The sequence below is a fragment of the Saccopteryx bilineata genome, chromosome 1 (genome assembly GCF_036850765.1).
Source record: "Saccopteryx bilineata isolate mSacBil1 chromosome 1, mSacBil1_pri_phased_curated, whole genome shotgun sequence".
NCBI classification, from domain to species: domain Eukaryota; kingdom Metazoa; phylum Chordata; class Mammalia; order Chiroptera; family Emballonuridae; genus Saccopteryx; species Saccopteryx bilineata.
This window is the reverse complement of record NC_089490.1, coordinates 297,015,684-297,159,862: the sequence shown is the minus strand read 5'-3', so window position 1 is coordinate 297,159,862 and position 144,179 is coordinate 297,015,684. Positions and strand designations below refer to the sequence as shown.

Genomic DNA, 144,179 nt, shown 5'->3' with positions numbered 1-144,179 from the left:
AATGCCTATAGGGAGTTCTTGAGGGCTGTCTCTACTGACTCTTCCAGAATCTCAGGGAACATGTTCTCCGTTCCTGAAGGCAGATCCCTGTCGTTTGCAGTAGGGTAAGAAGAGACATGTGTTCACCCAAAAAATGTCATTAGGTCAGCCACGAAAATATGCACAGAGTTTTGCAGGTACCCAGAAAAGCAACCTATTTCAGTTCAAGCAATCTTGAAGAAATTTTCTGAACAAGATGATATTCAACTTGAATTCTAAAGACTAAGGAAGACTTTAGCCAGACAAAACGGTATGGCATGCAAAGTCATAATGCAAAGGCATTATGGACAAAGGTAGATTCTAAATGCATCATGGTGTATCTAGATAAGGTGACCAATTGTCCTCCTTTAGGGAGGACAGTCCTTCTTTTGTAAGTTCTGTCATCACTCAAAAAGTATCCTCCTACATGTCCTCCTTTTTGATATTGGAAGACTAATCTGTAAATGTACGTATTCAATCGATGCAGAGTCGATCCATTGCATGCGATGTGCTTATTTGTATTTGACATGACATTTCGTCAAGGATCAGTACAGTGCGGTGAGACACGATTATGAGACACATGCGCTCTGAACAGGAGACCTTGAGAGAAGCGCAATATACCGAGCATGCAAATGGCTTTGTGTACTTCTTACTGAAACACAACATGGCACATACGACATTGTAGACTTGCGATTATTTCTTTCTCAGTGAATATTCAATCATAGACAGGTAAGCACAATTCATGTTTTATTGATTCATTATCTATTTAATAATTTCCAAATATGTATAATTTTATTTACAAATATTTTCTGAAATACAAGTTTTAAAGTGGAAATCTAACCTCAAACCATATCTATTAATAATGCATTTTGATTAAACAGTTACATAAAACAGATGTTTTTTAATTAGAAAATAATAAATACACCCGAATATCACTCCAAAATAGTGGTTTTGTTTGATATTTAGTTTTAAGTGAGTACTTTTTTCTTATAATTATTAATAAAAATTAAGCATGTAGAAATACAAATGGCCAACAGATATATGAAAAGATGCTCAGCTTCATTAGTTATTAGAGAAATGCAAATCAAAACTACAATGAGATACCACCTCACCCCTGTTAGATTAGCTATTATCAACAAGACGGGTAATAACAAATGTTGGAGAGGCTGTGGAGAAAAAGGAACCCTCATACACTGTTGGTGGGAATGTAAAGTAGTACAACCACTATGGAGGAAAGTATGGTGGTTCCTCAAAAAACTGCAAATAGAACTACCTTATGACCCAGCAATCCCTCTACTGGGTATATACCCCAAAACCTCAGAATCATTGATACGTAAAGACACATGTAGCCCCATGTCCATAGCAGCACTGTTCACAGTGGCCAAGACATGGAAACAACCAAAAAGCCCTTCAATAGAAGATTGGATAAAGAAGATGTGGCACATATACACTATGGAATACTACTCAGCCATAAGAAATGATGACATTAGATCATTTATAGCAAAATGGTGGGATCTTGATAACATTATACGGAGTGAAATAAGTAAATCAGAAAAAAACAAGAACTACATGATTCCATACATTGGTGGAACATAAAAACGAGACTAAGAGACATGGACAAGAGTGTGGTGGTTACCAGGGGTGGGGGGAGGGAGGACGCAGGAGGGAGGGAGGGAGAGATTTAGGGGGAGGGGGAGGGGCACAGAGAAAACTAGATAGAGGGTGACGGAGGACAATCTGACTCTGGGCGAGGGGTATGCAACATAATTTAATGACAAGATAACCTAGACATGTTTTCTTTGAATATATGTACCCTGAATTATTAATGTCATCCCATTAACATTAATAAAAATTTATAAAAAAAAATTAAGCATGTAAGCATAATTACAGTATAAAATATTACAAATGTTTTATTATAAATTTATCATATTATAGTGTATTATTTAATAATTTCCAATGAATAAAATGTTTATTTTATTTATGATATTGTTTTCTTCCATTTATTCTTGTCCTCCTTTTTATTGTAAAAAAGTTGGTCACCTTAATCTAGGAAGACTTGTTGATGCATGAAGTTGGAAAGGCAAGACATTAAACTAGGACAGTAAGCAAGTCCATATTAGGCAGGGTCTAAATTCTGCATCAAAGGACTGGGGCATTAGACTTGAGGCCAAGTGAAGTCACTGTGCAGGAAGACAAAGCCCTCCCTAGGTCATTGCCTTCCATCAGAGGGCCTGCAGTGGCCAGGAAGGCCCTGGTTAGGGTAAGTTTCAAGTTCTTCTCAGCCTAGTTCACTTTTATGCTATGATCACATGCACATTTTCCCCTCTACTTAGCTCCCTCTTCTGTACTTTGAAGGATGTCTTTACTGAAAAGGTATCTGCCCAGTGGAGAGCTGTTCACTAAAGCTCCCATCTCCAGATGCAGATCTGGTTTCAGCGATAGAGGGTGGATGCAAGACAAGGCACAAATACAGACTAGTGGAAGCCCAGAGGCCTTCAGCATCTTGGAGGAATCACCATTCTATTCAATGTCATGCAAGTAAGTCAGTCCCACCTAAGATGCTCAGAGGAAAGGATTCCTGATCCTCATGCCTTTGCTCTTCTACAACACTAGTCAAGCCCAACAAGTAACATTCTTCTCTATATAATGCAACACTGGAGTGAGACTATTCAGTCTGGATCAGAAGGATGTTAAGATCTATAGTAGTAACTGTCAAATGCAAAATGACCTCTGGGTAAACCAGGTGTGCAAGCACAGTCCTGTGCTATGATAAATTTAAGCACCACAGTGGAGACAGTCTAACACGTTCACGCCTGACATAAATTTTGTTCCTTGACAAGCATACTTGTCACGTCAGGTTGGCTTGTGGAATTCTAGACAACCATGTCTTCTCACAATTCAATTTAGATTACAGTTTAGAAATATGTAGGGCAGTTGACTATGGCCTTTATGTCTAGTTAACAGGTTTGGTTTTAGTTAAACAGTATAGGATTTGTTTGTCAAACATGATTTTTTCCTCCCAAGTTAGACAAAGGCTCCAAGTTCAGAGTGTTTGACTTGGACTATGAAAGTGTTAAACACACTACACTGTGAAAATGAACAGGCCGCACACCTGGCCCTTCCACTTTGCTGAGACATGCCCTCGGGCCCTCCTCACTGGCCACAGAAAGTTAAAGATAAAATTCCACGCAGAACATTCTGCTCTCTTCCAGGGAGTAAAACGAGAACACCAGGGGGAGAGGAAAGCAGCGCTGGCCAGGGAGGAGCCCTGTGAGGGTCAGAGTTGAGAACAACTTCAATTTGTCCAAGCTGTTGCTATAGATTTAAAATATATAGCCAGACAGTGTTTTTGGCTGATTTCCCAGGGGCATATATGCTCTAAATTCCTAGCCCATCTATCAAGAGCTGTAAGTTGTTTAATGTTGCTTAAGACTTTCTGGGTGTTGCCAATACATTTTTCCCTTCAGGGAGCATTTTTCCCTTTGAATGGTTTCATCTTGGCTTGTTTGAGGCAAGGGCTTTAAAAACATGTCGAGTACTTTGTTCTGGGTATCATCACACCCTGACGGCTCCTCCTTATTCTATACTTCACAGCATATAGAACGAGTCTTTTTGTCCCTTCTTTCCATTCACCAGGCCTCTAAGGGTTATATTTGTTCTAGGTACCAGGCTCAGGGGACTGAGGCAAGTGGAAAAGATCAACAAGTCAACACAAAACCATAATCCAAGGTTATTACTGCAAGACTTAGGAAAAAGTACTTTGGGAATATTTTTCAACAACTTTGTCCCCAACTAAATTATAAGCTCATCTCAGTGATTTTGCCTTCTTAGACTCTTCACTGCACTGCAAATATAATTGTCTCTCCTTCAGCCCAGTCCTTTCCAGAAGACAGCATTATTCTCAATTCATTCTAATGGATGGGCCTAGAAAATGTAATAAGTATGTTTTCTACAAAGCTATTGTTATCTATTCTGTTATAGTTCTATTGTAATCTCCATATCAGAAAGGTCATCGGGAGATGACTCTCTTCTCTAAAGTGCTAGGCCATTCTAAATAATAAGTAAAAAAAAAAGTGCATGGGCTCTTGTGCTGGCATTCATATAAAAGGAAGAGAAGCCTTCCTCTTGAAAGGTTTCATGCAGAATATTGAAGACGTAAATTCAGTCATTGGCTTCCGAAGCAGAAGGTTCTTTCAAAACAGGAAGTAGTGGCAGCTAAATGTTCCTTCAGTTAAATCGTCTGGAAGCACAAACACAGGAATTCCACCTCCTTATCAATTCATTTATCTCCAGTGCCTCTGGTGGGATAAAGAGGTGATCTCACATTGTTCATTTGGATGGGCAACTGTTTCACTTGACCTCTTTTGCAACAAGATGGTATTTGGAATATATTATAGGAAAGGAAATGTAATGCCAATTTTTAAGAACAATTATGAAGAAACTGCCAGTGGAGCTGGCATCTCTTTATAAACAGTTGGCTTCAAATGGTCCAGAGATTAATAGACCGGCAGCAGGAATGGTCTCATTGGCTTTCACCTTGACATCATGAAACTACTATTGCCTGCTCTTCCCTCCACCCAACAAAGGGACTGGGAGCTCTTGGTGAGTTTATCGACCTGTTCCTGTCACCAAAAGCCCTCATTCATTGAAATGCCAATACCCTCCTAGATGGACCACAAGCTCTGCTGAACCAGGAAGAGGGAGAGCAAACAGACGCTTATCTGCAGGCCCAGAAGAACAAACCGCTCCCTGATCTGGACCTGGGCACAGCTGGCCAGGCACCAGGAGGATGCTGTCTGGCCCAGGGCCAGGGGGGGCCCTCTCTGGCCAGGGGGGGACCCTCTGTGGAGGCTGGGCCCCTGAAAGAGTTCATTCACTCCACATGGGTGAGCAATTTCCTCCCAAGTGGCTACTCACCAATGGCAGACCCAATTACAGATGAGATGGATGGGTCTGCCTGGCATACTGAATCTACCTTGATTTCTTTTTCTTTTAAGAAAAATAAATCTTCACACACAAGAACTGAAACTCTGGGACAAATCTTATCTCAGATAATAGGATGATTTTTTTTAAGTGGAAGGAAAAAGGAAACAAAGAGGAAAACCCCAAAAATTTTGCAGAAAATTACACAGGAAGCAGTGACTTCCACACTACACCACACACACACACACACACACACACACACACACACACACATCAGAAGGACAATGATTTTCAGGGCCAAGAGTTGAAGCCACTTTCCTACCAGTGTGGGAAAAGCCATAAGCTCCGCCCACTGGAATGCCAGGGGCCCCTGTGAGCATTTTCTCCCTTCCTGGCTGGATTCCCACAGCCTGGGTCTGAAGCTAAGGGGCTGAGTTTGCCTTTGCCTCATTTTATGTAGAGTAACTTCTTGGTAAAACCATATTAGAACTCCAAACTCTCTGAGTTTTCATACTAGCATTTCTCTTCCAAGGATGGCTCTGTGATTTATGGGACCCACTGCAAAACGCAAATGTGGGTCTCTTGTCCACAAAAGCAGGAAAAGAGTTTGCTCTTTCTTTTGTTGCCTCTCTTTCAGCCTGTCAAAAAACACCTTGGCAGCCTGTCAAGGTGTGTTTTATTTGCTGTTTAATATTGCACCTCCTTGCATACTGCAGAAAACTCAGGGCAAGTAGAGACCTTCACATGTGTCCAGTGTAGGGCGCATATGCTTGACCCCAACCCTGCGTCCACCTGTGCCTGAACCACCACCAGGGACAGAAGACAGTGGTGAGAGCTGGGCTGTCTCAGGAAGTGGGAGACAGGAGCACCAGCAAACCAAGACTCCACACCCTCTGTGCGTGCGTGACTGTCCAATCGGACTTCACTTACAAAACACAAATTCAAAGATAAAATTATTAAGAATTTCATGATGGAGAACACAGAGCACTAAACCCCAGGCATGAACCCTTTTCTCAGCATGGAACCCTATACAACTGCACTGGTCACCCACTTATAAAGGCAGTCCTGTTTTCTTCTAACACAGGAAATACAGAGATGAAGGTAAACATTACAAGAGTTTCCCCAAACATGGAGATTTAGATAAACAAAGGATACTACACATGCATTTATGTGTGTGTAACCGGCTCTTCCCTGTATTGTTTTCTGAAACTGGTTGCTCAGATGCAGAATCAGAGACAAAGGGACAAACATTGTTGATGCTCCTTGATAGATTACTTGGGTAAGGGTGTGGTGACTTCCAGCAAATCCCAGGACAAGTTGACTGTTTACGTTTAAGCCCTAGGGGGTGGGGTAGGACTATGTGCTGGGAACCGTTTTTGTTCGTGTAATAATTTTTTAAGCCTAATTTCATTGGAGGTAAATATTATTTATGTAGTTTTTGTATGTCTGAAATATTTTGCAATTTTTAAAAATTATCAAAAAATTTAAGCAATGTTAAACTTAAGCATTCTGCTCAGTCAGTGATATCACGCAACTGACATTATTTTCAAATGTCACCTTTCACGTTGCACTTAATGGCAGGTCTCTGTCTAGTAAAAAAAGGAGAGGAGGGGAGAAGAGAATAAGAAAAGGAAAGGGAAAAATTTAAACCACAACAGAAAGTTACTTTTCTTTAAAGTTATCATTGACAAATGTGGCAGTTGGATCTATTATTTGACATTATGTTGGACAAAAACATCTGGTCCCCATAGCACATGTCATCAGTGTTCATCATAAGTCTTTTACCATTTGCTGCTTTTAAAGTAGTTACTTTTATGTATATTTTTTCCTCATCCTTCCATCCTCAAGCAAAGCATAAGTCCTTTGGGATTTATGCAGCTTTGTATACTCCCACAATGCTTAGCAGTGATGAATACTTAGTTATCACCAGACTTTCTGAAAACATCAGGAAGATTCAGGCATGTTATACATGTTGAGGTTCCTCATCCTCTCTGTAAAGCCAGTAGCCACAGCCACCATCACAGCCACCTGGCTCATGCAGGTTCAAATTTGATTCAGACAGATGGTAATGAAACAACAGAGCCAAGAACTGGTGGGCCATTAGCTTTAATCCTAGCTTGCACCCGGCGGGCAAGAAATACACACAGTAGGAAAACTCTTCCCTTTCTATTCAGGGCTCTCAAAACCAGTGACTTATCTGAGTTTCCTAGAATCAAAGGTTTCTAGCTCACCAGCCTTATTCACCTCTGTTCCCCATTGTAGGGTGGTCAGCAGTGGGGGAAGGTCATGTCAGGAACCCAGACCAGGGAACTTAGGCTGGAGCCGCCCACATCCATGCACACCAAAAGAAACTTTCCAGGAGCCTTGGGAAAAGAGCGACCGACCATTAGCCAGTGAGATTTCCACACGTCATATCAACTCAACCACCCTAGATGAGACCCTTTAAATACCCCCCACACGATCACCCCATGTGACTTCCCTGGCCTCTGTCCCTGGGACCAGGGAACATTATTGGGTGGGATGCACTCTGTACTCAGTAAAGCTTTTATTATTCCACACTTTGTGGCTACGCCCCTTCCTTCTTCCTTGGCAGGGAAAAATGCCTTACACTCATCTCCTTCTCTCTGCACAAACTCTGCTCAAACTGGCTTCTCCTTCAGCATTCCACCATCTTGGCTGCTTCTCCTCTCCTCCACATGGCCTTTCTCTGCTCTCCATTCTCTGCTCTTTCCTCTAATGCTAATCTCAGGAACCGAGAGAGAGCTAGATCCCGATCTGCCCCATTTTATAATGTAGAAATCAAAACCTTTAATTCAATATACAAACAAGGAAGTCTCTGATACAGTCACTTAGGGTGGAAAAGGCTTAGTCTTAAAACTAAGCCTTAGTCTATAACAACCCTGCCTACTTACAGCCTGTCGCCCACACCCAATGCAAACTATAAGTGAGCAAACCTATTTATCATATTTACAAACTTACTTGACCAACACTCTCTCACCCTCACATGTAATTATTACTAGATTTATAAGGTTTGAGTGAGGATCATATGATAACCATGAATTAGGAGACAGACAAATCCAAAAGCATCTGTGATATACACATAAAAACATACACAAATGTATACATATATATGTATACAGACAGAAGAGAAGGATGTTTTGTGAAACTACAATATCTGCATTGTCCACAGATACAATAGTTGCATTTTTACCTAAATTATTCCCTAAGTAACATCTGAACTGCAGGAAATTTTGTATGTAATGGAAGGATATTTAGTGGGGTTTTTTGGTTGGGTTTTTTTTTATTATTATTAAATTTAATGCAGTGACATTGATAAATCAGGATACATGACCAGGCGGTGGCACAGTGGATAAATCAGGGTACATATGTTGAGAGAAAATATCTCCAGATTATTTTGACATTTGATTGTGCTGTATACCCCTCCCCCAAAGTCAAATTGTCTTCTGTCACCTTCTATCTGGTTTTCTTTGTGCCATTCCCCTCCCCCAACCCCTCTCTCCTTCCTCACCCCATCCCCCCCTCCCCCCACCCCCCCACCCCCGTTGCCATCACATTCTTGTTCATGTCTCTGAGTCTCATTTTTATGTCCCATCTATGTATGGATTCATATAGTTCTTAGTTTTTTATTTTCTGATTTACTTATTTAACTCCGTATAATGTTATTAAGGTCCATCCATGTTATTGTAAATGATCCGATGTCATCATTTCTTATGGCTGAGTAGTATTCCATAGTATATATGTACCAAGGCTATTTTATTCACTCGTCCTCTGACGGACACTTGGGCTGTTTCCAGATCTTCACTATTGTGAACAATGCTGCCATAAACATGGGGGTGCATGTCTTCTTTTCATACAGTGCTATGGTGTTCTTGGGGTATATTCCTAACAGTGGGATAGCTGGGTCAAAAGGCAGTTCGATTTTTAATTTTTTGAGGAATCTCCATACTGTTTTGCACAGTGGTTGCACCATTCTGCATTCCCACCAGCAGTGCAGGAGGGTTCCCTTTTCTCCACATCCGCACCAGCACTTATTCTGTGTTGTTTTGTTGATGAGTGCCATTCTGACTAGTGTGAGGTGATATTTCATTGTGGTTTTAATTTGCATTTCTCTAATGATTAGTGATGTTGAGCATTTTTTCATATGCCTATTGGACATCTGTATGTCCTCTTTGGAGAAGTGTCTATTCATTTCTTTTTCCCATTTTTTGATTGGATTGTTTGTCTTCCTGGTGTTGAGATTTACAAGTTCTTTATAAATTTTGGTTATTAACCCCTTATCAGACGTATTGTCAAATATGTTCTCCCATTGTGTAGTTTGTCTTTTTATTCTGTTCTTGTTGTCTTTAGCTGTGCAAAAGCTTTTTAGTTTGATATAGTCCCATTTGTTTATCCTGTCTTTTATTTCACTTCCCTGTGGAGATAAATCAGCAAGTATATTGCTCTGAGAGATGTCAGAGAGCTTACTACCTATGTTTTCTTCTAATATGCCTATAGTTTTAAGGCTTACATTTAAATCTTTTATCCATTTTGAGTTTATTTTTCTGAGTGGTGTAAGCTGGTGATCTAGTTTCATTTTTTTGCAGGTAGCTGTCCAATTTTCCCAACACCATTTGTTAAAGAGGCTGTCTTTACTCCATTGTATTTCCTTACCTCCTTTGTCAAATATCAGTTGTCCATAGAACTGTGGGTTTATTTCTGGGTTCTCTGTTCTGTTCCATTGATCTATATGCCTGTTCTTATGCCAGTACCAGGCTGTTTTGAGTACAATGGCCTTGTAGTATAACTTGATATCAGGAAGTGTGATACCTCCCACTTTATACTTCTTTTTTAAGATTGCTGAGGCTATTCGTGTTCTTTTTTGGTTCCATATAAATTTTTGGAATATGTGATCTATATCTTTGAAGTATGTCATTGGTATTTTAATTGGTATTGCATTGAATTTATAAATTGCTTTGGGTAATATAGACATTTTAATGACGTTTATTCTTCCTAACCATGAGCACGGTATATGCTTCCACTTGTTTGTATCTTCCTTGATTTCTTTTATCAATGCTTTGTAATTTTCCGAGTACAAGTCTTTAGTCTTCTTGGTTAAGTTTACTCCTAGGTACTTTATTTTTTTAGTTATAATTGTGAAGGGAATTGTTTCCTTAATTTTTCTTTCTGACTGTTCATTGTTGGTGTATAAATATGCCTCTGATTTCTGAGTATTGATTTTATATCCTGCCACTTTGCTGAATTCATTTATCAGGTCCAGTAATTTTTTGACTGAGACTTTAGGGTTTTCTATATATAATATCATATCACCTGCAAATAATGATAGTTTTACTTCTTCTTTTCCAACTTCAATGCCTTTTATTTCTTCTTCTTGTCTGATTGCTGTGGCTAGGACTTTCTAGGACTATGTTAAATAAGAGTAGTGAAAGGGGGCACCCCTACCTTGTTGCTGATCTTAAGGGTATTGCTTTTAATTTTTGCCCATTGAGTATGATGTTGGCTGTGGGTTTCTCATAGATGGCTTTTATCATGTTGAGGTATGTTCCCTGTGTTCCCACTTTGCTGAGAGTTTTGATCTTGAAAGGGTGCTGGATTTTATCAAATGCTTTTTCTGCATCTATTGAAATTATCATGTGGTTTTTCTCATTCTTTTTGTTTATGTGATGAATCACATTGATTGATTTGTGAATATTATACCAGCCTTGCCTCCCCAGAATAAATCCCACTTGATCATGGTGTATGATTTTTCCATATATTGTTGGATCCAGTTTGCTAATATTTTGTTGAGGATTTTAGCATCTATATTCATCAGAGATATTGGCCTATAATTTTCTTTCTTTGTGTTGTCTTTGCCTGGTTTTGGAATCAGAATTATGCTCGCCTCATAAAAGGAGCTTGGAAGTCTTCCTTCCTCTTGAATTTTTTGAAATAGTTTGAGAAGGATAGGAGTTAGTTCTTCTTTGAATATTTGGTAGAATTCAGTTGTGAAGCCATCAGGCCCCGGACTTTTCTTTGTTGGGAGTTTTTTGATAACTGTTTCAATCTCATTTGGTGTAATCAGTCTGTTTAGGTTTTCTGATTCTTCCAGATTGATTTTTGGAATATTGTATGTTTCAAGGAATTTGTCCATTTCATCTAGGTTGTCTAGTTTTTTGGCATACAGTTCTTCATAGTATTTTCTTACAATATTTTGTATTTCTGTTGTGTCAGTTGTTATTTCTCCACTCTCATTTCTAATTTTATTTATTTGAGTCCTCTCTCTTTTTTTCTTGGTGAGTCTGGTTAAAGGTTCACCGATCTTGTTTACCTTTTCAAAGAACCAGCTTCTGGTTTCACTGATCCTCTGTATTGTTTCTTTAGCCTCTATGTCATTTATTTCTGCTCTGATCTTTATTATTTCCTTCCTTCTACTACATTTGGGCTTTACTTGCTGTTCTTTTTCTAGTTCTTTTAGATGCAGGGTTAAGTTGTTTATTTGAGCTTTTTCTAGCTTCTTAAAGTGTGCCTGTAGTACTATGAACTTCCCTCTCAGTACTGCTTTTGCTGTGTCCCATAAATTTTGAGTTGTTGTATGCTCATTGTCATTCATTTCTAGGAATATTTTTATTTCTTCTTTGATCTCATTTTTAATCCATTCGTTATTTAACAACCTGCTATTTAGTTTCCATATGTTTGAGAATTTTTGAGCTTTTCTGTTGTAGTTCATTTCTAGTTTCATGCCGTTGTGATCGGAGAAAGTGCTTGATATGATTTCAATCTTCTTAAATTTGTGAAGAGCACTTTTGTGCCCTAACATGTGGTCTATCCTAGAGAATGTACCATGAGCACTTGAAAAGAATGTATATTCTGCTCCTTTAGGGTGAAAGGTTCTGAATATATCTATTAAATCAAGTTGATCTCGTGTGCCCAATAAGTCTGCTGTACCTTTGTTAATTTTCTTTCTTGAGGATCTATCTAGTGATGTTAGTGGAGTTTTGAAATCCCCTACTATTATAGTATTGCTATTGATCTCACCCTTTAAATCCACCAAAGTCTGCTTTATATATTTGGGTGCTCCAATATTAGGTGCATAGCTATTTATAATAGTTATATCTTCCTGTTGGATTACTCCCTTTATCATTATGTAGTGGCCTTCTTTATCTCTTACTATATCCTTTGTTTTAAAGTCCAATTTGTCTGATATAAGTATTGCTACTCCAGCTTTTTTTTCATTTCCCATTTGCATGAAATGTTTTTTTTCATCCTTTTACCTTTAATCTATGTGTATCTTTTGTTCTAAGGTGTGTCTCTTGTAGACAGCATATGTACGGGTCCTGTTTTCTTATCCACGCAGCTACCCTATGTCTTTTGATTGGATCATTTAATCCATTTACATTTATGGTTATTATTGATATGTAGTTGTTTATTGCCATTTTATTCTTTAAAGCTGTATTCCTTTTTTGCTATATTCTTTTCCCACTTTGATCTGTTTACAACAGGCCCCTTAACATTTCCTGCAGCATTGGTTTAGTTGTAATGAATTCCTTGATTTGTTTTTTGTCTGGGAAGCTTTCTATATCTCCTTCAATTATAAACTATAGCTTTTCTGGATAAAGTAGTCTTGGTTGTAGGTTCTTGTTCTGCATTACTTTGAATATTTCTTGCCATTCCCTTCTGGCCTCAAGTGTTTCTGTTGAGAAATCAGATGTCATCCTTATTGGGGCTCCTTTGTAGGTGATAGCTTTTTTTTCTCTTGCAGCTTTTAATATTTTCTCTTTATCGCTTAGCTTTGGTATTTTAATTATGATGTGTCTTAGTGTAGGTTTCTTTGGGTTTCTCTTTAATGGAGTCCTCTGTGCTTCTTAAACTTGTGAGAGTTTCTCCTGCATTAATTTAGGGAAGTTTTCAGCTATGATATGATTGAACAAAGTCTCTATCCCTTGTTCTTTTTCTTCTTCTTCAGGAACCCCTATGATGCGGATGTTATTTCTCTTCATGTTGTCACAGAGCTCTCTAAGAGTTTCCTCAGACTTTTTGAGTCTCTTTTCTTTTTTCTTCTCTGCTTTCATGACTTCATTCCAGTTGTGCTCCAACTTGCTGATTCGATCCTCAGCTCTATCTATCCTGTTTTTAATTCTTTCCCTTGTGGTCTTTATTTCTGATATTGTATTTCTAATCTACATCTGATTCTTTTTCATACTTGCTATTTCTTTATTTAGGTGTTCATAATGACCATCCATTGTTGTTCTAAGATCCCTAAGCATCCTTACAATCATTATTTTGAACTCTGCATCCGGAAGTTTGATTATTTCCATATCACTCAGTTCATCTCCTGAAGGTATCTCTTGTGATTTCATTTGGATTGCATTTTTTTGTCTTCTCATTGTGTTTGGGTGTTTTATTTGTAGAGTTGGTTGAGTCTAGGCTTGGTGTTGTCTGCCTCCAGTTTTCAGTTGTGTTATTTCTAGGTCTTCTTGGGTTGGTATCAGCTATTATTTGTAATCCACTTTTGGATTTGGGCAGCTTTGAAGTCTTGATTTGTTTGTTTTCTTAACAGGTGATAGTCTTGTTTATTGATCTCAGCAGGGGGCTTCCTTGAAAGTGTATCCTGGAATAGGATGGGTGTAACCTGAGACTCTGAAGGCCTCTTCAGCCAACTAATCTCTCTGGGGGTAGGGTGTTTTCTCAGCTTCAGTAGGGGGAAGTGTATCTCAGATCTCCATGGAGACTTGACTTACTGCCCCTCCTCCCCACTTCTTGTTTTCAGTTGTGTCTTGTTGCGCTGATTGGAGCTGGATAGATGTCTGGAGATCTCTGATCCAGAAGCAATTCAGTACTATTTTGTGGAAGGTTCAGTCCCTCCCCCAGCTATGGCCACCTCCAGCACGGATGAGTCAGCTTTTTTAGTTCGTTTCCTGCATTCCTTAGCCCCTCACAGTCTGTCCCTCTCCCTGTCCTTTCCACTTGGGAGATAAGCTGGTCTTTTTAACACACCTCGCTCCCTGATCGCCAGGCAAGTGGCTGTGAGCAGTATTTTCTGCTCTTTTCCCTTGGGTGAGATCCCCTCTGGGCTCTCAGCCTCCCCCTCCCCTCCATTCCTGTAAGCAGAGGAGATTCAGGCACTCTCTACCAGGTTTGTTGTGGCTTCCTCTTTGCTCCTTGGTTTTTGAGAGCTGTTCCTATAGCCCAGAGTTGGTTTTTCATGCTGAGTTTTCCTAAATTGATTTGTACTCCAGTTTGGTGGTGAGAGCTGGGCGTCTGTGCGTCCGCCTACTCTGCTGCCATCTTCCCATCCAGGATATTTAGTTTTTAACTTAGCAGGTAAAACAATGTATATATTAAAAGTTCACAATGTGTTATACATTAAAAATTTACAAATATTATGAAGCAGACAGAAATGGAAATTAAACATATTCATATTCAAATATTTTGAAACTGAATTTTTTTTAACCAGAGTTGCAACTGATACAAATAGACAACTTAATGCAAAACACTTTACAAATGGAGAAAAAAATTTATTTATTTTTTCTGAAGTTGGAAACGGGAGGCAGTCAGACTCCCACATGCGCTGGACTGGGATCCACCAGCACGCCCACCAGGGGGCTATGTTCTGCCCATCTGGGACGTTGCTCTGCTGCCACCAGAGCCATTCTAGCACCTGAGGCAGAGGCCACAGAGCCATCCCCAGCACCCAGGCCAACTTTGCTCCAATGGAGCCTTGGCTGCAGGAAGGGAAGAGAGAGACAGAGAGGAAGGAGAGGGGGAGGGGTGGAGAAGCAAATGGGAGCTTCTCCTGTGTGCCCTGGCTGGGAATTGAACCTGTGACTCCTACACGCCAGGCTGACTCTACCACTGAGCCAACTAGCCAGGGCGAGAAAAATATTTTTAAGGGAGGTTCAGCAGACAGTGCAGTTACTAGCTCCAAGGGTCCTGGCCAGTAAGAAATTTCACACATATATGTAGATGTAAATATGAGTGATATAAACACAGACATATTATGGATAATTCAAAAGATTTACAGTAGTATGATCTCTAGGGAGAAGTACTCATAAAAACAGAGTCCACTGAGTATTTATCATGTGAATGGTATTCTGGATTATTTTGTTTAATTCTCACAACAGTCTTAAGAAAATAAAGACCTGTTGCCTGTTGTTTTGCAGAAGAGGAAACTGAGATACAGGGGGTAAAAGTAAGCTAGCAGGCAGTTGAACAAGAATATGACTCCAAAAAACAGAGTCCAGCATTGGCTTCTACAATTGTTGGCCTCCAGTGGTTTTATTGGTGAACTCACTATCCTTAAAGCTTGGACTGGGCCATCACCTGCTTCTACTAGAAGGCCAGCTTGTAGGATTGACAGATTTAGCAAATTAAAACTACAGGACACTCAGTGAAAATTGAATGTCAGAAAAACAATGAATATATTTTAGCATAAGAATGTCCCAATGTTTCACGGGACCTACATTTAAAAATGACTTATTGTTTATCAAAAATTCAAATTTAACAAGGTGTCCCATATTTTATCTGGCAACCCTACTAGCTTGCCATTTCCTACTTCTTCTGCATGACTATCACAGTTTCTGATATGACAACAATGTGGCTTTTTGAGAAAAATAGAAGAGTAATTCTAGGTTGAAGTCATCATCAGAGACAAAGACAGACTGTATTTCCACAGATAAAATCTCCACTTAATAGCTGCCAAAATGAACACCCCTCTTAAGATTACAGATTGGTTCAAACAGCCCCATTGAATCCCTCTTCTCCTAAGCCCTATAAACTTTAATTAAACTTTACAGAATGAGGGCCTTCTGGCCTTCAGACTTCTCACCTTGTAAATAATGATAATATTTCACCTGGTTATTTTGAAGGTCAAGTAAGGTTATGTATGTAAACATTTACTGTAAATGTTGTTTGGGAACTCGTGTTTTGAGGCATATGAAATTAAGAAGTTATGTTATTTTTCCCAAGAACCTAGAATAAATACTGTTAATTCAAACCATTCTCAGTGAACTTATAAACCAGGAAGTCTAATATTTAAACAAATTAAGATAAAAATTAACATACTTATGAGTATATATTTTTTAAAAGATTCAAATTTTGAAATCACCTGTAAAAATCACTTAGCATCTGTTTAGGCAGTTATATTCAAGTAAAAATAGCCCCAAATACATGATCTATGCATTATTTATTTATGCAGTGTCAACTACTTTATTTATTTATTTATTTATTTATTTATTTATTTTGACAGAGACAGAGAGTCAGAGAGAGGGACAGACAGATAGGAAGGGAGAGAAATGAGAAGCATCAGTTCTTTGTTGCGGTTCCTTAGTTGTTCATTGATTGCTTTCTCATATGTGCCTTGATGGGAGTGATGGGGCTACAGCAGAGCGAGTGACTCCTTGCTCAAACCAGCGACCTTGGGCTCAAGCCAGGAACTTGGGCTCAGCTGGTGAGCCCCTGTCCAAGCCATATGAGCTCATGCTCAAGCCAGCAACCTCAGGATTTTGAACCTGGGTCCTGCACATCCCAGTCCAATGCTCTATCCACTGCGCCACCGCCTGGTCAGAAACAATGTCAACTATTTTTAAATGGTGTATCAAAAGCAAGTAATATTAAAGAGTGTGTTTTTCTCTTTTTAACTAAAAAGCTACAAAAAACAATTACATAGAACAGATTACATAAAAACTGCTAGTAGCCAAAAATTTTAATGAAAAGTGAAAAGTACCATACTTTTTACTCCATAAGATGTACCTGACCATAAGACGCACCTATGGTTTTAAGGAAGAAAATAAGAAAAAAAATATTCTGAACCAAATGGTGTGTTAAAATATTTAATAAAATATACCACAATAATATTTCAACAATGTAAACTCAACAGCAGTATTAACAACCATTAGCACTGTTATTAACAAGTAAGAAGAGACTTTAATGTTCAAATACTCTTTTAGTTGTCTGGGAACCCCTGGAACTCATCATCACTAGTGTTAGAATTTAAGAAGCTCAGTTGCTTCTTTGCTATTTTCATGTATGATACCATCTTCAGTGCCATCTAAGGCATTGCTAATGCCACATATTTTGAATGACTGTACCACAGTTTCATTCTTCACTGACTGCCCTGATGTTTTCACCCATTCACAAACAAGTTGTAGTGGGTCTTTTCATTCATCCAGTTGGTGTCAGATTATGAATACCAGCAGCCATCCATTTCTCTCATAAAGACTTTAAACAGTTTGTTGATGGAAACATTGAGAGGTTGCAACTGGCTGGTAAGACCCCCAAGAATTCCAACTAGATGAGTCTTCACTTCTTTAAAGTTTTGTGTGTGTGTGTGTGTGTGTGTGTGTGTGGTTTCGCTCCTTTGTGCTCCAAACTGATCAAACACTAATAGGGCAGCAAGTGATGTTAACACTTCACACAGCCCTCCACCGCTGCAGCGCCCCTCTCACGTCTGCCCTCCATGATGCCGGATGAATGCGCCCATACAATGTTGCTCTCCTTCCCTCCTGCACTGTATGCAACTGTGGAAACCAGAACCAGGAGATCACTCAGCAGATGCCAGGGTTCCACATGCTGCCATGGCAGGTATGGTTATGATCCAGGTGGCACTCACACTACATATGTTTACCAGCACAGTGCTCTGCAGCAGCTAAAAAAAAATGAACATTCACTCCATAATATGTATAGGAATTTTCCCTTCCACTTTTGGGGGGGGGGAGTGCATCTTATAGAGCAAAAAATATGGTAAATATGTATAAACATATAGAATATAATGAGACAATGATTGTCAAGTGAATGTTTTAATTTACCAAAATCTTTCAGATATTTGCTCAAGTTCTTGTTTTTTAGAAGTCTTTTTCTTTTCTTTTAGAAACCTCCTTTAATCCTGCAAATGGGAATTTCACTCTTTTTCATACAGAGGGAAGCATTTGTCTTTAAGAAAAAGAAAACACCTCTGAAAAGTTAACTGAACAGGAGACACAAATATTAAAGTTGACCAATGCAATATGTTCCCCCAAATTCCTTTGTATGTGGGCAGCCTCAATCTGATCAGAGTCAAAGTGGTTGAAATAAAACTCTACTGTAGATACTTCTGAAAGAGTTTGAAGACACTCTAAAGAGTTTGAAGAGAAATGATAGCTCTATAGAACAGAGAGAAATAGTGGAAGCTAGTGGACTTGTAGGTAGGTAATTCTCGGCAGCTAAAGAGATGTGGTTGTAAGGAACAGAATGTAGAACTTGCAAGGCAGGAAAATCTGAATTCTTGTCCTCACTCTACACTAACCTGCTGTGTGATACTGGGCAAATTATCCAACCCCTTCTGAGCCCCCACACCCCCATCTTCAAAATGGAGGCAATAATACTTCACAAGGATATTGTGAGGAATAGATGCAATAACATGGCAAAAATACACTTGTTTAAGGTTAATGAGTGTTTGTTATAAAAAAATGTTCTTAGAATATTTGTAAGGGAGTAAAACCTAAAGGCTAGATAGACTCAATGAGAGGAGGTCTCAGAGGCAGAATTCAAGAACTTTATACATTGGGGTTCTATGGTGCAGGGAGAGATGAGATGGAAAGGTAGATATAGAGTTTAGAAAAAGAATTATAGTTCCAGAGTGTTCTGATGTTAACTGGGACGTAAGCCTGGAAATTACTGTCAAGGCTCTTGAGATGATGTACGTGTAGTTGATCATACAAAAATCACTTTATACAGTAATAACAACTTCATTTGTGCTGTGACTGAGTCTTCTAAGTGCAGACAACCCAGGATGGGAGCCACGACACAGGAGAGTATAAAAGAAAGGTCGTGGGTTTGGAAGGAAAATCTATGATTGGATGTGATGGAGAAAAGTTTCCCAAGTGTCAACCAAACCAGATGGATGCATTCTGTCTGGATGATTTCATGTTTTGCAACAGTTCCAAATTGAAAACAGTTGGCAGACAGTCAGAGAGGAAATCAAGTCAAATAAAATCAAATAGTGAGTTCAGTCTCATCTCTTCCCTCTACTGCCTTACAGGGAAGAATATGGGATAAATGAGGTATCAGACACCACATTCCCCAAAGTCTAGTATATGCATATAAGGTTATCTGAGTGGTTTTCTTGAAGTCCTTCTCCCCAACTTGCCTTAGGGTGAAAGGGAAGTGTACCCTGCCCTCATTCTAAGATGGGGATTATCCCCACCATGCTAAAATGTTCTCCAAAAATGTGCTCCCATTGGCCTTGTCAGTTTCTGATTAATTCATGATCTTTTTAATTTATAACCTCTTATATGAGCTAATAATGACAAACCTGGATCACTCACTTTGCAAAACTTGTATATTCTGATAACCTCACTGTAGAATGTTGGTGTTGGATTCTATTTGTTCATTCTTGACTTTTTGGACCTCTAGCAAAACTGAGACACCAAGAGAATTCTCAATTAACATCTCATTTCATTAATATGTTGATAGAAAAATCTAAAGGAATATGCACAAAACTATATACAGTGATTTGCAGAGAAATGGGTATTATCACAAGGGACTTTAACTTTTTACATGGCTTAATTCTACTTAGTTCAAATATTTTTTGTATGTTTACTTTTTTTAAAATTGTTTTGTTTTGTTTTGTTTTCCAAGTGAGAGAAGGGGAGATAGAGAGACAGACTCCCATATGTGCCCCAACCGGGATCCACTGGCAACCCTTTCCTGGGGCTGATGCTCTGCCCATCTGGAGCCATGCTCACAATGAGCTATTTTTAGCACCTGAGGCAGAGGCTGCATGGAACCGTCCTCAGTGCCTGGGGCCAATACACTCAAACCAATCAAGCCACTGGCTGTGGGAGGGGAAGAGAAAGAGAAAGAGAAATAAGGAGAGGGGGAGGGTTGGAGAAGCAGATAGTTGCTTCTCCTGTGTGCCCTAACCAGGAGTCAAACCCAGGACAGACACACACTAGGCCAATGCTCTAGCACTGAGCCAGCCAGGGCCTGTATGTCTACATCTTACTTTTTTGTAATAAGGAAAAGAATCATTAATATGAATGTTTCTAGCACCCTAAGTTAAGATTTTCACAAGGAATGTTGACTTGAATAGGAAATCCAAGGCAAGAGCAGACTCTGGCTTCAAGGTAGGGTGAATCTGCAGGCTCAAAAGATGACATCAGCTCCCTGCCCTCTCCCCCTTCGATCCTTAGCTCTGCTTTCCTCTGAGCTGGCTTCATTCCTAGGCACACTGTCTCCACAAGGAAGCAAGTGTGCCTCCCAGGAGTTCCAATTTCATCTGGTTTATTGATGCTCACAGTCAGGAATAGTAAGAGCCTCTCCTTCATAGAATTCATATTGATCTTCCCAACCCCAAAGGTTCTCAGTGGCCCTACTAGAACCTCAGGACAAACCATGGTGTCCAGAAAGTGGGACACTTTAGCAGCATAGGGCAAGTGGCAGGTGTGATAAGATCTGCTCAATTGTCAGCCCCATCTAAATACATGTATATAGATGGAAGGATGATACTCCCTAAAGTTATGTAGAGCAGACAAAAAAGATGGAAGAAAAGAAGGAAGGAAGAAAGACAGGAAGGAAGGAAGGAAGGAAGGAAGGAAGGAAGGAAGGAAGGAAGGAAGGAAGGAAGGAAGGAAGGAAGGAAGGAGGGAGGGAGGGAAGGAGGGAGGGAGAGAGGGAAGGAGGGAAGGAAGGAAGGGAGGGAGGGAGGGAGGGAGAGAGGGAGGGAGGGAGGGAGGGAGGGAGGGAGGGAGGGAGGGAGGGAGGAAGAAAAGTAAAAGATGACTACTATCTCAGAAACTCAGCATCTATAGGGACCATTTATTAATTGCTTACTGCATACATGCTACTGTAGATCCTTGGAAATCTAGAATTTAACACTGAAAGTTTTAACTATAAGAGACTTCAAAGATCCAAGCTATGATGACATATAATCAATTCTATGGTTATAATGTTTACTATATCAGTGATTCCCAAGCAGAAGCAGCACAGATTGCTAGCTCAGTAAGTCTGGGGTGGAGACTTAAGATGAGCATTTCTAGCAAGTTCTCAAGTGATACTGATATTATCAGGACCATATTTTGGGAATCACTGCTCCACATCAAAGGGTTTCATGAAGACAATATAACTAAGGTGGATCCTACCAATTCGATTCTCTGGTCCAGCAAGAATGGTAACCTTAATAGGTAGACAAGTCAATTCAACTCCTGGATCTCAATTAGTGGTGTTCTTGAATTTAGGAACACCCTAAAGTCTATTGATTATTCTTCATAATTATTAAGGGTTTGGTGTTCAAGGAATGTTAACCAAGGATCCACCCTGGAGAACTGTGGAGTTCAAAGTCAAACATTATTTCTCTGACTGAAGCTAAAGCCTGAATCAAATGGCCCATGCTGACCTTTCCTCTCTGTCTCTCCATCTTATTAAAAACAATGCAGGGCATGGCCAAGTCAAGGACACCATCAGAAGGAAGCCAGCAAAACAGGCAGAAAAGACACCAAGAGCTTTAAACTCAAGATGCTTTCATCTCCAAAACAGCATGTTCTTTCTCTCTGGTCCACCCAGTGTTTCTGACGGAAGTGAAATTCTTCTCTGGCGTCCAAGAAAGATTTATGACTAAAAAAGAACAGATTTTACCTGGCAGCGGGTGCGTGCAAGGTTTGTTCTCTTTCATAGCAGGCCCAATTGCTCTTTATTTTGCAGATGCTAATATTAGACCCAGTTAATCATTGCACATTCCTTTTATTAGGTGAGGAGCTACATTCTTGAAACCACTCTCAGGAAAACAATCCTTTACTTCCAGACCACCCTGAGTTGTAGACTTGGGGTTTCAGCAGCGGTAGCACCGTTGGGCCATGTGGCAGACGTCTGGGCAGCCCAGAGACATCTGCTCTGCAGCCTCAACCCTTTGCAAGTGGTTCAGGAACTTCCTCTTTTCTTGTTCACTTGGCCCAAGGTTGCTCCTTCTATAAACATCCAGAAGGTGTTAGTACCACCAAAGTATCAGACTTTATTGCCTCTTTCCCTATGGGCAAATCAGCCTGTAATGAGGGCAAGGCTGTTGTTGGAATAGGATGCATTCAATATACTTTATTTGAAGGCCCTAATTCAGACAAGTTAGAGCCATCTGAGTTTTACGCAAAATATGAGATTGTTAGACCATATTCAGTTTCATTAGTTCTCAGTGAATATGTCTTGATTTTCATAGTCATTTCTAAGTGATTATTGGCAAATTAATAGGCAATTTACCATAGAAACATTGTGGTTAGATTCTGAGCCAACCCCCAGATGCTTCCTTAACTGGTTTTGTGCCTGAAATATAGAGTACTACACAAGTACTACCATGAAATCTCATCACTGCTTTCAACTCTGCTTTTGAAGTTAAAACATCCCAAGTTCCAACACAAAACTTCAGGGGGCCATTGCTGGGGCTCCCCCTCATTCCCTTCTGTTCCAGCCATGGTCGTTCATCAGCAAGGCTCCCCACAGTGAGATGGGGGCTGCAGAAAGCAGAATCAGGGTGCTAGGGGGGAGACGTCTAGGCCTTCAGTGAACATTGACAAACAATAGCCGTTGTACACATTTTCCATAGTGGTCCCAAGTCTTGCTGAGTGATAATGTTGGTGGAAATGGGAAGTGAAGAAAAAGGAGGAGGAAAAAGTGGTATCTCCCCAAAGCAGTGATGCCCACTCTGATTCACAAGCAGAAAATACCTGGGAGTCTTGAATGAGGAAATGGTCCATGTTTTGTTAGAACCAAAACATGTTGCCAACAAGATCCTTAGAAGACCCGCTTCTCTCTCTCTCTCTCTCTCTCTCTCTCTCTCTCTCTCACACACACACACACACACACACACACACACACACAATCTGTAACTGACGCATCAGTCCAAAACAGAAATACTTCCAAATATGCTTCAAAGCATTTGTTCCCTTTTATCACCTACTTCTCTGCCTACCCCAGGGCCCATTGTCAGACCACCTCCAGCGACTATTTACTGAGTACCCACTCTGTGCCAAGACCAACCTCGTGTATCAACTGTTAGTTAGCTCTACCTGCAAGGCATTTGTTGTGTGTTTGAAATAAATTCACGTGCTTCCCTCTTTCCCACACAAAGCCCTCTGGGCCCCCTTGTCTCTCCCTGTTTTCTCTTTCTCTTACATCTTTAAGAATCACGTCACCTGCCCGGGGGCCTTGTGCGTACTCCTCATTCTAGAATCTCATTCCTGGTCGTATCCCAAATCCAGATAGACAAGATCCTGCCTGCTCCCAGGACACGGAAGCAGACATCAGTCCTGGCCACAGCCTGGCTGGGGAACAGAAAAAGTGAAGCCTGCCTCTATTTCTGGCTGCGTTCTGTTGTTTAGACCCTAGTAAGATTTGCTTCTCTTTCTCTTTCTCTTTCTCTCATTCTTCCTTTCCCTTCCTTCTATGTTTCCCCTTATATCCTTTATTATCCTTTCTCTTTCATTCTTCCTTTCTTCCAACCTTTATCTGTGAAACTCTTGCATTCCGCCAGGCAGTATGGAGGAGCAAGGAAGACGGAAAGCATATACATGCCCCATTCCCATAGAGGAGAAACGCACACATGAAGCTGCAAGTGATGAAAACAGGAATCCAGAACTACCTTCCCAAAAGAATTCTACTTGGGAAAGACTCCTTGCAGGCATTTAGAGAAGGCTCAGCCTCTTAGACTTAGTTCACATTTCATAGCATTTACAGTACTGACTTTTCTTCAACTGTCTCTCCAAACACACCTCTCCGGCCCATAAACCATTTCAGTGAAACTTAGATCACATATGGTCTAATTCCTTTAACTCTGTGAGATATGTGGCAACACATTCATTCCTAAGCAAACCTTTCCTGTAAAATACTGTGTTGGCTACCTCTAGTCAACGTGGTCAGCAGCACAATCCTCCCTCCTTCTGATAATCATGGCGGTCTGTATCTCCCTGAAATAGTGGTTACTGGGACCCTGCTTGTCACTTTTAATTCATTGCTTTTTTATAAACACTTGTTTATTTATTAAACTATGAACAAGTCTGAATTGCATAGGGAAATGCTAATAACATTTGATATTCCCAGCCTCCCCCACCTATTCTTATTAAGTAAAATTCTTTCATACTAAAACTTATAGATAAGGCTCAGAGGTGACTTCCAGGGCAATGCACTTAGCAGGGCTGGTGTGTGGTGGGGTTTCAGGGTTTATCACATCATGAAGGTGACCTCGTACTTCCATGGGTCTGAGGGTCCTGAAAAGTCAGAGGAAATACTCACTGGCCCACTGCTTCCTAGAGTTTCACTTTTAAAATGATCTGGATATAATTAGGAGGCGGCCTGACCCATTCAGGCCACTTCAGACAGGGAATGTCACCTGTCGGAGAGACATCAGCTCTGCCTTCACCTGTCCCGGGACCTGGAGGACACACAGAGGCAGCCACCTGGGAGAAAGGAAGTCACTCTCCTGGAAGTCCAGCCAAGGAAAAGAGTATTTGTTCATCATTCCTAATTATTAATTTGGCCAAAGAATGGTGGGCTTATTTTGGTGTCCCACCTGGGTGGCAGACTCTGAGCAACTTTCATCACATAACAACCAACGTACAATTCTGGGTGGTTTCCCCGGGGCAGAAACTCTCAGACTTGTCCTTCTAAATTCCCAGGGAACCCTTTCACCCTAAATCAAATAGGCTTGGCATTTTCAGTCATCCTTTTGACTTAGTAAAATGGAATTCTCCATTCATCTTTTCAGAGCTCAGAAGGCTTCCTGGCCAATGATAATAATAATTGTTTCTAAAGACCATCATTTTTATCACATTTATCCTAAAATGGAATAATCATTAGAAACACTTCCACTCCCATCACCTGGGGCCATATACTCAAAGGCTCAGCTTCTTGGCTATACCAGGAGTGGGTCTAGCTTTTCTTCCTCAAGATTAGTTATTCAAACAGTGACCGTATTTGATTTGAACAAGCCATGTTGGTTCTTTTGCCTTCAACAAATGGAAAAGTTCAATAGGAAATTCACGTTTACTCTTGTGGGTGACAAGTATGCATTATTAATGACTCTAATCCTCAAAGGCAATTAGAAACCTGAGTCAAGTTTTCATCGCTTATAATCGCCCCTGGGGAAATCTCAGGCAAAAATCATTTGCTTAGGTAAGCAGGAAACAATTGTTAGCATTTCATTTTGTTTCATTTCCTGAGAGGACTTGGAAAAACTGAGACACTTCCTCTCCTCTGATATGGGATATAGAGGAAAAAGATCAAAATATTCTGCTTAGAACCCACCAGAAGGTAAGCTGAACTTGCTCTCATTGCCCTCATTCTAAGAAAAAGCCAAGCAAGTCATACAGGCAAAATCAAATTGTACTTTTCTAGACAGTAAATTTAAGACAGTATTTTTCAAACTTTCTTCTTTACTCCAACGCAAGGTAAAAATGCATGTTACAACATTTGCACACGCATGTGTATTTACCTGAAATATGTTTTGTGAAACACAATTTGTTCTTAGTCATCCTATGAGCTTTAATATTTTCATCTCTGCCATTTAATTCCATTCATTTCTATTTCATTCTTTTTAAATGCTAGCTGTTAGCCACAAAATTGATTTCCCAATCCATGACCCTCAGTGTGGACAAAACTATTGCAGTGGCAGGTAGTGTATGCTTGTCATAAATCCTCTAAATCCTCTTACTTTTATTGGAGACACTCAAATTTCCCACTGAGGATGTTATTGCCTTGGCTAAAAATGTTCTCTCTTATTAAAATGTAAATGAGCCCTGAATGAGTAAGACATTAAACTTGGTCCATCATTTTCACCTTTGATACTGAGTATATATGACATGACATCACATCTCATCCATCACGTTGCTCACAGTAGAGAAACGAGGTCAGGGTGAATAAGGGAAGAGTGGGAGCGAGAACGCAAATGCTCCGAGGAAGGAGTGGGCAAAGGGTTTCGGAGGAGGAGGTTAGGGCACCCTGGTGATCCTAGGCTGTCGCCCCCTCCCCATAAGAAGGGGGAGAGGACGTAGGCTGAAGGCCTACTTGGCACACTCAGAGTTCCCTGATCCTCCCACCCCTGCACATATCATGGGGCAGGAATGGGAAATGCGGTCTGGGAACGGAAGGGACAGAACCAGAGCACCCTAAGGCCTGGGGGCAGGGGAGGGGGGCTCTATCAAGCACAGGAGCAACCAGAAGCAGGAAACCCCACCTCGCCCTCCCCCTTTCCCTTCTCTACCCTCTTCCTTCCTCTGGGAATGTGTCTCCCATCCCTCTCCACCTTGCTCACCTTCCATTGAAAGGTTTCCACCTCTGCCCGCCACTCTGTGTGAGCCCCAGGAGCTCTCTCTGCCGATCTCACTCCTCTGCCCCTTCAAAGCCGCTGTGCACACACCCATCAGAGCATGGAGAGCCTCATCGATGTTACTGGATTGTCGGTTCCTTCAGGGTCTTACTGGACTGTCGGTTCCTTCAGGGCCCTGTGGTCCTCTCCAGTAACCAGCACAGTGACCACGCCCCTCACTCATTCATATATTCTTTCATTCACTTAACAAACACTGATATAGCGCTGGTACACTGGGCCAGGTGTAGGGAGTGCATTGCTGATCTGCACTCATAAAACTTGTTGTCTATTTGTTTATGAATAAATATTTGATGAATGAATGAAGGGATGAAAGAATGACAGAACCCTGTATGGCCATATATTGTCATCTCATTGTCTCATCCTACACATCCACCCACCCCGGGACAGTTTTAATTATGAGAAAGTCCTTATATTGAATCAGCCTGTTTCCCTGAAGCCTTTATGTATTAGTCCATGGAGTCGAGGAGCAGCTGATGTCAGCAGCTGTCCCTGGGCCCTGTCTTCTCCAGCAGAAACACCGCAGTACTTCCAGGGGTCCTCCGACAGATGCATTAGCAGTAACACGAAATGGCTTGCATTACCCCAGCGGCCTGCTTGCTTCTCTCCAACCGCCCTTCATTCGGACTATAACTCCTCTCAGCAGGACCCCATTAAAACCCGTCTCCAGGTGTGCCAATGGCTGAGCCCTAAACCCTGCATCCACAGACCTGGCCTCCTGCCACATCAGTGTCTCCAAAAGCCACACTCTCTCACTGACTTCATACTAACAGCATTGACCACACAATTATATACATGGACTATATGGGCTATTTATCCAGAAACTCCTTTTACCTCTTGAAATTTTGTGATGGCCCTCCCCTCCCCCCTCTCCCTGTAAGCACATTAAAATGGCTATTTTGAGACCTGTCCCTTTTCCCACGACTCTGTTTCATGGGCTGCCAGAGAGCCCTTACCAGGTGTCCTATCAGAATTCTTCCACAGACTTCCGCTGAGCCTCTCTCAAACCTAGCAGCAGAAGCCAGAAGAGAGAAGAGGGGAGGCTCAGAGCATCGAAGGGCATAACTCTCCCTGGTGCAGAAGAATGCTCTGTAGTGAGAGAAGAAATCCCATGGAGAGAATGCCACCCAAAGAGACGCCGTGGAGACTAGACTCTAGAGAGCCCAGGCTTTTGTGGCCCTTGCCCCGTTTGTCCCTGAAACCCAGCGGACTCCCTTCCTTCCCACCGTCTGGTTGTTCTTGGATTCCAAGAGCCAATAAACTCCCTTTTTGCATTTTTGCCTAATTCCAGTTGGGTTTCTGTAAGTTGCAACCAAAAAATTCCTGACTAATGCAACCCCTAATTTTTTCTTCCTGAACGCTGCCGTGCTGTTCCTAAACCAAATATTCGCATCCTGTACTTGCGTGTTTTGAACTCAAAGGCAGGATCTTACATTTGCTGGTGTGGAACATCACCTTGCTTTTTTTGATTCATAATTCTAGGGTAGCGAGTCACAGTTTTGGGTAACAGAGCTAGTCATCCTCATAAGACCCTGCTGGATAACAAGAAAAAACTATATTTTCCAGTAATGGTGACCCATTCAAAAGAGACTTTTAAGCTGGAATACATTTGGTTCTTTTGAGTAATTTGTCAGTCCTTTGGAGCACTGAGTCCTGTCCCTCCTCTCCAAGATCTCAACTGGCTGAAGGAAGGAGATAGGAGAACTCATGATGATGGGAAAAAGTCCCCAGATTCAAGTGAGTGCTCTGATCCTCATTGGTCTGTGCTGCGAAGCAACTTATTCGGTCTCATGTGTGAGATGCTGATGGCCTATCTGAGCCTTGGGTCAACAGACTGGCTGGCATCCATAGCTAGCCATTTGCCTCCAGTCACAAATTCACTATATGCTGTTGTCAAATAAGAACAAACCTAGACTTGGTAAAGGGAGACTGTATTCAAAAAGATAATTGCAAAACAGGGAAGGGCTATTGTGTAGGAAGAGGGGCTATGTAATAGGAAGGACATCTTGACTGTAGTATCTGCAAGTATATCAAGAGTTCAGCAAAAAGAGTTTTTCTTTTACATAGAGGAGTCAACAAGGCCAAAAGAAGCTGGTGTGGGGAAGTGGGATGAAAAGCTGGTGTGATGGAGTATCAGGTCAGGAATATTTTACCTTGAGGCCAGGCTATTCTTAAAAGAGGTTGTATGCTGGCTCAGCCTGAGGACGAGCCAAAGTTCAGAGACCCAGGGAAAGGAGAGAGTCTTAACTCTAACTCAAGCTTCATTTACAAGCATTTTGTTCCCACTGGTTGGCAGACAAAAGCAGTTCAGTTAGTCAATTATGAGGCAAAGAAAGGGAATTTAGAGGGTGTGTCTCCGATTTTGTTGTAAGCAAACCAGGTGGCCTCAGTCTTATCTAGGTCATAAGTGGTGGGAGGGAGGTTCTTTGCAGTAAATTTTTTCCTGGAGCATTGAAGGTTAGGGGATTATCTTGCCCTTCACTTCAAGCCCTTTCAGCATCTCCATGTGCCCTCCTTGAGGTATGGGAGAGTTTCTGGGCTCCAAGAATAACATAAACAGATCACAGGAGTCTAGAAGTAGTGCCTTGGGTCCCTCTATCAAACCTCATTGTCAGTGATCCATCACACTGGAAATTATGGCTACCCAGCTAACTGTGAGACCAGTTTCAGAATTTGCAAGTTTCTTCAGCCTACACATAAAGAATTGACCCATCATCCCAATATGATTGGATATATCTACCTGGATATTTCTGCAGCCCTTGAATTGTTGGCCTTGAACAAGGTCCCTAAGAGCCTTACCTCTGACCTCCATGTCCTACTCTGGCTCCTTTCTCTCTCCCGCAGCCTCCTGAGACTGCAAGAGTAGTTTACTTTCCTTCTCTAATGATATACTTAAGTACTCTCTGCCCTCTTATTTATATTAAAACTCAGTGATCAAAAATGTTATTGGAGACTAAAGAAATTTAGAAACTCTTTTCTCTCTCAATATAGCCTGTCTTTTAAAATGTTGTCATTCTGTGAACTCAGAACTTGCATTTTGAAATTTATAAATTCATCATTGCCTTTGTCCTTACATTCCTGCTGCAAAAATCCTAAGGCTAATGGATGCTTCTGGCAGAATAGGAGATCACATAGAAGGAAATTCAAAGACAAAAATGATTTTAATTTTGATTTAATATAAATCAAAAATATTATTCCCCATTACACTAATAGGAACATAGAAATGGAGCCTACTTGTGTCATCCAGATGATTTGTTAGCACTCTGATCTCATTCACTCATAAACTTGAACTTATCTTTTGTGTCTTCATGAGGCATTGATAAAAAAGATAAAACTATTGAATGAGACAAAGGGAAACATGCCTTTGGAGACATGCCACTGGAAACATGTTTACAAATTGACAGTGATCATAGCGAAAATGTTGTTTGCCTGGAATTTATTCCTGTGTTAGCCCAAGTAAATCATTTGTTTAGGGTTGTAGTGGATGGACCCTAAGGTGACCCAGTGATCCTCATCTTTTGGTATTCATGCCCTTGTTTGAGTGTTATTTGTGAGTTGCTTCTAACAAATGCAATATGGCAGCAGTGATGAAAATGTCTCTCCTTGATGGTGTTAAGTTGTATAAGACTATCTTGCTAGAAACTTTCTCACTTGCTGGCTTTGAAAAAGTAAATGGCCATGTTAAAAAGCCTACATGGCAAGGGGGTGAAGATAATCTCTAGAAGCTGAGCCTCTAGCCAACAGCCAGAAGGAAGCTAGAGCCCTCAGTCTCACACCCACAGGAAATAAATTCTTCCAATAATCTGAGAGAGCTTGGAAAAGGATACTTCTCCAATTGGGCCTCCAGACGAAAACATGGCCTGGCTGATATTTTAATTATTGCAGCCCAAATTCAGAGAATCCAGCTAAGCCTTGATCAGATTTCTGACCCTTAGAAATAGTCAGATATATTGTATAGAATATATAGTATAATATTCATATAGTATATAATATAATATATAATAGTGAGATAGTAAATGCATATTGTTTTAAAACACTATTTTTTTGGCAATTTGTTACATAGCACAGAAAAATCACACAGGGTCATATAGTAAGGAAACATACAGTAGGGACATGTGCTTTGTTTCTGATCCCTGCTTCGGGTTATATTGCCTTTTCTAACAGGTAGCTGAATCACTATTCAGAAGAGCTAAGATCTATGACAAATCTCATTAAATTATGACCAGAAATTTCCTTCCCTTCTCTGTACCCCATTTTTCTCATCTGTAGAATGAAGATATCTTATTGGGTGAACTCTAAAGGACAATTCAGCTCAAAGATTTTCTGTCCTATGGCCCAAAAGAGAAAATAGATACCCTTGAAATGCATTTGAGCTGAGATGAAGCAGAAGGAAATGAGGTTGGAAATAATGGAACAGAAATGAGCAAGTATTGAAGACTATAAGGAGTTCCAACTATGAATAGAGAAAGTTTAAAAAGCCCTTATTCTGGTAACCCCATTGAAGCTGATGAAATGAAGTGACTCAGACCAGTGAGAGATGATGCTGGCACACACGGCCAAGGGAACAATGGGATCATTCGTTATCTCCCAGCTTCGTTTTCTAGATTGCATTCTGAAGACATCTGTTTGTGATTTTTTTAATCTAGCTCAAATCTTTTCCAGTGAAATTAAAAAAAAAAAAAAACTTACCCTCAGCCCAACTCTAAGAAACTTCACGTGGAATTTCTCTTCATATTCTCCACCCCTAATAACAGACATTGCTCAGTTCACTAGACCGCTGTCATGATCTCTGGTTAGTCGTAAGAGCAGAGCCAATGTTCTTAGAAGTAAACCAGAGCAACAAACTCATGTGAAATAGTTTTGTGGGTCTCCATTTTCTAATGCTACATAAAGAAAGGCTTTGAATAGTGCCGGGTTCTGGGAAGAACCATGATATTTTCTACGATTTCAAAGTCAATGGGGTATATAACTAAGAACATAAATTCTAAAACCATCATAAGCTGAATGTTGGAAAAAGAGAAGCAAGTGTTCTTTTCAATGTAAAAAAAAAAAAAATGCCTGCTCATTAAAGCGTTAGAATGAATCTACTCTTACAAGTCTAATGCATGAATAAACTAAGAACTAGAACTTTGCTGAAAAATTCCTCATGGATTTACAAATTGCTATAAGTCCCCAAGGAATGAGGTTTGGGCTGTAAAGTTGCCTGAGATACACTGGTCTGTACAGTGTAGTAAAAATTTGAAAACTGATATCTTTCCACAACAAAGACACCACTGATACCAAAAACCAGACCTATCTCTGTTAAATACTACTTGGTTTGGGTTTAAGAGTAACTGAATGGTTGCTGGCTTAAGAAAGAGACAATTTTTGACATGTGAAAGTAAAAGAGCCAACCTAGATTTCTTAAAAAACTAGGACTTGAAATCATTTAATTTTTATTTTAAATTGATAATTATAAATGGTCTAATAATATTCCAAACTCTCAATTACTCACAACATATTGCTAAAACCAGAAAACAAATGTACCTTTATGCCTCTTATCAAATGAAATAACAACATTAAAGATTACAGCAAATAGAAAGTACTAGTAAATGTAGATTTCATGTCATTCTCCATTCTGTGTTTTATTTAATTGCCCCATAATAATGGACCAATTTTTTTTTTTTTACCAAATCTTAGATTTTGTAATGAATTTAGCTGAATATTAAATGTGTTGTTTTGGGTAGACATTAGTTGAAAACATAATCACAAAACTTAACTACACTAAGACTAAACTGGTAATATTGACTCTTGCAGATTATACAATCTCTGTTGCTAAATCCATTCTTGAGGCCCGCATTAGCCAAATGCAAGATTCCTTCCTTCCTCAACTAATGAAGGATTTTATTTGGAAGTACAATATGAGATAGGAAAATGATCAACATGGGCATAAGAAAGCCTGGTTAGGATAAAGATTATTTTATCTGTTTATACATTGATCATTAGACTGAATCAAAAATCTGTAAGCCAGTGACCCTTAAATCCTTTCAGGATGTGTTTTTTATTTACACTTGAGTTCAATCAGACTTTCTAGTTTATGTTCAAAAATTTAATTTAAAAATTTTAGCAATTTCATTTAGTGTTAATTACTTACCAAATACTCATTCCCCAAAGAAGGCATTGGTGTCCAACTATATTCAAAACATTTTGCTAATTAGGGAAAGTAGTTTGAGGATGGAGATAAATAAATAAGACATAATTCTTGGCCTCTAAGAACACCTAGTCTGGTGAGGGAAATGAGATGTAGGCACAAACAACCACAATATAAGGTAGGATGCATCATAGGAGGATTAGAAATAATATACACTGTGAGTTCAAAGGCAGAAGGATTATTTGAGATTGACAGGATCCAAAAAAAAAATTCAGTAATATTTATCACTGATGCCACAATACAGAAAAATCAAAATTATCTTAGAATCAAGGACTTCAGAAGTAGTAATATTCTGTCTGAAAAGTTCAATCTTCTATCCTATTTTTTAATTTATTTTTAATTATAATGGACATATAATATTATATTAGTCTTAGATATAAAACACAGTGATTCAATATTTATATACCTTAGGAAATAATCACAATAATAATTCTAGTAACCATCTGTCAATGAACATAGTTATCACAATGTCATTAACAATGTTCCCTATGCTGCACGTTACATTCCTGTGACTTATTTTCTAATTGGAAGTTTGTACTTCTTAATTCCCTTCCCTTTTTCTATCCATCCCCTTTCCCCTCCCCTATGGCAAATATCAATTTGTTCTCTGTATCTCTAAGTTTATGTTTCATTTTGTGAGGTTTTTTTTTTTTTAGATTCCACACATAAGTGAAATCATGCAATATTAGTCTTTAACTTATTTTACTTAACATAATACTCATTCTTTTTATGGTTGGGTAGTAAGTGTTTCACTATATATAAAACTATACATCTTCTTTACCCATTTTTCTATCAATGGACACCTGCTTTCATGTCTTGGCTATCATGAATAATGTTACAGTGAACATGGGGTTGCATATAGCTTTTCAAATTATTGTACTCATCTTCTTTAGGGAAGTACCAGACATAGAATTGCTGAATTGTATGGTAGTTCTATTTTTAATTTTTTGAGGACTCTTCCATGGGATTTTAAGTGGAAATCTATGGACTGACTTTAGGGTATTCAGCCCGTCCACATTGCCTCTCATTCTGTCTCCTTTGGAGGATCTCCCTCATCTATACTTTCATTAAATATTGTTTTTATTAATTTTAATGGAGTGACATTGATAAATCAGGGTACATATGTTCAGAGAAAACATCTCTAGGTTATTCTGACATTTGATTATCCTGCATTCCCACCCAAAATCCAATTATCTTCCATCACCTTCTAACTGGTTTTCTTTGTGCCCCTCCCTTCCCCCAAACCCCCTCCATCTCCTCCCCCTCAATCACCATACTCTTTTCCATGTCTCTGAGTCTCATTTTTATGTCCCACCTATGTATGGAATCATACAGTTCTTAGTTTTTTCTGATTTACTTATTTCACGCAGTATAATGTTATCAAGGTCCATCCATGTTGTTGTAAATCAGGGGTCCCCAAACTACAGCCTGCAGGCCGCATGTGGCCCCCTGAGGCCATTTATCCAGCCCCCATCGCACTTCTGGAAGGGCCACCTCTTTCATTGGTGGTCAGTGAGAGGTCACAGAGACGCAAAGTACGGCGTCGCTCATATACAGTACTACTTCTGGTGAGGCAGGATGCACACATCACGGCTCCGGAAGCGCGTCATATCACTTCTTACAGCTAGCAGTGACAAATATGGAACTGGACATTGACCACGTCGTTAGCCAAAAGCAGGCCCATAGTTCCCATTGAAACACTGATTAGTTTGTTGATTTAAATTTACGCCCTGGCCGGTTGGCTCAGCGGTAGAGCGTCGGCCTAGCGTGCGGAGGACCCGGGTTCGATTCCCGGCCAGGGCACACAGGAGAAGCGCCCATTTGCTTCTCCACTCCTCCGCAGCGCTTTCCTCTCTGTCTCTCTCTTCCTCTCCCGCAGCTAAGGCTCCATTGGAGCAAAGATGGCCCGGGCGCTGGGGATGGCTCTGTGGCCTCTGCCTCAGGCGCTAGAGTGGCTCTGGTCGCCAACATGGCGACGCCCCGGAGGGGCAGAGCATCACCCCCTGGTGGGCAGAGCATCGCCCCTGGTGGGCGTGCCGGGTGGATCCCGGTCGGGCGCATGCGGGAGTCTGTCTGACTGTCTCTCCCTGTTTCCAGCTTCAGAAAAATGAAAATAAATAAATAAATAAAAATAAATAAATAAATAAATAAATTTACTTGTTCTTGCCCTGGCCATTTGGCTCAGTGGTAGAGCGTCGGCCTGGCGTGCAGAAGTCCTGGGTTCGATTCCCGGCCAGGGCACACAGGAGAAGTGCCCATCTGCTTCTCCACCCCTCCCCCTCTCCTTCTTCTCTGTCTCTCGCTTCCCCTCCCCCAGCCGAGGCTCCATTGGAGCAAAGATGGCCCGGGGGGTGGGGATGGCTCCTTGGCCTCTGCCCCAGGCTCTAGAGTGGCTCTGGTCACAACAGAGTGACACCCCAGAGGGGCAGAGCATCGCCCCCTGATGGGCAGAGCATTGCCCCCTGGTGGGCGTGCTGGGTGGATCCCGGTTGGGTGCATGCAGGAGTCTGTCTGACTGTCTCTCCCCGTTTCCAGCTTCAGAAAAATACAAAAAAAAAAAATTTTTTTTTAAATAATAAATTTACTTGTTCTTTATTTTAAATATTGTATTTGTTCCCATTTTGTTTTTTTACTTTAAAATAAGATATGTGCAGTGTGCATAGGGATTTGTTCATAGTTTTTTTTATAGTCCGGCCCTCCAACAGTCTGAGGGACAGTGAACTGGCCCCCTGTGTAAAAAATGTGGGGACCCCTGTTGTAAATGATCCAATGTCATCATTTCTTATGGCTGAGTAGTATTCCATAGTATATATGTACCAAAGCTTTTTAATCCACTCGCACACTGAGAACACTTGGGCTGTTTCCAGATCTTTGCTATTATAAACAATGCTGCTATAAACATGGGGGTGCATTTCTCCTTTTGAAACAGTGCTATGGTGTTCTTGGGGTATATTCCTAAAAGTGGGATAGCTGGGTCAAAAAGCAGTTCAATTTTTTATTTTTTGAGGAATCTCCATACTGTTTTCCACAGTGTCTGCACCAGTCTGCATTCCCACCGGCAGTGCATGAGGGTTCCCTTTTCTCCACATCCTCGCCAGCACTTATTCTGTGTTGTTTTTGTTGATGAGCACCATTCTGACTGGTGTGAGGTGATATCTCATTGTGGTTTTAATTTGCATTTCTCTAATGATTAATGATGTTGAGCATTTTTTCATATGCCTATGGCCATCTGTATGTCCTCTCTGGAGAAGTGTCTATTCATTTCTTTCACCTATTTTTTGATTGGATTGTTTGTGTTCCTGGTGTTGAGTTTTACAAGTTCTTTATAAATTTTGGTTATTAATGTTAGGTTCGGGGAGGTGTGCTGTGGCTGCCAGAGTCTAACTCTTGGAGGAGCAGGAACAGGGAAGTGCTGATAGGGTCCCTGTGAGGCCAAGAACAAAGAGATCAGCACAAAGCTGGGCAAACATCCTGCATTCCATTGGTTAGAGACCCTTATCAGAAGTTTATGTTTGAAATTCGCCACTGAGCTAAACCCTTCCCCTGTTGCTATGTTGCACGCGACCCCCCTAGTAAATAGTGAACTGCCACATCTGCTTCTGTATAATGCTTGCTCACTTAGGATATATAAGGACCTAGTTGTAAGCGCCAGGCGCGACTCTCATTTGCAGCCCAGCCCCTTGTGGGTATGGTGTCTCCAGATGCCTTGAGAGTTCGCCCCTGCGCAGGTTAAACTTGGCCAATAAAGCAAGATCTAAAACCCTGAAAGTCTCCATTTGTTCTCGTACCCCGTGGATGCAACAATTAACCCCTTATCAGACGTATTGTGAAATATGTTCTCCCATTGTGTAGTTTGTTTTTTATTCTGTTCTTATTGTCTTTAGCTGTGCAAAAGCCTTTTAGTTTGAAATAGTCCCATTTCTTGTTCCTGTCTTATTTCATCTGACCATGGAAATAAATCGGCAAATATATTGCTGCGAGAGATGTCAGAGAGCTTATTGCCTATGTTTTCTTCAAAGATGCTTATGGTTTTACAGTTTACATTTAAGTCTTTTACCATTTTGAGTTTATTTTTGTGAATGGTTAAGTTGGTCGTCTAGTTTCAATTTTTTGCATATACCTGTCCAATTCTCCAAACACCATTTCTTGAAGAGGCTATCTTTACTCCATTGTATACTCTTACCTCCTTTGCCAAATATCAGTTGTCCGTAAAGCTATGGGTTTATTTCTGGGTTCTCTGTTCTGTTCCACTGATCTATATGCCTGTTCTCATGCCAGTACCAGGCTGTTTTGAGTACAATGGCCTTGTAGTATAACTTGATATCCAGAAGTGTGATACCTCCCACTTTATTCTTTCTTTTCAAGATTCCTGAGGCTATTCATGTTCTCTTTTGGTCCCATATAAATTTTTGGAATATGTGTTCTATATCTTTGAAGTATGTCATTGGTATTATAATTGGTATTGCATTGAATTTATAAATTGCTTTGGGTAATATAGACATTTTAATGATGTTTATTCTTCCTAACCATGAGCATAGTATATGCTTCTACTTTTTTGTATCTTCCCTGATTTTTTTATCAATGTTTTATAATTTTTGGAGTATAAGTCTTTAATCTCCCTGATTAAATTTATTCCTTAGTACTTTATTTTTTTGGTTGCAATGGTGAAGGGGATTGCTTCCTTAATTTCTCTTTCTGACAGTTCATTGTTAGTGTATAAAAATGCCTCTGATTTCTGAGTACTAATTTTATATTCTGACACCTTGCTGAATTCATTTATCAGGTCCAGCAGTTTTTTGACTGAGACTTTAAGGTTTTCTATATACAGTATCATATCATCTGCAAATAATAATAGTTTTACTTTCTCATTTCCAATTTGGAAGCATTTTATTTCTTCTTGTTGTCTGATTACTGTGGCTAGAACTTCCAGAACTATGTTGAATAAGAGTAGTGACAGGAGGCACCCCTGCCTTGTTCCTGATCTTAAGGGTAATGCTTTTAATTTTTTCCCATTGAGTATGATGTTAGCTGAGGGTTTGTTAAAGATGGCCTTTATCATTTTGAGGTATATATTTCCTGTATTCCCACTTTGCTAAGAGTTTTGATCATGAAAGGGTGCTGGATTTTATCAAATGTTTTTCTGCATCTATTAAAATTATCATGTGGTTTTTCTCATTCTTTTTGTTTATGTGATGAATCACATTGATTGATTTGTGACTATTGTACCAGCCTTGCCGCCCAAGAATAAATTCCACTTGATCATGATGTATGATTTTTTTCATTGGCTGGATCCAGTTTGCTAATATTTTGTTGAGGATTTTAACATCTAAATTCATCAGAAATATTGGCCTATAATTTTCTTTCTTTGTGTTGTCTTTGCCTGGTTTTGGAATCAGAATTATGCTCACCTCATAAAAGGAGCTTGGAAGTCTTTCTTCCTCTTAAATTTTTTGAAATAGCTTGAGAAGAATAGGAGTTAGTTCTTCTTTGAATATTTGGTAGAATTCACTTGTGAAGCCATCAGGCCCAGGACTTTTCTTTTCTGGGAGTCTTTTGATAACTGTTTCGATCTCATTTGTTGTAATTGGTCTGTTTAGGTTTTCTGATTCTTCCAGATTAATTTTTGGAAGATTATATATTTCAAGGAATTTGTTCATTTCATCTAGGTTGTCTAATTTTTTGGTATACAGTTCTCTATAGTATTTTCTTACAATATTTTGTATTTCTGTTGTGTCAGTTGTTATATCTCCATTCTCATTTCTAATTTTATTTATTTGAGTCCTCTCTTCTTTTTTCTTGGTGAGTCTGGTTAAAGGTTCATTGATTTTGTTTATCTATTCAAAGAACCAGCTCCTGGTTTCATTGATCCCCTGTATTGTTTCTTAAGCCTCTATGTCATTTATTTCTGCTCTGATCTTTATTATTTTCTTTCTTCTACTACCTCTGGGCTTTACTTGCTGTTCTCTTTCTAGTTCTTTTAGATGCAGGGTCAAGTTGTTTATTTAAGCTTTTTCTAACTTTTTAAGCTATGCCTGTAATGCTATGAACTTCCCTCTCAGAACTGCTTTTGCTGTGTCCCATAAATTTTAAGTTAATGTATGCTCGTTATGTTTGTTTCTAGGAATATTTTTATTTCTTCTTTGATCTCATTGTTAACCCATTTGTTATTTAATAACATGCTATTTAGTTTCCATGTGTTTGAGTATTTTTTAGTTTTTCTGTTGTGGTTGATTTCTAGTTTCATGCCATTGTGATCAGAAAAAGTGCTTGATATGATTTCAATCTTCTTAAATTTGTTGAGACCACTTTTGTGCCCTAATATGAGGTCTATCCTAGAGGATGTACCATGAGCAGTTGAAAAGAATGTATATTCTGCTGCTTTGGGGTGAAAGGTTCTTAAGATATCTGTTAAATCGAGCTGATCTAGTGTGTCCTTTAAGTCTGCTGTTTCTTTGTTAATTTTCTTTCTTGAGGATCTACCTAGTGATATTAGTTGGGTATTGAAATCCTCTACTATTATAGCATTGCTGTTGATCTTGTCCTTTAAATCCATCAGAGTCTGCTTTATATATTTAGGTGCTCCTATATTAGGTGCGTAGATATTTTATCATCCTGTTGGATTACTCCCTTTATCATTATGTAATGACCTTCTTTATCTTTTACTATAGTCTTTGTTTTAAAGTCCATTTTGTCTGATATAAGTATTTCTACCCCAGCTTTCTTTTCATTTCCATTTGCGTAAAATATTTTTTTTTTCCATTCTTTTATCTTCAGTCTATGTGCATCTTTTGTTTTAAGGTATCTCTTGTAGACAGCATATGTATGGGTCCTGTTTTCTTATCCACGCAGCTACCCTATGTCCTTTGATCACATCATTTAATCCATTTACATTTAAGGTTATTATTGATATGTAGTTGTTTATTGCCATTTTATTCTTTAAAACTGTATTTCTCTTTTGTTATATTCTTTTTCCCCTTTGATCTGTTTACAACAGGCTCCTTAAAATTTCTTGCAGCATTGGTTTGGTTGTAGTGAATTCCTTGAGTTTTCTTTTGTCCAGAAAGCTTTTTATTTCTCCTTCAGTTTTACATGATAGCCTTGCTAGATAACGTAGTCTTGGTTGTAGAATCTTGTTCTGCATTACTTTGAATATTTCTTTTTTTTTTCTTTCTTTCTTTTTTTTTTTTTTTTTATATAGGCAGAGATAGACAGGGACAGACAGACAGGAACGGAGAGAGATGAGAAGCATCAATCATCAGCTTCTCGTTGCGCGTTGTGACTTCTTAGTTGTTCATTGATTGCTTTCTCACATGTGCCTTGACCGTGTGCCTTCAGCAGACCGAGCAACCCCCTGCTGGAGCCAGCGACCTTGGATCCAAACTGGTGAGCTCTTTGCTCAAGCCAGATGAGCCCGCGCTCAAGCTGGCAACCTCAGGGTCTCGAACCTGGGTCCTTCCGCATCCCAGTCCGACGCTCCATCCACTGTGCCACCACCTGATCAGGCTACTTTGAATATTTCTTGCCATTCTTTTCTGGCCTCAAGTGTTTCTGTTGAGAAGTCAGAAGTCATCCTTATGGGGCCTCCATTGTAGGTGATAGCCTTTTTTTCTCTAGCAGATTTTAATATTTTCTCCTTATCACTTAGTTTTGATATTTTAATTATGATGTGTCTTGGTGTAGATTTCCTTGGGTTTCTCTTTAATGGAGTTCTCTGTGCTTCTTGAACTTGTGAGACATTTTCCTACCTTAATTGAGGGAAGTTTTCAGCTATGATATGTTTGAACAACGTGTCTATCCCTTGTTCTTTCTCTTCTTCTTCAGGAACCCCTATGATGCAGATGTTATTTCTCTTCATGTTGTCACAGAGCTCTCTTAGAGTTTCCTCAGACTTTTTGAATCTCTTTTCTTTTTTCTGCTCTGCTTCCGTGCCTTTATAATCTTGTCTTCTAACTAGCTGATTAGATTCTCAGCTTCATCCATCCTGCTTTTAATTCCTTCCATTGTGTTCTTTATTTCTGATATTGTATTTGTCATTTCTGATTGATTCTTTTTTATTATTTCAATGTCCTTTCTTATATTTGCTATCTCTTTATTTAGGTGTTTGAAATGACCATCTATTGTTGTTATAAGATCTTCGAGCATCCTAACTATTGTTATTTAAAACTCTGCATATGATAATTTGGTTATATCTGACTCATTCAGGTCCTTTTCTGGGGATTTTTTTTATTCATTTGTGTAGCATTTCTCTGCCTTCCCATTTTGTCTGTGTAAAAGAAGGTTTTGGCCACTGGAGTCCACTGGGTGTGGCCTCTGTGTTCCCTAGGTGTGGTTTGTGTGCAGGCCTGCCACACCCTCTGCTGCCACTGCCTAGGGCATTCATGTATGGGGGTTGCTGGTGCCAGCCCACTGGGGCTATTGCTGTGGATTCTGCCTCTCCTTCATGGGAGGGGCTGTGATCACGTACTCAGGTGTACAAGCCTCTGTGGCCTCGGCATTTGCCCCACCACTGCGGGTGGGGTTATGAGCACACCCAGCCACAAGCCTTGGCTCTGAGGGCTGGGGTAAGCACCTTTTGCTCAGCTGCGGATCTCTTCCTGATTCCAGGCTTTTGCCCCGCCCCTGAAGGTGGTGCCTGCTCACAGGAGGTCTGCAAGCCTTGGCTCCATGGGCCAGGTGGGACTGCATGCCCTCAATCAGTCATGGGACTCCGCCTGTTCTGGGCTTTTGCTCCACCCCCATGGGAGGAGCCAGCTCGTGCATCAGGCTGCAAGCCGCAGTTCCAGCGGGCCAGGTGAGGCTGCACTTCTGCACCCTTGCTCAAGGGCAGGTCTCAGCCCCTTCCGGGGCTCCTGCCCTTCCCCCACAAGCTGGATTGCAGGCTGCCCGCAGCTGGGCTTGACCACTTTCATGCATCCCATCCATCCCAGCCCGACAAGACTGAGCTCACACCTGGGCCTTAGTTGTGGCCAGCCAGCTTCTGCCCTTGCCTATGGAATGGCATTTCCACATCCTTCCACTCCCGCCCTCTGGCGAGCTCTTGAGCAAGGGCGTGGAAGTGCAGCCTCACCTGGCCCGCTGCACTTCAGACCCTAACACTCAATACTGTAGTCCCGAAAGCTCCCTCCTTCTAAATTACTCTGCTCTAAGTACCGTAGGAGAGCTTGTTTGGCTGGTGTCCTGCTTCCCTTTTCTGATATTTCTGGTTTCAGGTGAAATATTCACTTTAGATTTGGGGAGTGACTCAGCCTAGGGGTTAAGGTGGCTGTCCCTCAAAGTGTTTCTCCCTGTGCCTCCTAGATTACACTCTCTTCCCACTGCTTTGGTCCTCTCTTCTCTCCCCATTCCCTGGAGCCCCGGGTGACTCCGGGGTTGTGAGAGAAGTTTTCTGCACGGTCCCTTTAAGAAGAATCCTGGGTCTGAGAAATTAGTCTCTTTCTCACAAACAGTATCCTGACTTGTTTCCAGCTAAATACTGTCCATACGCCTCTTCTAAGCTCTGGGGCTGGAGGCTGGGGCTTTGTTCCTGGGACTCAGGATCCTCCCTTCTCTGCTAAACTCACTTCCCACTATGCAAGTCTCTTGGGCTGCCTTTCACTCCGGGGAGCTGGGCAGCCCTCTTCACATTTCCACTTTTTCTACCAGTCTCCATGTGGCTTCTTCAGTGTTCCTTAGTTGAAGAGTCCTCTTAGTTTAGTCCAAAGTTGGTTTTTTCAGATGATGGTTCTTAAAATTAAGTTGTAATCCACTTTGGTTCTGGCAGGTGGAAGTTGGTATGTCCGTCTACTCCATCGCCATCTTGTCCCTGACTTTTTATTAAATATTGAAGTTCCTCAAGGATTCATCCCAGGCCCATCCACCCATGTTTGTGACATCAATCACCATATATATATATATATATATATATATATATATATATATATATATATATATATATATATATCTCAATGACTCCTAAATTTATCTCACTGGACAAGATCTCATTTCTACATCCTGTGTATTTCACTGCCCACTTGCCATCTCCACTAGGAAAACTTAAAGGTAGGTTACACTCAATATGTCCAAGATGTGTACTTCATAATCTTCCACATCATGGGATACCAAGATGGAAGCAGAGTAGGCAGATGCACAGACTCCCAGCTCACATCATCATACTGGATTACAAATTAATTTAGTAACAATCAGCATGAAAAATCAACTTTGGACTACAAGAACAGGTCTCAAAAACCAAGGAGCAAAAAAGAAGCCACACCGAGCCTGGTAGGAGCACGGAGGCAGTGGGGGCTCCTCTGCTTCCAGGAGCAAAGGGAGGGTGAGGTAGAGAGCCCAGAAGGGCTCTCATTCCAAGGAGAAGAGCAAAAAGTATCGCTCACAGCCACTTGCCTGGGGACCTGGGAACGAAGTGTGCTGAGAGGGCTGGCTTTTCTTCAAAAAGGAAAGTGGAGAGAGAGAGAGACAGACAGTGAAGGGCAGAGGAATGCATGGGATGACCTGAGAAGCTGACTCATCCAGTGTGGAGGCGGCCATAGCTGGGGGAGGGGTTGATCCCTCCACACAGCACAAGCCTAAAGTGGTTCTGGGTGACCAACCTCCAAAAAGCTCTCCAGCTCCAATCAATGCAACAAGACACAGCTGAAAACAGGAAGTGGGGAGGAGGGGCAGTAATTCAGATTTCCATGGAGATACACTTCTCCCTACTGAAGTGGAGAAAGCACCCTGCCCCAGGAGAGAAGTTGGCAGATCACACCCTCAGAGTCTCAGGTTACACCCAACATTTTCTTGGATACAGTTTTAAATAAACCTCCTGCTGAGATCAGTAAACAAGATTACAAATGAGTTCAGAAAACTGAGAAGAAAACAAACAAATCAAGACTTCAAAGAGGCTCTATTAGAAAAGCCAAATCCGACAGTGGATTACAAACAACAGCTTATGCCAACCCAGTAAAACCTAAAAATAACACAACTGAAAATTGGAGGCAGAAACTCCAACCCTAAACTTAGCCAGCTCTACAAACAACACACCCAAATGAGGAGGGTACACACAGACAGAATGGGAAGACAGAGAAATGCAATCCAAATGAATCAACAAGAGAAACCCCAAGAAAATGAACTGAGTGAGATGGAAATAAGCAAACTACTGGATGCAGAGTTTAAAATAATGATTATTATAATACTGAAAGATCTTAGAACAATGGATGGACACAATGAACACATAAATAGAGATAACAAGCATCAAAAAGACATTGAAATAATAAAGAACCAGTCAGAAATGACAAATACAATATCAGAAATGAAGACTACACTAGAAGAAATGAAAAGCAGGCTGAATGAAACAGAGGATCGAATCAGCGATTTAGAAAACAAGATAAACGAAAACACAAAAGCAGAGCAGAAATAAAGAGGCTGAAAAAATCTGAGGAAACTCTAAGAGAGCTCTAAGATAACCTAAAGAGAAACAACATCCTCATCATAGGGGTTCCTGAAGAAGAAGAAAAAGAACAAAGGATAGAGACCTTGTTCAATGAAATCGTAGCTGAAAACTTCCTTAAATTGATGCAGGAAAAAATCACACAAGTTCAAGAAGCACAGAGAACTTCATTAAAGAGAAACCCAAAAAAAAACCTACACCAAGACACATCATAATTAAAATAGAAAAGCTACGAGAAAATATTAAAAGCTGCTAGAGAAAAAAAGGCTATCACCTACAAAGAAGCTCCCATAAGGATGACATCCAACTTCTCAATAGAAACATTTGAGGCCAGAAAGAAATGGCGAGAAATATTCAAAGTAATGTAGAAAAAGAGCCTACAACCAAGACTTCTTTATCCAGCAAGGCTATTTAAAATTGAAGAAGAAATAAAAAGCTTCCCAGACAAAAATAATTCAAGGAATTCATTACAACCAAACCAATGCTGCAAGAAATGTTAAAGGACCTGTTGTAAACAGAACAAAAAGGGAAAAGAATATAGTAAAAAAAAAAAGAATATAGCTTTAAAGAATAAAATAGCAATAAACAACTACATATCAATAAAAACCTTAAGTGTAAATGGATTAAATGATTCAATCAAAAGACATAGAGTAGCTGCATGAATAAGAAAACAGGACCCATATATATGCTGTCTACAAGAGACACATCTCAAAACAAAAGATACACTAGACTAAAGGTAAAAGGATGAAAAAAATATTTCATGCAAATGGAAATAAACTGGGGTAGCAATACTTGTATTAGACAAAATAGACTTTAAAACAAAGGCTACAGTAATAGATAAAAGTCACTACATAATGATAAAGGGAGCAATCCAACAGGAGGATATAACCATTATAAATATCTACACACCTAATATAGGAGCACCTAAATATATAAAGCAGATTTTGATGGACACAAAGGGCGAGATCAACAGCAATACTATAATAGTAGGGGATTTCAATACCCCACTAACATCACTAGATAGATCCTCAAGAAAGAAAATTAACAAAGAAACAGCAGACTTAAAGAACACACTAGAGGCCCTGGCCAGTTGGCTCAGTGGTAGAGCATTGGCCTGGCATGCAGAAGTCCTGGGTTTGATTCCCAGCCAGGGCACACAGGAGAAGTGCCCATCTGCTTCTCCACCCCTCCCCCTCTCCTTCCTCTCTGTCTCTCTCTTCCCCTCCCGCAGTGAGGCTCCATTGGAACAAAGATGGCCCGGGTGCTGGGGATGGCTCCTTGGCCTCTGCCCCAGGTGCTAGAGTGGCTCTGGTTGCGCCAGAGCGACACCCCAGAGGGGCAGAGCATCGCCCCTTGGTGGGCAGAGCATCGCCCCCTGGTGGGCAGAGCATCACCCCCTGGTGGGCGTGCCAGGTGGATCCCGGTCGGGCACATGCAGGAGTCTGTCTATCTATCCCCGTTTCCAGCTTCAGAAAAATACAAAAAAACACACAAAAGAACACACTAGATTAGCTCGATTTAATAGATATCTTAAGAACCTTTCACCCCAAAGCAGCAGAATATACATTCTTTTCAAGTGCTCATGGTACATTCTCTAGGATAGACCACATGTTAGGGCACAAAAGCGGTCTCAACAAATTTAAGAAGATTGAAATTATATCAAGCTCATTCTCTGCTCACAATGGCATGAAGCTGGAAATCAACCACAACAGAAAAACTAAAAAATACTCAAACACATGGAAATTAAATAGCATGTTGTTAAATAACAAATGGGTTAATAATGAGATCAAAAAAGAAATAAAAAATTCCTAGAAACAAACATAACAAGCATACATTAACTCAAAATTTATGGACACAACAAAAGCAGTACTGAGAGGGAAGTTTATAACACTACAGAAATACCTTAAGAAGCTAGAAAAAGCTCAAATAAACAACTTAACTTTGCATCTAAAAGAACTAGAAAAAGACCAACAGGAAAGCTCAGAGGTAGTAGAAGAAAGAAAATAATAAAGATCAGAGTGAAAATAAATGACATAAAGGCTAAATAAACAATACAGAGAATCAACAAAACCAAGAGCTGGTTCTTTGAAAGGGTAAACAAGATCAATGAACCTTAAACCAGACTCACCAAGAAAAAAAGAGAGAAGACTCAAATAAATAAAATTAGACATGAGAGTGGAAAAATAACAATTGACACAACAGAAATACAAAATATTTTAAGAAAATACTATGAAGAACTGTATGCCAAAAAAAGTAGACAACCTAGGTGAAATGGAAAAATTCCTTGAAACATATAATCTTTCAAAAATCAATCAGGAAGAATCAGAAAACCTAAACAGACTGATTACAACAAGTGAGATCGAAACAGTTATCAAAAAACTCCCAACAAACAAAAGCCCTGGGCCAGATAGTTTCACAGGTGAATTCTACCAAATACTCAAAGAACTTACTCCTATTCTTCCAGAGCCATTTCAAAAAATTCAAGAGGAAGGAAGACTTCCAAGCTCCTTTTATGAGGCGAGCATAATTCTGATTTCAAAACCAGGCAAACACAACACAAAGAAAAAAATTATAGACCAATATCCCTGATGAATTTATATGCTAAAATCTCAACAAAGTATTACTGGACCCAGCAATACATGAAAAAAATCATACATCATTATCAAGTAGGATTTATTCTGGGGAGGTAAGGCTGGTACAATATTTGTAAATCAATTATGTGATTCATCACATAAACAAAAAGAAGGAGAAAAACCATGTGATAATTTCAATAGATGCAGAAAAACATTTGATAAAATCCAGCACCCTTTCATGATCAAAACTCTCAGCAAAGTGGGAATACAGGAAACATACCTCAACATGATAAAGGCTTTTTATGACAAACCCACAGCCAACATCATAATCAATGGGCAAAAATTAAAAGCAATCCCTTTAAGATCAGAAACAAGGCTGGGGTTCCCCCATTCACCACTCTTATTCAACATAGTTCTAGAATTCCTCGCCACAGCAATTAGACAAGAGGAAGATATAAAAGGCATCCAAATCAGAAAGAAGATGTAAAACTATCATTATTCACAGATGTCATGATACTGTATATAGAAAACCCTAAAGTCCCAGTCAAAAAACTACTAGATCTGATAAATGAATTCAGCAAGGTGTCAGGATATAAAATTAATACTCAGAAATCAGAGGCATTTTTATACACCAACAATGAACTATCAGAAAGAGAAATTAAGAAAACAATCCCCTTCACTATTACAGCAAAAAATATAAAATACCTAGGAGTAAATTTAACCAATGAGATTAAAAACTTGTACCCAGAAAATTATAAAACATTGAGAAATGAAATCAAGAAAGATACAAACAAGTGGAAGCATGTACCATGTTCATGGATAGGGAAAATAAACATCATTAAAATGTCTATATTACCCAAAGCAATTTATAAATTCAATGCAATACTATTAAAATACCAGTGACATACTTCAAAGATATAGATCACATATTCCAAAAAGTTATATAAATCCAAAAATAAAACACCCACATATAGCCTCAGCAATCTTAAAAAGGAAGAATAAAGTGGGAGGTATCACACTTCCTGATATCAAGTTATACTACAAGGCCATTGTACTCAAAACAGCCTGGTACTGGCATAAGAACAAGCATATAGATCAATGGAACAGAACAGAGAACCCAGAAATAAACCCACACCTTTATAGACAATTGATATTAGACAAAGGAGGTAAGAGCATACAATGGAGTAAAGACAGCCTCTTTAAGAAATGGTGTTGGGAAAACTGGACAGCTTCCTGAAAAAAAATGAAACTGGACCACCAACTTACACCATTCACATAAATAAACTCAAATGGATAAAAGACTTAAATGTAAGTCGTGAAACCATAAGCATCTTAGAAGAAAACATAGGCAGTAAGCTCACCGACATCTCTTGCAGCAATATATTTGCTGATTTATATCTACGGGCAAGTGAAATAAAAGACAGGATAAACATATGGGACTATATCAAACTAAAAAGCTTTGTACAGCTAAAGATAATATGAACAGAATAAAATGACAAACCACACAATTGGAGAACATATTCAACAACACATCTGATAAGGGGTTAATAATCAAAATTTATAAAGAACTTGTAAAACTCAACACCAGGAAGACAAACAATTCAATCAAAAAATGGGCTAAAGAATTGAATAGACACTTCTTCAAAGAGGACATACACAGATGAAATAACAGATGAAAAAATAAACAGATGAAAAAATGTTCAACATCACTAATCATTAGAGAAATGCAAATTAAAACCACAATGAGATACCACCTCACACCAGTCAGAATGGTGCTCATTAACAAAACAACACATGATAGGTGCTGGTGAGAATGTGGAGAAAGGGGAACCCTCCTGCACTGCTGGTGGGAATGCAGACTTGTGTAGCCACTGTGGAAAACAGATTCCTCAAAAAATTAAAAATGAAACTGCCTTTTGACCCAGCCATCCCACTTTTAGGAATATACCCCAAGAATACCATATCACTTACTCAAAAAAAGAAAGGCACCCCCATGTTTATGACAGCATTGTTCACAATAGTGAAGATCTGGAAACAGCCTTAGTGTCCGTTAGTGGACAAGTGGATTAAAAAGCAGTGGTACATATATACAAGGGAATACTATGGGGCCATGAAAAAGAAGGAAATATTACCTTTTGCAACAACATGGATGGACCTGGAAACTATATATTATGTTAAGTGAGATCAATCGGGCAGAGAGAAAAAAATATCATATGACCTCACTCATTTGAGGAATCCAAGAAACAATGTGAACTGAGGAATGGAATTGAGACAGAGGAGGGATCAAAGGGACCAGAGGAAAAGGGGATGATAGGATGGGATAAACCTGAAGGGAAGTGGGGAGGGCGATGTTGGGAAGGGGGCAAGGGAGATGCCTGGTCAGTTGAGGAGAATATGGGGGAGGGGAAAAGGCATTCAGGGTGACACTAGGATCTACGTAAACTCAATAAATTAAATAAAAAAATTTAAAAAATAATCTTCCACATCAAATTTGGTCTTCTTTTATAATTGCCCTCTACATCCATCTTTTTTTTTTTTTTTTTTTTTTTTTTTTTTATTTTTCTGAAGTTGGAAACGGGGAGGCAGTCAGACAGACTCCCGCATGCACCCGACCGGGATCCACCCGGCATGCCTACCAGGGGGGCGATGCTCTGCCCATCCAGGGCATTGCTCTATTGCAACCAGAGCCATTCCAGCGCCTGAGGCAGAGGCCATAGAGCCACCCCCAGCACCCGGGCCAACTTTGCTCCAATGGAGCCCTGACTGCGGGAGGGGAAGAGAGAGACAGAGAGGAAGGAGAAGGGGAAGGGTGGAGAAGCAGATGGGCGCTTCTCCTGTGTGCCCTGGCCAGGAATCGAACCCGGGACTCCTGCACACCACACCGACGCTCTACCACTGAGCCAACTGGCCAGGGCCTACATCCATCCTTAAACCCCTACAACCTTGTCTCCACTCACTGAAACTAGATTAAAGTATCTTTTTTCAGCCCACATCTGATCATGACACATTTCTGTTAAAACCACTTAGCAGTTTCCCATTGTTCATAAGCGAAAAATCAAATCCTACATATGGCTTCATGGATTCAGATGCTTTGGGCTGCAAATAACAGAAAATCCTCACTCAAGTAGCTTAAATAATAATGATGCCACTTAACAGAAAGTCCTTAAGAAACCAGTTTCTTTCTACCTTTCTTCTCTGCCACTGAGTTTTTCTTTAAGATTTCTGGTTTATAATCACTATACTTCTTCTGGTCATGAAGAAAAGTTTTTCTTTCCATATTAATCCTTCCTTGAATTGTTATTTAAAGTGCCTTTATTTTGTCCCTTAATCATAGTGAGAGCAGTTTTCCAAGGTATTTGAAAGTGTGAGTAGGTAAAGATACCTACTGTTGCCTCACCTGGGCACACAATTTTGAGAAATACCACCCGTGTCACATGACCAAAAAGTACCATGGTCCCAAACCAAACTCTTTGTAAAACATCAGTATCCACATTCAATGAGTTTCAAGGTCAGAAGCACTCAGTTGTATTGGACAAAAATGTTTAGATGTGTTTGGTCAAACGTAGGTTAGCACACTGTTTTGCCTTCAAGCTATCTCCCATTAAGTCATCAACTGTGAGTTGTACCTTCTCTCCTTGCCTTGTACTTTGCTGTGCTGAATGGTTGCAGGGCTGTAACTCAAGACATAATATGGAAATAAAAGGGAATGTACAAAAAAGGATTTCTTATTTTGGAGTCATGAATTAGAGGAGAGGCACACCAGGCAGAAAGGCACCATAAGATACCCTCTTTGGGAATGGCATGATGCTGACAGGAACATGGGCTGCCAAGCTAAATACACTGGGTTCCGATCCAATGTCAACTGGAAATAAAATTTGATAAACAAGAAAGTCACTTGCAGTGAAAGTGATATGTCACTGGTGGTCATTTCCTAAAGCCAAGGTGACCTTTCTGACCTACAAAAGAAGCCAACCATTCCTGCTTGAGGAGAAATCAAGACTAAAAATCAGAAGGGAATGGAGGGACTCCTGTAGTCCTCGTCTAGGCCAACCATATAAAAGATGCAGCACAATGACTCTGGCATGAGGTCACAGAAGAAAAGCAGACGCCAAGCAGAAATGGCCTTTCCGTGATTAGAAAAACACGACGGAGGCTTGTAAGGGGAGCTCTATAAAGTTGATGTAATGACACCAGGTGGAATTTGGTGGTGCACATTAATTGAGTGATAATTTTGGATGGAAAGCAAATGAATGTTCTGGATGATGTTCACTCTGGATCAGAAAACCCTTGATTTGTTACAGCTTCTTTGAATTTTGAAGATCATTTGAAACCCTATCTGCCATTGAAAGCTGAACTGAGCATCCAAGGGTTGACTGATTTGGTATTTTTAAAACATTCATAATTCCAGGGATCTTATAAAGAAAAGTAAAAAAGACATTGACACCTCATACCCATTAGGATGGGTACTATAAATAAAAACAGAAAATAACAAGTATTGGCAAGGATATGGAGAAACTGGAACACTTTTATCCTATTGGTAGGAATAAAATGGTGCAGACACACTATGGAAAACAGCGTGGAAGTTCCTCAAAAACTTAGAAAGAGAAATTCCATGTGATCTAGCTATCCCACTTCTGGGTAGAGACCCAAAACAACTGAAAGTGGAGTCCCATGGAGATAATTGTACACCCATGTTCATGGCAGCACTGTTTATTAAGAGACAGAAGCAACCAAGAGACAGAAGCAACCCAAATCCTCATCAACAGATGAACATAAAAACAAAATGCAGTATATACATAGAGTAGAATATTATTTGACCTTAAAAAGGAAGGAAATCTTCATGTGCCACATGGATGAGCCTTGACTACAGTAAGCCAAGTGAACTGAGCCAGTCACAAAAAAACAAACAAACAGAAAACAAATACTGTATGATTTCACCTATATGAGGAATCTAGTGGTCAAATTCATAGAAATATAAAGAAGAATGGTGGTTACCAGAAACTAGAGGAGGGGGGGGGAGTTTTTTGAGTTTTTTTTTAGTGGGTATAGAATTTCATATTGCAAGATTTAAAAAAAGTGTCAGAGATCTATTAAAATTAACACTACTGAAGTATATATTTAAAAATATCTAAGATGGGAAATTTTATGTTATGTAGTTTTTAACACAATGAAAAACAGACATTGTTGATTCCCTCATTGGCCATCAACTTCAGGAGAGATTGGGTGAAAAACAACAGAAAAATGGACAGGAGAAAGAATACAGAGAGTTTTAAGGGGTCTGGACTTGATGTCCTTTCAAATAACTTGAAAACTATGGAGTCTGCAGAGTGTAAGTGAAGACAAAGCTGAGATAATACTTCAGAATACAAAAGGGATTGAAGAAGTTCATGCATGACCTCCTTTCTAACTTCAGGTCTCCTCAGTTCTGAATGTCTTAAGAGATCCACATCTTTTGATAGCAGAGGCCCACCCACTCTCCCCTCCTTGGAATCTATACTGAGCTGACAAAGCAGTGCCTTCATCACAATTCACCGCCATCCACGCTGGGGAGAAGGTTAAGAGAAAGAACTACATCCTGGGAGCTGAACCATAAGAGCAAAGTGTGCATGGGGGGACAGCGGGGATCAGGTGAACCATCTAAACGTGGATATTCATGGTTCTTTAGGTTGAAACAAGACTATTTTTCAAAACATGCATTCAGTGAGAAACCACAGAATAACAAGGTACTGAAAACAAGGCCAGCAGTGGGTGGGTCAGAGTCTAAGAAACAGACCAGTATGGACCATAGACACTAGTAGAGGCCTCTGTTCCCCAGGTGGAAAGTATGACCAACAGAGATTTAGGGACTCAGGTGGTCCAGGCAACAGACCCAAGAGCCCTACAGTAAAATGTAGCTGATGCCCCATTTAAAAGCTCATTCCAGGAGTAATACAGATCACCCCATGCAGAAACTCGCCTCACCTCAAAGATCCTGATTCAGGACTTTGCCAATGCCTGGCCTTTTCTACTATGGGCAAGAAAAGCCATCTATTGTTGGTCTCTTTCAATCACCTTTACATCAGATTGCAAAAACTTCATTTCTGGCAGTATAGAAGATACAAGCACCTGGAAACTGCCTACAGCAGGACAGCGAGACATACTGGATATGTATAGCAAGCATTCTTGTTCGTGCATAGCTGAGCTCACCAAAAATTAAGGGAAAGCTCCAGGGTCCCAAAATGCAGAAGGAACTGAATGAACACCAAGGCAGGAAGAGCCTGAGCCAACCATTGCCCTGGGCCCGAAGTGGGAGGGGAGTTTGCCAGTTTACAGAAACCAGGATTTGAGTATTAACAGCCATGCAGGAATAGAGAGTAAATATTTCCGAGAAAGTTTACTCTAATCATGTATTTCTCTTGGGTTAACCTGGGTGACTGCTAGCCTCTTGGTCGGAACCAGCCCCCAGGTCTTTCTACCCACTGGCTGACCTTGAAAATGAACACCATGAACTTTCTTCAGTGTTTCTTCCAGATATGTTTATGTCAGAAAAGCATAGGACATTGAAGCCTCTTAAGTACAATGACAAATCCTGAAATCCCCCAGAGTCCTCCAGACATGGTAGGGTTTAGTCACTTGTGAGCCGGCCGCTTCATCTGCTCAGCAAGGTTCACAAAGTTAAAAGCTACGTCTCTCTGACTGCTCCGTAACAGGGCTTCTAGATTCTGGAATCTACAGCTGAGATGGTCCTGAACCTACCTTGTCTTAAAATGAACAGTTAAGCCCAGAATATCTTTCAGAAAAATTAAACACTTATACCTTTTAGAAGGAGGGTGCCTGCCTGTTATTTAAAGCCAGATAGAATGTCTTTCCTTTAACAGAACTCCCTGGTGACAGCCTGGTCATGGCCACCGTAAGTCTGGAGCCAGCACCTGGGAGATGAATTGGAGGCCTCGAGGTATGGCACCAGCTTGTCCTGTCGGGAAACCAGTAGACACCTGAAAGGAACAAAGGAGCACATAGTTACAGTAAAAACAGTTTCTTATCAGTGATGTTCGCTCTCCTCAAACAAGGAATTCCGTGTTTTCCTGAGAAGGCAAACATGAGAAGGTCATGAGCCCTGAGGTGACTCACTGAAATGTACCCAGAGTAGCTGTATGTTCACTGGGAGACCCCCATTGGCATTACGGGCTGTAAATTATGGTCATTCCTAAGAGGTAACAAGAGAGGTTCTGTCTGCTGTGCAATTACTTTGTTTTGGCAGGACACTTTGGAGTCAAGAAAACATTGGCTGGAGTTCAAGGCCAAGATTTTGGATCAGCTGCCACCATAATTTTTCAGAAATGTGATGACTGTTCCTCAAGAAATAGTTTCCTAAGTAGGCTGCAGGAATGTCTCCTGTACATGTTCGGAAGGGATTTAAGGAATGAAGCCCTTGGGGACCAACCAGTTCAGCTGAGTTACCACGGGCTTCTCAAGCAGAGGGCAAGAAGTTTGAGTCGCCTCAAGAATCCTCCTCCGGAAGGGAAATGAAGACCTGAGATGTGGGGCGTGCACAGTATGTGAGCAGCACAGCAATGGAAAATCTATCGGGTCGACTCAGCTAGATCTCCTCGCTTCCTCACTGAAAGTTCTGTTTTAAACTAAGCAGGGCAAGTTTCCTACACTCGATACTATGTTTGATGTAAGAGTAGTGAGGAGAAGAATCTTGTGGACGTCTAAATGACCCCCAGACCCCAAGAAGGTGACTGGATGTACCATCTCCATTCCTTGCCTGGTCACAACCTTTTATTTATATATCAGAAAATGCCACTCATACATTAAAAACTCAGGGAATCATAGCAACCAGAATACCCAAGTCTGTGGCGTAGCATGGAGAACATTCCCTGCCCATCTTTAAGTAGCATAACATCACATCTAGACAAACTTTATTATTAACACCATACATTGTGGTTGTCAAGGGAAATATTTACAAGGTAAATTTGGGGTGATAGGCTGGGGGTTGAAAGTAAGAGTCAAATACTGAGTCAGAAATACCATGCCCTGGCCGGTGGCTCAGTGGATAGAGCGTCGGCCAGGCATATGGATATCTCAGGTTCAATTCCCCATCAGGGCACACAGGAGAAGCAACTATCTTCTTCTTCCCCTTTTCTTCTCCCCCTTCTTTCCCTCTTCCCTGCCTGCAGCCAGTGGCTCAATTGGTTCAAGCTTGGCCCAGGGCACTGAGGATTAGAGCACATCAGCCTCAGGCACTGAAAATAGCTCAGTACTCAGACAGGATTGCTGGGTGGATTCTGGTCAGGAGTCTGCCTCATTATCTCCCCTCCACTCACTGAATAATAATAATAATACGAGGAAATACCATTACAGAAGTTTAGATGTGATACTTATGGAGGCACGGAGCATATGTGGCCAGTGAGGGTAGAGAGAAAAAAACTCTAGCCCTGTGACGGCATTAGCTGGGCCACACAGATAACATCTTGGAAAAGATGAGGCAAGTCATTAACTTAAAACATTCTTTGCTCCGTAAGAGATTTTTAAAAAGATATTAGTAGTTCTCTTAGAGTTCATAGAGTTAGCACAAATGGTTTCTGAAATGGAGGCCGATGCTGGATTCTTCAGTCTATTCAGCAAACTACATTCACGACTCTTGAGGAAGCCTGCAGAACTTCTGTGCTCCACCATCAATGTGCTTAGATTGGTTCTACACTATAAATATAATACTAAAAATGTCACAGGAGGTAGCACCATGCAAACAGATATGAACTAAAGTCTCACCTGGCAGCCCTGCTCTATATCAATTATTCCTAATTGAATTTTAATGTCTATATTTTTTATCACATTTCCAACTTTTCCATGTGTGCCGTTGTGAAGCCAGTAGCCAAGGCCACCATCACAGCTGCCCAGCCCATGCAGGTTCGCATTGGATTCGGATAGTCAGTAAAGAAACAACGGATCCAAAAACTGATGGGCCATCATCTTTAATCCTAGCTTGCACCCAGCGGACAAGTAAAACACACACTGCACTCCAAAACCCACTCATTCAGTGCTCACAAAGCTACTGACTTATCCAAGTTTCCTAGAATCAAAGGTTTCTAGCTCACCAGACTTATTCACATCTGTTCCCATCTCCTTCCTTCTCCCTGCACAAACTCTGCACAAACTGGCTTCTCACTCAGCACTCCACCATCTTGGCTGCTTCTCCTGGCCTCCTTCACATGGCTTTTCTCTGCTCTCCTCTAATATTAATCTCAGGAACCAAGAGAGCAAGCTCCCGTTTTGGCCTCATTTCAAAATGTAGAAATCAAAACCTTTAATCCAATATACAAAATAGGGAAGTCTCTAATACAAAGTCACTTATCTGGGGCATAATGGGATTGCACCACCCCACATCAAAAAGGGTGGGAAAGGGCCTGACCTGTGGTGGCGCAGTGGATAATGCATCGACCTGGAAATGCTGAGGTCGCCGGTTCAAAACCCTGGGCTTGCCTGGTCAAGGCACATATGGGAGTTGATGCTTCCAGCTCCTCCCGCCTTCTCTCTCTCTCTCTCCCTCTCTCTCTCCTCTTTAAAAATGAATAAAGAAAAAAAGAAAAAAAAAAGATTTAAAAAAAAAAAAAAAGGGTGGGAAAGGCTTAGTCCTAAAACCAAGCCCCAGGCTGCAAGGATCCTGCCTGCCCACAGCCCACCTCCAACACACATTAATATCACCTGGGCAATGGGCCTCCACGTGGGCAGCACCATCTTTAACAAAGTGAGCATAATATATTTTATCTGCCTGTTGCAGATAAAATATATTATGCTCACTTTGTTAAAGGTGGTGCCTCCCACGTGGAGGCAGTAACCCAGGTGATATTAATGTGTGTTTCTGGGCAGGCAGGATCTTTGTAGCCTGAGGCTTGGTTTTGGGATTAAGCCTTGCCCATCCTTTTTTTTTTTTTTTTTTTTTTAATTATTTATTTATTCATTTTAGAGAGGAGAGGGAGAGACAGAAAGGAGAGACAGAGAGAGAGAAGGGGGGGGGAGGAGCTGGAAGCATCAACTCCCATATGTGCCTTGACCAGGCAAGCCCAGGGTTTCGAACTGGCGACCTCAGCATTCCAGGTCGACACTTTATCCCACTGCGCCACCACAGGTCAGGCTTGCCCATCCTTTTTGATGTGGGGCGGTACAATCCAATCATGCCTCAGAGAAGTGACTTTGTATTAGAGACTTCCCTATTTTGTATATTGGATTAAGGGTTTGGATTTCTACACTATAAAATGGGGATGGAATGGGAGCTTCCTCTCTTGGTTCCTGAGATTATCATTAGAGGAGGGAGCAGAGCAGAGAGCAGAAGGAGGCCACGTGGAGGAGCCCAGGAGAAGCAGCCAAGATGGCGGAGTGTTGAGTGAGATGCCAGTTTGTGCAGAGTTTGTATCTGGGATAAGGAAGGTGTTGGGCAGATAAAATGTATTATGCTCACTTTGTTAAAGGTAACAGGAGGAGGCCGTCGCCCAGGTGATATTAATGTGTGTTGAGAATTGTTGTAGCCTGAGGCTTGGTTTTGGGATTGAGCCTGTCCCACCCTTTTTGGTGTGGGGTGGTACAATCCCATCATGCCTCAGAGAAGTGACTTTGTATTAGAGACTTCCCTGTTGTGTATATTGGATTAAGGGTTTGGATTTCTACACTATAAAATGGAGGCAGAACGGGACTTGGGGTTTGGTTCCTGAGACTAGTATTAGAAGAGAGAGCAGAGGAGAGCAGAGAAAGGCCACGTGGAGGAGGCCAGGAGAAGCAGCCAAGATGGTGGAGTGCTGAGTGAGATGCCAGTTTGTGTAGAGTTTGTATTTGGGATAAGGAAGGAGACGGGGAACAGAGGTAAATAAGTCTGGTGAGCTAGAAACCTTTGATTCTAGGTGTTGGGCAGATAAAATGTATTATGCTCACTTTGTTAAAGATAACAGGAGGAGGCTGTCACCCAGGTGATATTAATGTGTGTTTGGGTGGGCTAAAGGCAGGCAGAATCCTTTAGCCTGGGGCTTGGTTTTGGGATTAAGCCTTTCCTACCCTTTTTGATGTAGGGCGGTACAATCCTATCATGCCTCAGAGGCTGACTTTGTATTAGAGACTTCCCTGTTTTGTATATTGGATTAAGGGTTTGGATTTCTACACTATAAAATGGGGACGGAATGAGAGTTTGGGCTCTTGGTTCCTGAGGTTAGCATGAGAGAGCAGAGAGAATAGAGCCAGCAGCGGGAGGAGGCCACGTGGAGAAGGCCAGGAAAAGCAGCCAAGATGGCGGAGTACTGAGTGAGATGCCAGTTTGTACAGAGTTTGTATCTGGGATAAGGAAGGAAATGGGGAACTGAGGAGAATAAGGCTGTTGAGCTAGAAACCTTTGATTCTAGGAAACTCGGATAAATCAGTAGCTTTGTGAGCACTGAATGTGAGTGGGTTTTGGAGCCCAGTGTGTATTTTTACTTGCCCGCCGGGTGCAAGCTAGATTAAAGACTATGGCCCACCAGTTTTTGGCTCCATGGTTTCTTTACCGACTGTCCGAATCCAATGCGAACCTGCATGTGCCAGAAGGCTGCTTTGATGGTGGCCCTGGCCCTGGCAGCTGGCTTTACAGAAGGAGATGGGGAACTGAGGAGAATAAGGCTGGTGAGCTAGAAACCTTTGATTCTAGGAAACTCGGATAAGTCAGTGGCTTTGTGAGCACTGAATGTGAGTGGGTTTTGGAGCCCAGTGTGTATTTTTACTTGCCCGCCGGGTGCAAGCTAGAATTAAAGATGACAGCCCATCAGTTTTTGGCTCCGTTGTTTCTTTACCGACTGTCCGAATCCAATGCGAACCTGCATGGGCCAGAAGGCTGCCGTGTTGGTGGCCCTGGCCCTGGCTGCTGGCTTTACACTGCCCAACAGCCGTGTCTGACTATGTGGTGTGTGGGGTAGAGGCTATAAATTTAGGAGGAGTTAGGGGTCTACAAGGCTCAATAGCAAAGCTTCCAGCTTTTGGGGTGTTAGTGATTCTCATCCTTCCATGGCACCCCTCCCCCTTCCCATCATGCAATTTGCAATGTATACACAAATCTCACCCAAATACTGAGGGTTTCTTGTGAGATAATTTGAGAATGTTAGCTGAGCCCATAAAAGCATTTATGTATTTTAAAATTTTTTGTTACAAGAATCAGAACCTTTGATCGCTCAGCAGATACTCAGGGCAAAACTTTCTCCAGCGCCATTATTAAGGTGACAAGTTCATCTTCACGTTCAAGGTTCTTTTTAGAGTCTGAGGTGTCCTTCATTCTATGGCATAAAAAGAGCACTAAGCCTGGACCCCTAGTCCTGGGTTCACTGGTTATCAGCTGTGAGATTTTGAACACATCATTTATCTTCTCAGAACATTAATTTCCTTGTCAGTGAGAGAAGGTCATTGATGGACTACATTCTGGGTTTGCCTTGAAGAAGAAAATGACAGTCAGTGGCCCGTTGGTAATTCTTTAACAACCAGGTCTCCCATGGGAACGTGCCATGGTTTGTAGCATTTGTTGATTTCCAGGGTGTTAATTCTTGTACGATGGCTGATTTCAAGCTACCAATGTGATGAGACCAACTGCGGAGGCAGGAAGAGATGTATGATAGCACACCATTATTATGTGTATCTGTATAAACACCCCCTACAGAAAGAGACTAGATATAAATAACCTCAAATGTATAAGTAATAGTAAAATGTCGTGAAAGGATTAGAAAATGATAGTTTGAGTTTTTATTAACTTTGCTTTTAATGAAATGTATTTAATTGTAAGTTTATATAGTTTAGTAGTTTCTAAGAATGGCTTTGTTTACCAACAAGTACACAAGTTCCCAAAAATTTAATAAATTGCTCACACGAGCTAATGTAAGCCAGCTCCAGCACATCACCAGTGGCTTGGGTTTCTTTTGGATGACAGAAATGAACCAGAGAATGGCAACTAATTCTTAAATTACATCTCAGACAGTCTTTGGACCAATCCTTCCTTGAATGAGAAGATACAGGATCTTGGATGGGTAGAAATAAGAATAAAAGTATCCCTGCCAATATGCTGGATTTAGGGCATCAGGAGCTGCACTTTTATTCTCTTCAGTCAACACAGTAAAGTTTAAAGGGGACTTAAAATAAAATTAAAGAAAAATGGTTTAATGTTTTTGGTTAGAAGGGTACACTAAGTAGATATCTGTGAAGTATTGTGCATTGTTGTCACTGTCCCGACTGTTGTTCCTGTAAGCTGATAAGTAGCGATCTGTTTCACTTATAGAAGCAGCTTGTAACCGTAGCCACAAGTCCAACGCTGCAGGCTGGTTTTGAGGAACAGCTATGAAAGCGTTTGAAGGGAAGAGCCGTGGTCTGAGTTGTTTGCATTGCCAACAAGTTTTGGTTTGAAGCTGACTTGTTAATCACTTGACAAGTCAGAATGTGAGGGATCTCTCAAAGGAGGGCAAAGAGAAACTATTAGGAATCTGGGCTGGGACACAGGTTTTGTGTGGCCCTCCAAAGAATCGGCCAGCAAGTATCTCTAAGCCGCTGGGATGCACAAGGAGGAGGCTGTCCTGGGAGACAAGCTATGTTCTCATGTTACAGAGATTACACGGTTGACGTCGCATCCCTTTCATCAGACAGCAGACGAACGCAATGTTTCTAGCCTGACGGATTTCACGAATTTCAACCGTTTCTGCCCACTTTTTTTTTTGTCAAGCAAAGGCATAAAAAAAAAAACCACTAACTAGTATCACTACTGTTTAAAAATTAGAAAATGTATTTTCACAGTCCAGACACAAAATCACAAAGTTATAATCTCAAAAAAAAAAAAAAAAGCCAGCGCTTGAAGCACTGAATCAGTTTGTGTTTGTGACCTTTGCCTATTATTGTCCTAATGTTTCTTATTTCAACACAGACTGATAAAACTCCCTGACTGGCACTGGTCTGCAGATGGTATTTGATAAAGTCTGAGCTATGGCCTTGAACTCTTTCGTAAAGGTGCTATCGCTGTCTTGTCCTCACAGTTGATGTGTGAGGTGGCCGAGGCGACACAGGGGTAAAGGCAGAGGGTGTTTGAGGTGTGAGTGACAACACTGAGCAGCTGCAGCTCTGTTTTAGAGTGGAGGAGCGTTCGGTCTCTTTCAGGCCCCAACTCTGTCATTTTCTTTTCTGGGGAGCCAGGCCAAGGTGCTGTGTATCTCAGAGATGACCACACTGCCCACCTCAGAGGGCCATGGTGGGGACGGTATGAGATACAGGACTTAGACCAGCACCAGTGCAGGGTCCCTGCCACAGGTGTGAGCTATTGTCATTGCGCTGAGCCAGAAATGTGACACCCACAATTTCACACCCCCAATATTCTCATCAATGAAATGAGGATAAGGATGAAAAAGCTCCATCTCTCCCAAAAGGGTCTCAATTAGGCCCCGGCTTAACACCAGGAGCCTCAGACCTTGAAGGACTGAGTGAGGCCACCCCCCGGAAGCAGTCCTAGCTCCAATGTAGTGACCTTCTGCCTGTAGCAGACCACTGAAAATGCTGCAGAGGAGTTACCCTCTTCCTGATTGTACAAAGGAGGAAACTGAGGCTCAGAAAGGCCTGGAGTCTGTTGAGATCTCACAGCTAATTGATAGAAAACCAGGGATTTAGGTTTAAGTCCTTATCAGAGGCCATTTAAGAATATCTTAGTTTTGGCCCTGGCCGGTTGGCTCAGCGGTAGAGCGTCGGCCTAGCGTGCGGAGGACCCGGGTTGGATTCCCGGCCAGGGCACACAGGAGAAGCGCCCATTTGCTTCTCCACCCCTCCGCCACGCTTTCCTCTCTGTCTCTCTCTTCCCTCCCGCAGCCAAGGCTCCATTGGAGCAAAGATGGCCCGGGCGCTGGGCATGGCTCTGTGGCCTCTGCCTCAGGCGCTAGAGTGGCTCTGGTCGCAACATGGCGACGCCCAGGATGGGCAGAGCATCGCCCCTGGTGGGCAGAGCGTCGCCCCTGGTGGGCGTGCCGGGTGGATCCCGGTCGGGCGCATGCGGGAGTCTGTCTGACTGTCTCTCCCTGTTTCCAGCTTCAGAAAAATGAAAAAAATAAATAAATAAATAAATAAATACATAAAGAATATCTTAGTTTTAAAAAAAATTACAAAGAAGAAACATTATGGAGTATTAACATTACAAAAACAACATGGGGTTTTGGAGGGTAATAATTCCCTTGGTGCAGGAACTATTTTATTTCAGAATAACTTAATATTTGATAAGCTAAAGGAACAGAGACAAATCTCAACTGACAGGGAATTCAAAAGGATATGCAGATGGCTAACTGACATATGAAATGGTGCTCAATGACATCATTAATCATCAGAGAGATAAAAACTAAAACCACAATGAGATACCATCTCATACCTGTCAGAATGGCGCTCATCAATAAATCAACAAACAACAAGTGCTGATGAGGATGTGGAGAAAAGGGAACCCTCCTGCACTGCTGGTGGGAATGCAGACTGGTGTATTCACTGTGGAAAACAGTATGGAGGGTCCAAAAATTAAATATGGAACTGCCTTATGACCCAACAATTCTACTTCTGAGTCTATATTTGAAGAAACCAAAACCACTACTTCTAAAGAATATAAGCACCCTATATTCATTGCACCATTATTTACAATAGCCAGGATATGGAATCAACCCAAGTACCCATCAATTGGTTAAAGAAGGTGTGGTGCATATATATATACAATGCAATATTACTTAGCCATAAAAAAGAATGAATTATTACCATTCGCAACAGCATGGGTGAACCTAGAGGGTATTATGCTAAGTGAAAAAAGGCATAAAGAAAGACAAATAACAAATGATTTCACTTGCATATGGAATATAAAACAAAATGAGCGGAACAGAAACAGACTCCTAGATACTGTGAACAAGCTGAGGGTTGTCAGAGGGGAGGGGCTGGGAGACTAGGTGAAAAAGGCAAAGAGAGTAAGAAGTCACAAACTAGTCACAGGAATGCAGAGCATGGCGTAGGGAATATAGTCAATAGTACGGTAATAACTATGTATGGGGCCAGCTCAGGGGGATCACTTCATGAGTTGTATAGTTGCCAGTGATTTTGAACATTTTTACACTTGATAACCAGTGAAAATAGGAGAATTATTTTGGGGACCACTAAGCCGGAAATCATCCTAAGCAAAAGCAAATCCAACTAATATCACTGGGTCTGTAACCTTCATTCAACATCAGGGTGGTTAACCCTTTCAGGGATCTGCACAAAATTTATGACAGACCAGTCTATGGACTGGCGGTTAAAAAACACTCTAACCATTATGCTGTACACCTGAAACAAATACAAAATAAAAATAGATGAAGTGTCAGGGAATTTTTTGAAGACCAGCAGGTTGGAAGTTATGCTGTTAAAAAGATAAATAAAGTTGCAATAGATGAGTTGCCACCATCAAGCTCTACTTGATTTTCCATTAACTGTATAAGCAGAGTTTGCAAGCTCCAAAGCACTGACGGGAATTAGTGAGGAAAGCTGGATGTAGAAACATTGAGTGGGCACGGGTTCTGACAAATTAGAGGCCATTTGCCCCATGCAAAGGCATTCAAATTCCTTTCTTTTTTCCTACTAAACACTGGCTGGACAAACAAACTGTGTCTGCAGACCACCAACTCATAACCCCTGAGACAACGCTACACCACAAGGTAGAGCTCACCCGGGGCTAGGGTGGACAGGGACGCTGACAGAGGAGCCGGGATGTGAGCTGCAGATAAGGGATGGACCCCCCACCCCACAGAAAGCGAGGGTTTCCGGGCAGCAGGGACAGTGGGACTGAAACATGGCAGGTGGGAAAGTGCAGGGAACACTAAGTTCTTGGGTGCCAAGTACGCCAGTCTGAGTTAATCAAATTCAGCACAATTTGACTGAACCAAAGGAATGGTGAATAATAAATTAATGCAGCAAGATTGAGGGTGGAGAGCTGGGAACACCAGGCACAGATGTGGAATCTGATCTGTGAGGAACGGAGGTCATTAAAGGTCACTGAGCAAGAGCGTGACATTGTCAGCTCCATATTGTAGGAACATTTGGCAGCAGTGAGTAAAAAAGAGCAAAGGAGGAGGCCTTGGAGAAAAGAAGGCAGGAAGCTGCTATCTGCCGATCTGAGGGTAAGGTGACGAAGGTCCTGTTCCCTGGCAGTGATAAAGCAGGGAGGGGGACAGGAATCCAATCGAATGTGGAAGGTGATGGGAAGAAAGCCAGGTCTACTCAGAGAAGACTGAGAGTGACCTCCAAGTACTGGGCTGGGCGGTTTGGCATTGTCACTTTCTAGGGCCAGCAGCCTCCCTTTAAAGCCCAGCTCTGCCATTTAGAAACTGGGAGCTCTTGGACAACTTACTTAACCTCTCTGTGCCTCAGTTTACACACCTCTAAAGGGAGGAGAATGACCACGGTCCTATTTCATAGGGTTGACTGGTAGATAGCCATAAAGGTCACATACATGAACACACTTGAAGTGCTTAGCCCAATCGTGGCCTGTCTACAGTTCTCAATCAATGGCTACCATTATTGAATTGAGAAGGCTTGTACTCTTGCTCACTCTTCGTTTTCCTCCTGAATGAAATGTGGAGAACAGTCATAAAGTGGTATTCAGTTAGGATACCAGGTGGCAAGTTCTATTTAGATACAATCTCTTGCTGGATTGTTGCGGGGAAACATGAGATGTCTTTGACAGCACCCAGGATACTGCCAGGGGAACCCAGGTCTCTGGGGCTGGATTTCGTCCAGCATTGCGTGGGGCCAATCCACCCCAGCCACTGGGAACCAGCACAGGCCACTGGACTAAGAGTGTGGAGGGCTGACAGGACCTGAATGCAGCCCCTCATTCTGACAGTCGAAGGCCTTTTTGGAAGAGAAATCTTGTCTCTGTTTGGTCTCTGGGGTCGCTAGGCCTGGGAGACGAAGGCTCCCATACATACCAGGAACTTTGTGCCTTTGCTCTGTCATCTTCCACCATCCTGCATTACTTCTGGTCTCTCTTGACCCATGGGAGTAACAATGGAATAAGAACCCCCTTTTGTCTACACCGGAAAGTGCCCCATCCACTAGCACCCTTAAGAGGTGCTGCTGTTGCACTGAGACAAATTCCAGCATTCTCTAGGGAGACTTTGAGTGAAGGCCAGGACAGCCACTGAGGGGACACCTGAGGTCCTTTTCATCGTGGGGAGCAAGCCCTGCTCTGATAGGTCACAGCTGTCAGCAATGTTTTCCCAGAGAGGTGGAGTCCAGGGAGTGGTTCTTAGGTCCCTCTTGACCAGGAATGGAAGGCAGGTGTGTGGGGGAGATGTGAGGCAGATGTGCTGCAGGTGTGTGTGGTAGGTGTGTGTAGCAGGTGTGCAAGGCAGGTGTGTACTGCAGGTATGTGCTGCAGGTGTACGTGGCAAGTGTGCACAGCAGATGTGAGGTAGGTGTGAGCGGCAGGCGTGTGCTGCAAGTGCATGTGGGAGATGTGAAGCGGGAGTGCTGCAGGTGTGTGCTGCAGGTGTGTGTGGGAGATGTGAGGCAGGTGTGTGCTGCAGGTGCGTGTGGGAGATGTGAGGCAGGTGTGTGCTGCAGGTGCGTGTGGGAGATGTGAAGCAGGAGTGCTGCAGGTGTGTGTGGCAGGTGTGAAGGGCAGGTGTGTGTGACAGGGATGCTGCAGGTGTGTACTGCAGGTATGTGTTGCAAGTGTGCGTGGCAGGTGTGGCACCTCCTCTCTATGCAGAAAGCAGATTTGAATGAAACTGCTATGACACTCTGAGCTTCAGAGGCAATGTGGCTGTCACTGTCCCCCTTCTTGGCCCTTGTCTATATATACCTTTTGCAGTGGGGACAGTGTACAGAAAAGGGACCTCTTCCTCCTTGCTGCCTTTCATCTGATCTTCCAAAAGGGCAGGACTACTTGTCACCAAGCCAAATTGTCCTGAAAGGCCTCAGAAGTGGCCAGCTGAGGGTTTTGTCTCCTTTTCCAAGGAAACAAGAGGGTATAACAATTTTTCCACTGAACGCTTTGCTATGTGCCCAGTTTGAAGTCCCACAGCTGCCCAGTGAAGTTGGGACTATGATTATCCCCATTTCACCAAGTCCGCATGGCCGCCAGCATCAGAGCCAGGCGGCACACCCGAGGAGTCTGGCTTCAGCATGTCCTCCTCTCTGAAATGGGATGATGGAGCCTCAGCAGCCAATGATGGTCAGGAATGCACAAAGCCTGCAAAAGGAGTTATTTATTTTGGTTCTAGTTTGGTGCAAATAAATGGTTCATTAAATTACTATTTGTTTTAAAGACACACAGACACTGGTACCTCTCCCAATCTAAAAGTAGTTGCTATTTAAGTCACCCCCAGAAGCCCATGATTCAGGGTTAGGGTGGGGCTCTAAGCCAATGGTGTTTGGACCTCCCGAGGGCTCCTCTAAGGGACACACTCCCCTACCAGCCACAGTCAAGAGGCATCTTCTTCTTTTGGGCCATCATGTGATGTTGGGTATGTGCGAAGAAGCTCAGGAAGGATGAGGAGGTAAGACATAGGATGGAAAGATTCAAGGAAGCCCTGGTCCCCAAGGTGGTATGGGAAGGTAATGGTGATGCTCTATGTTATGGACTGAATGTCTGACTTCCCTTAAAATTTGTATGTTGAAATCTAACCCTCTAGTGTAGTTGTATTTGGAGACGGGACTTCTAAGGATGCCATTAAGGTTAAATGAGATTATAAAGTTTGGGCCCTGATCTGATAAGATTAGTGTCCTTATAAGAAGAGACACAAGAGTTCTCCCCTCCTTCTCCACTTCCCTACACACACACACACACACACACACACACACACGAAAGGCCATGTGAGGACACAGCAAAAAGGCAGCTTTTACAAGTAAGGAAAAATGCTCTCACCAAGACCCAAATCTTCCAGACCTGTGAGAAATAAATGTCCGTTGTTCTAGCACCCTAGTCTGTGGTGTTTTGTTACAGCTGCCCAAATGGACTGAGACATCCTGTATTTCCTGGAGGTTTCCTGGCCCACTCTTCACTCCTGCAGTGCTCCCCACACCTGACCCCCCATTCCCATCCCCAACCCCCAAGTCAGCATCCTGCTGCAGAATCGTCTCCAACAGCAGCCCCCAGTGCGAGCGGCTATTGTATTCTCAGGAGACCTCACCGATAGTGGAGGCAGCAACAAGACCAGGGACACATTGCTCCAATCATGAGAATTTCGATGTGGTTCTGAGGCTTAAAATAAAGCATGAGTAACTATTTACAACCCAGAGGCAACTAGAGATGCTTGAAGCTAGGTAGTCTGCTTTGTACGGTGTTCTTTAGAATGACAACACCAACTTAAGACCTCTTCAAAGTGGGTAAGGGACTTCATGAGTCAATGAGGCCTACTGTGCAATGATGTGGTGTCCTCAAGCTGTAGATACTCAAGGCAAGGTTGGCCTGTCATTTTAATAATACTATTTTCTAATTTCTGCAAGTGTCTTGTTTCTGGACAGAAATTCTTGAGTTTTTTTAAAGATGCCATTCAAACAATAAAGTCCATCACAGCCACTATTGATCTTTTATTTGAACTCCTCCTAGGAGAACAGACAGTCCTCAGAGAACATGGATGCTGGCAGTGTATGGTGGTTGAATTATAAACAGGAAAAGCTCTCTGTGGGATGTATTTTTTTTAATGAGAACACATTGTTATACTGTGAGCATGTGGCATTCTTGCTTAATAGAAACATTTACAACACATACACATTTATATCCAATCACCAAATGAAGTAGATACTTTAAATGACCAATTTGCACCTGAAATAAAATATATTATACAAAACAGGGGTTATATCCACAGTCATTAATTCTCATTTTCTACATAATACAACAATAAATTAAATCACAATATATGCATAGTTCTACTTACATCAGAATAATAAACTGTATGTAGCTTATTGCAGCTTTGACTTTGATTTTTCTACCAGACTTATGGTAGATTTCTATTGTTTGGCAGTCCTGTATTTAAATTAGCAATGACTGATTTGGCCAGAAGACCAGCTCTGCAGAAGTAAGCCCCCACAGTGTCTATGTTGTGGCCTCCCGGTTTCACCTGTCCACCATGCACAGGGACCAGAGCTCAGATTCCCAGGACCAAGCAAAAAGGTCTGCAAACTCACAGCCTTTCCAGGCAGTCTGCCTAGGGCACCTCATTGCTATTTTGGAAGTAAGACACAACATATTGAATGTTCAGATTTGGGATTGAACAATAAATAGGACATCCTGCTTCAAAACCCAAAATTTCTTTTTTCAACCATTTTTGCCCAATTATTATGTGCTATGAGAGCTTTGTTCTCCTTGCAAATAAAAAACATAAAATTGGTAGGTCATCTTATGCCTTACCCTTGGTGAACGGGCCCTTTATCCCTTGTTGCATAGGAATTTGGGTCTTAAACACGTGAATCAGAGCATTGCAGCATTTTTTTTGCAAAGTCTTAATTCTGCTTGTTCAAATATCTCCCCTAGAAATCATCCCACACCTGATACATCAAAGAACTAGTATAACATATGGATTTTTACTTCTGAGACTCGGCTCCCTTTGAAACCCTTCCCCTGTGTTTGAAGTAGCTTAAAACATGAACATTAACAGCATCAACTGCTTTAGAATTGCTTTGCCTTTGGTGTGAATTAACATTAGTGGTTAATGAGAAATTTGAGCAAACTCCAATCCAGCACCTTTTGAAAGTCACGTTAATCCTAGAGTCTAGCTGTGGGGTACGCCTTCACAAGATATTTGGGAGATCGACATGCTGAAAACCAAAGCCAGGCGCATTGGAGTCTGTGCACATCACAGGCTTGAACTGCCCCGAGAGCGTGTGTGGTCAAGTTCATGTAAGAGTTCTGATCGCAAGCCAGCCACCTTCTGACAGCCAGCACGTTCTGTCTTCTTCCCCTCTGAAGAAGTAGGGAGGTCCCACGGCAAGTTTCTGCCTGCATGGGCAACATGCTGATGCATCTTTGGAGCCATGATGGATGGCGAGGGGGGCTGGGGGAGGAAAGGGTGAGAGGGAAGGAGGCAGTTCGCAACTGTACCCTCTTCTGTTTCTTTTGGAGAATCAGGCTCCTGATTCTTCTTGTGGGCTGGGACCTAAGCTTCCTGCCGAGTCTGGCTACTGAAGAGGGACTAAGTTATTGGTTATTTTGTACATCTAAAGATCGACGGGAAAAGAAGCAGATCTCCTGAACAGCACCATCTCATTCTCTCTGCGGCCACACTGCCCCTAAACATAGGCCACATTTTTTTAGACAATTTCAGTTTTTTTCCACGGACCAAGTTCAGTTTGCTATCAGCTTCGTCATGAAGGACTGAACCACAGGGCACACTTAAACAAACCCATGAAACATACATCAAGAGGCTTAATTTTGGTTGGCGTTGGGCTTTAGACTGTCCACTCGGCATCTAGGTTCTCTGTGTCCCGAGCAACATAGGTGTGCCTGCCTCCTCAGTTTCTAAGACCTCCCTTAATACCAGTGGCATAATATTGCACAATGTCTCCTAAAGAGACTTCTTTCACAAATAGCCACTGCACACTCGCTCACGTGGGGGTGACGCCACGGGAACCCGCTCTCTGGATTCCTGTCACTGTCGGCAGGAGACTTACGCAATGGCCTTCCTTTCACTGCCAACAGCCTAGCTCACGCTGCCCAGATCAGCAGCAATCCAAAGGAAAGTGGTAAATTAAGGGCAATGAGGGCACGGGGCCTTGAAGAGGTTTACGACCCTAGAAGCCTGTGAATGGGGAGCAGTGTCTAACATGAAGTCTTTGAATTTCAGGAATTTATTTCTATACATTTCTCCCCTCCTTCCATTAAAATTCACTTCTGAAAGGTAAGGAACTATTTTAAAGCCTGTGGAACTATGTCTGTGGTCCAGGAAAGGACAAGCTAATGGTTCTTCTGAGAAATAAAATGTTTACAGAGGCTTCCTTGGGGAACCCGCGGTCAGTCTGGGAGAAGATAGGCATTCTATACAGAAAGCATTTTCTGGATAGAAGTGATCATTTGGAGAAAGCTTTTATTTCTGACTCGGGGGGGGGGGGGTGAGAAAAGGTGACAATGATGAGCATTAAACCTACATTTATTCCAACACCATAAGTATATACAAAAAGTATATACTTTGACTTGTATTAATGTCAGCTGGTGTTTGACCAGATGAGAAAATACTGATGAAGTATCTCTTTTTAAAGCTCAACACCCCACACTTCAGGGTAAAAGTATATAGAATGATTTAAGAACTAAAGCCCTATTTATTTTACTATGTGATGTGTGGCTACTGGCGGAATATAACGACTATTTGTCAAATATGTTACTTAGCGGTTAGGAACTTAACTCTGAAATTATAATCTCCACAGGTGTGAACCCAAGATAACCGTGGGCCAAACACCAATACTTTCGGGGAAGATTTCCAATGGAATGGAGTTTTCAAAACTTAAGTGAGTTCTGGTAACTCATATGATGATTTCAAGAAAGAAAGAATAGACAACAGACATAAGCAATCAATCCTAAGAACCCTAAATTGCTTTAAGATTGAAAGAGAGCAGCATCCACATATGAGAACCCTCATGATTTGTTCTTCCATTTTCAAAAGATTAAAGTCTCACTTACTTTTATAATTTTATCTAGGGATATAATATTAAGTTTAGACCTCTTCTTCTACCTAAAGTAGAAATAAAAGATATTTGTTTCAGAAATGTTAGAGTTAACAGGCCCTTATATAGATTATAGAAAGGTTAGAAATGTTTATACCCAAAGACTGCAACCAGGTAGAGTGGTAGAGTGTTCTTCCCCCTGAAATAAGCACACAGGCTCAAAATGTATATATTTTTTACAAACACAAGGTAAAAGAAAATGGATATCTCTAAAATATATGAAAAACATCACTGAAAAATAAAAATTAAAGAGAAATAAGTCCTCAATTCATAAACAAAATGGATGCAAAACAAAATGGATGCAAACCTTCCACTCTGTTTTCACAGGGAGGAGTCCTGAGCTATCAAACGCTTTGCTTTCCTGGACTCTAGTTCCCAAACTCTCTTCCTACATTAGAGTTTCCAGAGCTTGCCTTCCTTGCCCTCTTTTTTCATCCTTTCTTAAACTGGGTCCTTTCTCCTTTGCATCCAACATGGAGAACTACAACAGTTGTCTCACTGATCATTGTTATCATCATTAATTTTTTTATCATGTTCTCCAGCTGCTTACATAACATCTTGAAGCCATAAGGGGGAAATGTGCCTCCCCAGAAATAATCCATTCACTATGACTGGCTGAAGTAGGAGCAACAGAGGCCGACTCCTCCAGGAAGCAAGCTGGCCCACTTCCAAGACACTCAGCTGTCACTCATCTGCCTCCACCATTACCTGTGTGAACTGTGACCTCCACCACTGCCAGGACATTGCCCAAACTCCCCTATTTACCTCTCTATGCGTGATCTTTTATAGACATTAACATATTGTTTAAAACTATTTTCCGGATGCTCAAAATGCTATTGGGGACTGAATAACATGATTACAAGGTGGTATGCTCACCCAGCAATGTCCCATTCTTCCTTATTTTCTCCACAAATCATAAATCAAAGTGTCAACCTGAATTTAAAACTGTGTGCAGAGTACTAGATGCAAGACAGATATTTAGTAGATAGTTATTCAACTTCATCCAAATACCCAATGTCCACACCCACAACCACTATGATATGGTTTAGTAGTAGATGACTACAAACCTCTTTGGAATTAACTGAAAGAGAATATAGTAGCTATTTAAATTCCCTTGGTTAACCAAAATCATCACTGTAGATATTAGCAAAATGTCATGTATGAATTTTTTAATTTAACATTTCTTTGCCATCAAGTTCTAACTCTCTATAACGTTCTTCTCGAGGAAAAAGGGCTGCCTCCCCTTATAAAAATCCTACTTAATTCTAGTAAATTTCACCCTTAATCCTAAAACTCATCATTTGGCCAGAATTGGAAGGGATCGATCTCTAAAACAACTTGCATTTAAAACAGGTAAATTAATGGACTCCTATAGAGCCTGTAATCTGAATACATTTCTAGGTCTTTGTAATTAAAGCAGCAATTTGCATTTAGGTTTGGTCAAGGGGAAGAAGGTGACGGGGCAAAAGAAAAGCATCTTTCATCATTGTCAGTGTGTTGTACTTTACCCATGCTTTTCAAATAGAAGTGAAATTTAATCTTCAAAATGAAAAAATAGACACATTTTCTAATAGCAAAATATAAGATTAAAATACTTAAAAATAAAATGTTAGTGTGAAACAGGGCTTTCGTTTTTACATTAAAAAAACAAATGAAACATTTTAGATTTGCTTTTCTTATACAATTCCTCTTATCTCAGTCATTGTTGCAACTGTCCAGAGCAGCTTTTATGAGAGGAGACGGGGAGGAAATCCTTTTTCAAGACATGAAGTCAGGACTCGAGTGTATACATTAGACAGAGCCGTCCTCAACTCCGATTGGCCAGCCAGCACTGGGGAAAGGAGCACTGTATTTCCAACCTGGACATTTCTCATTACATTTTTCTCTTCTTGGGTGCTAAATTCCTTCTAAGAATGTTCTACTTGTAAAAATGACTTTATTCTAGCTATAAAACATTTCATTTAAGAAAAACCACATTTTATAGCCTTGTGTGAAATGCCCCCCAAAGCTATCAAGATATGGAGACATCAGATTCTCAAAACATAAACCTAATCGTATGCCTTTAAAACAGTATGGACATGTAGCAGGTGGCATTATATTCTTGTATTTGTTTGTCATGAGATGAAAGATGGGGAGGCACATGATAATTAATAATCGTTCCTGAGCTTCTAAAGAAATTTTACAACGAAATGACTAAATGCTTAAAAGAATGAGTTCTTCACGAACACCCCTTCTGTTCCATTGATGTCTTTCATCCCATCAATCTCTTCAAAGAATCTCAGGCTGAAAGAAAAGGCTTCCTTTTAAGCCACCGAGAAATGGGATCTGATGGAATCTTCCCGTAACTCCCGATGTTTTCCAATGTTACTTTCCTCTTGCTGGTTTCGCCTCTCAATGGTTATTCTGTACTTCTTCCTGGGTAAAGGGAAAGTGAATGTAGTAATAAAATCTCACTTGGCCACAAAATACTATGGTTTCTCTTTACAAAGAAAGCCCTCCAGGGACATCTGGGTTTGGGTTGATAAATGAGAGTGACAGATATGAAACCTTAGTCAGAGATTAAAGTAGTGTGCCCCAAGGCGCTCTGCCCTTATTTAATGAGGAAAATTGGCCTGCTTTTCGAAATGTCATCAAACAAGACTCCCCCTTCTTCCCAGGGCGCCTTGTGGGTTGAGTCTTGTCTATTCTGCTTCAGAAGCTCTCCCCAACTCCCAGGATAGGCCTTAGATAAAGATCAGATTATGGGCACTGTGACCAAAGGAACAGGAATACAATTGTTCCCAGAAAGAGTCACATATATCCGGAATTGCATTTCCATGCAGAAATGAGGAAATCGTGGTATAATGACTGAAGAATAAGCCACAAACTCAACCACCACAGATTACAAAAGAATGGACTGCCCTCATGGCGTGAAACTGTCGGTAACTTGGATACACAGAAATATTATAATTTTACAAGCCTTGGGGCTTAACCACAGTGGTAACTAAGTGTGTGGGTGCTCCAAATGCTGAGCCCAGGCCAGCCTGAGAGTATGGGCTGCTCGAAGCTACCTCTTCCTCTCCAGAAAGTGAACCCAGGCACCTATTTCTGAATGGGAGAAAGCCTGAGAACGGGGTCATCTATTTCCCCTTTGTCCAGATTCCCTCTCAACTTAAGCATCCAGTGGGCGGTAGAAATTCGGGTCAGAATATTTGTCATCAAAGGACAGCAGCAGCTCGGTGGCCCACAGAGGAATGCAACAGAAACCCCTGACCCAGCATGCTAGCCCACTGACCACCAAACCAGGGGTCACACCAAAAGATGGTTTTGTTCTTCTAACCACCATGCTTTTGGGGTAAGGCCAAGATACGGGCCCATCACAAAAGGATCATGCAAAGGCAAGTGACAAGGACAATAATAAAGAAGAGTGAATTTTTTAAACCTTATAGTGAGGTCCTAACCTGAAAAAGTAGAAAGCCATTAGCAAACCAGCTCCTAGTAAGGCCCCCACAACAATTCCTGTCACCGCCGATTCTTCTAGGCCACCTGCTTGAAAAAGAAATAGATAATCAGAGTTCATTTTGAGAAAGAATTAGAAATGCCTCGTTCTAACTTTCCATTCATTGAAAAGTTTCTTTCATTAGAAAGGGTTTCTCAATTTCCTACTTGAGGCAAATTTTCCTTTCTTTTTAAGGAAGATTTCTAGGGGATCCTACATCTTTTCCAAGTGCCAAGCTTGGGAAGTATTTAAGAAAATACTAGATGAGCAATCATACTGCTGCAGGACAGTGAATACAATAGGAATAAAGCTGGTTCCAGAAGGATTTGAGGGAAACTGGAAACTGAAGTTTTCAGACCTATCCACACTTCTTTGAGTTTATACTCAGAGAGGACAACTGGACAGACCGTGGAATGGACCCCGCACATCCTGCTTTCACAGATGGATGGGGACACTTCAAAGTGCTGGAACATTTGGTGAAAATTTCATTGGGTTAATGTTCTGTTTTTAGATGTTCTCTCGCCAAAGCCAGAGTTTCCTATCAAAATGTCCTATATAGCTTCGAGAAAATGGAACAGTTCAAAACAATCAAGTTCAATGGTGTCCCAGTTCTTATACAAAAATGATAAACAGCTAGCCTGTCTATAAAGCGGTCAGGGTACAGCTTTCAATGCATGGCCTTACTTAAACAGTCTTAATGGTTGGGTGCCTTTCCTTCACTTTACATGAGGAAAAACTGAGGCTTAAACAAGGGAAGCAACACTCCTGGGGTCACAAAACCAGCAAGTGGCAAGAGTGGGCCTTCAAATCCAGGCCCCCAAACTCCAAAGACTGTGTTCTTAACACGTTTCTGCTGTACTCCTTCCCGTACTATTACATACACATAAATACCCCACAGTTTGAAGGCCAGTCCCCAAAACACAATGATGTGCATACATATACTAACATTAAATAACCTAAAAGATCAATACTAGCTTTGTTCCCCCTCACTAGCTTATATACTGCTCATGAAAATTAGGGGATATTTCTAAATGAATATGAAGCAATAAAACATCCCCTAATTTTTGTGAGCATTCTAAAGGGGTCTTTCTAAAGCAATGATTTCTAACAATTTTCCCATTTGTAAGCACCTGATAAGAATATACACTTGCTTTATATTTATGACAAGACTGCTCATCAATAAGAGATTTAACATGTATTTGCCAATTTATAAATGTGCAGGTGTTTAAGAGACATCATCTGTTTGGTTCAGAGAGGTCAGAGGATAACTACAAACTTTGAAAGCCAGAACGAGACTTGCTAGAAGAGACAAATATACAAGCTACATCTAGTATTAAGCCTCAGTTTTTCCTCATGTAAAATGAAGGAAAGGCACCCAACCATTAAGACTGTTTAAGAAAGGGCATGCATTGAAAGCTACATCTAGTATTTGATACTCTGACCCATCCAGAAGGGAAAACTCAAACACTAATCGCCATTCACTTACGTCTCGTAGCAAGTCCCATTCTGATTTTCAGTTTGCTTGGAGTAAGATTATAGTAAGAGATGTAAAAACAGGGTGAAGCCTTTTCCCAGTTTGGAAAAGGATGGATGAAAAGAAAGACCTAGAAGCTTCTAAGGAAGGTGGAATGCCTTCATTAGTTTGTGAACTGTTCCTGTAGGTTTCACCATATCAGAAAAAGAAATCGGAACTTGCAGAGCATGAGCTCCCAGATAACACACCTTTTAAACTTGCATCATACTGGTGGTATAGACAATGAAACACAGGGTGAATTACGTCTCTGAACTTACACGATTTGCAAGGAGAGCTGCTGGTGTGCTCCACAATTCTGGTTTCGTCTATTCTCAGCTTTAAAGGCCCCCAAGGATATTTGACGTTGGGCCGCATTTCAAAACGACCTTCTTTTCCAAAGTAATCACCAATAACCTATATAAAGGCAAAAAAAAGAAAAAGAAATACACAAACTGAGAGGTCAAAGTTATCTGTTTCCAAAGGAGGCACACAGATGGGTCAAGATTTATAGCCACCCGTGGTGGTCTTAAGATGAGCATAACTTAGGGAGAACTGTGGCTCCTCAAGGCAAGAAAAGCAGCTGGTTATATAGAAAACAATAATCTCGGAATTCATGGCTTTTCCCTTGCTGATCAGAGAGGCTGCTACTCCAACCCATCACCACAGAGCAGCCCCACTAGTCAGATCAGCTGTTCTTAAGGCCTAAGCTCCTTTCAGGGCTATATGAGCAAAATCAGGGTCCACCTTACACTCAGGGGACGCATATTACAGGTACACAGCCTCACACCACTCTGTCAGCTCCTCATATAATTACAGCTTTAGAGAAAGAGTATCTTTTAGAAACTTCTTGTTTCACCCTCCTCTGGTGGGAAGGCTATTCCCCATCCTAACTTGGGGGACCACAGTCTCCTCACTGATAAATTTACCCTACTTGTACCCTCATTTCCAGGCTGAACTCTTTTTTGATTGGTTCCTCTAGGACTAGGTCCTGAAAAATCAATATTCTTTTATGCTTAGTTCAAGGTTCTCTTTCAGTGTCTCGGTTAAATGGCAGTTTCATCCCTAGGCCCTGACCTAGAAGCACTATCCTGTCCAGGTTCTCAAGGTCTCTTTCTCTTTTATCTGGGCACCAGGACAGTGCTCCTGAGTGGCCTGTGACATCTCCTCCCCTTCTCTGGAAGGAGGCAGGCTATTTCATTTCATCATAAAAAGATCTAGATAATCACCAAAATAGAACAATCACTATACACTGAGAACTTACCAAGCACTTTAAACACATTCACTCCTGAATCCTCACAGTGACCCAAAAATAGACAATTACTGCCCATCTTTTACAAAGGGGGAGCATAGACTTCATATGAGACCCAGACCAGTCCAAGCGCATGGCTTGACCTAAAACACTGCATATTTGTGTAACCCTTATTTACATATTTATCATTTAAAGTTTACATAGTACTTTCCTAGGTTTTGCTTCAGCTGGTGCTCACAATAATCATGTGTGATCAAGGAAGATATGATTTCTACGTGACAATCAAGGAAACTGCACGAAGAGCTCACACCCCAGTAAGTGTCAGAAGCTCACCTGTGCATCCAGGGTACCTTTAGCTCTTCATGATGCTGTCCTGAAACTCTGCCATCTTTTGAAATATTAACACATGTCTAGTTTGTAACCACCCCCACCACCACCAAAAATAAAAATTTTTTTTTTAATTTTAAATAGACAGTTTCACTTTATTTCTCTCATTCGATGACCCTTCTTGTACCTTAGGAGCCCGCCAGGTGTGATCTGTAGCCACTTGAAAGGTAGGATTTCCCCACTTGGGACAAACACAGAACCACTTCCCAAAGTTTTCCCTGATACCCTCAACCAGAAGTGAGCTCTCTCCCTACTTGGAAACTTTCAGGTTTCTGGCTCATTTTTATTTGGAGGCTGCCTTGGGGACAGCTATTTTTTGGACACAGGGACAAATACATTCTTTGGAAACTTAACACGCAGAAGGGGCAGCTGTGCCGATGCCTGGCTCACTGACCTCCTGCGTGCCCGCCTCCGTGTCAGTCATGGCGATCACCGAGAAGTCCCCGAACCGGTCTCCGTTGGTATCTATGGACACCTGCCCCGCGATGCCTAGAAGATGAGATGAGAAGAGCGCCAAGTTCATTACTTAAAATAGCACTGCCTTCCAACAAAAGCAGGAAAGTAAATTGACAGGATTTTTTAAACAAACTCATGCCACAGGGAATCTCATCAGACGCTGAGCATTTTTGTTGGCATTTGGAAAGACATTGTAACTTCATCTGTGTCTGCATTCCTAAATTCTTAACATTTCTCCACTTAAAATGAAAAAGAAATAAATGACCTTCTTTGAGAAATATGTTTAAAAAAAAGAAGAAGAAGAAGAGGAAGAAGAAGATTAAGGCTAATCCTGAAAGTAACATGCTTATCCCAGAGTTTTCTATTAATTTAAAACAAAATAAACTGCCTATAGGGAGGTGTGGAGGGGTGGTATGTTCCTGGACTTGCTGTGGGTTCACGTTATCACTAGAAAAACATCATAACAGATAACCTATTGCAGGCCCAGGACTCAGTGAGTGCTTGGTTCCGGACTCGGATGCACAGACGAGCGGAGGGCCTGCCTCTGGGGTCGTGGGAGCCAAGAGCTAAGGAAAAGCAACTCTTTATCCCACTTGTGTTCACTCGTCATTTTGTCTTCGTTTTTAAGAGGTTTTTTCCAGTTTTATCAAAATATAATTGACATGCATCACTGTTTGAGTTTCTAGTGTACAGCATAAAGTTTTTACTTACACGTATTGTGAAATGATTACCACCATAAGTTCAGTTAATATTTATTATCTCATAGAGATACAATAAATCATCCATTGTTTATCCAAATGTTTTCTAGGTGATTACTAGGTGTTGCCTATAATGCTGCCACTGAGGTGAATTGGATGCATTTTCTGCTCAAGAGAGGGGCAGGCACGACTAAGAATTTAGCTTATTAGCTGTAGAATCCAAAGGTTTGCATTTGAATCCCAGATTTCACATTTATAAGCTCTGTGAGACTGAGCAAAGACCTTGCATCCTGAGCCTCAGCCTCCAGGACTATAAAAGAGTCATAAGGATACCTTCCTGCCAATAGGCTGTTGAGGAGGTAAAACAGGTAAAGTCCTTTCAACACAGGTTTAAGAGAAGTTAGTTGCTCTCTTCTATTTGTTAGCACTATTATCGCTATGGTTAAAATCCGGGGAGGATCTCTGTCAATGCTCAGACCACTCAGAGGAGGAGGCCTCAATGAAACAGCAGGTCTTTTATAGGGACATTGGTGAAGTCTATGATTTGTACAAGCAGCCATCAGAGAGTGGGAGTATTTGAGGCAGAAAGGCTAGCCTTGTTAGTATTTACAAAGGCACAGAAACTGAAAAGAAACAGAGTGGCCATGAGGTTTTCAGGAGATGGCTCGTGTGCATGGAAGGAAGTAGTGAAACAGAAGGCTGGAACAGAGGGGCCAGGGTGTAGAGAGGCTCGAGTACCCACCCCAAAGACTTGAAATCACTTTGACTAGCAATGGTGGCTTGCAGCAGCTAATCAATATATGCAAGTATGTATCATTAGGTGACAGTAAATGTCTCTATTATAATTTTTATTAACTAAATCACAGAGAGTATTTATCAGCTACACTCTAAGTAACTAAGGCTATTTGCTTTCTTTTACTTCCAACTGTGGTAGAGTTTGTTGTAATTCTTTTTTTTTTTTTTCTCTTAATTTTTCCATTGATTTGAGAGGGTGAGACAGAGAGAAAGAAGCATCAACTCGTTTCATTTAGTTGTTCCATTTTTAGTTGTGCACTCATTGGTTGCTTCTTGTATGTGTCCTGACCTGGGATCAAACCTGTGACCTGGGCATGCTGGGATGACACTTTATTCACTGAGCCACCTGGCCAGGGCCCAGTGTAATTCTTAATTGGTGTTTCCATTGATCTGGTTCTCTCCGGAAGTGAAATGAATGTCTGGGAAAAGGGATCCCAAGGGAAAGTTCCATCCTCAAGTGTGGTTTGGAGAAGGCAAGTGTTTGGGTTTACTGTCCTCGGGTTGTGGTTTGAAGGCCCGCTGATTTTTCCAGACTTTGGTCTGTTCAGCCAGAAACAGAATGGAGCTACCATTCAGCAGGAGGTTTTGTCTTCTTAATATAGAATAGTTACAAAGGATACACCTATCTCAGACTTGTTTGTCCTGGACAGCCTATACAACTTTTAAGTAGTGTCATTTTTAAATATATATATTTATCTCTAAACATATTGGTTATCCAAAATCTTTTTTTTTAATTCTGTTAGGAGAGGATTGTGATGGTGTGTTCTGTAAGTGTCTCTGCAGAGTATTTTATAAGACAAAGTGGCCCTAGTAATCCAAGACCTCATTACACTTGAAGCTATTACAATTCCGCCAATAAGTGAGGTGACAACCCTCAAAGTGGCTGATAAGCAAGTGAGACTTCACCTAAGAGTATTGTATATACATAAGGTGCAATTGTCAGGCTGACAGCAGAATTTTCCTGTACATAAATAATGAGACTTTCTACCCTCCTTTCTATTGGCCTGCAATGGAGTTCAAGGTTTGAGCCACACTCTTATTTACCTTGTCACTCTGACCTCTCACACAGAAAGGAAATTTAGCTTCTTCCCAGGCCATGATTGAGAGTTGGTCATAGGTTTCTCAGTAATAAAATCTAAATTTGTCAAATAGCATCCAGAGTATTTTTCCTTTGAGAACTTAATGGTTACTTATGGTGACCATTAAATTTTAAATTGTTTTTAATTTTAGAAAGGTTAAAGTTTTTATTAGAGTTCTTTTGGGGGCTACACTCAGCTGGATCATTGTTTAGCAAATAAGATGGAAACTTACCTTGGCTTCAATTATCTTTATTTTTGGGCAAATGAGATTCTAAGTTTAAGCTGAATTATACAGTTTATTTTTTTAGGATTCATTTCATATTGCCTGTGTAGACCTGACCCTAGAATGGAAGATCAAGATGGCCTATGGGAAACTTTAGTCCATACCCTCTAAAGAAAACTGAATTTCAGCTATTGTGGGCACCTGCCCTTCTCTTAACAACCTCCTTCAGAAGACCAAGAACAAATGACCATACCACATAGTGAGGAATAACTAAGAATGGATGTTCCTTACTAAGATTGTGTCCACACACACACACTGGTTTCTCAGTGCATTGGGCACAAGTTCTGGGAAATGTGACTCTGTCCTAATATGCCCCCTGAATTATTCTACTTGATTCCCGCTCCTGGGCTGAAGCAGTCACATGTGGAGGAAGACAATCCAGGAGGGTTATTTGTTCACGTCCTACAATCTGTCTAAAAGTTCAGCCAATGTCACTCTAGTTTTGAGTAAGATGTAACATCCACTAAAACCATCAAGGAGAAATAAAACCTACCAACTATTATCGTAGCTACAGCCCAGACAATTCCAGATGGTACCTGACCTCTTTTTACTGTCCTACTCCTTCTAATAATTGAGAACAAGAGGAAATAGTAGAGTAGATAGGAGTCCCAATTTGTAAAATAAAAAATGTGTGCCTCAAATCTAGACTTGGAAATATTTGTTCACATCATTGAAAATTTCATTAGTTGGATCACAAATATAGGCATGGCCCCCAATGCGTTAAAAGATTCAAAAGAAGAGTTAACATGCTGCAGAACTGAAAGGAACCTTGTCATTCACCAACTAGTCCAACCCCTTAGATACAGGTGATGAGAGAAGGCCAAGGGACTGAGGGTGGAATCAGTGGCTAGGATGCAGGTTTTCTGGTCCAGCGATCTGTACTCTATATGTCGGTGGTTCTCACATAATACCCATTAGAATGCTACAGTTTGTTTTCTACATAGCCTCTATAAGGACACCTTTTAAAGTTTTGAGAAAGATCATGTCCCTCAAAATCCTCAGGTGGCTTTCTATGCCACTCAGGATAGAAGCCAAAGTCCTGGTGCAGCTTCCAGGTCCATGTGCTCTAGCCCCTGTGACCTCTGACTTTGGCTGCCGTCACACTCCTCTCATGTGCTCTGTCTGCTTCAGCCTCCTTGCTTGTCCAGGGCACTCAGGCCTCTCCCATCAGGTACACTCTGCACTTGCTGCTCCCTCTGGAATGTTCTCTCATAGATATAATTTCTTTTACCTCCTTCCGGTCTCTCCTCAACTGCCAGTGAGCTTCCCTGATCATTGAATTAGCAGTCTCACCCAACACTTTCTATCTCCCCATTCTGCTTTATTTTATAGCCCCTAAAATGGCATGTTTATTTGCTTATCAATAGTTCCCCCTCTACTGTGGAAGCTCAGGTGACTGCAAGGAATGTCTTTAGCACACTGATAAATCCTCAGCCCTTGAACAGGGCCTGGCACAAAGCAGGCGCTCAAGAATATTTGATGAACGAATGAATGAGTGAATAAATGAATGAATACGATCTACAGGGCTCCAGCAGATAGTTCATTCTCATGTTGAGTCTCATGTTAAATTTTTTTGAGTGCTGGTGACATCAAAGGAAACCAGCACTCTGTGCACTGTTAGCAAGAATATATAAGCTAGTAGACCTTTCCGGAAGACATTTGCAATATCTAATGTACTTTAAAAGGCACCAACATACTTCTGGGCCCAGGTATCCCATAACTGGGAATGTTCCCTATTGGATGTATTCACAAAAATTCAACAAGATGTGTAAGATGCACGTAGTAGTATTTTGCATAATAACAAAAACTGTAAACAATTGAAGTGTTCATCAGTAAGAGGTTGGTTAAAGAAATTCTTGTACAACCATATGATGAAAATATACGAAACTATCACTGAAAAATGTGCTGAATCTATGAGTGCTCATATGGATAATTCTTGACATACAAGTAAAAAAGCTATGAGAAAGAATGAATGGCATTCATAGTATGATCCCTTTTGTATAAATTTTTTAGATAAAAAATGCATGTGTGCTGGCAGAAGACACAAAATAGTTTTAGACTGAATCAGAGAGAATGTTATTAGTGATCACATTGGGGAGAGGGGACTAGGGTGGGAAGGAATACTTTCACTTTTCATCTTGTACGTTCTTGTACTGTTTAAAGCTTCCAGCCAAGAATAGTCTCATTCGTGCATAATTCTTAAATGTCAACAGAGATTGCTTGAGTGATGAGATGATGGACCATTTTTTGGCTGTTGTTCTTATACTTCTCTGTTCTTAAGAAAGCCAAAGCTAACAGTCACCAATTTAAACATCAAGTAAAAGCAGAGTCACTGGACCTGCTCATCATCTCACACCACTCAAGTTTGAACAGGAAAATGTACATCTTGGATTTTTCCTTTTAAGACTGATTACAGAACTCCTCAAAAACTGAATATTTATTGTGGATGAGGCATGTGATGAATTTAATTTTAAGAAGCGTGGAGTTGTTACCCAACAATCAGAAGGAGATAAATCACTTCCTGTTTCAGTGGGACCCTTTCAAAGCACTTACACAATCTTTATCTCACTGAATTCTCACAGCAAGCCTGTGGGGTGGGGTGACCTTGACTTATTATCCTTACTTTAAAGCTGAGAAAAGCAAGATCTCAATGAGCTCAGAGAAAAACAGAACCAGCAAAGAAGCAGCTCAATGGGCTTGCAGAGTGTTGTCAGCTTACAGACAGAATCCTCACCTTCAAATGTTCTGTTCCAAGTCTGCTGGATAATTTTCCCTCCATCCTTCTTGCTATAACCAGCTCTGAGTACTTCATGTAAAGCCAAGACGTAGAGGAGAATGGCATCATGAAATCCTTCAACAAACATGTTAACCTGGAAAGGAAACCCCAGTTGGGTGAGACCAAACACCAAATGGCTCAGGTTGAGGAACAATGAAAGCAAATCAAAATGATCAACAAGTTAGACTCCAGGCCCATAAGCATGGTAGAAGTGGTTAGAAGAGTAGCTAACAAGAATCATGACATGATTTTCCTGCCACTAGTTTAGTGAGGAAAACACTTCCCCAATTCAGGAATTTGGAAAGCAAACAAGATATTATTGAAGTCAAAAAAACTGTACCGGCCCTGGCCGGTTGGCTCAGCGGTAGAGCGTCGGCCTGGCATGCAGGGGTCCCGAGTTCGATTCCCGGCCAGGGCACATAGGAGAAGCGCCCATTTGCTTCTCCACCCCCACCCCCTTCCTCTCTGTCTCTCTCTTCCCCTCCCACAGCCAAGGCTCCATTGGAGCAAAGATGGCCTGGGCGCTGGGGATGGCTCCTTGGCCTCTGCCCCAGGCACTAGAGTGGCTCTGGTCGCGGCAGAGCGACGCCCCAGAGGGGCAGAGCATCACCCCCTGGTTGGCAGAGCATCGCCCCTGGTGGGCGTGCCAGGTGGATCCCGGTCGGGCGCATGTGGGAGTCTGTCTGACTGTCTCTCCCCGTTTCCAGCTTCAGAAAAATACAAAAAAAAAAAAAAAAAAAAAAAACTGTACCTGTTGACCAAGTTAAGTATTCCAGGTGCATCAGCCTTTGCCCATAGTTCCCTCTGCACATGCACCCTTCTTCTTCCCTACATTGCTCTTTACCTCCAGCTAACTTGAGTCCAACCTCCCCCCTGAAGTTTTCTCCATCTTCAACAGCCCTTCTGAATGTGGAATAGGACTAAAAGAATAGTAGGGATCCACTCATTCATAGTCAAAGACTACTAGTGAATTCCTACTAGAATGCTCAGGATGCAAAGAGCAGGGGCACTGCCCTTCCTGCCTGCCCAGCATTTATCCTCTATTCTATCAACAGTTACATCTCAGTTGCTCTTCTTAATTTGTGTTCTAAGTTGTTTCAGTGCATTTGAGCACTCCTTAGCTCCACTCCCACCAAGCTCCAAGGGCAGGAATGAAAACACCCCTGAACCATTAGTTTAACCCAGTTGAGTCCCGGCTCAAATAAAGTAGCTCCTGCCCTCAAGAAACTTACAATGTCGTGTAAACTTGGGGAATTTACTTCAACCTCTTCGAGCCTTATTTCCTTCCATAAGCACCATTTGGTAAGTTCTAATACCACATTTAAACTCGCTGTAACATTTATTGACCATGAAGTAAGCAAATACAGTCCTGAAACACTAAGTAGTTTACACATTCTGTGTAAAAGTACAAAAAAAGAATCAAGCCTTCTTATTTCAGGAGAAAGTGTCAAGAATGAAATACCGCAGCAGAATGAATTGGGCACCCCACAGACGACCACGGTGAAGCTCTGTGAGGGCTGTTCTCTGCCCCGCCCCTGGTTCCAATACATAAACTTTCACAGAAGATGCAGCTCAACATCCAGTTCCACTCGGCCTCATCCCACCCCAGGGGCCGGTGATTCCTGTGTGTGTCTCAGAAGCAAATATTTCAGATTTGCAAAGCCTACTGCTGAGAGGCAGGTTAGAACAATGATTAAAGAGCTCAGGCTCGCTACCCAACTCTGCCACTTCCTAGCTGTCTTTCTGCACCACTCTGGGTCTCAGTTTTTCCCATCCAGAAAATGAGCAAAATGGTAATACCTGCCTTATCGGGTTGCTGTCAGGTTTAAACAAATCAGTAGATGTAAAAGATGTCTGAAAAAGGCAGTTCTCAATGTTAGTTTTTATTGTCTAGAGACAGAGAATTATAAACCTAAGGATCCTGATTAGCTTCTAATTTCTAGCAATATTAACCAACTTACTAATATAACTCTTAGTGATACATTTTATACTTAACAGAAACAAGACTTCTTTTTTTTTTTTTTTTTTTTTTTTTTTTTTTTTTTTCTGAAGCTGGAAATGGGGAGAGACAGTCAGACAGACTCCCACATGCGCCCGACCGGGATCCACCCGGCATGCCCACCAGGGGCCACGCTCTGCCCACCAGGGGGCGATGCTCTGCCCCTCTGGGGCGTCGCTCTGCGGCGACCAGAGCCACTCCAGCGCCTGGGGCAGAGGCCAAGGAGCCATCCCCAGCGCCCGGGCCATCTTTGCTCCAATGGAGCCTTGGCTGTGGGAGGGGAAGAGAGAGACAGAGAGGAAGGAGGGGGTGGGGGTGGAGAAGCAAATGGGCGCTTCTCCTATGTGCCCTGGCCGGGAATCGAACCCGGGTCCCCCGCACGCCAGGCTGACGCTCTACCACTGAGCCAACCGGCCAGGGCCGAAACAAGACTTCTTGGTTATGCTTTGACACCCCAAGTACAGAGTTCTCTGACTTCCACAGTTCCAGCCCTTAATTCTGTCCCAGTATGATAGCCACAGCCCAAGCTGACCAATTACACTGACCCTCTGGGATGGGAAGAGGATGAGAGAGAGTACAGGTGCACAGGAGAGCTCTGAATTAGTGGCTGAACCCCAAATCTTATCCTAGTCCTGACACATTACTTCACCTCTCTAATCTTCAGTTCCCTCATTGGTTTAATTGGGATTTAGTATCTACTCATCTCAGGGAGTAATTCTGGGGTTTAAATGAATGAGTGCATGTAAAACATCTAAAACAATTCCTGGGACCATGAAAGCAAATAGTAGACAATGGCTCTTGCTCTTAGCCATCAAGTTTAAGTCTCAGAGTCATTATTTTCTTAGGCAAGGCAGAATGTGTAGAAATAACATTTACTAGTCCAAGGTAATTTTCTGCTGATTCGGCAATGCTAATTCAATTTCCCAAAGGACTATGAAATTGTCACTTAGACCATGAAGTCATCATGGCTTGAGAAAGTATGCATGCTGACGAGTTAATAAGTTTTAATAAGTAAACTTTAGCTATATAACTTAATTCTCAGGCCACTAAAAATGTTTTTTAACAAGATCTTTCTTCTCTTTGATAAGTGTAAAAACACCACCATGCTACAGAGGGAAATCACAGAATCCCGGGATACGGAAGATGTAAAGTGCTTCAGCAAAGCTCTGGTCTAATCCTCTCCTTACTTTAAAGCCAAAAGATAATTGCTCACCCTCGGTTTTCCTGCATTCTGTAACTGAGGGTTGTTCCCTTTATACTCCTTGATTCTGGGGAGCCTAGGATAGACCCTGATTCAATTGCAAAGTAGCCCTGCTGGGCATCACCTATAGATCTCTCTTCTTCTACCTCTTGGCTCTTTCTCAAAATCCTAACCCAAGGCCACGATGGTACATATCCTCAGCACCACCCCTCATCTGGCTTTTTCTCATCCTTTTCTACTGATCTGCCCTCTGAGCTGCCTCCTCTACAACCTAGGGTGGGAAGAACGAGTATCTGGCTGAGAAGCATGAAGTTGGATCACTTTTGTCTTACCAAGCTTCATAGTAGAAGAGAACAGATTTTTTCTGAACACAGGCTCAGGTCTGAAATTCATTCTATCTCGATTTGCAAATGGATCGCAAAATTTACTTTCTAACCTTTTAAAGTAGCTGAGCATCTCCCTCTCCTGCCAAAATTAGCAGGAGAGCTGCTGAGCCCCACTGAGGTTTGCTGGCACCCCAGCCTGCAGAGGAGGAGGCTTTATAACACCTACCTCACAGGACCTCAAGCCAGAGCAAAACCCCAGAGACCTTCTTTTCTTCAGGAGAACATTCTCACATTCACATGTGTTTTTAAATAAGAGGAAAGCCTGTTAGCACATTATAGACACTGAAAATTAGAAGTGTAAATGTGAAAAAATAAGGGGGAGAAAAATCCAGAGTCTTAGTTGCCTTTGTATCACTTTCCACTAGAGCTGCAGGCTGAAAGGAGCAAGGCTGTTTGGCCTGTCCCTCCGCCTCTGGTCAGAACAACACTTGGACCTCAAAGTCCTGAATGATGGATTGCTACTGATGGCAGAAATTATGATTCCCTCTTCTGACCAACCTATTCTAGTATTTAGCATCATTTCTAGCCAGAAAGCAATTCCTTACTGCCATTAGTCATAAGTCCTCATTAAATTCCTAAATGCAGCCATTCCCTGGCTAGATACCAAACAAGTAGAATCAAGAGAACAATGCAATGGATGAGCCCTGGGAGTTCACAGTCTCTCTAAATGGTGTCACAGCTCATACAAACACACAGAGGAACTCCACGCAAGGCCTTTGTGAAGTGGACCACCACGAGGAACAAGCCCCAGGTAATCATTATCTGTGCCGTGTAGCACTCAAGCAAGATGGAAAACACACCCCGACTTCCACTGGCAACTTTGCCATTAACTCTCTGTCATTTCATCTCGATTCTTTTACTTTTCCTCTATAGCCTGGCCAGCAGCAGGTATGACAAATGAAAGAATGCCATTTGTGTCCTTGGCCTTTCTCTTTGATTGCACTTGCAACCATGTCTATGTATTTGTATTTTGTTTTGCTTTTTAATAAAAATATCATGGAAAAAGCTAATAGAAACCTTGCATTTTTTTTAACTGAGCATAAAGAGTGGCCATTCATGACATGGCTCCTATCTGTGACAGGAGTAAGTCTTTCTTATTTCTCTTTGGGGAGGCAAAATCAGAAGGAATTCTTCAATGCTTGTGTTCCAAACAAGTAAGCAAAGAATGTTGCATGTCTCAGCTGTTCTGTAAAGCGAGACTGAATAACACAGCAGTGCTCTCCCTCCCAGGTCATCTGGATAGCTGAGAACGCCTATAAAGCTTTCCCGCTGAGACTTCTGGGAGAAAGTTACCTAAATTGAATGCAAGGCTTGATTGCCCCAGGGTCTTGCTTGTCATGTTTACATGAACTCAAGCATATTAGGATCACAAGCTATCTTCCTTACTACAAGCCAATGGTTCCCAAGGTAAATAAGGAAAGGAGAGAGTGTTGGATAGTATATCTCAACAGTCTTTTGAAAAGACATGACTGCTAGGCAGTAGCACAGTGGATAGAGCATCAGCTTGGGATGCTGAGGACCTACATTCAAAACCTCAAGGTTGCCCTGGCCGGTTGGCTCAGCGGTAGAGCGTCAGCCTGGCGTGCGGGGGACCCGGGTTCGATTCCCGGCCAGGGCACATGGGAGAGGCACCCATTTGCTTCTCCACCCCCTCCCCTTCCTCTCTGTCTCTCTCTTCCCCTCCCACAGCCAAGGCTCCATTGGAGCAAAGATGGCCCGGGTGCTGGGGATGGCTCCTTGGCCTCTGCCCCAGGCGCCAGAGTGGCTCTGGTCATGGCAGAGCGACGCCCTGGAGGGGCAGAGCATCGCCCTCTGGTGGGCAGAGCGTGGCCCCTGGTGGGCGTGCCAGGTGGATCCCGGTCGGGCGCATGCGGGAGCCTGTCTGACTTTCTCTCCCTGTTTCCAGCTTCAGAAAAATACAAAAAAAAAAAAACCTCAAGTCACCAGCTTGAGTATGGGCTCACCAGCTCGAGCATGGGGTCACTGGCTTGAGCATGGGATCATAGACATGACCCTATGGTCACTGGCTTGAGACCAGAGATCACTGGCTTGAAGCCCAAGGTCGCTGGCTTGAGCAAGGGGTCACTGGCTTGAGCATGAGATCATAGACATGACCCTATGGTCACTGGCTTGAGACCAGAGATCACTGGCTTGAAGCCCAAGGTTGCTGGCGTGATCAAGGGGTCACTGGCTCAGCTGGAACCCCCGGTCAAGGCACATATGAGAAAGTAATCAATGAACAACTAAGTACCACAACTATGAGTTAATGCTTCTCATCTCTCGCCCTTCCTGTCTGGCTGTCCTTGTTCGTCCTTCTCTCTCACTTAAAAAGAAAAGAAAAAAAAAAAGAAAGACATGGCCCTTAACTCCCCATTCAGCTAAAGAGAAGATGGGAGAAGGCAGGCGGAGAGATGGGTTCAGGACCTGCCTTTCCCCATCACAGCAGGGAAAATGACAGCATCATCTTGTCTAATTAGTACAGTGAGACCCTGAAAATGACTTTGCCCTCCCTTCCTGGGTCACTGGAGATGGTGGCCAGCAGAAGGAAGTGGCCTTGGGCATGCCGCATGGCCAAAAGTTAAAACTCTCATGCATTTGTACAATAAAAATACAGATACTACTTGTTTTCATTCCATTTTCTTTCGAACTATAAAATCAAACATCTACAATTTAGAATAACAGCAAGAACTCCATAAATCAAGTGATATCACAACCTTCTTGATACCAAAAAGGGGGTTCTTGTCCCTACTGACAGACACCTAATGTCTATCCTGGGCCGGCCTTCACGGAATTCACCCTTGGTCACTTGCTGGTTTCTTGTAGCCTTGAAGAGAGTAAAACTGAACATCTTCACCCTTACCCTGATTGAACTCTGAGGACATGCAAAAGGCAGAGGTCTCACTAACAGTGTGGCCGCAGATCAGGGAGAGAGTCCGCATCCCCTCTGTGCTTGACCGAAGCATCACCAGACGGCCTGGCAGCCTTCTTTCTGCCCATCCTGAACTCACGACCATACTTGGGCTGAGGATGTGTCCTAACTTGCCCAAATGACCATCTCTGCCCTGGGCTCAGCTCTGCCCCGGTAGCAACGCCCAGACTGACAAATGAACTCAGATCTTATAACTTGAAGTGTGGCCATTAGAGGATAGAAGATCTTTTTCTCTCTGATAATTTAAAACAAAATGGATCAATTAACAAAAGCAGTCTGGGGAAGATCATTAATCCGAATGCAGCCTCTCCTTCACCTGTGCTGCAACGGCTGGCTGCCCCCTTCATGAATGAAGTAGCAGCGCTGAGCACAGGGACCGCCATGCTGGCATACGGCCCCATTTCACGAGCAAACCTCAGCAGGAAGAGCTGCCCAGGGCCTGCCAGGCGGGGAGTGACAAGGTAGAGGAGACCTCCATGCAACTGGACTCTCGGAATTGGTGGGTGTGGAGCACAAGCTAATGAGAATGACTTTAACATACTCTGCCAGTGGTCATGCAGAAATTCAGTCATCTGATCAAGCTGCCTTTGAATGTGTCACACACATCATAGATACTTCCCATCACCCATCACTCTTGCAGGTTTAGTTGAGAAATGCACATACACAATGACATAATCAACCCTGGCTTTCAGATGATCAAGTGAGCAGTGTCTTCCTTGGCCTTGATGTCCCACCAGTGCCCAACCAGGTGTGGCCCTGGAAAGTTTGATGACCTGTCCCCTATAGACCGCTCTGGGCACATGCTGGCCACGCTCCCCAGGGGTCTGTGTGCCTGTCAGGCACAATGTTGAGGGGGGTAAACACATACACCAAAACCCAATAGGATATGTGCAGGGGCAGGGGCAGGCCAGGAAACAGGCGCACTGCGATGCTCACTGCTGGGCGGTGAGGCGGGCCCAAGACAGAAAGGGGGAAGGCCCAGTCAAGGGGACATGGAGACAGCAGAACACAGGAGAACAACTTCTGCACTTATTTCTGTAAAGTCAAGATCAGAAGGATCATGTAAATTTGTAAATTCTAATTTTTTCAAGTTGATGACATCCTTTTAAACTGGTCCTGAGAACTTTAGATGGCATCCCCTGAATTTCATGAGTCACCTAGAGATGTGATTACAAGGAAGAATGAGCAGATATTTAGTCTTTGGATAGGAGTGATTTTCTTTCACTTCTGTTTTACATCTTAGGATGAAACCTCTCCCTTTTTATTTCAGTAATTTCAAGGTGTGGTAAAGACTGAGCTAAGATCCAGAACCCAACTCCTAGTCCAGCATTACTGATCTACTCACTCACTGGGAACAGTCAGCAGCCTAATGTTGTTCAATTCCTAACTCAGAGTTTTCCACATTATATTCCATAGAGCAGCAGTATTCTTTTTTTTTTAATTTTTTATTTATTTATTCATTTTAGAAAGGAGAGAGAGGGAAAGAGAGGGAGGAGAGAGACAGAGAGAGAAGGGAGGGAGGAGCAGGAAGCATCAACTCCCATATGTGCCTTGACCAGGCAAGCCCAGGGTTTCGAACTGGCGACCTCAGCATTTCCAGGTCGACGCTTTATCCACTACGCCACCACAGGTCAGGCCCAGCATTCTTGAAAATTATAACAGATGTTCTAGAAATGCCAGAATTCTGCTTAAACAGGTTTACAAAATACTAGATTGACTAAAATCAAGCAGTTCTCTTCACTTCCAGGTAATAATTATAATAGCTAACTCTAACGGAGCATCTCCTATATTCTAGGAGCTAAACTAAATAGAACTTAAATTCCATTGCATTTAATCTTTACAAAAGTTTCATAGATGGGTACTGTTACTACCCTATGAGAGAGACTGACTAACATCTTTTTTTTTTTTAGAAAGAGAGAAAGAGAAAGAATGAGAAGCATCAACTCATCATTGCTTCACTTTAGTTGCACATTGATCGCTTTTTCATATGTGCCTTGACAGGGGAGAGGGGCTCCAGCCAAGCCAGTGACCCCTTGCTCAAGCCAGAGACTTTGGCCTCAAGCCAGTGACCTTGGGATCATGTTGTTGATTCCACATTCAAGCCAACAACCCTATGCTCAAGCAGGCAAGCCCTTGCTCAAGCCAATGAGCCTACGCTTGAGCCAGTGACCTCAAGGTTTTGAACTGGGAATCTCAGCGTTTTGAGTCACTGTTTTATCCACTACACAACCACCATCCAACCTGACTAACATCTTAACAGAAAAGAAGAGATCTTGGTAAGTGGATGGAGTCAAAACTCCAGAAAATGTTAGGTGGGCAAGTTCTTAAGTAAGAGTTCAATCCAGGCTTGAATAGTAATATCATTTATCTTATTGACACATATGTTCAGCCAGCTAAATGTTGGAAATCCACTTTGTGTTCTATTTTCTCTCTCTCTCTCTCTCTTTTTTTTTTTTTTTTTTTTTTTTTTTTTTTTTTTTTTTATTTTTCTGAAGCTGGAAACGGGGAGAGACAGTCAGACAGACTCCCGCATGCGCTCGACCGGGATCCACCCGGCACACCCACCAGGGGCGACGCTCTGCCCACCAGGGGGCGATGCTCTGCCCCTCCGGGGCATCGCTCTGTTGCGACCAGAGCCACTCTGGCGCCTGGGGCAGAGGCCAAGGAGCCATCCACAGCGCCCAGGCCATCTTTGCTCCAGTAGAGCCTCAGCTGCGGGAGGGGAAGAGAGAGACAGAGAGGAAGGAGAGGGGGAGGGGTGGAGAAGCAGATGGGCACTTCTGTGTGCCCTGGCTGGGAATCGAATCCGGGACCCCTACATGCCAGGCCGATGCTCTACCACTGAGCAAACCGGCCAGAGTTATTTTCTCTTTTTAACTGGCCAATACTTGGGTAGCTGAGTGTGTAGGCTGAAAAGACCAATGAGAGTCTATGGAAAAGTATACAAAGACTGACGATATACCTCAGTATGAGAGAGGGACAGAACCCACATCTGGAAAGGGAATGAGAAGGCAGAAGAAGAAAGTGGAGAGGGGGAAATGAAGGGAACAAGCTAGCTGTCGCTCTCTCTGAAGCAAGTCTTTAAACCAGCAGCTAATACAGCATGACTCAGATCAAATTAATCGAGATTTCTGATGAGTCATGGCCTCAGCTCAAGCTGATCCTGCTCCAGCTGTGAATAAAAAGAGTTGCTATGCCAAAGGAGCAGCTAAACAAGCTGGGGGTGACGAACAAGGCTCCTACTTCAGGAACCAGTCTGCTCCAAGCACATCCGCAGCCAGAGCAGGTCATAAAGGATCTACTGACTCAATGCTTTCTGACTAGTACTCAATATGAAATCTGATGAGTTTGGTTTTGCAGGGTCTTTATTCTGATAACCTCAAAAAATAACAATCAATGTAACAAAGCTTCATGTACACTGTCTCATGGTGGGGGGGGGGTGTTTCATATAAGCAAATATTCCAGATTTTTAAAGGTTTTCTTCCCTCCAAGTATCAAAACTCTTTGAATATAAACACTTTTGATGGAAGTGCTTCTAATTAACCACATACATTCCTGCTTTGGTATGAGAAATATGCTGAATGTGATATTAACTTATTGTGATTCTCCATATATATGGCTATGACAATGAAGAGTCCAGTAGCCTCCATCACAACTGGAGAGTGTATTGTGCTGTTTACACAATGCCAACACTAGACTTGTATGTTTCTAGATAAATTTTCTTTTTCCATGCTGATGGAATGTGAGCTAGGACCCTCTTCCCTTCCTAAAATGCTTCTTGCCCTTGGCTGCTGATTTTTCTGCATTTCCTGATCCAGCCCTTTCTCTGGTAACCTCAACAGCTAAAAAATATGTCTAAATGCTTCAGGATGGTGAAGGACACTCTCCATGATTAGCCACATCACTATATAAACTCAATGCCCTACTCCTTACAAAGGCTCTTGGATTCTCCTGGTGTGGCATGCAGTGCCTTTACACATTAGCCCCTGGGATTAGAAAGCTCTCCCCAGGGGTCTTGTTTCAGCCACAGCAAACTCCTACTCAACTTCGCTGAACAGTCTCAGATTACCCCCTCCAGATCCACCTTCCACCCTTCTCTAGGCAGCTCTGTGCCCTGGAAGGGTGACATATAGGGACAACATCAACTAGGTCCCCTTATCTCTGGCTTCCAGTTGGATTCAACAGGTAATGCGAGGGCAGGAGGAAAATATCAGGATATTAGAGGCTGCATTCCCTCACCAGATGCCACAGCTGGTTCTCCCAACTGCTATAGGCCTTGCAGGTCCTAGTTAACCCTGCTTCTTCTTGCCCCTTCTGGTCTAAGGGTGGTAACAGCTTCCCACTTTTGCGGGCCCTGGGGTTCTCTGCCATCCTTTGCAGACTTCCTTACCTACACACATACCTTATTAACAGTACCTTTGTTAAGTTCTCTTTCATTTCCTTTCAGTGCATCTTCTCTTTCCTCCCAGGACCCAGATGGATATACCTACTTTCTGTGAGCCACTCAAACTTGGCCTTGAACCACCTCCTTCCCCCTTTTTTCCGTATTACACTTTGTGCAAACTTGTATTATTTCTATCACAGTTTTGTCTTATTTCTGTGTGCCTGTGTACTTTGATGCTCCACAGCTCTTTGATGTCTGGGGCACATGGTGGGTAATATCAGTTTCCCCAGGACTTAGCCCTCCCTCTCATACAGAGAAACTGCCCTCACTCGAGGTAACTCCACAGTCACCTGTCACTACCTGCTGCTCTCACTGTGCCTGCCCCTAGCATGTTCTCTTCTTCTCTTATACTTGCCACTACTAATGTTCTGTAAACTGGGGGAAGAAATTGCAAAATGTGCTATAGCTCTACTTAAAATGGGGTTAATAGGTTCTGAGTGAGGATTTCAGAGATTCCCTCTATAATAAAATTAATAGATTATATGCCCATTTTTAACTGCTCACCAGCCTTTCTCACATACTTCTTTGCTCTTAACTAGGTCCCATGAAGTTGAGATAGCCATAAAAACTAGGTCAGCGGCTACTGCTAAGAAACCTTAGAATAAGATTTAATACCAATACAGAATGCTCACAACAAAACTAACAATATAATGTGCAGCCAGTGAATGAGTCAACTCGTTTTTTTTCATCGTTACTCGTTTGCTACCAAGAAAACAAATAAAACAAAACTAAATATCTTCCTCGCAAGAAACTTAATTCCTTACATTTTGAACACTATTTATTGATGAAATTAAGGAATTATTGGAAACTTTCAAGTATAATAAAAGTATTATACTTATTTTTTTAAAGAAAATTCTAGTAGTCACAGAGGAGTTAGTATCAATTTAACCTCCCTGGAAAATTATATACTCTGGACAAAATATTTTCAAAAGAACTAATTGAAGGCACTGGAAAGTGACCAAAAGCAGGCAGAAACTAGAGGAAAGTTGACCTTTGAAAGAAGGGACCATATTACATGAGAATTAAATATAAATGGCTTTTCTTCTGATAGCATCCTGACCCATGAGGCAAGGAGCAGCTGAAACTCAAGCTGAAAGTCACCAGCTTCTTGGCTTTAGAGGTCAGAGTTGATACTGAGGATGTGCAATGAGAAGTAAATCCTGAAGAGAAGAAAGTCACAAAAATAGGAGTGCCCAAACCTGTCCATAATCCTCTGTTGTCCTTGGTTGATTTTTAAATGGCACACACACAGGGTGGACGCCAAAGCATCCAGTAGAAAGCAGCAGCTGGAAAGCTGAAAAGGCTGAGGAACATCTGCAACTCTGCCTTCTGCGTGGAAGAGAGTTGGAACTTGAATATCACAAAGTCAGAGGAACCTGGGAAATATCTCAGGCTTCCCAGTAGAAGTCTATACTGCTCACAAAAATTAAGGGATCAGGGAACATGCAGATGCTCCTGTACTTTCAGCCTTTTGTATGGTGCATTTTCATCAATGAAATAAGAGTTGGTTTTGCATCTCATTTGCATAATCAAACAACTTTCTGTGACTTGTCTTTTACTTTTCTGATGTTCTTGTTTAATTAAAAAAAATCAAATGCTTCTTTTTTTATCGCTTCATATTCATTTTGAAATACCCCCTAATTTTTGTGAGCAGTATATATGAACTACACCTTAACAGAAAAGACTATGTACTGCCTGGACTATAGTGGTACAGTGGATAGAGATTTGACCTGAAACACTGAGCTTGCCAGTTTGAAACCCTGAGTTTGCCCGGTCAAGGCAAATAAGACAAGCAATTAATAAACAACTAAAGTGAAGCAACTATGAGTTGACACTTCTCACTCCCCCTTCCTCTCTCTTCTCTCTCTGTAAAACCAATCATTAACATCTTTAAAAAAGAAGTAAAGACTATGTCTAAAGACTAAGGATTCATCCTAAAAGAAAACCAAAACAGAGCCACTTTATATCTTCGAGAAAAAAAAAACCTTCCAAAAATTTAAAGTGGCTAGTCAGTAAAACTGCCTGCTAGAACAGAATTTACTCTTCAGAAGAACATAACTGAACACAATTGCTATAAAATACCATCTACAACAACCAGTATAAAATCAAAAATTTTAAAAACTAAATATGCAGGAGCATGATTTAAATATTGGAATTAACAGATAAGGATTTTAAAGCAGCTATTGTCAATATATTCAGGGACTTAAAGGAAAAGATGGCCAAACAGAGTGACAAAGTGGGGGATCTCAGCAGAGAAACGGAAGTTATAAAGAAGAACGAGTGGATATTCTAGGACTGAAAGGTAAAATACTGAAAAAAGAAATATTCACTGGATAGCCTTAAAAAGCAGATGAAGTCCATGATTATGAAGACATATCAATAGTAAATATCGCTATTTAAAGAACAGAAACAATACAAAATCAATATACAAAAACCAATTGTATTTCTATATACTACCAATAAACAATTGGAAAATGAATTTTTATTCTGAATTTTACAATAGTGTCAAAAGACATAAAATTATTATCAATAAATGTAATCAAAGATATGCAGGACCACCATACTGAAAACTATAAACATCACTGAGAAAAATTAAAGAAGACCCAAATATATAGAGAGGTATTCCATGCCCATGGATCGGGTAGTTTTAAGCTGTTGATTTTTTCCCAAATAAGTTTATAGTTCAATACAATGCAAATCAAAAATCTCAGGAAGTTTTTTTTCAGAAATAGATAAGTTGATTCTAAAATATATATCAAAAAAAGAAATAACTCAAAATAGGCAAAACTTTCTTAAAATGTAAGAACAAATTATAGGACTCATCTTACCAGATTGCAAGATTTACTGTAAAGCTACATTATTGAAGACAATATGAAATTAGTACAGGAATAGACAAATAGAAGCACTAGAATTGAAAAGCTGACAACAGATATGGTCAACTAATCTTTGACAAGGAAGCCACACAATGGAGAAAGGATAATTCTTCAATAAATGATACTGGGAAAACTGGACAGCCACACGCAAAGGAATGAAGTTAAACATCTATCTTATACCAAGCACAAAATTTAACTCAAAATGTAAGACTGGAAATCATAAAACTATTATAAGAAAACAAGGGGAAAATTCCTTGACATTGGTCTTGGCAATGGTTTTTTGGACATGGCACCAAAAGAACAAGCAACAAAAGCAAAAATAAACAAGTAGAACTATATCAAACTAAAAAGCTTCTGCACAGCAAAGAACCATCAACAAAATAAAAAGCAGCCTATAGAAGGGAAGAAAATATTTTCAAACCTTGTATCTAATGAAAGGTTAATATCCAAAATATATAAGGATCTCATACAACCTGACAGCAAAAATAAAAACAATCCGATTAACAAAATGAGCAAAAGACCTAAATAGACACTTTTTTCCAAAGAGGACATACAGATGGCCAACAGGTGCACAAAAAGGTACTCAACATCACTAATAATTAGGGAAATGTATGTCAAAACCACAATGAGATATCACTTCACACCTGTTGGAATGGTTATTATTGCCTGGTCTATGATGGTGCAGTGGATAATGCATCAACCTGGAATGCTGAGGTTGCCAGTTCGAAACCCTGGGTTTGCCTGGTCAAGGCACACATGGGAGTTGATGCTTCCTGCTCTACTTACCTTCTTTCTCTCCCTCTCTCTCTCTTTCTCTTTCTCCCCTCTCTAAAATGAATAAATAAATTCTTTAAAGGAATGGTTATTATCAAAAAAAAAAAAAGAGAAAGAGAGAGGTATTGGTGGAGATGTGTAGAAAAAGGAAAACTTGTGCCCTGTTAGTGGGAATGTAAACTACTACATCTGTTATGGAAAACAGTATGAAACTTCCTCCAAAAACTACATATCCAGCAATCCCACTTCTGGGTATATGTCTGAAGAAAATAAAATCAGTATCTCAAGAAGATATCTGTACCCCATGATCATTGCATCATGATTCACAGTAACTAAGACATAAAATAAAAATAACTTGTGTCCATTGACAGATGAATGGCTAAAGAAAGTGGATAAAGAAAATATACATATAATATATACATACATATACAAAATTTTTTTCATTTTAAGCCAATAATTATTTTTAAAAGACATTTTTTTAAAAAGACATTAAAAGATTTCAAATATCAACCTAAAAGAATAGGGCAACACGCCAAGTGATGAACACGCTCTCAATCCCCTTTGGGAGCCATCATAATGAACTGATCTAAATCATTCTGGAACCCATTTAAGACAGCTTTTGGAAACTATGCAAGTAATGAGTTTCATATGCTTACTAACTACCAGGAAAAAAAATAAGCATTCCTTGTAATTAGCCTGAAAATATCCCTTCAGGTCTAGAGTTTGAGAATTCAGTTGTCTTATTTCAAGAAATGCCCCATAGTCTTCACAGGTTGGGTCATACTACATCTTATACATTTTGAAGACACTTATCTTTTTAAATCTATTCCATAAGAAAAGTGTCTCACTCCCTTGGGAAATTAAAAGATACTATATATCTTTTTTTAAACATTTAAGGTTGACATCTTCTGCTAATGTAAGGAGACTGGTTTTTCTTAAGAAAGTTACCAAAATTACACAGAGTATTCTAGATGCAGATGTATCCGTATTAACATGGAGGGAGTCCCAGTATTTTGAAAGGCAGAATGATGCTGAGATTAATAAAGATATTGGCCACTATATGAGAGACCCTTGGGTACATGTCTCAGGGAAATGCATTATTTTAACCTCATAGGTATTGCACAACAGCTCAGAAGAATTACAGAATCATGAAAGTTTACAACTGGAAGGGAATGTAGAACTCATATAGTCTAACTATTGTGTAAATGAGAAAGTGAAGCCCACAGCAGTCACCTGGTTCACTCAATGTTGCCCAGATAGTAAAGACACAGCTGCAAAAGGAACTCAAGTCATCTGTCTCCATACCAGCACCTTAACCCTGTGTCAATTTGTTTATCAAGCCCAGCAACTCCCTAAAGACCAAATTCACACCCAGGGATAGTGTACTAAGATTAACAGCCTCTTTTTTCCAAGACTTACTATGACTTCTCTAACATGTGTAAGACTTCCAAGGTGTTACCTGCATATCAGGAGGGAGAAAAAAAATGAATGAGAAAGTTTGCCCTCGCAAATACATTTCTAACTGACTGTCAGAAAAACACGTTCAAAGGAAGGAAGAAGGTAACACTGGATACCAGATTGTTAAAGTGAGCTCCAGGGTTGTTTTAAAAACAATTGTGAATTGACATAAAGGAGGGGGTGGGGGGAGGCTTACTCTTTTTGAGCTTACTGACCATAATGTCAATTTATCATTACTTAAGCATCTGCTGTATTTTTTTAAGAGCTGAGATATGGAAAAATACTAATCAGAGACTGTTCTCAAGGAACTGAGACATCAAATATCACTGTCATCTGATGCAAGGACCCTCCCTCACTCCCAGGGCATAATGAATACATTAAGGAGGCTGGCAGGCAGCTCACATTCTTCCTCCCCACCCACATTACTGCATTCATACTGGGTCCCTATGCATTACCCATTCATTCAACACTGTAGCCTCTTGGTTCCCTAACTACCATTATTTGATGAATTTCATCTCCACTCAGTTTCATCAACTCACTCTCTCACAGAAGTACCCTAGATCAGTGGTCCCCAACGTTTTTGGGGCCACAGACTGGTTTAATGTCAGAAAATATTTTCACGGACCGGCCTTTTAGGGTGGGACGGATAAATGCACAAAATAAAATTATGCGACCGGTGTAAAAACTGTTATTTTTAAATATACTTGTCGAACTTACGAGACAAGCGTCAAGAGTGAGTCTTAGACAGATGTAACAGAAGGAATCTGGTCATTTTTAAAAAATAAAACATTGTTCAGGCTTAAATATAAATAAAACGAAAAAAATGTAAGTTATTTATTCTTTCTCTGCCAGACAAGTACCAAATGGCCGGTACCAGTACCCGTCCGTGGCCTGGGGGTTGGGGACCACTGCCCTAGACCATACATTTCACCTGGAGTTCTTATTCAAATGCAGATTCTGATTCAGTGGGTCTGAGGGATGGGGGCACTAAGGTTCCTCATTTCTACAGTTTCCCTGGTGAGGCTAAGGCGGCTGGTCCATAGACTGCCCTTTGAGTAGCAAGGCCCCAGACCTTATCATCACCTGGAATTGCTCTACTTCCACAAGCCTTGAGAATCAATTTTGATGAGAGTCTCTCTCTCTCACTTCCTACTTTCTTCTGTGTGCAGGACAAGTTCTCTGAACTCCAACTTGACCCTCCTCCACTCCTCTCTATGCTTGGTCCCGCAGAGCTCAGAATGGAGCAGGTCCCAACAGGAGGATGAGGCAGGGTAGACAGTGTGATTCAGGCAGAGGTGCCAGTGGGGAGCTGGGAGCAGCGGCCTGCCACTCAGAGAGGTTGGAATTGGAGATGTAAACATAGGTGTTATCCACACAGAGGTGAGAATCCCACCCAGGTGAGTGGATGTGCAGCCCAGAAGTAATGTTTGGAGAAAAAAGGCCAAGGACAGAACCTTGGCAAACACCAATACTGTGGAGCACGTGGAAAAGAAGAGTCATGAGAGAAGACTAGCAATGTAGGCCGAAGGCTGGGAGACGGTGGTGTCATAGCAGCCAAGGGATGCGCTAATATCAACAGAGGGGGGCTTTTCCAAACTACTCCTCTACAAAATCCCCCATTCATGCCAGGCTGTCTTGTTATTCCCTAAATGTATTTGGTGCAGTCCTACTTCTAAGTTTGGATTCCCTGTTTGCCTCGCTTCAGAGGCTCATCTGTACCCATCTCTTCCTACCCATTCTTCAAGAGACACCCACTGAGTGTGAACTCTCCTCACAGGACCTGGCACAATGCCTGGCCCAAAGGAGGGGCACAGTAGTGTGCACAATGGTATGCATACGGGTTCGACCAATAACCACCCATAGGCTTTGCCATCTGTATGGCAGTACATGGGGTCAGGGGTCAACAAAACTACACGTGCACCTAGATGGCACATGAACTGTGTCTAATATCTGATCTACCCAGGAAATAATGGGACATGTGGTTACTGTTCAATCATGTCACTGCTGAGTACAGAAAAAAATAAAAAACAGCCTTAAACTTAAAAATGAATGTGTGGTGCAGTGAATCAAGTGTCGACCTGGAACGCTAAGGTCACAGGTTCAAAACCCCCGGGCTTGTCTGGTCAAGGCACATACAGGAGTTGATGCTTCCTGCTCCTCCCCTCTTCTCTCTCTCTCTCTCTCTCTCTTCTCTAAAATGAATAAATAAATAAAAATAATTAAAATATATATATATTTGTACATTTTAAAAAATTGAAATAAATGTAATTTGTAGGGCAATGATGGGCAAACAGGGGTGCCAGTCTGACGCAGGGCTACTTACTAATAAGTTAAATCCCTTTGAGGTAGGTAGGATAGGGTAAAAACACAGTTATCTGACTTCAGTGATTCAGCAATTATCCCACATAGAGATAACTGAGTAAAGGAAATAGTTAATACAGGTTCCCTAGTTTAGATCAATTGTCAAACTGTCTGTTTGTTTGCTTGTTTGTTTTAATACTCTGCTTGCCTCCTCCTTATCTTTAAATCACATCCTGTGGGGGTGAGATCTTTAGAACTTTACAAAACGAAGCAAATTGCCCTGGCTGGTAGGCTCAGTGGTAGAGCGTTGGACTGGCATGTGGATGTCCTGGGTTCAATTCCTGATCAAAGCCACAGGAGAAGCAACCATCTGCTTCTCCACCCCTTCCCCAGCCCCTTCTCTCTCTCTCTTTCTCTCTCTCTCTCTCTCTCTCTCTCTCTCTCTCTTTATCTCTTGCAGCAATGGCTCAACTGAGTCAAGAAAGTTGGCTCCAGGTGCTGAGGATAGCTCCATGGAGCCTCTGCCTCAGGTGCTAATAATAGCTCAGTTGCAAGAATGGCCCCAGATGGGGAGAGCATTGGCCCCAGACAGGGGTTGCTGGGTGGATCCCAATTGGGGCGCACGCAGGAGTCTGCCTCTCTCCTCTCCTCTCAATTTGGAAAAGAAGGGAAAAAATTAAATTTTTAAAAAATGAAGCAAATTTTACTCCAGGGGGGAAAAATCAGAAGATAAAGACTAATCCAGAATAATTTCTACAGTTGAGCTCCTTTCAAATTTCCCAACTGGGAAGGGGGTTGAGTCCCCAGCAATATATTATTCTAGTTCCTCTCTTTTTACAATTGGCTGGAGCCCAGAAAGAATGTCATTTAGAACTGCTACTCCACACAGCTTGCAGGCCACAGAGATGTTCTGCTCCCAGCTGCTGGGGCTGTTTTCTTTGGACACTATCACTCCAAGCGCTTAAGCTTATAAACCCCTTTACAATCATTTTTCATAACTTCCAAGAGCAACTCAGTGTGGTTTTCTCCTTTCACAGATTAAAGTCTCTGGCACCCAAGGTGGCATGCCCCGGGGTCATCGATTGTTTTAATGCCCATCCATTAATATTTATTGAACCACTGCCTTGGGCTCCTCCGCCACATCCACCCACAGCGACAGCAGCATCAATGGCCAGGCCTCATGAACCAAAACTCTGCCCTAAGACTTTAAAAACCTGCGGCTGCTGTCAGCATCACACACCAGAGTCCTCTGTTAGTGCAGTGGTGGTGAAGCTGGCAGGGGCCTGTCAGCCTCCCCTCTTCCCAGCTGGAAGGCCAAACATGGGGGCACTCCCTTCTGATGCCTGTCAAACTCTGTGAAAGGCAGAGTCCTCATGTCGCGGCCCTCTTAGTAAAATGCAAAGCTTCGTGTCAGGGACTTCCAGTTCCGAAAGTGCCACAACGCTCCAGGTGGGGGGTGGGCTAAGAACTGTTTGCTGAGCAGAGCTCCCTTGTCCAAAGAATAAGTCCTGGCATTTGAGAGGCTCTCACTTACTCCACCTGACAGTAAATAGCACCTGGAGATTTGTTTACCTTAAGCCTTCCTTTTCCAGGCTCCTCCTTTGAATGCAACATTCTAGTAAAGCTAATCCACTGATCCCTTCAAGAGCTTTGTGTATGTAAATGAGGTCCTTGTGGAGGAGAAGGGGGGATGCTGAGACCCTGAGGCCCCAGGAGCACAGAGGCATGGGGAGGGGGAGATGGTATAACAGCTGAGCCTTTCAACTGCAAAATGGATTACCACACTGCCTTGCTATTTTAGTCCTGCACTTTTGTGTACATTGTCACTACTATTGCAAAGTATCTTTCTAACTGAAATTACATTTCCATATATGATGGGGGAAAAAAAAACCCACAGTGATTGTCTTTCGAAAGGTCAAAGTGAAGCCTATTGTTTAAACAGTCATTTTTCATAAGTATGGCGTTTGGTCCCTGAACATTTCAGATTACAGTACACCAGTTCAATATGCTTTCGCAATTAATAAATCCACACCTGCCAAGATGTGGAAATCACAAATAAATGGCTACTTCCTTATAATCAAGAAAAGAAAAATAAAAAGACCTTTAATCAGGAGAGTCCCAAGTTTTCTTAATATTCTAATTTAGCACAAATAAAGCTATTTAAAAATTATAGGAATAAATGGCTTTAAAGCAATTTCCTCTCTTATTTCAAGAAAATGAAAGTGATGTATTTTGTTTTTAGATTTTAGTAAATCTTTAATTATATTTTGAAAGCCAACTGATATTTCTTTGGCCAGACAAAAAGAAGGGCTTTTAATCAGTCACTCCTCTGGCAGTGCCTAGCCCGCCTGATTACATTTTCCTAATAAAACTAATCTTATTAATAGGCTGGCATGTGAACTCATTATTTTTCTGTTGTTAAACACCAACTTGTGGTTTGCTTTTATTCTTTTAAATACAATTAGCAAAGCTCTCCAGTGCCTGAAAGGGCCTTTTCATTTGGACAAATTATTCTCTGGCTGGCTTTAAAGAAAGGGGGTGAGGGCCAAGAGGGTGGGCAGTGGAGGGGGTTGTCCTTCCACTCCGATGCTGTTCTGCAGACACAAAAGCCTGTTTGTGCGCAATCTCCCCGGAAGTGGGGCACATATGGCCCTTATCGGCTGCAGTTTTATTTTTCTTTCATTATTTTACTGAATAGTTTTTTTAAAATGTAAGAGTGTATAGTTCCAATTAGATGATATTATGTAAAACAAGAGGGCGTGAAGTGTCTGGCCAAGATTTTATTGATGATCTGATCATTTTTCAACTGATGTCAACCTCCCACACTGCTTCTGTGCAAAACCAGTGTCAAAATACACGCCCAGTTTAGACAGCTCGACGGCAGGGCCTCTCCCTCATTGAAGGAAATGAGAGCGTTGTTTTCCAACATTTTGGACTTTCCAAAACGTAATGCCTGGCCTATCTAAACAATGGTTTATTAAACCCTGTCTCTGTCCAAATACCTTGGCCCAATGAATCGCCGGCTCCCCGGACTCCCGTTTCACAAGCAGTGTCGGAGGGAGACCTGGGAGAGAGGGACGGCGGGGACTCATCCCACCCTCCTGACAATAGTGCTGGGCTTCAAACACTGCCGGGATATTTGTTTAATTAGTTAAATGTTCAACTTTTAAATAAGGAGAAAAAACAAGCTATGGGTGGCCCGCTAACCTCAAACGAGCAAATATCCAAGGTTATAAAATCATCCCCTGCTCAGAATACTTGGTTAGAAATAAAAACAGCATTTACCAAATACAACCCCAAGACAAGAACAGAGGTCGCATTAAGAAGTATGAAACTGAATTTGAAAGCTACAGTGCTAAGGATGCGCATTACTGCATTTTAAAAAGTGGGCTCTACACACTCTTTAAAACTAAAACGCCTTTCTCTAACAACAATAACAACAAAATGCCATCTTTGAGATTAATTGGAGAAATACTAAAAAAAGAAAAAGGAAAAAAAAAACCCTTCTCATACGCTTTTAAAAACCAGGCTGTAATTTTGTGTCTGCAAAACTACACTTGCATCTGTAGCCTTACAAACGCAAATTGGACAGAACACATTGCAATTACTTACTTTGTGTACACAAAGGTGAGTTTTGCACATACAAACAGTTACACGCCATAGAATGGTGACCAGTTTGGAGCTGAAGAAAAGTTGGTTCCTTGTATCTTAGAGTTGGAGTAACAAAAATTTCCAAGAGTTTTCTGATGTACTGTTACAAGCAGCAGTATACCTTATTGTAATAAAACCCTCCTAACCTGGGGAGGGGATTGGGGAGCGGGGTGTGATGATTGTTTCACTGATCTTTCAATAAAGGATAAGTAAAGCCCATACCCAGATAATGACAATGAAATGCAGCCTCTAACTTAAGAGTAAAGTTACAAAAACATGTTGTTGTTTTTTCACCCGGGGTTTACTCACTCCAATTGAGCCATGATGCAGGAGAGGAAGGGGGGGGGGGAATGAGAGGGGGAGGAGTGGAGAAGTAGATGGGTGCTTCTCCTGTGTGCCCTGACTGGGAATTGAACCTGGAACATCCACACACCAGGCCAACACTCTACCACTGAGCCAACCAGCCAGGGCAGAAAGACACTTTTAACTAAAAACAGAAACCTGGGAATGAAAAAAAGCCCTTAGAGGTGGTGGTCTATATTTGGGGTTTTCCAACAGAGAAACTCTAAGAAAAAGGGGCCAGTCAAGGGGTACTCAGCCCAAGTACACTGCTCTAGTCCAGGGTCAAGAGCTCTGCCTTCTGTCCTACAGCTCTGTTCAGATGGATGGACTTTGGCTTTACTATGATGCTGTCTGCAACCTTGGAGATTGCCGGGAAGTAGACCCTATTCAGAAGAGATGGTCCCTGCTGAGCCCCACATGGGAACTCTCTTAACATTATGTCTTCAAAAGTTTTTCAACTTTTTTTCCAAAGTATTTTGTTTTACAATGAAAGGATCTTAATAGATTCTAAAAAGGGGGTGAAAGTTCTACAACTGCATTATAATAAATTACCAAAAACCTGTCAGGACACAGATCCAATTATTCTTATGTAAGTTTCCCATTTTTTAGCTTTAAAACTGAGTCAGCTTGGCTTTTAAAAATCCACTTTAAGGCCCTGGCCAGTAGCTTAGTGTATAGAACTCTTGCCCAGCATATGGATGTCCCGGGTTCAATTCCGATCAGGGCACACAGAAGAAATAACCGTCTGCTTCTCCTCACCTCCCTACTCCCCTCCCTATCCCCCTTCTCTCTCTCTTCCCCTCCCACACCCAGTAGTTCAATTGGTTTAAGTGTGGCCCTGGGTGCTGAGGACAGCTCAGTACTCGAGCATTGGTCCCTGATGGGGTTGCCAGGTGGATCCCGATCCCAGTCAGGGCACATGTAGGAGTCTGCTTCACTATTTCCCCTCCTCTTACCTAAAAAAAAAAAAAAAGTAAAAGAAGAAAGAGGAGGAGGTGAAGAAGGAGGAGTAGGAGAGGAGAGGAAGGAGGAGGAAGAAGAGAAGAAGGAGGAGGAGAAGGAGGAAGAGGAGGAGGAGGAAGAAGAAGAAGAAGAAGAAGAAAAGAAGGAGGAGGAGAAGGAGGAAGAGGAGGAGGAGGAGGAGGAGGAAGAAGAAGAAGAAGAAGAAGAAGAAGAAGAAGAAGAAGAAGAAGAAAAAGAAAGAAAGAAAGAAAGAAAGAAAGAAAGAAAGAAAGAAAGAAAGAAAGAAAGAAAGAAAAATCCACTTTAAAACCTAAATTTCTACTTACACAGATAGTAGGATTCCTAGATGATGTTCCTATAGATGCTCTTTATTTCAAATGAAAGTGGCATAGCGCCGTATTGGAAGAAATAGTTTAGACCTGAATGACAAACCTGTAAAAGAGCAACCCTTTCCTTAGGGAATGTATATTATTGTTAATATATGTGGCTTTTGTATAATTGCTTTCAAACAATCACAGAAGTGAGGTGTGTCTGTGAGGGTAAAAAAGTAAACACCAAGCTAGTAGTACATCAAGAAAACCATAGCGACTAGCAAGGAAACTATAACCCGAATGGGAGCTAGAGCATTCTGGCCCCGAAAAATGTGCTGGCTCCCTTTCTACAACACTCACTCTCTCTCCTTCTTCCTTCTTTGGTTATAATATAAGAAAATTAATCCCTCACCTCTCATCAAAAAAAGAAAGATGGCACCACCATGTGAACGCTTGCATGGCATTGAGATTCAAAAGTCCAGAGACTTCTGATAAATCACAGCCATTTAACACACATTCCCTACTACTCAGCCAGAAGAAAGGATGAAATACTGCCACTTGGGACAGCGCGGACCTGAGAGGATCATACTAAGCGAAGTAAGTCCGACAGGAAAGAACCATATGGTCTCCCTCATGTGTGGAATATAAGACAGAAAGCAACAAATGAAAAAATAAAACAAACAAACTTATAGGCACAGACAACAGTACAGTGGTTACCAGCGGGAGATGGGAGGTGAGAGAGGATATAGAGAGTAAAGGGAGCAAAATATTTATATATAGTGACATAAGACTAGACTTTGGGTGGTGGGCACACAATGCAATATAATTTTATTAACCAGTATCAACTCACTAAATGTAATTTTATAAAATAATATTTTCTCAAAAATCCTTACTAAAATGACAATAAATAAATTTTTTAAGGTGTAAACATACAACTCGAAAATTTTTTTTTTTTTTTTTTTTTTTTTTTTCTGAAGCTGGAAACAGGGAGAGACAGTCAGACAGACTCCCGCATGCGCCCCACCGGGATCCACCCGGCACGCCCACCAGGGGCGACGCTCTGCCCATCCTGGGCGTCGCCATGTTGCGACCAGAGCCACTCCAGCGCCTGAGGCAGAGGCCACAGAGCCATCCCCAGCGCCCGGGCCATCTCTGCTCCAATGGAGCCTTGGCTGCGGGAGGGGAAGAGAGAGACAGAGAGGAAAGCGCGGCGGAGGGGTGGAGAAGCAAATGGGCGCTTCTCCTGTGTGCCCTGGCCGGGAATCGAACCCGGGTCCTCCGCACGCTAGGCCGACGCTCTACCGCTGAGCCAACCGGCCAGGGCTCAACTCGAAAATTTTTAGCCTGACCTGTGGTGGCGCAGTAGATAAAGCGTCAACCTAGAATGCTGACATCGCCGGTTCGAATCCCTAGGCTTGCCCGGTCAAGGCACATACAAGAAGCAACTACTATGAGTAGATGCTTTTTACTTCAACCCCCTCTTTCACACTCTCCCTCTTCTTGTCCCTCTCTCTTTCTCTGTCTCTATCTCTCTAAAAACCAATAAATAAAATCTAAAAAAAAGAAGAAAAAATTTTAGAAGTTGGAAAGGGATAACTGACTCCACAGATCCAAGACACCAAAGTGTCTCCGTGGCAGAGAACTCCAGCCAGAAGCCAGTCCAGAGGCTCTAGAGGCAGAGGCAGTAGTCACCTCCGGAGGTGAGGATGCTGGGGGCGGGGGTGGGGGGTTGGAAATAGCAAGCTTAGCAGGAAATCCATATAAGGAGCACTGAAATGCCCCTCAACCCCCAACCTTACAGAGGAGAAACTGCCCTTTCCCAACCAGGCAGAGCCAGGAGATTTATTGTCTGAAGATGCTGACATAAAGGTCTGAGTGGGCAGGTACGGGGCACAGCAGGAGACCTGGTGAAGCATAAAACTGAAACTTGAGATTTAAGTAAAAAGTCTGTAATCCTGATAGTGAAACTGCCTGTCCTTGAATGCAGGGAGGCCCCCAGGATGTGTGACTCTCAAGAAAGGGTTTGGGTGACAACTTTTTAGTGAAACTGACCAGCCTAAGAGAGAAAAACCTCCAGATAACTATATTCAGAATAACCCTTTGCAAAAGCTGGCTTGACCCCTTATTACCACGCAATAAAGTCTACCACTAGGTACATTCCCATACACACAGACATTCTGAAGAGCTCTTGAATGGCTCAGCCTTAAATATAAACAGACAGCTATGGATTACCAATAGTTTAAGAAAAGCTTCTAACATGAAAGAGAAAACAATCAAAACTATTATTTTAAAAAGGAATTTGAAAGAAATAAGCAATGCAAGAAGTAAAAGAAAACTTCAAAAAAATAACCTTATTAACAAATATAGATACCAGCAATTATAAGAAGCCCATTTGTTTCATAAGCCTTTAGGAAGAAAAATGATGACATTCCACCAATTGTAAAATGAATACCAACTTTAGATAAGTTGAAATGTAAGGAAAGTGCATTCTAGAACTAATGGAAGGGTATACACTGAAAAATAAGATATCGCATCAAGGAAGCAAGGTCAGGGTGTGATTTTTTTTTTTTTAAAGGAGAGGCACTCAGAAAATATGAGGGAGCTCTTGGGAATTAAAAATATGATAGCAGAAATTAAAAATTCAATAGACAGGTTGGAATATAAAACTGAGGCAATCTCTCAAAATGTGAAAGAAAAAAGCAGAGGTGGCAAATAGGAGAGAAAATTTAAAAATTAACTTAAGAGAGCTAACGTCCAACTTTGACATTTACAGAAAGAACGAAGTGCCCAGCACAAACACCCACATCAACACACACCATTGTTAAATTTCAGAGCACCAGTGAGTCAGCTGTCTGCCTATCTGATCTTCAACTCATTCCCCTCCCTACACTGACTTTGCTTTAGAGTAGGAGGACCCTTCCAGGCTGCATTTCCTTATCAGCTGACCTCTGCTTGGTTCCGACAGGAAACTCGATGAAAAAGCCAGGAAAAATGGGACAGCCAGGATGTTTCTTCGTCTCTCTTTGCATTAGGCACCGTCTCTGGCAGGGGCCACGTTCCTCCCATGTTTCTAGCTCTCATGAGAGCCCTAACTCTTGGACCCTGGTAAAACTGCCTCTTCCCTGGTCCTTCTTATTCTGGAGCTGGTTGTGGCTTTTTGCTGCTGCTCATCTCTGACTTGCTTTACTCTTCTATTTGGCACTTCAGCTCTTCTGACATCTTAAAGTTAGTTTCTCCTATTAAATTTCTTCTGTTGAATTACCTTGTGTAAATTCTATTTTACTGACTAGATCCTGACTGATACAATCAACAATACAGAGAAAATAGTAAAGGTTTCTACAGATAGACAAAAAGAAAGGAGCATGGCCTGACTAGATGGTGGCGCAGTGGATAGAGCATCGGACTGGGATGCAGAGGACCCAGGTTCGAGACCCTGAGGTTGCCAGCTTGAGTGCGGGCTCATCTGGTTTGAGCAAAAGCTCACCAGCTTGGACCCAAAGTCTCTGGCTCGAGCAAGAGGTTACTCGGTCTGCTGAAGGCCTGTGGTCAAGGCACATATGAGAAAGCAATCAATTAACAACTAAGGTGTCACAACGAAAAACTGATGATTGATATTTCTCATCTCTCTCCATTCCTGTCTGTCTGTCCCTGTCTGTCCCTCTCTCTGACTCTCTCGCTGTCCCTATAAAAAAAAAGGAAAAGAAAAGTAGCATGAAAAAGATAAATAATCAGAATGGTAGCACCACAAGCTGTGATACAAGACAACTGTACCTGAAATTTTGAGGGTAAATCACCTTCACACTAAAACTTTAATACCAAACTAAATAGTCAATAAAATATAAAAATAAAACAAAATGGTTTTGATATTCAAAGCCTCAAAACATATTCCACTTATACCCTCTTTTTCCTTCAAAACTAAGGTGAAATTTCAACAAAGAAGGAGCTCGATACCCCAGAAAAAGAGCCTCCGATACAGGAGAGAACTGAAGGCTGCTATTAAAGCAAGCAATTACTCTCAAAGGGGCCAAGAAGACAAAGAGCTAAAACATAATTACTTAAAAGTTTTGACAGAAAGAATGAGAATGAAATAGTAGGAGCTACAGGAAAGCAGATCTTAAAAAAGAAGAAGAAATTATTAACTCCAAAGAAAACAAAAAGCTACACAAGAAAGAAAATGTAGCCCTAGAGCACTACACAGTTCTGTCATAAATATAACTATAGATGGCCGTAATAATATCAAAAGCTCTGTATACATAATGGGGGTTTTTCTTTAGGTTTTATTTTGTGACCATACCTTTAACCAAAAACTGTGTTATAAAATATTGGGAAGATGAGAGGAAAAAGAAGTATTGGTAGAGGAAGAGTATGTAGGGAGATCAAGAGACATATCAAAACTTTGAATATCAAAAGCAGCAATAAAAATCAGCTTCTTTAGAAACATGGAGAGAAACAGCATAACAAGCCAACAGAAACATTAAGGATTATTGCCTCTAAGGAACAAGAGTCAGAAGTGAGGAAGAGCAAATAGAACACGTTTGTCTTAACTCTAAGAGTACCATGAACATGTTTTTCATTCAGTGTGGGTCTTTTCATTCGTGTGTTCAGTCTGGGAAAGCCATGCATTATTTTGATTTAAACAATAACATCAGGGAAAGAAGGTGAGCTTCACGCAAGGGCAAAACCAACTATTAAAGGGCGGGCCAGTGAATGGGTCTCAGAAGTGGAGTCTGGGGCAAGGCCAAGAGTGGGATTTACAGGACCAAGAGGTCAGAGAAGCTGACAGAGGGGCAAAGATGTCTCCAATGTTGGCTCTGTGCAAACTGAGAATTAGTAGCAGGGACAAATTTAAGTCTACCTCTTAAAGACATAATGTGAAAACTCTGGGAATTGGAAAGACTGGACTGACTCCCTAGTCCAGAATGAAGAAATAAAGAAATGAACTTGTATCTTTTTCATCTCCAAAATAAAAGTACTGGTTTTAGAAGGTGAAATTAGGAAATAACAGAGCATTTAGGTGTTTCTTCATTTTATTCCGGGGGAGGGAGTCTTCAATGTAGCCCCTGCATGTACAATGATGTGTCCTGTCCATGGGAATAAATCAGGCTTGAGGCAAACACTGGGCAAATGGCATGTTGATCAGCCACTGCCTAGGTCAACGATTCTCACCTTTGGTGACACTGACCCCATTCAGAATCAGATGAGGGATGTTGGCTTTTCTCTCCAGAAATATACACATGTACACTTATGCACAAAATTTTGTACATAATTATAAAGAATCAATGCACCCTAAGTCAAGAAACCCTCATTCACTTAAAGAGGTCATGGAAACTTGGATGAATCTGGAAGTAGCTTCCTACTACAGTGAACCCAGTCTGCTGTGTTTAATTTCATGTCTCTGGTAACATGGATATTTTCAGACATATGCCACAGCTGCTCTGTTACAAGATAAATCGTCCAGACCTCCGTGAGTACCAGTTTGTCTGAGTGCTCTACACTGAGGTACATGACGGTTTATGCCCATGCTAGCACAGGAATGAAGTTCTCGTGGGCTCCCAAAGCTCACAGGCATTGCTATTTTTATACTCGCTTCGGTATTTGTTAGGTGATGAGGATCCCACCCGAGATGGACCACTGTTTGGTCCAGGATCAAGCTCACAGTCATGCTCCCTGGAGGACTCAATAAAAGCATCTGATGAGCTAGAAAATGACGGTTTACACTTCAGGAGAAAACAGATAGCTGCAAGTGAGGAGGAGACAGAGCCTGGCCAGACTCTATCAAGTGTGTGAAAGAGTCAAGAGAAACCGATATCTTAAAAGTGTGTATTTGGGCCGGCAGGATGCAAAGGAGGGAAGACGTACTACAGCCTGCGTTGCCTGCCAGGTTCTCTTGTAGGGCCTAAGACACCTAATCTTTGGGTCATGGGTTTACCCTCACATTGGGCACTTGTTATTAAAAAGGTCAGACTGATGTAGTGGAAAAAGAAAGTCACTGAACCAGGAGTCAGGGGATGCAACTAATCCTGGCTTGGCCACCACACAGCGCATTCTAAAATCAAACACCAGAGCTCTAGAATTGGAACCACTTGCGTGGCAGAGGCCAAACTCCTCCATTAAGGTACCCTTGAGTGAAAGGTGCCGCCCAAGTGGGCCACCCAATAAGAACCAGTAGGGAAGCCCGGGCAGGCTCTTGGCAAACACCGTCTGGGCCACGCTGAGAGCCCACTGATACTTGAGGACCTCTCCAATGGGGCTTGAATTCTCTCTTTAGATTTCTGATGACCCCCTCAAAGGGTCTTCGGAACCCTCATTGTGAAAGCCCACTACTGCCCCCCAAAAAAACACCACCTCACACGGTATACCATAAACGGAACTCCTGGCTTTGTGTACCCAGTAAGGTCCAGGGATAGGACTCTGTCGCCACCCATTGTTGTTGTCTGATGGCAGTGTGCTAGTTACATTTGGAAAGGCCCCCTCAGCTCCTGGGCCTCAGCTTCTACCACCTCACAAGGAGTGGGTTCCTCTAGGTCTTCTGGTTCAATAGTAACTAAAATAATGAGCATAGTAATAATAACTTACTTTTATTGGCTGCTTCCTAAGTGCCAAGCATATAGGAAGGAAATGCTGAAAGTGAGCAGAAATAGACATGTTTCCTGCTCTCACTGAGTTGACAGTCTGGTAGAAGAGGCCCAAGTTACTTAGAAAATCCCACCCATATGTGTGTGATGACAACCTGTAAGGCATGCTGTGAGGGGAAGGGACCGAGTGCCATGAAACAGTCCGGAGTGCCAGGAAGGACTTTCCTGAGAAGGTGACATCTAAGTTAGAGTCTGGAGGGTGAGTGGGAGTTCTAGGTCCATTAAGCATGCAAGAACATCATATCCATTCGCCAGAGTATAAGAAGCAAAAATAAAAGAAATACTAGCTACCATCCATTGAATATTTACTAAGGGCCTGGTATTGTGTTCAATATTATGTGTATATATAATGCTAAAGTTCTTTCAACAGCTTTCTCAGTTAAAAATTTATTCTACCCATTCTATAGTCAGGAAACTAAGGTACAGAATTTCAGAAATGTGCCCAAGATAAGAGCAATAAAAGGCAGAGCCAAGTTTATGAAACCCTAAGCTCGCCTATTTAACCACTAGGACATACTGTCCCCAGTGGTGGCCACTGGGCTCTATTAAAAAACAATGTATCAGAATGGAATTGCTTTCCACTTGGTTCACTAGTAAGAGGACAAAGGTATTTTTAAAAAATATTATCATATTACCAATAGATGTGGAGAAACTGTCATGAGATACATATACTAATAACTAGATCATCACAGTACATGCAACACCCATAGCCCAAGTGAGAGCCCAGCCCTGAGCAGTCTTATTTTCTATCACATATCACACCACACATGCACCCACCCAACCACCCACTAGAGATGAATAAAACAAGAGTGGATATCTGAGCCAGAGATGCCAATCTACAGGCTATAAGAGCCTCTGAGACCACCCAGCCTAGCAAACTTGTATAGGCTCAACCATAATTATATTCTCCAAAATATGGCCTGGGAAATAGAGGAGCTCAAAGTCCTCAGGTACAGAGAGACCAAAGTTCTTCCCAGAGATTATTAAAATTAGAAAAATCCAGTAATGCAACTCAGCACAATGTGCAAACTTATATTTATAAGATGAATCAGCCCTGGGGCCATGGCTCAATTGGAGCAAGTTGGCTTCAGGCGCTGAGGATGGCTCCATGGCTTCCACCTCAGGTGCTAAGAAGAGCGCAGTTGCTGAGCAACAGAGCAAGGACCCAGATGAGCAGAGCATCACCTCCTAGTGGGCTTTCCAAGTGGATCCCAGTAGGGGCCCATGCTGCTGTCTGTCTCTCTGCTTCCCCTCCTCTCACTGACTATATATATATATATATATACATATATATATATACTATGTGAGGTGATGGATGTTAGCTAAATTAACTGTGATAACCACTTCACTGGATGTATATATCAAATCATTATGTTGTACACCTTAAACTTATACAATGTTATATGTCAATTATATCTCAACAAAACTGGGGGGAGGGGAGTGGGAAACTACTAATGCAGCAAACTACACTATAAAATAATAAAGGGGAGAAACTGATTATCTCAATAGATATATAAAAAATATCTTTGATAAAATTCAATACTCCAGCCTACACAGGTGGTAAAATTGCTTAGAACTTAATACACAAACACATACACACGTGTGTGTGCGTGCACACACAAATAAAATTGAGGAAATCTGAGTAAGATCAGTGCATTGAATTAGCGTCTAGATCCATTTGTGATCTTATATATAATTTCCAAAATGTTACCACTGGGAGAAACTGGCATGTATACAAGCAACTGTATTGTATCTTAAAACTGCATGTCGCCCTGGCAGATTGGCTCAGTGGTAGAGCGTCGGCCTGGCGTGAGGAAGTCCCGAGTTCGATTCCCCACCAGGGCACACAGGAGAAGCACCCATCTGCTTCTCCACCCCTCCCCCTCTCCTTCCTCTCTGTCTCTCTCTTCCCCTCCCGCAGCCAAGGCTCCATTGGAGCAAAGATGGCCCGGGCACTGGGGATGGCTCCTTGGCCTCTGCCCCAGGCGCTAGAGTGGCTCTGGTCGCAACAGAGGGACGCCCCGGAGGGGCAGAGCATCGCCCCCTGGTGGGCAGAGCGTCGCCCCTGGTGGGCGTGCCGGGTGGATCCCGGTCGAGCGCATGCGGGAGTCTGTCTGACTGTCTCTCCCCGTTTCCAGCTTCGGAAAAATAAAAAAATAAAAAATAAAAAAACTGCATGTAAATCTGCAATTATCTCAATTAAAAAGTCAATATCTTAAAATAAATAAAAAGATTAGAGATGGAGATTGAGGGAGGATAGAAAGAGGGAAAGGAGAGAGGTGGAGGAAAGGAGAGGAATAGACTTATGAAAAACAAAATTTCATTAATCCAGCAGAAGTTAGTAAATTAAAAATATAACATAATAACTTCACTTTAAAAATCTACTCCATCTTTCCAATGTTTCAATATAACCTTATTAAAAATTTTAAAGTTTAAAATTTTTGCATTTTGAGTTTACAGGCTGCCAACATACTGATATGATGAATGTGATATTAACATAAAGTTATGACATAGAATCAGGGATATAATAAAATTTATAATGCTTGCAATAAAATCCTGTGTCCAAAGTCTTCCCTTAACCTACATTATATAAACTGTGATGTTTGTTGTGTTTTGTTGCAGTTATCCTATAATATAAGGTGTAATTTTGCCAAAACAAAACTTCATCAGCAAAGAATAAAAGGGAACTTTCACAATTTCATAAAGACTTTCCCAAAAACCCTACAGTAAACATCATGCTTACTCGGTGAGATGAACAGATATCAAATCTGTTATATGTTCTTCATATTAAAGTTAAGAACAAGGCAAGGATGCCCACCATCATTGCCTATATTTAATTCTGTTTTGGGATCCTAGCCAGTTCCATAAAAGGTTTCAATTTAATTAATTATACTTTATTGTATTTAACATACTTAATTAAGCATACTTAGAAGAATGAAAAGAAAAATATTTGTCCCCATTCACAGACCACGTGACTGTTTAGAAAACATGTGGTAAATTTTTCACCCCATCAGAGAGTCTATCAGCGTTTCTGGATGTGAGATCCAGAGCAAGGGTTGAAGAGCCCACGATGGGTGTCACAAACTTAAGTTCTACGTAAGCAGATGAGTACAAGTTAGAGAAACACAAAGACCTAGAAAAGATCTGAGCCTTAGAATGAAGACCACCAAGTCTTGCCGGCCTTGGTAAGCATGTCCTGCTGCATTTGATCAAGGTGCAGCACATGTGAGTCCCAGCCACACTAGCTCCTGGTTCTTGGGCATCCATATTTCCGTCTTCCATTATGGTCACCACAACCATCTGTCTGCCCTGCCCTGACAAACAGCTGCAGCAGGCACTCAAGAGAGCCTCAGTAAAACATCATGGATATGAAAGACCAAAGGCACATCTTCAGAACTGCAGAAAGTTATTATAATGTTCATTTCTATTTATTTATAAGTCAGTTTGAGATGATCCCGCCATCAGAGAGAAGCAGTATTGTAATCTATGACTACGAATAATCTCTAAGGCACTTGGTTTGGACTACATTATGGATCTTTGTAGTAGGGATAACATCCCAATGAGATTCTTCTTGACTACTCTTAAAATAAGATTTACTATTCTGAATACAGAAAAACTGATAACCAAAAAGAATCAGCCAGCAGTGTGTTGGATTCGCAACTTTTGCCCAAAGAGTATCATTGCTTCGAACAAGCCATACTGAAGTACTTGAACTTTCAACAACCTCAGGAAGGATGCAGACATAAACGCCACCATTACTGAGCTAGTTTTTAAGCCATGAAATTAATAGAAACCTGGTAAAGTCAAATAATACAGTGGCATATGGGAAAGACTTAGATGGTTTTAATTTGGCTCAGGTCACCTTAGCCAGTGCTACTTAAGGAAGCTCAGAGCCTTTGTGTTCTCTTCTCCTGGGGCAAAGGACCTAGATGATGACAATACTATTATAGGTTTCCTTAAACCTGGGCTCTATTTCCGTAGGCCTATTTTTGTCACAACTCTGAACACACTGTGCAATATAGTAGCCACTAGTCGCATACGGCTACTGAGCCCTTGAACTGAAGGTACACTGTAAGGGTAAAATACACACTGGATGTCAAAGACTTTGTACAATAAAAAGTATATACAATCTTATTCATAATTGTAATATTGATTAATGTTGAGATAATATTTTGATATGTGAGTTAAATAAAATGTCTTATTGAAATTAATTTCACCTGGTTATTTGAACTTTTTAAAATGTGGCTGATTTGTGGTTCACATTGCATAGCTCAGGGACAGTCCTGACTTAGAAGGTCAAAAGGCATTTTAAATTATGTATGTATATAAAATATATAACACTTAAGACATTGATAAATAAGACCTTTTATAGGTCATTTGATAGCAAATTTCTGTAAGGTCAAGTATAATATTACAGCAATAGTATAAAAGATGCATCATTTTTTGAGTTCCAACTTTTTGAGAGGAATACTGCTAAATGCTTCAGATAGATTATCTGTAATCCTCCCAACAGGGAGAAATAATTTGGATCAGAGAGACTAAGTAATTTGCCCCAGATCACACAGCTAAGAAGTGCTAGATTCAGGCTCTGAATGGGGGTCTATTTGAGACCAATGCCTATACCCTGTAGTACTTCAAGGAAAGAAATTGAGAGAGGCCCTGTTTGGAAGTAACCATCTCTTGTGAACTTGGTCACTACTCACCTTGGGCAGGGACTATCCAAATCATAAATCTGTCATTAAGAAGGTGCTCCCACAGAGACCGGACTGGTGATTGCCAAAGGGAAGGGGGTTCGGGAGACTGGATGAAAGAAGTACTAATTGGTAGAAACAGAATAGTCACAGGGAGTATGATACTAAGTGAAATAAACCAATCAGAGAAAGACAAGTACCATATGACTTCACTTCCATGTGGAAGTTAGTTCCAATGAACTAACAAACAAAATAGAAACAGACTCATAGACACAAAGAACAGACTGACAGCTGAAGAGAGGGGAGAGGGGTTGGGGTCTGGGGGAAAAAGGTGAAGAAATTAAGAAGCACTAAATGGTAATTACAAAATAGTCATAAGGATATAAAGTACAGCAGTGGTCCCTAACCCCCAGGCCGTGGACCAGTATCAATTCGTGGGCCATTTGGTACTGGTCCACAGAGAAAGAATAAATAACTTACATTATTTCCGTTTTACTTATATTTAAATCTGAACAATGTTTTATTTTTAAAAAATGACCAGATTCCCTCTGTTACATCTGTCTAAGACTCACTCTTGACACTTGTCTCGGTCACGTGATACATTTATCCGTCCCACCCTAAAGGCCGGTCTGTGAAAATATTTTCTGACATTAAACCGGTCCGTGGCCCAAAAAAGATTGAGGACCACTGAAGTACAGCATCAGGTAATAATCAATAATAATATTGTGGTAACTATGTATAGTGCCAGGTGGGTACTAGAAGTATCTGGGCAGAATACTTTGTAAAGTATATGATTGTCTAATCACTATGCTGTACACCTGAAGCCAATATTAAATAATACTGAAAGTAGGCTGTAATTGATAAGTTAAATACTTTTTTTTTAATTAAGAAGGTGTTCCTATTCTGCTCTGGATACTGAACAGTTCTGAACACCAGTACACCTACCCCACCATCCTGAGGGGTCCACTGCTCATCCTGCTCCAAAAAAAAAGGAGGCATGAGAGGCCCACAGCAACAAGGGCCAGAGACAGCAAAACAAGGGCCCCAAGTGAGGTGTGGCCAGCTGCCTTCGGGGCCACCAATTAGCCGAGTCCCTCTGTTGAATCCATAGCCCGGCCTAACCTTCTGACTCTGGTCCACTCTTGGAAAATGCCTCAGTAACAGCAGCACTAATTGAGTGGGAAGCTCTGGAACACTTGGGTAGGAAACAGCTTACAGCCAAAGGGGCAATGACACAGCCACAAGAGAGACGCAGACTCGCCATAGAGCTAGGACAGAATGCCAAAGGAAAGAGTCTTCTAAAACCCAAAATATCGTCTGCCACCAAGCTTTGGAAAAATTAGGTATGCAAAACCCTGGCAGGCTTTCATCCATCTTCTCCCCCAACACGCTCTGAGCCGGCTAAGTGATGGAAGTCTACAGACATCTGCTCAGCATTACCACAAGTACCCACAAAAAGCCATTTTCCTTCCTGCAGCAGTTGGAAAAGCGTTAAGTGCAGGGTGGGGGTGATGGGGGTGTGGTGGGGGAGGGAGGGAGGAAAGCTGGCCAGAAAAAACACACACACACACACACACACACACAGAAAGCACAGTGATGTTCAGACATGAACCTAGGAATTTCTGAATGGTTCAGAATGGGACACTTTGTCACCTCTGATTTAATTAGAAGACTGTTTTCAGAATGCTGAAGGTCTAGGCTCGTAATCGAGCACTTACGTAATCCTCCTCATTGAGCCCTTGTTTCTCAACAGAACTTTTCACCTCCATGGAAAACTTCTCAAACTCAGGTTTCACTGTCCTCAGTAGAGTGATTGTTTGGAGGGATGAGTACGCCTGCTTAGCTTCAAAGTCGTGTTTGTCTCCTCTCTTCCACGAGCCATCTCCTATGGGAGAAATAAAAATACTTATCATTCCAAGCCAGTCACCATAAAGGGGCCATTCTACCTCTTCAAATGCAATGTGTCTCAACACGTTACTCTTGGCAGCTGGGGCAAGAGGCATTGTCATAGTTCTGCACTCAGGTATACTGTGACAATGTCAAGGTCCTCAAAGGAGAAGAAGGCCCTTTGGACATATGTTCCTTTGAAATGTGAGAGAAAGGCAATGTGGTGTTCACTACCTTCTAATAACCATGGGACTGTGATTCTCAGCCCCCAAGAATTGCAGCGTGGCAAGGATAAGACCTAAGCTTTCTTCCTCCTTGTTCACACTCCATTTTTAATGCCTACAATCAACTATGGAGGTCAACCAACTTGCTTTAGGGCAGTGGTCGGCAAACTCATTAGTCAATAAAGCCAAATATCAACAGTATAACAATTGAAATTTCTTTTGAGAGCCAAATTTTTTAAACTTAAACTATATAGGTAAGTACATTCCTTATCAAGGTAGCACCTGCACGTGGTATTTTGTGGAAGAGCTGCACTCAAGTGGTCAAAGAGCCGCATGTGGCTCGTGAGCTGCAGTTTGCCAACCAGGGCTTTAGGGCAACAAATCAGATTCTGATGCTATGCAGGTGTGGTGGCAGGAATGGCTCTGTATGACAACAGAGATGCACAAGTATGATAAAATCGACACTGTTAAAAAAGTTAGAGGTTACAGCTAGTTCTTGAGATATTTCTGGAATCCCTTCGGAGTGAGAAGTAGCTTAGGTGGATGTGAGGACTTGTATCTCTAGTGCTGGCAACATCACTAAATTATTTATTGGACAGTGCTCACCATTGCATCAGTAGTAATAAATGAAAATTGCTAACATGCATTGAGCAGATATACAATAATAATCTCTATTTAATGAGCACTTTATATTTAGAAACTCACTTAATCCTCACAAGACCCAGTGATATGGGTACAATTATTGTCTCCAGGGTACGGATGAGGAAACTGAGGCATTAGAAGCTGGGTACCCCACTGCCTCACAGCTCTCCCTTCACAAAAGCAATGGCGTGGATAAAAATCATTTACCTTCTCTCTATTATTTCATTTTTTAGAAAATATGTGGCCCTTTCTTTTCTTTAGACTGAGTGAGAGGCAGGAAGAGAGAGAGAGAGGAATATCAAGCTGTTCCTGTATGTGCCCTGACCGGGGATCAAACTGGCAACTTCTGCACTTCGGGACAACACTCTGACTAACTGAGCTGCCCAGCCAGGGCTTGGGACCTCTAACTTTTGACAATACGTTGCTGTTTCTATGAATTATCATTATGATCCCCAGAGATCTGGAAGTACAACACGAAATTCAACCTCTGGAGTCCAACACCAAAGTCATTTGGTCACACTGAGTCCCAATCCACGGCAGACACCTGGAGCCCAGCAGCTGAGCAGCAGGATGGTTCTGGGGGGTGGGGCCAGGGTTCCACGGCTCTTGCTCCACTCTTACAGAAAAAGAGCTGGTGGCCTTGGGATTTCTACCACAGCTTAAGTCAGATAGACATGGATTAACAAACTATGTTCGAAGGTCTGTAGTGGCCACCACAATGGACATTATAAATGTCTTGCACAGTCTCCACTGCCTTCAAAACAAAGATTTAGAGACAGACTTGTAAGAACTAAAGTTATTACAGGGTAACAGCTTACTGGGGAAGAGGGGAAGTTTTGGGGATACAAAGAAAAATGCATAACATAGAGGAAGAAGCAATCAGGAGGAGGCACAGCCTGGTCCTGTGTGGGTAGAACTTTCATAGGAGGAGAGGAGGACGGGCAGGCATGCTTGGTCAAGCTTACAGCTTAAGCTAAAGTGCAAATGTACATGACATCCAGTAGGCAGCAAGCTGTTAAAATAAGACAGAGCTGAGGACAAAATTCATTAAGGGCTAGATCTGTCCTCAGTGAGCACAGGATTAAATTTCAAGCCACCAAACGGAACTTGACAAAGTCCTCCTCCTCCCACATGAAACTTCTCAAACATGGAGGCCCCAGCACAAGCAACCAGCAGCTACCCCTGTGCCCAGAGAGCGAGTAAGCTGCTCATCTCTGCCATCAGCCGGGTAAACCCAGCTGGGGGCTTGGAACAGACGTCGTGGCCTTTGTGGAGGGGCCAAATCCACTTGTCATGAAGACCCCAAAGTCTGAAACTGTCCAGAACACCCTCATTCCATGGAGGGACCCACTTCTTATAAGCATGCAATCAATATTTATTGATTCAGTTTTAATTGATTTGAGGTGTCAAGTCTCAACAAGAGTGATGTCTCATAAGCAGAGAGGTCAGAATTTTTCAGCTCTGGGAAAGAGCTCTCTCCTGGGAATACCTAGCCTTATCAAATGTTATGTTATACAATAGAAAATACACACAGGATTGGAAACAGCAACTATCTCAGTTACTAAAATGGGGAAAAAAACCTCTTTTTTTATTTTGAAAGAAATGAAATCCAGTAAGAGTTTGTCTACCATAATCTAAAAGATAATTTTGAAGTTGTATTTTCTAGAAAAAAGAATGGAAACACTAGTGCTTAATACATTTAAGCCAAAATAAATAGGTATCTAGTCCCAAACATAACTAGTACTATGACTTCCTGCTTCTGTGGGTGTTTCTCATTGTAGTGTGTCAGGAACATCTCCCATACTGGGCTGCTGAGCAGGAGGAAAGCAGAGGTCAGCTTGGCCTGACGCCCCATTCGTGAGACAAATTTAATTCAGTAGACAACTGGGTGCCTCTGGAGATTTACGAGTGGAACAGAAGAATGACATGATCAGGATCCTGCCTTGGGAAACAGCACCGGATTAGAGTGAGGAGACATTGAGGATTCGCAGCCACAGTAATCCAGGCAAGAGGTTACGAGAGGTTAAACGTGGGAAGTCACCCCCCCCCCCAAATTAAACATGGTTCTCTGGGTGGTTAGAATCAAGGGCAAGTTTCCTTTTCTTTTTTTCTTACTTTTTCTTTTTTTCTCTCTTTTTTTCTTTTTTTCTTTCTTTTATTTTGTATGTGTGTGCTTCTGAATATAGGAAGTCTTCAATAATATTTACTGCTTTTTAATCATAAAAAGAGAGAGACCTTGAGAATGAAAGCAGACAGCTGTGAAAGAGGAATCTCAAGACTCCACAGGCGTTAGGGAGTGAGGAACAACAGAGGGAGGCATGTCGCCAATGATGCAAACAGGAAAGGCACACGGTTTGTCATTAGAGGAAAGAGCAGAGTCAGACGGAAATTGTAATGATTTCAGTCAGAGTCACGGTCACACCATGGGGACTGACGACAGAATGCCCAAGTGACAACGCCCGGCTGGTGTGGGAGACAGTGGTCTAGACAGACAGAGGAGCGAAGGAAAGCTTAAGGGAGGGTTGGCTGTCATTTTCACGTGGCTGGGAATTAGAACTGGAGCCTGACTGCCCTGTATGGGAGAGCACAGAGAAGCGAGGAGCGCTGAGCACAGACACCTTGGGAAGCTTAGCAGAAGGAGTTGGAGGGGATAGGAGCCAAGAACCAGAAGAATGCTGTGCTCCCAAAGCCTGGAAAAACCGGCTCTCCAGAAAGAAATGGACGGAAATAACAGTGAATGTTCTAGAGCCTACTGTGGTAGTCATCACAGGCATGACTAATTAAACTTAAATTAATTAAAATCAAGTAAAACTAAAAAATGTAGTTTCTCAGTTGCACTTGCTACATTTCAACATGGAACAGAACCCAGCTGGCAGGGCAGAAAGTCCCACGGGACAGCGCTGCTTTAGAGGCACAAGGCATGGCCTGAGGTAAGGCCAATGGCTTTGGTGATGAGGAGGTCACTGGTGACCTAAAGGATAGCACTTTCTGAGGAGTGGCACGTGCAAATGTCAGACTCTTAGAATGGTCCTGAAGAAGAGATTAAGCAAAGGAGGAGTCTGTTAGTGAAAAGTGGGGCAGAGAAGGCGCTTGTTCAGGAATAAGGGAAAGCGTAGTCATTTCGCTTTGATTTACTTTGTTCCGCTCTGTCTAAAGCATCATGGAGCCCCAACTTTCTGAGGGGAAGTCTCTAAATATGGTTTAGAAACTATAACAGTTGAAAGATTGTGTCATAATTCTTTTCCTTTTCTCACTGTCTCAAGCTGACTTTAATGTGCATGTATCACTTTTACGGCAAAATATAAATAATCCAAACACTCCCCAGCTTCTCTGCTATTTTTCCACTTTTAGTGAGTCAGGCAATGTATGTGGATCACCTGGCTGTACTATATATACTTCCATCCTCAGCTTAATTAGTGCCCTGTGAGTTCTCAGGAAGGCAGGAGAGTTCTTAGTCCCAGCCAGACAGGATTGCCCAAATAGCTTTCCAACTAGCTTATATCCAAAGAAGATAAGGCCGGTGGATGAGAATGCCCCTGGGTGCTGTTAAAAACTCTCCAGGACAATGTGTACCATCTTCTCTTCTCTCTACATTTTTTTAAAACCTATCCTTTCCATCACTTGAATCCCCCCCCCCCATAATATATTCTGAAGTCCTATAACAATATAATTTGGGCATATCTGAGAATATTTTCAAAGACAAACAATCTAGTAATCAGTAAATACATACTATCAATGTATTTTTTAAAACCCAATATCAAATAAGTATTAAATAAAATAGAATCTTTTTCTAGAGTGGGTGTAGAGTTTGGTGTGAAGGAGCACAAGGAGAGGAGGCTAAAGCACTTTCATCGATGTATATCTGATTCTTAGGGCACGGAGTCTCAGAGAAGGCCCTTTATTGACAATGGACACCATTGTTGCTCTAGGTCACTCTGCCTGTCGTAAGATTCTGTTTCCTGCTTCTCATCTGAGAAGGAAAGGTGCTTCTGGGTCTGTGGCAAACATGTGCAGTGGCCTCTCTACATCCATTTTCCCTTCCTCCTGAGTAACAGATTTCTGAATTGTTTAGAAGTAGCAGTGAGTTCAGCTAAAAGCACACACTTCCTGGCTCCCCTCACAACTAGAGGTAGGCAATGATATGTAAGCAGAAGTTAGTAAATGGGGCTTCCAGAGAGCTTTTCAAGCAGAATCAAGTCAATTGAGAAGATCTCTTTTTTGCCTTTAACTTCCCTTCTTTGTCTTGTTTAGAATTAAGACACGATCGCAGAAGCTCTGGCCACCATCTTGTGTCCTTGAGGATGAATGCTATTCACTAAGATTGAGGGAGTGAGAAGCAGAAGCTTGGATCCTTGGTGACATGATGGAACCACCATCCCTGCCCAGGACTGCCCACCTCTGGACTTCTTACAGGTTGGAGAATAAACCTCCTCGTTCAGTGATTTTCAACCTTTTTTTTCCATGGCACAAACACACACTAATTCCTAAGGTCAGTGCCCCTGAATAAATACAACCATTTTTATCTCATGACACAAATAAATTAGTTACTAAGGGAGAAGAGGTCAGGGCCTCTTTTTCTTTAGTAATTAGTTTATGAGTGCGTGAGAAACAAAGGTTGAAAAACACTGGTAAATCACTAACATTGGAGGTCTTGGTTATTTACATGCAGACATCATTTCTTAGGATGTACAGTAGTTTAGATAAAAGGTTAACTTGATAACAATGTATAATCTAAATTAATTTATAAAAATATACTACAGAAAAATGTACAAACTTAATTTATTTTTTAAAGTTCCATGTGTAGGCCCTGGCCAGTTGGCTCAGCGGTAGAGCGTTGGCCTGGCGTGCGGGGGACCCGGGTTCGATTCCCGGCCAGGGCACATAGGAGAAGCGCCCATTTGCTTCTCCACCCCCCCCCTCCTTCCTCTCTGTCTCTCTCTTCCCCTCCCGCAGCCAAGGCTCCATTGGAGCAAAGATGGCCCGGGCGCTGGGGATGGCTCCTTGGCCTCTGCCCCAGGTGCTAGAGTGGCTCTGGTCTTGGCAGAGTGCCCCCCCCCCGGGAGGGGCAGAGCATCGCCCCCTGGTGGGCAGAGCATTGCCCCTGGTGGGCGTGCCGGGTGGATCCCGGTCGGGTGCATGCGGAAGTCTGTCTGATTGTCTCTCCCCGTTTCCAAAAAATAAATAAATAAATAAAAAGAAAAAAAGAAAAAATAATAAAGTTCCATGTGTAATAGTCAAAGTAAACTAAGACTAATAAGAAATATAGCTAACATTTATTAAATACTCAAGAAGTTTACTATGTGTCTCACACACATTATCTCATTATTACTCAGCCTGATGCCATGAGGTAAGTACTATTATTATTAATTATTATTATTATCATTAGATGAAACTAAGGCACAGTCTCTCAAGCAGACTGACATGTGAGCTCAACACCTGAGAAACAAAGGGAAAAGAAAAAGAATCTAATCAGAAACACCAAGGATACTTTGTAGGTTGTATAAAAGCACCCTGTAGACTGTATAACTATGCAATGTTTCAAGAAGCAGAAAAACTAACCTCAGAAAAATAAGATTTAAGAGTTGTTCCAAAATCACCAGCAATAGTAATAGATATGTATATGTACTTAAAGTCAGAAAGTCAGAGATTAAAGTATCACCATTGTTATATAATATTATTCTGGAGGTTCTTGTCAATGCAATAAGAAAAGAAAAAGAAGATATTAACTATCAGAATGAAGAGAAAACTAGTTGTTATTTGAAAATGATATAAAAATTATTGGAGCAGGGAGTTTCATATGTGTAATTCTTGCTAAATAAATAAGCAAAACTCATAGCTTTTCTATATAACAACTACAATTACAAAATGGAGAAAAGGCCTGGCCTGTGGTGGCGCAGTGGATAAAGCGTCAACCTGGAAATGCTGAGGTCGCCGGTTCAAAACCCTGGGCTTGCCTGGTCAGGGCACATATGGGAGTTGATGCTTCCAGCTCCTCCCCCCTGTCTCTCTCTCCTCTCTCTCCTCTCTCTCTCTCTCTCCTCTCTAAAATGAATAAAATAAAAATTAAAATTTTTTTTTTTAAAAATGGAGAAAAGATGATAATAACAACCAGAAAACATAAAATATCTAAGAATAAACACAACAGGAATGTTGCAGAATTTAAATTTTAAAATGTACAAATCTTTGCTTAGAGACATAAAAACAAATTAAAATAATATACTTTACAAGTTAGATGATGCAAGATTGACAAGAATGTAGGAAAACAAACAATCTCATACATTGTTGCAAAAGTATAAATTGTTAAGCCTCTCTAGAAGACAACTTGGCAATGTCTGTCAACACTTAGATGTGTATAACCTTTGACCCAGAAATTCTACTTCTAGAAATTTATCTTACAGAATAAATATGTGTGTGTATGTCACATGCATGCACACTCAAGCCAACTCAACATAGCCTTGTTCTTACAGCAAAAAGCTGAAGCCCTAGCCGTTTGGCTCAGTGCTAGAGCATTGGCCCAGTGTGTGGAAGTCCCAGGTTCGATTCCTGGCCAAGGCACACAGGAGAAGTGCCCATCTGCTTCTTCGCCCTTCCCCCTCTCCTTTCTCTTTATCTTTCTCTTTCTCTCCCGCAGCCAAGGCTCCATTGGAGCAAAGTTGGCCCAGGCGCTGAGGATGACACCATGGCCTCTGCCTCAGGTGCTAGAATGGCCCTGGTTGCAACAGAGCGACGCCCCAGATGGTCAGAGCATCGCTCCCTAGTGGGCTTGCTGGTTGGATCCCAGTCAGGCGCATGCAGTAGTCTGTCTCTCTGCCTTCCTGCTTCTCACTTCAGAGAAATACCAAAAAAAAAAAAAAAAAAAAAGCTGGGAACAGCAAGAAAAGAGAAGGCTAACAAAGTAAAGATGGCATGTCAACATTATAAAATACTGTGTAGTCAGATTAGAAACAGTGTAACTATTTTATTTAAAATGATTTTGTAAATATATGTATTTTGTAAATAGACAAGATCTAAATATTATCATTGTACTTTGATATGGGTGACAGAATTATGGTAACTTATTTTATTTTATTTTTTCTTAAGTGAGAAGTGGGGAGGCAGAGAGACAGACTCCTGCATGCATCCTGACTGGGATCCACCCAGCAAGCCCCCTATGGGGCAATGCTTTACCCATCTAGGGCCATTGCTCCATTGCTTGGCAACCAAGCTATTTTAGCACCTGAGGCAAGGCCATGGAGCCATCCTCAGCACCCAGGACCAATTTTCTTGAACCATTCAAGTCATGGCTGCAAAAGGAAAAGAGAAAGATAGAGAAAGAGAAAAAAAAAGAAAGGAGAGGGGGAGGGGTTGAGAAACAAATGGTCACTGCTCCTGTGTGCCCTGACCGGGAATCAAACCCAGGACATCCACACGCTGAGCCAACACTCTACTGCTGAGCCAACTGGTCGGGGCCTGTAACTTATTTTCTTCCCTCTGCTTTTCTACATTTCTCATCTCAATAGACACATCAATAGATAGATAGATAGATAGATAGATAGATAGATAGATAGATAGATAGAAAACATAATATTTTCTATAATACTCGTATATTGAAATGACCACAGGTAAGTAATACAATCTTTAGCTGTGGATAAAAGGTATACCAGTACCTAATATTTGAAATTCTATGTTTGCTGTTGCCAACTTGAAAAATTCAGAATAAATGTTTTTCATTTCTCACCAGTCCCTGCCACTGTCTCCATGAACTCACTACTGTAATCAATAATGTAATTACATTCTGACCTTGGGTCAAGAAGTGAAACTGCCACTCTGCTTGCGAGGAGAGAGAAAGACCACCCCAGCTGGAAGGAGGAAAGCACTGGGTGTTTATTCTGAAAGCCTCAAATCTATCATTTTATCCAGTCCAAGGAAGCAATGGCTACTTTTGTCTCATCCACTTTTCTTGATCCCCATGAGAAGTGTGTTTTACTATTTGTGTGTAATGATCTATTGCTTAAGTAGGCCAGGATATCAGAACAGGAAACTGAGGCGTGTGTTGTAAGGTTTAGCTCCTGGAGTTTAACTCTAGCTCAACATCCAGAGCTGTAAAGAGCTGCTCAGTATAAACATGCCATTTGTGTCAGGCATACAAGTTCCCTCCGCTGCCAACATGCAGTGTCTGAACATGACAGTTACTTCGCAGAAAGCCCACCCACATTTGGGAAAAATGTTTTGTGACCTTGATAACCTTCTTAGAAATCCTCCATCACAACACCCTGGAAACTTCCCCAGACCCATTTTAAAAAATTAAATGCTTTCAATCGTTTATGTTGATGGTGCCTGAACTTATATACAGAAGTTTAAGGGGCTCTAATCTGAAGTGAAGGGGGGCGAGGAGCAGTGACTTTCAAAATGTTGAACTTCAGTTTACAGTAATGGTTATTTTATTTATTCCTCATTGTGGCCCATTACAAACATATGGGTAACATGCATAAATATATACACAGAAACACACAATCATATTCCTAAAATAAAAGTTTTATGAAACAATATTACATGTGACGCACTTCGACATGTTCTATTCTACTACATGATATGTTCTGGTCTGTTCCATTTTATTAAAGATACTGCCCAAATTTCACTAAAATTATTCCAACAATCCATTGTGGAGGCAACCTGCATTCAGAAACTCACTTGGGAGGGGTCCTTAGGACCCGGATTTATGATTACTTGGAGACAAGGCCCTTAGCATCACGGGTACATGGTATCGTTTTGCTCTAATTAAGTTCTCAGAGAAGAAAAGCTTGAGAACCTAGAAGTCTCGACTGTGTTCAGAATCACAAATTTCTAAAATCCTAGTTACAGAACTCAAATCTGTTGATGTGACTCACAGGCTTGGCTCTTTCTCCCCCACTTTCTGACACCCTAGCAGCGCGAGGGGAGAGGGGACGCAGAGTTACCATAGGAAGAACTGTTGAAGAGCTCGATGTTGAAGAAGGCGTAGTCCCCGCTGGTCATCCCATGTCTGTGTGCCGCCAGCATGATGCCCCGGATGGTGTCGCTGCTCGCACACATAATCACCACTGGGGAGGGAGGAACAAACAACACGCGTGAGACGCCCCTGCGTGGAGCACAGAGAGGACGCTGAAACCCGTGGGGGACAGCTGACAAAGAACAGGTACTTACATGGTCCTAGAGTAGCCTCACAAATTACAGATTAATTATAAAGGGGAAGAATAGTAACCTTACAGTGGAGAGATCTAGCGGATGTCACCATAACCAAGGAATGGAAGCCAATGTCACCCACCATGGGGACAGATTCCTGAGCCTCCATATGTATCACACCTAGAACCAAACTTGTCAAAATGGGTAACCTGAATCTAATCAGAAGGAAGCAGCCACAAATCCAGCTTGAGGGACGGTCTGTGGAAAAGTGGTCCGTGCTCTTTAAAATGGTCAATTTCATGAAAAACAAAGACAGAAAAGGAAAAAAAGACAGGCTGAGGAAATGTTTTAGAGTAAAAGACACTTAGAGGAACATAAAACTCAATGCAGTGTGTGATCTTGGACCTTAAAAAAATAATAATAGCCCTGGCCGGTTGGCTCAGCGGTAGAGCGTCGGCCTAGCATGCGGAGGACCCGGGTTCGATTCCCGGCCAGGGCACACAGGAGAAGCGCCCATTTGCTTCTCCACCCCTCCGCCGTGCTTTCCCTCTCTGTCTCTCTCTTCCCCTCCCGCAGCCAAGGCTCCATTGGAGCAAAGATGGCCCGGGCGCTGGGGATGGCTCTGTGGCCTCTGCCCCAGGCGCTAGAGTGGCTCTGGTCACAACATGGCGACGCCTAGGATGGGCAGAGCATCGCCCCCTGGTGGGCAGAGCATGGCCCCTGGTGGACGTGCTGGGTGGATCCCGGTCGGGCGCATGCGGGAGTCTGTCTGACTGTCTCTCCCTGTTTCCAGCTTCAGAAAAATGAAAATAATAATAATAATAATAATAAAAAAAGTTTTGCTAGGCCCTGGCCGGGTAGCTCAGTTAAGAGCGTCATCCCAAAACAACAAGGTTGCAGGTTCAATCCCCAGTCAGGGAAAATACAAGAATCAACCTATAAATGCATAAGTAGAACAACAAATTGATGTTTCTCTCTCTCTCTCTCTTTCTCTCTCAAATCAATAAATAAAAAATTATAACCTAATTTAGAAAAATCAACAAAGGGCATTATGAAAAGAACTGGAGAAATATGAATAAGGTTTGTAAATTAGATAATAGCATTGCATGTGTGTTAAAGTTCTTTCTTTTCATAATTCTACTATGGATATATAAGTGAATGTCCTTTTTCTTAGGGAAATACACTTAAGTATGAAGGAGTCAAAGAGCATGGTGGCTGTACTTACTCTCAAATAGTTCGTTAAAAGATAACAATATTTGTAAGTGATATATGTGTGTATATATTTGGAGGGGGAAGGGAAGGAGAAGAAAGGGAAGGAAAAGCGAGGGAAGAGGAGGGGAGGGGGAATAATAAAGTATAAGTTTCAGATTGTTAACAATTGGTAAAAATCTAGGTGAAGTCTATAACAAAGGTTTTTTTGTGATTTCTTACATCTTTTCCAAAAGTATACAAAAGTTTTAAGAATACTTAAAATGAAAAAAAAAAAGAATACTTCAAATGAATCACCAGATTTGCCCAATATAAAAGACAGTGAAGAGTTTCAACTGCTTTTTATACTTAATCACATAGTAAATACATTTTCCTGAGATAGCAGACTGGATGGTTTTCGGGATGCCGTGAGTGGTTCAAGCTTTCTGCTGTCTTAACTTTGAACCATTTTTCTCAAGCTTTCTCAACATATATAGGAAATAGTCAGCAAGATTCCAGGTCCCTCCCCATGTTCCCTCAGTTTTATCCACAATCGGATTTGAGAGGTGTTAAGCAACTCCAGGATATTGTTGCCTGCCTCACAAGAGCTTCGACAGGCTGGAGTGAAGTGGGGACCCGGCCATTACCTAGTTAATTTGACCATTGTTGCTGACCCTTGTCTCCAAATGGGAGCCACTGTGCTTTGCTGCATACAGAGGAGAGGAGAGCCCTGGAGAGGCCTGGGTGCCCTACCGCGTTATCACCCTGCGTGCCAGCTCTCAGAGATGTGTATGTTCTTTGTAAAAGCATGGGTGCTGAAAGACGTAAAACAAACTTCAGGCTGTGCCAAAGCTGCCTTGGCAACTGGTGCGGAGGGTTAAGGCTTGTTGATATTTCGTTTACTGCAACCTTCATTCAGAGTGTTAGATCATGACTCTGACATTCCTGACTGCAAAGGGGCTCCGTGTACAGGCTGAAAGCTCTGGAGGACTTGTTTTTAAACAATACAAAACTCATAAAGAGCTATAACTGTGGAAGTAGGTGTTATTTGGGCCCAGAAATATAGTTATGTATCTGGGATACATAATCAAATTCCAAGATGCCTCGGTAAGGAAGCTTTCGAAGAAATACCTCATTACTCATTATGATTTAGACCTTTGTTTTTAGCAATGATTGGATTCTAGTCCCTTAAATAAAAAATAAAGAGCCAAGCTGTCCCACAGAATATCCAATAAGGGGCTAAGCAGTGGACAAGTTTGAAGAGTGTAGATTCCAAGAGGGAGCATTTCCAGGAAGGTCCAGTAGACTCAGGCAAACTGTCTGCTGGGCAGCCCTCATCATTTTTTGATCAATTAATCATAGTCCAGAGTCTGTCTCTAAACCCCCAGACGCAGAACTTTGTGCTGTTGGCACACAAATAGTAGTCATTGCTTGAGGACTGAGTCCCAATAACCTAACTTAGATATTTTTAGATAATGTGGAATACAGATTACTTAAATTCAATGAGGACCAAAATGCCCATGAACATGTCTGCACGTAGGCATGCTAACTGGGGAGCGAAATTATAAGCAGTAGGATGTTAGTGAGAATGAAATCAGGATCAGGTAAATTAGTTGGATGATTCAGGCATCTAAAGGCATCAGGGCTGCTAACTCTAAGCGTCCATCTAAGAGATATATCCTGAGCCCAAGACCAAACAGGCTGGGTCCTCAGGCCAGAGCACAAGCTTCTCTAAGTCCTAGCTGGGCTCTGCCCAACACAGGCCTCTCTATCACTTCTTCTTCTATTTTTACAGTCCTGGCCCATCTCCTCTCTCTATCCTCATCACCAACAAGGCCAGTTCCTTCTTTTTTTTTTTTTTTTTTTTAATTTTTTTTTAGATTTTATTTATTCATTATAGAGAGGAGAGACAGAGAGAGAGAAGGGGGAGGAGCAGGAAGCATCAACTCCCATATGCGCCTTGACCAGGCAAGCCCAGGGTTTTGAACCGGCAACCTCAGTGTTTCCAGGTTAACGCTTTATCCACTGCACCACCACAGGTCAGGCCAGCCAGTTCCTTCTGATGGACACATTCTTTCCTTAAATGTCAGTACCTACTTGGACTGAGCAAGAGTGACCCAAGTGGCATTGTGTCTGGTCTGAGCTGACTTTGATTATTTTAGATCTCATCTATTGTGTGTTGACCATGTGGTTTAACTCTCAAAAGGAACCCTTAACTTCCAAGTTCCTGAGCAAGGTGTTTTGTTTTTTTTTTCTTTTCTTGCATAATGCACATTATGTTTTAGTTTAAGTTGGTGCAAGTACTTAAGATCCTGGCAAAACGATCAGAGTGCAGAATCCTTCTAGATTTGTAGGATAATCCCTACCCTCTTACGGTTGTTTCATTCAACCCTAATTCAACAGCAAGTATTTTTAGCAACTTGCCTTTATACAGTCCATCAGAAGATTAAAATAGTTTTCATTAAAATAGCACTCTCTTCCTACTCATGTTTCATCAGTTTACATAACTCATTAAACTACATACTTAAAATAATAAGCACAACTGGCATAAACAGATTTGGGGACAGCTCTTGGAAAGTATATGAACAAGGGTGAAAGGTCTGTAGGCTCACGACAGACAGATTAGAGAGCATCAGCTAATCCTGTAAACTGCTTACATAGATGTCAATTAAGACAGTTTCTGTTGTATTTAAGTAAATAAATACTCATGTAGTATTCAAACTGCTAAAAATTCTTAAAAGGGGTGGTGGTGTGATTCTAAATTTCTGGATAAACTTTTTGTCATTTTGTTCTATTTTCTCCACCTTGCCAAAAAACTTGCAATGTTCCATGTCACCTCCACTACCTATTTTCCCCAGTGTCATCTGCAAGAGGCATCTGTAAGAAATGGATAAACCTGCCTGATTCTGAGGGGAAGTAACAAGCAGCCTTTTTGGCAGCAGATCTAAATCCATGTTCTCCAATAGGCTTTATCAATAATAAAAACGGTATTTTCATATTGTCTATGGGACTCTTGCATCCATCTTCCATTTAACTCTAAACCTGGAAGGAAAAAGGGAACTACTACATGGAAACAAAACAAGATGTGCCGTGTGCTGCAAATTGAAAATATGAAAACAGAAATAAAAAACCCAGCTCAACAGTCACTTTGGGAATAGTCAAAAAAAATACCTAAGTAAAAGGAATTTTTTTAAAGACAGGTGGTTAATAGGAGAAAAGGGATAGGAAAAAATAGGGTATCAATCTAGGAGTTCTAGCATCCAAATAAAACAAATTCGAGAAACAAAAAACAGAGAAAATGAAAGAGGTAAAATTACCAAAGACATAATTTAGGAAAGTTTCCCAGAACTATAAGACATGACTTTCAGGATTAAAGAGGCCTCCAAGGGTGTGAGGCAGAATACTAGCATAAAAGACATCATGGTAGAATATTAAAGCATGGGAAGCAACAAAAATAGTCTAACAATTTTAAGGACACAAAATACAACAAACAATAGACAAAGAAATGGAATTAATTCTAGCTTCCTAATAGCAGTACTGAAATTTAAAAGACAAACTTTCAAATTTTTAGGGAAAATAATTTCAGACCCAGAATTCTATAATTAGATATAACATTTAGGAGAACAAAAAAAATTTTCAATTATGAAAAGTCTCAAAATGTAGCTCTAACTCATCCTTTCTGAGAAAGCTCTTGGAGGATGTGTTCTACCAAAACAAAAGTAAGAACCAAGAAAGAACACAGAGGGATCTAACCTGAGACAGAGGAGATGGAGTTGCAGGTGGATGTTGAAGAAAGAACCCAGAATTACAACTGTGAAACATTTAGAAAATAACTAAACTGGAGTAGTTCAGAAGACTTAAAATATAAAATTGGAAGATGATTTAGTTATAAGTCTATAGGAAAGTAAGCAAACAAACAAAAATAGACCTTTTTTTAACCCAGGGAAAACAAGTCAGGCAAGAAAGGAAATGTCATCATAGTAGCCTTTATGGCTCAGCTACAAAGAGCATTTAGAAGGTAATGATAACATAGACACTGAATACTACTGGGCTAACCAAAATTATAATACAGTCATATTGAAAGGATGACTGGAAGGAAAGCTTGAATGTGCTGTTAAAAGGGAGTAGAAAAGAACTAAATCAGCATCTTCCACTGGGATGGCAAGAGATAAAACTGAAAACTGGAAAAAGTCAAGAGTAACTTTTGATTTAGAGGTATGAAATCAAATACCTACAGAAACAGCTATAAGAATTTTAAAAAGTAAGAAAGGGGTAACAGGAGTCAGGAAACTCGTGCTCCTATAATGACACATAATTTTCTGACTTTTTAAACTATATAGCTCTATATGTGTAACCAAATTTCATAAAAATAAAATCTGGTTTTTAGAAAAAGGATTTCTCCTTGTCTATTTCTACACTACATAGCAACAGTTTCATTTGCAAAATGGAGACTGTACCTTTATTCTTGTCATTCACCAAGCTCGATCTACTCCAAAGGCTTTCAGAATTTCCACAGGGCAGCCTACAATGCCTTATTTTTTCTCTACTTTCTGTTAGTTATTTCACTTATCATGGATTCTCTGCTTCAAAATTCTGCTGATCAACCACTTAGTCATTTCCCTCAGCTTAATTCTAAAAATACATGACTCTGTACTGATTAAGTACTGTTATCTCTACAGTTGCTATGCAGGCCCAGATCAATGGCATATTATTAACAACTAATGGGATAAATATACAGTTCTTCATACAAAATGTTTGTGTGTACAATACTAATAGTTCTGTATCTTATCAAATATATATATAAGACAACTGTTAGCATTTTTGGCTTGAAAATATATTTTTAAACTTTTTTAAAAATAAATTTATCATTGAGTGGTATTGAGGGCAGCAGTTAGTTGGCTGTATAATTGAATCCATTTTAAATAAAGATCTTTGTCTTTAAATGATATATGCTTCAGATGTGTGCAATTAAGTGGTATTGTTTGTTGGCTAAAGACATGAGAGAAAAACTTTTTTTAATTATTGACCTCAATGATAAACCCCTAAAATGAAAGAATATAGCTTAGTTTTTCTTTCCACAGTACAGCACACAGCCAAATGGAACTTTAGTCATATCTTTATTTGAGGCATTGTCAGTTTTTACCCTTTCAAAAGATCAAATATTTTGGATCTGATTTTACAGATGAACTTAAGTCCCAAAAAATGACTAAAAATATTATCTCAAAAAGGGGAAGGACTTCCTAGTTCTATGATGATTAATATGGAATTTTCAAAGACAAAAACACAGTCAAGTCACACATTTTTACACTTGAGTGAGCACAGATAAGAACCACCAAACATCCGTTTGAAGGGGTCTGATTTTCAAGTGACCTCATCACTTCACAGGAGAGGAAATTCAGCCTCAGAGAAGGTAAATGACTTGCCCAGGCCAAGCAGTTGCTGAGTGGAGACACCAAGTCCTGAACATCTGCTTCTCACCCCAGGCTCTTTCCCCAAGATATGGCCTCACCTTCTAGTAATGGTAAGTACTGTCATATATATATATATATAAACTAATAACCATATAATAAATCCTCGTGTACTGAACACTGATGTGCCTGGCACTGTTTCAGTGCGTTCCTTGCGTTGGCTCACTTAATCCTCACAGCTCCACTAAGATGGGGATTCCCCCACTCCCCCTACTTTACCTGAGGAACCTCAGGAAGACCGGTTTAGCAGCAGCCCAAGCTCCCTCTCTTGTGAATGCCTGAACCAGGACAAATGCTCTAGAAATCAAATTCCATTGAATGCCTATGTAACCCATTAACTGTCCATGGTAAAGTAATGGTGATTAGCAAGAAGTAAAAGACCCCCAGAGAGACCTTTGTCATCAAGCAACATTTTCTCCTGAGGGTAAGGAATTTTAGGGAGTGGGAGACTTAGGGGAAGAAACTATTTTGTATTTCTGAACATCTGCCAAGTCACTGTTTGGAAATATATTTTAGAGTAGGAATGGTAACCTTTGTCACCCATAAAATATACAGGTCAGCCAAGCAAACTTTCACCACTAAATGCAAACTTAGAAGGAAGAAGAAAAAAAAAAGGCAAAGTGATTGGGAACATCAATGAGACTTTGGAATTAGTAACTAATCAGCAGCAGCAGACTGTAGTCCAAGACCTCTGAAGTCCCCAGGCCCACCAGGACAATGATGCCCTCCCTGCTCCCTGGGCTCACCACCCCCTGAGAGTCCCCGTGGCCGTGATCTGCCCTCTGGAATGACAGATCCCTTCGACCTCGAATCCCAGGTCACGTGCTCAGGGCTCCCGGCCGGTGAGACCTTCAGGGCAGTAGCAGCACAGACGCGGTGGCAGACCTCTGATCCTGCGGGTGGGGGACACACCCCCAACCCCAACTCCTAGCTCCCGGCCCTAACAAGGTCTGCAAGGGTCTGCAATAACCTGGGGATTGGGAGTAAGAAGTAGGTGTGGGCTTCTCGGCCGGACGTGGCAGCGGTTGGATACAAGTACCCTTTTTCATCAGAAAAGCCGGCGCGCCCCGCCTGCTTGGCTGTCAGGGATTCGGCGCGGACAGCCTCGAGTTCGAAAGCTCAAAATCTGCCCTCGCATCCTCACCGTCTACAACCGTCCGCGCACTCGCTCTGCGGAGTGCGTTCACTTCGGGTACGAGGTGGCCAAATTGGGAAGGGAGATGGCCCCGCGCCATTCCGCATTGTTCCTCTGCCCACTCGCACCTGATCTTTCTTGATACCCCCAGCCTCCGGCTGCGCTGTCTCCCGCAGCCAGCGCCCAGGTGGACGGCTGCACACAGTCAGGGGCTAGTCTCGCCCCTGGCTCAGCCCCTGGCCCTTCGGTCTCCCAGAGTGGGATCGCAGGGAGCTGTGCTGGGATTGAACCACTTACAATCCGAGCGCGAGCACAAACAGAGGCGGGATTCCCCCAAAACTGTGTGCACCCAAAGCTGACACCTGGAGGGAAGGAACTGCGTTTTGTGGGATCTCAGCCCGCCATTCCCGCAGTCTACTCCGCAGTAAAGTGGGCCACATTGGGGGCTTTCGCTAGTATGTATCCGCGACCACCCATTTCTCCTCTTGCTCCCTGTAACCACCGCCAACATCCTCAGCCTCAGCTCTCGGTCCAGTTCTGTGTTTAGTCAAACTCCCACAGACCCGCGGAGAAAACTTGGGGAGCACGTGGAAAAAAGGTTCCGCTCCCGCAAAGCCTCCCTCCCTGCGCTTTAGAGACCACGATGCCCAAAACGCTGGGCTGAGTGAGTGTCGCCGCGTCCAGACACAGCGAGGCATTTTTCGTGGAAACCACAGAAGCTCGTTTATAAGAGGCTGGAGGTGCCTTGGAAGGAATGAGAAGGGCGATAAATGAGCCTTTAAAAGAAAGCTGGGGTCTGTGGCTGGCTGGAGCGGCGGGGGAAGCCCGGAGACCTGAGCTAGCCATGTGGCGGCGCGCGGGCTGCAGCGTCCTCACACACTTCCGCACTGGGAGGGGGCGCGCACCAGGACAGGACTGGGCAACAAGTTCTTTCGGCCGCTTCATGCTTTCAAATCTTAATCGGAGCAGGGAACCTACCGGGAGTGCGCCCCTATTCGCTAGGCACACGCGGACAAAGGGTAGCGAGGAAGAAAAACCCAAGGCGGTTTGACAGCACCTGTCGGAGCTGCGGGCTCGGACGCCCCTCCCCCAGGGTCCACCTCGTCCCCGGGACTTTCCACATGCACCTCGAGACAGTGATGGGTAATGATTCAAGTTCGTGGCGGCCTGACAGCGCACCAGGCGAGCCCCTGTACACGCGCCCTCCCCTGGCCCTTGGTGACGCTGGGGGGTATGGGGTCCCCAGAGGAGCGGACGGTTATGTGGGGAGAGTGGCTGGGTTACAGCGGGGACCCGGGGCCCCTCCTGCTCACCTCGCTCACTGGCCTGGATGTAGCGCACGATGTCGTCCAGATCCAATTCTTTGGTCTCGTCAAAACTGTAAGCAGACGTGTGCAAACCCTCCTCCTGGAAGACCTCGTGGACCCCCTCGAGGGTGAAGTAGCAGTTCCGCTCCAACTTGTCGTCGCTGTAGATCAGGGCGGCGCGGCTCCACTGGTGGTGGCGGAACAGGGCGAGCATCATCTCGCCCATCTTGGCGTACGCGGGCGACACGCGCGTGAGGTGCGAGTATTCCGTGTCCTTGTGCTGGAAGCCGGCGGCCAGCGCCCCGGCGGACAGCATGGGCAGGTCCCAGTGCGACGCAAGCCGGGCCACCGGCGCCGCCGCGTACTCGCACACGGGCCCCAGGATGAGGTCCGGCTTGGCTCCCCGCGCCGCTGCCACGCGGTCCACTAGGCTGAAGAGCGCGCGGTTTCCACAGTCTGAGTCTTCATAGGCCACCTGGAAGCGAGTGCCGGGGGGCAGAAGACGCTGCCCCGTCCCGTTGCCCTCCACGCTGCGCAGAGCGTATTCGATGGCCGGCCGCACCCGGGCCAAGGAGAACAGGTACGAGTCGTCCTGGGGCAACAGCACCAGCACCTCGATCTTCTGCGGTGGCAGCGCTTCTCTCTCCCGGCGCCCGCTGCCCGGGCCCTCGCCCCCGCCGCCGCCGCCACCCGCGCTGCCGGCCAGCAACGCCCAGCCAAGCAAGACGCACGCGGAGAAAGTCAGCACCAGCAGGGACGGCATCGTGCCGCAGGAAAGCGCCTGCCCTCGCTGCCGACTCGCCCTCTGCCCCCCACCCACCCTTCCTCTTTCCTCCCCACTCTTCTCTCCGAGATCCCTGCGCCCCCTTGGGCGCTCTAAGAAAATAAAATACCCCCTTTGCTAACTCGCCAAAAGACAGAGAGGAAGAAGAGTCCTCCTTTGCAATTGTACTCGTTTAAAAAAAAAAAGAAGAAAGAAAGAGGAGAAAAAGTTCACCGGGTGTAAATCTGTACGCCTGTAATATATTTATACATATATACTTATTATAAATATATGTATTCGTCCTCCCTGTATATATACTATTTTGCTTAGAGGTGGCTTCTATTTGGGCGTTGCTAAGGTTGCTTTTGAAAGCGTATTTGTAAAAGAAAAAAAAGTTAGACTTGTCCAAGTGCTTGTAATTGACGGTGCATCTCCCTCGCGTTTGATCTCATTGATTCGCGCCGGTTCCTGGATCCATAACCGGCGTTTAAATAGCGTGGCAGAAGCAGAGCGTGTTACCACACAAGGCGCGCCGAGGCCGGGCTTGTATTTCCAGCGGGTGGGGGGATGGGGATGGGGAGTGGTGGGGGCTGGGCTGGGGGAGCCTCTCATTAACATTCTTACATCAGGACTCCTCCCCGCACCCCTTCCCTTCCCACCCCTCCTCTGCCCCTAACCCCCACTCTCCACCAGTCCTCGGCCTTTCCCTTAATGCCGCAGTCGCCCACGTCTGCACCCACGGGTACCCCCACCGCACCGCACCGCCTCCGGGGTCCCCGCCTCTCCCTGGCCCGGCGCGGGAGCGCTTTCTCTAGCATTGAGCTTTAGAAAAGGAAATGCTTTCAAAGTACAGAAATGCGCGCAGGCACACACACACATCGTGCAAAAATAAACGAGAGGATTACAGAAAGGGGTGGTCTTAGAAATTGGTAGTTTCTGTGCAAAAATCCGTAGGTCCGGCTCGCTCTCACCTCTTTCTCACTCCAGCCACATTCCCTCCCGACGCGCAAACGCTAGGGCGGGGACCCGACCTTCCCTGTCCCCTGGCGCGAACGCAGGGACCATGGATCCTGTGCAAGCGGCTAGATCACGAACCTGGAACGCCCCGCTAGCCTAAACGTTAGTCTCACCACTCTTTCCCCAGCCCAGCGCCAGCCCCCTCCGGGGCAGCGAGGGTTCGCTCAAGAGTCACTGCGCCGCGGCTATGCCGGTGTACCGGCTCACAAACCCTCTGCCGGCGTTCTGCGAGCAGGAAGCGAAACTTGTTGCTCCCAAAGGCGAGCGAACGGTTCGGTTTCTGGAGGTAGCAAAAAGCCTGAGAAGCATCTCCAAGTTGTCCTCGAGGCCCTTTTTTTTTTCCAAAAAAAAAAAAAAAAAAAAAAAAAACCCAGGTAATTAAATAAAGACACCTTCTGCCCAAATCTTTACCCCAGGGGTCCCCTGGGTGCAGACGCAACGCTCCGTTCCACCCCAAGCGCTCGAAATCCAACCGCGTCTCCTCGGGAGCGCGCGAGACTCTGTGCTCTGAGTTCTGCAATGACGAGAATGGTCCTGCCTAGGAGACCCAGTCCTGCCACTGGTCACAGCCACAACCGCAGTGGAGACAAGACTGGAAACGGCCGCGGAGAAGTCCGTGGCCAGAGGAATCCGCCGCGCTGCAGGGCAGGTCCGAATAGAACTTGGCCTTCTGAACGTGGTAACACACTGAGGTCATTTGCAATGTGTACGTGCTACATTGGACAGGGGAATTCTGACACTTAAATCCCGCAAACTAAATAAATTGAAAACGTTTTAAAATGGTCTTTCATTTGACTGCTGGGCGTTGTGTCTACAAATATGTGTAAGTCTGGGACTTACGCCCTCTTTCGGCAGAATCTTGAAGCCGAGTGGTGGTATATCTGGTGCCTCAGACCCAGGCGTTGCGAGTTTGTTTGTTGTTCGCTGGCTTGCTTGCTTGCTTGCTTGCTTGCTTGCTTGCTTGCTTGCTTGCTTGCTTAAACCCCGAGGCCCAAAAAAGTGCTCCTTCTCGCTCTCGTTTGTAACCATGAAAAGGCAAATTGTGATTTCCAGAGATGTGACAACTTGAAGCATCAGCGCTCGCCCGGTTAATAGGTCTCTCTGGGACCGAAAAGGTAATTATGGGTAACTTTTCATTTCCTGTGTCATGTAAATTTCAGATTATACACTATTATTCCTAATGTAGAAGCGTCTAACTCCTGCGAAAACTTTTTATTTAATTAGAGTTGCTAACCAGTAGCAAAAGAAGCATCTATCTGAGCAGAATTGAAATCCAAAAAACAAGGTGCTACGCACACAGTGGAAATTGAAATTTAGAGCTTCAAAGCGATTGAATCCTCCCCGAACTCCTAGGAGTAGAGGTAGGAAGGGATGGGAGGAAGGAAACAGAAAGAAAGAAGGAAGGAAGGAAGAGAACAATGGCTAAATCGAAGTGTTTTAGTGGATTTCCAAACTGATTGCCAGGAAACGTCAAGGAACCAGGGTTTCCTATTTCTGCCGGCTGTGCCCTGTGTCTGGGTAACACCGGCCAATGGCGATACGATTCTGCACACTGTGGAGCGTGGGCTTATTCAGGAGGCTGGGATTTCAGTGGCACTGGGCGTGAATGCCTCTCCCCCCTCTCAGGCACTGCCCTGCCGCGCCGAGGGTCACTCGCAGGGCAGTGAGTTTATGTTTGGGTGAGTATCGGCCTCTCCGTGGCCTTTGGATTAGAGCTCTCAACTTTCAGCTTGTCACTCAAAAGCACCGACAAACCAGGCTGTGGAAGGGAAGAGCCCCTGGGCTGGACAGCAGAACCAGAAAAGCCAGTGTTACTGTTCTTACTGATGCTCAAAGCACCCCTTAAATTTTTCAAACGAGCAGAAATTAGGATTTTTAAAAATTGTTTCCAGTGAAAATAGGCACCAGAATATACAAAGACCCACCAAGTAATATAAGTATACAGATTTTAATATTATGAGCTTGTTTGCTTTCCATCAAATTAGGTTTTTCCCAAACAATTGAAAGTCTGTGTAAATATAAATATTATGAATGTCATGGAGTTCTCTGATCTTAAGGCTGGAAAAGACTTTAGAAGTCGCCTAGCCCGACACCCAGTACTCTCCAGATCAAGAACTGAAGCCCAAAGACTATAAATGGCATATTGAATAATTCTCCAGCCTCTGAGAATATTTTCACATGGAATTAGATTAGAAATAAAGCACGTAAAAGAGGGAACAAAGCTGACTTTCACTTTAAGTAACAACATTCTTTACTTTTCCCATTGATTTGAAAGACAGCGAGAAAGAGAGAGGATGGGAAAGGGAGAGAGAGAGAGAGAGAGAGAGAGAAGCACCAACTCACCATTCCACTTAGCTGTTTCATCTACTTGTGCACTCATTGATTGTTTCTCCTGTGTGCCCTGACTGGGGGTTGAACCGCAACCTCTGGTGAGCCCCACCTATGGTTTATCCACTGAACCACCTGGCCAGGGCAGAAATAACAATCTATAAATCCAAATTTTACTTTGTGTTAAGTCTTGAGAATATACATCACAGTAAGATTTCTAATGTTTTATAACAGGCCCTGGACAGGCAGCTCAGTGGATGAAGTGTCTTCTTGGCCCACCAAGGTTGCAGGTTCGGTTTCTGGTCAGGGCACACAAGAGAAGCAATCAATGAGTACACAACTAAATGGAACAACTAAGTGGAATAGAGAGTTGATGCCTCTCTCTCTAAATCAATGGAAAAATATTTTATTAACAGAATTTTTGCAACATTATAATCAGGAAGATGAATCAAACTCAGAAAGAAAGAAAAAAGGAAAAAATGGAAATAATTCATCCCTTCAACTCAATTTTTAAATATTGTTCCCTTTCCAATCGTAAAATACTGAAATGAAGGGGAAGCACTTTAATAACACTCAAAGCATTGCTAACCTGTCCTCTGAGTGCATTCTTTCAGGCTACAAATGCTGAATGAAAGCAAAAGAAAGTTACAGGGGAATGCTGAAAAATAAAATAAAATTAGCCAAATGAAAGCTGTAAAACAATGTTAGCCCTACACGTGATGTGGCAGAAATGGGTACTTTTTATAGGATTTAGGAATGTTTTTATCAATATTCATAGCCCATATTTTTTTAACTCTAAGTTGCTAAAATAAGGTGGCAAATTTTCCATAAAGTACTCAACTATTTGTTTTTCAGCTCTGACATGAAACCAGTGTCTATATTTACCCTTTGTTACCAGGAAAGACAACATTATATAGGGAACCTTAATATGTGATTCTTTGCAATATGTTAGAAATGCTATCCAAGAGGTTTTCTCCACCAGTTTTAATAGTCTGTGTGACCTTCTCCCTCTGAATCCCGGTGGCAACCTCTAAAGTAAGAGCCTTTCCAGACCCTCAAAAAGAATCTCTTCTTTTCCCTGATAAACCAGCCCTGAAGTCACACTGGAGAATGTCCCTGTGAAGCCTATAGCCCATAAAAAAATAAATTAAAATACCTCCTGAGGATGGAATTGTTGAAAACACACTTCCCCCTAGAGGCAGAAAAGATAAAAGAATATTACACACAATTCAAGAACATTTCTGTAATGTAACTGAGTGCTGAGATCT

General features: G+C 42.0%; 1 protein-coding gene across 2 annotated transcripts; it reads right to left on the bottom strand.

Moving 5' to 3' along the window:
* Positions 1-66,999: 66,999 nt before the first annotated feature.
* NPR3 (natriuretic peptide receptor 3) lies at positions 67,000-140,104 on the bottom strand. Of its 2 annotated transcripts, none has more exons than XM_066244265.1 (8): positions 138,810-140,104; positions 129,501-129,623; positions 119,530-119,696; positions 82,812-82,947; positions 77,161-77,255; positions 75,409-75,544; positions 73,580-73,667; positions 67,000-72,554 (listed from the first exon to the last, which is right to left on the bottom strand). In XM_066244265.1, exons 1-8 carry the CDS (start codon positions 139,564-139,566, stop codon positions 72,443-72,445), a joined length of 1,614 nt encoding a protein of 537 aa, XP_066100362.1. In that variant the 5' UTR covers positions 139,567-140,104; the 3' UTR covers positions 67,000-72,442. The 2 variants fall into 2 exon arrangements, with proteins under 2 accessions (XP_066100362.1, XP_066100363.1); XM_066244266.1 differs by having other exon boundaries at positions 73,580-73,664.
* Between the last annotated feature and the right edge of the window lie 4,075 nt (positions 140,105-144,179).

Coding starts and splice junctions, on each gene's coding strand:
- NPR3 (XM_066244265.1), bottom strand. CDS start 139,566: ATGCCGTCCCTGCTGGTGCTGACTTTCTCCGCGTGCGTCTTGCTTGGC. Junction 119,697..129,500: donor CTTCAACAGTTCTTCCTATG/GTAACTCTGCGT, acceptor TTTCTCCCATAG/GAGATGGCTCGTGGAAGAGA. Junction 77,256..82,811: donor TTGGAACAGAACATTTGAAG/GTGAGGATTCTG, acceptor CTCATCTTCTAG/GCATCGCGGGGCAGGTGTCC.